Raw genomic sequence first — 142,125 nt, forward strand, 5'->3', positions numbered from 1 at the left:
GCACAACTTTGTGAAGACATGACAAGCCACAGGGGTGGGTGGGGGGTGAGGAGTAATCCGAAGAAACACAGCAGCCGCCCTGCACAGCGCTACCATTCCAGCGCGGCACACAGCCCGCCGTGTTCCCTCGCAGGAAACAAGCATCGAAGGCGTTGGAAAGGGAGGGGGGATGAGTGTGTGCTTATCAGTGTATATGTGTGTGTGTGCGTGTCCATAGTTCAGCTGAGACAGTGTCCTTCGCCCTGCCAGGCTAAGTAAACAGTCTACCAGCCAACCCAGGTGTCCTTGCATGGGATGGGAAGGAACAGACTCAACACAGTCGCTATCAGGGAGTTTTTTGTTCGGCTCCAGCCCGAACAGTGAGAGCTCTCTGCCCGTGCTAACGAGCGTCCAGCTGCAGACCGCCACGTAGTGATGTGTCGGTCGCGAACGAACCGCCTCTTAGAGCCGGCTCTTTGAAGTGAATGCGCGAGCCTCTTTCTCTCGCACTTTTTTCCGCTTCACTCCGCACGTGACCCTTGTGCTTGAGGAGCAGAGGGGGGAGGGGCGACTTCCTGTGTAATTTGCATAATTTTGAATCATTATGCTTTAAATTTTACTTCTGTGATCCTCGTCTTCTTTTTTTTAAACAAAAAAGTAGTCACTGGTCACTTGATTATTTTGGACCTCAGCGTTGGCCAGGATCGAATCCCTGATTGGATATTTTTATGGATTTCCTTCATAAGAAAAGTTGTAAGCGGACAGAAGTGTGTCGACATGTTCTTGAGAAACAAAATGATTAAAAGCTCCAGACTAAAAATAGCATGTTTGGTCGATCATCAGGTTTATTGTTTGTGGAATAAGTAGTCAGACCTTCCCTCTTCTGCATGGCAGCAGCGTGCGTCACCTCACAGTGCGATAGTACCAAATATGTCCCACGTGTAGCGTCTCAAAATAGACCCGGAGAAGACGGCGACAGTCACTCACAGTTGATGGAAGTCTTGTCAGATGCCACTCAACGACGGGCTCAGTTTGCTGCTGTGATTGGAAACATGGCTGAATGCGCAGAATCAGACGGGCTGCCTTCCCAGAGCGCCAAACTGTAGGACGTAAATGACGACTCGGTTTGAAGCTGCGTGCCCTCTGAGCTCATTCCACTTGTTTTGAAATCAGGTGATGAAAATGCAATGAAGGAAAAGAGCAGATATGACTAATCGGTGCAGGTGATATGACAGTGGCTGTGTAAGAACCAGCAGTGATATTGATTTCCCCTCTCGTACCTGATAATTAAACCGTGTTTGTGTTTCGTTTTTAAGCTGCTGCGTCTGATACGTGGCTCGCTTTGAAGGAGAATCTGATACAGAGATGAAAAGACCCCAAACCGCCGTGTTGCTCTGAGATTAGCTGTAACCTGCTTTCACACTCAGCTCAAAGTGAAGACATGTTTGAAAAAGATGTTTTAATCTCAGATACTTAAGTTTAAAATGTCAGAGTTTGTAGAAGCCTTGGCTAACAGCACAGCGTGATGTGGGCAGTTTGTTTGGTTCTCACAGGTCCAGTGGCTTTATTGTCTTTCCAGCCACGTGCAGTAGGGGTGGGCGATATAAACGATATACGATAGAAACGATATAAATTTGGCCAACGATAGAGATTTTGACTATACCGCTCTAGCGATAGCGCATGTTGATGATGTCATCAAGCTGCGCCTGTTTTGGTCGAAAGCATCGCAGCGGCTACAACCATTATCGTCTGCAAAATATGCCGACAGTCACAGCAAAGAGATGAAGCACTGTTGAAATATGGGGAAAGCCAAAAACTGCGCTTCCTCCACTTCCCTAACATTGATTCATTAATGTTGAATTCTCTGGCAGCTGCTCTGTTCCCATGTTGTTGCAGTATATTAATAACTAACCCTGTATTGTGGATGAATAATCTCAGTTGTTCTCCTGACTGAAGTTTGGTCCGTGTACAGCATCCTGCTATGCGATTGCATTTGTCCCTGACCACCAGAATCCCTCACGTTAACTTTTATCCAGTGGGAAAAAAGTTGGCGTTCATCCTCCAGCTTCACTGTGCTAATGTTATGCTAACATAGCTGTGTCGCTAGCAATCACGTAGCACAACATTATATACCAGGTAGGGGTGGGGGAAAAATCGATACTGTGTAGTATCGTGATATTTTGTATCGATGCAGGGACAGCAGAAATCGATATTTTGTTACAAAAAGGTTTTTGTGCTCTGACTTCAGAGCATGTTGATCCTTTTTCTGAGCAAGAATCCTGACATCCCTTCACTGTCCAAATGTGTTTAACTGTTTTTGGCAGCAATAAACATGACAGTTTACTTATTTTAATTTAAGACATGTTTTATTTTAATTACGTTTAAAACTTTTTTATTTAATGTAAAATTATATTTTGTTTTAATTTACTTTCAAATTCTTCAGTTGCTGAATGGGCTGCATAGTTTTCATAAATAGCTGTAATTGTACCAGATGGTTGCATTCAGTTAAGCTGGACTAGACTGTAATACAAACCGTTCAGTTTGTCAACGATAAAACTGAAATGAGAGAAAGACTGAGTGCGAGACTTTGATATTAGATAAAATGAATATTGATAAAGTTTACCTTTATGGACAGAATCTGAATATCGCAAAATATTTAAAAAATTGCAATAATATCGTATCGTGGGATGTATGGTGATTCCCACCTCTACCAGGTAGTCCAACTTCAGTAACCCTGCAAACGCCACTGCTGTTTAGTTTTCTGTCTTCATTTATGTTGGAAGTGGTAGCAGAGCTGTACGTTTGAATTAGTTTCAAAAATCTCTCAATCAGAACATGGTATGAAATGTTTAGGTGGAAACTAGCGAGCTAACTTCCTTCTAACTTGTCTGTGAAGGTTCTCAGTCATCCATGTCATCGTAGTCAAAGGAGCTTGCAAAGAAAAGCGTCTGGACTTCTTTAAGTTGCTTGAAGACGTTTCACCTCTCGTCCGAGAAGCTTCTTCAGTTCTAAGGTCACATGGTGGAGAGTCCCAGATATAAACCTAGTGGGAGTTTCCCCCCACAGAGGGACAAAAGGACCCCCTGATGATCCTCTAATCGCCTGAGCCAAGGTGTGAAACTGGGTGTGGGTCCCAATCAGCCAGAGTTTCGGGTGAGTTCATTGTGAAACCTGGCCCCACCTTATCATGTGATTTCCTGAGGTCAGATGGCCCAGGATGTGAGTGGGCGTTAAGGCGTCTGGGAAGGATCTCAAAACTGGATTATAGATGGCAGAGAGTTGGTGTCGTAAGCCCCGCCTCTGTTCAAAGATGGTCGCTCACAGTGGACATAGATGCGTCTTTCACTCCTCTTTCAAACCATCTGTCCTCTCTGTCCAAAATGTGAACATTGGCATCCTCAAAGAGTGACCTTTGACCTTTAGATGCAGATGGACTGCTGAGTCTTGTCCTGTGGAGGTGGCTCTTCTGTGTTGTGCCATGCGCTTGTGAAGTGGCTGTTTGGTCTCTCCAATGTAGAGGTCTGGGCATTCCTCGCTGCACTGTACAGCAAACACCACATTAAGTCTGTGTTACTCGCAGCAACAACTCCACCTCATTGTGAGTCCATTTAAAAACTCGGTGCTTTTCCTCCACATTTTGCTGCAACGTTTCAAAGAGCCGGAAAGCAAATAAACAGCAGACAGAAATGAGGCAGGTCGAATCTTCTTGCGTTTCACGCATGCGCAGGACTGGAACGTGAGCGTTTTCGACCGTTTCAATGTGGACGCACAACTCTGTGAAAACGACTGAAAACGCTAGTGTGGACGCGGAGCGTTTTCAAATCTATCCGGGCCAGTGTGGACGTAGCCTCCAGTCACTGAGCAGCTCCCACCCCTGATGAGCCTGTGTGAGCACTGAGCGGCTCGTTCAACAGACTTTTACAGGAAGGAGGTCACTCTTACCAGCAGCTGTCAGACGGCTGGACGTCCTGCTCATCGGCTTCTTTGTTCACTGTACGTTTCACCAGAATCACTCCCCCAACACACACACACACACACACACACACACGTGTACATATTTCTGTACATATGAACTTCAGTTGTGTGTATAGGACTACTTTGTGTCTTCCTTCTATAGTTTATATTCCCCCTTCTGTAACAGCTGTGTAACACCCAAATTTCTCAACGGTGGGATAATAAAGGTTTATTCTATTCTATTCTATTCTATTCTATTCTAGTCTATTCTAGTCTAGAACAGCTCTGGCAGCAATAACTGGAAGTAGTCATGTTTTGGTCTCTGATATCTCGCTGGGGGACATGTGTCCCACTTTTCTTCACAGAAGTTCTGCTTTTATTGTGAAGGTGTGAGGAGTTCATTGGCAGATGCTACAATCCTCACCTTCATACAGGGAGGACTTTATTTCAAACATAATTATATGGCAAGTGTCTGTGAGCGGAGCGACTCATGAGAGCAGAGTAGGACTTCTCTCTGAGCAGAATAAGGAAGGTGTGCAGCCGTGAGAGCGTCTCCAGTCTGGTGCACGTCAGCTGTGGACTTCTTTCAAAGCAAACCTCACGTACATGTGTGTTCACTGAAGCCGTCGTGCCCGTGAATGTGACTCACATTGTACCGTGGAGGGCGGGACTGTGACAGGAAGCTGTATCTGTGTTTCCTTCCCTGCAGCATTTCCTCTGTCGCTCGTCCTCTCTGTCGTCTGTGTTTCTCCCAGACAGCCCAGAGTATTTTCTCTCTCGCGTCTCCTTTTCTCCTCCGTTGTCTCTCACTTGATCTCTTTCTTCTCTCTCCTCTCCAGTTGTAACGTTCCTCTCGTCTCCTCCAGCAGTCACACCGGCTTCCTCTCTGCCTCTTTTATCACACTGACACTTACATTATACAACTTGTGTGTGACTCCCCTTTGTTCCTCCTCATCATATCTAATCTTCCATGACACCCGTCATGCCAGTGAGTGGAGCGTAAAAAATATGAATTTTCACTCCAGGATCCAAACTAAGCTTTTCAGGATCCTTTTCCATAAAAATCCGAGCTAAAGCTCTTACTGACGGAGCATCCAGGAACAGCCGGTTTGAAGGACGGGAAGAAGAAATGATCAGAAAAGGTGGGGGAAATGGAGAAGAGAGGAGTGCCTAGATTTGCATTAAGATGTTTCACTTTAGTTTGCTTAATAACCTCTGGAGTAGCACACTGTGGAGTACTTCCTTTGTAATAGCAGGTCCTTATTTTATGTCTTCACCACATTTTGTGCCAGTAACAGAAGAACATTTCAAAAAGGCTGAGCAAACGTTTCCATATCAATCACAACACCAGTACAGACTGTACATCATGCAGAGCTCGAAAAGAAGATGAGTGGGCTTCTTTAAGTTTGTTAGGTTGTTAAAGCTCTCGTTCAAGAGGCTTCTTCAGTCCCAGGTGTTTAAATAGGAAGCGGTCGACCCCCTCGAGGGTTTAAACACCGGGAGCTCGTTCAGGTTCTTGACACTACGTGACCAGACAGACGGGGATCAGCGGCTGTCTGTCTGCTAAACTCATGTAAAGAAATATTAACGTGGCTGTTAGCAGTTCTGTAAGATTTTAAAAACATCTTGTAATTCAATAAACTGAAGCACCAGATTTATGCCAACGACTTAAAGCAATTGTTTTCTGAATGATTTTGTTGGTCTCTCACATTTTTGTCATGCACGAGCCAACTGGGGCCACGCTTTATCCATCGACCTCACGTTTGACTCTACAGGGTGGGCCGTTTGTATGGATCCACCGTAATAACATGTGAATGGTTGGTGATATTAAAGTCCTGTTTGTGGCACATCAGTACAGGGAGTGCAGAATTATTAGGCAAGTTGTATTTTTGAGGAATAATGTTATTATTGAACAACAACCATGTTCTCAATGAACCCAAAAAACTCATTAATATCAAAGCTGAATGTTTTTGGAAGTAGTTTTTAGTTTGTTTTTAGTTTTAGCTATTTTAGGGGGATATCTGTGTGTGCAGGTGACTATTACTGTGCATAATTATTAGGCAACTTAACAAAAAACAAATATATACCCATTTCAATGATTTATTTTTACCAGTGACACCAATATAACATCTCCACACTCACAAATATACATTTCTGACATTCAAAAACAAAACAAAAACAAATCAGCGACCAATATAGCCACCTTTCTTTGCAAGGACCCTCAAAAGCCTGCCATCCATGGATTCTGTCAGTGTTTAGATCTGTTCACCATCAACATTGCGTGCAGCAGCAACCACAGCCTCCCAGACACTGTTCAGAGAGGTGTACTGTTTTCCCTCCTTGTAAATCTCACATTTGATGATGGACCACAGGTTCTCAATGGGGTTCAGATCAGGTGAACAAGGAGGCCATGTCATTAGTTTTTCTTCTTTTATACCCTTTCTTGCCAGCCACGCTGTGGAGTACTTGGACGCGTGTGATGGAGCATTGTCCTGCATGAAAATCATGTTTTTCTTGAAGGATGCAGACTTCTTCCTGTACCACTGCTTGAAGAAGGTGTCTTCCAGAAACTGGCAGTAGGACTGGGAGTTGAGCTTGACTCCATCCTCAACCCGAAAAGGCCCCACAAGCTCATCTTTGATGATACCAGCCCAAACCAGTACTCCACCTCCACCTTGCTGGCGTCTGAGTCGGACTGGAGCTCTCTGCCCTTTACCAATCCAGCCACGGGCCCATCCATCTGGCCCATCAAGACTCACTCTCATTTCATCAGTCCATAAAACCTTAGAAAAACCAGTCTTGAGATATTTCTTGGCCCAGTCTTGACGTTTCAGCTTGTGTGTCTTGTTCAGTGGTGGTCGTCTTTCAGCCTTTCTTACCTTGGCCATGTCTCTGAGTATTGCACACCTTGTGCTTTTGGGCACTCCAGTGATGTTGCAGCTCTGAAATATGGCCAAACTGGTGGCAAGTGGCATCTTGGCAGCTGCACGCTTGACTTTTCTCAGTTCATGGGCAGTTATTTTGCACCTTGGTTTTTCCACACGCTTCTTGCGACCCTGTTGACTATTTTGAATGAAACGCTTGATTGTTCGATGATCACGCTTCAGAAGCTTTGCAATTTTGAGACTGCTGCATCCCTCTGCAAGATATCTCACTATTTTTGACTTTTCTGAGCCTGTCAAGTCCTCCTTTTGACCCATTTTGCCAAAGGAAAGGACGTTGCCTAATAATTATGCACACCTGATATAGGGTGTTGATGTCATTAGACCACACCCCTTCTCATTACAGAGATGCACATCACCTAATATGCTTAATTGGTAGTAGGCTTTCAAGCCTATACAGCTTGGAGTAAGACAACATGCATGAAGAGGATGATGTGGACAAAATGCTCATTTGCCTAATAATTCTGCACTCCCTGTATATGTGAGGGAGCAAACTCCTCCAGATGGGCGGTGACCATGGTGGCCATGTAGAAGTCGGCCATCTTGGATACAACTTTTGTTTTTCAATAGGAAGAGGGCCATGTGACACATCAAACTTATTGGTAATGTCACAAGAAAAACAATGGTGTGCTTGGTTTCAACGTAACTTTATTCTGTCATGAGTTATTTACAAGTTTCTGACCACTTATAAAATGTGTTCAATGTGCTGCCCATTGTGTTGGATTGTCAATGCAACCCTCTTCTCCCACTCTTCACACACTGATAGCAACACCGCAGGAGAAATGCCAGCACAGGCATCCAGTATCCGTAGTTTCAGGTGCTGCACATCTCGTATCTTCACATCATAGACAATTGCCTTTAGATGACCCCAAAGATAAAAGTCTAAGGGGGTCAGATCGGGAGACCTTGGGGACCATTCAACTGGCCCACGACGACCAATCCACTTTCCAGGAAACTGATCATCTAGGAATGCTCGGACCTGCACCCATAATGTGGTGGTGCACCATCTTGCTGGAAAAACTCAGGGAACGTGCCAGCTTCAGCGCATAAAGAGGGAAACACATCATCATGTAGCAATTTCAAATATCCAGAGGCCTTGAGGTTTCCATTGATGAAGAATGGACCCACTGTCGTTGTTCCCATATACCACACCAAACCATCACTTTTGTTGTTCCAACAGTCTTGGAGGGATCCATCCACTGTGGGTTAGTGTCAGGCCAATAGCGGTGATTTTGTTTGTTAACACCATTCACATAAAAGTTTGCCTCATCACTGAACAAAATCTTCTGCGTGAACTGAGGGTCCTGTTCCAGTTTTTGTTTTGCCCATTCTGCAAATTCTGTGGCCGATCTGGGTCATCCTCGTTGAGATGCTGCAGCAGCTGGAGTTTGTATGGGTGCCATTTGTGAGTAGCTAATATCCGCCGAAGGGATGTTGGACTAATGCCACTCTCCAGTGACATGCGGCGAGTGCTACGCTGTGGGCTCATGCTGAATGAAGCTAGGACAGCCACTGATGTTTCTTCATTAGTGACAGTTTTCTTGCGTCCACATTTTGGCAAATCCAACACTGAACCAGTTTCACCAAACTTAGCAAGCAGTTTGCTAACTGTAGCATGGAGATGGGTGGTCTCGTAGGGTGTCTTGCATTGAAATCTGCTGCAATGACCCGGTTACTGCGTTCACCAGATATCAACACAATTTCGCTCCTCACATGTTAACCTCTTCGACATGTCAATGGCTGTGAACAAAGAGAAACTTGTAAATAACTCATGACAGAATAAAGTTACATTGAAACCAAGCACACCATTGTTGTTCTTGTGACATTACCAATAAGTTTGATGTGTCACATGACCCTCTTCCTATTGAAAAAAACTAAAGACAATGGCCGACTTCTACATGGCCACCATGGTCACCACCCATCTGGAGGAGTTTGCCCCCTCACATATACTAATGTGCCACAAACAGGACTTTAATATCACCAACCATTCCCATGTTATTGCGGGGTATCCATATAAATGACCCACCCTGTATATCACTGGTTTACAGACAGCTGCTAATAATAGTTTGATTGAGGTCCTCTGTTTGCGAGCATTCGGAGGCGGGGGCTCCTCATTGTCTTTGGTCGAGATGAATGCAAACGCAAATCAGTCATGCTTCCTGTTATCTGTGGCTGCTGCCTATTATAATGGGCCCGCTGCTGTCTGCAGCATCCCAGACCAGTTTAAATCTGCAAAGGGCAGCAACAGGAGAACTTTGCACTTCACGCTCGTTCTGATAAAGAAATTCGATTACAACTTCCTCCCAGCCTGAGCTCCTCCCTCACTTATCTCCTGTGTACAGATGCTCCTGTTCTCAGGGAGGCATCCTAACGAGTTTCTTCTCTACCAACCAACAGAAGCTGTGAATTTACAGTCCAAACCAGTAGCAGGTGCATACTCGCCGCCCCCAGTCCCAGGTCTCCTTCTTTTGGTATCGAAGCGTTGTTATTTGTCGGATCGGCTCCCCCTCCTCCCTCACCTCCCTCCCTTCAGCTGCACTGCAGGGCCGTGTGGGACATGTCCTCGTGTGATTATGAGCTGTGACGAGAGAGGGGGAGATTATGAGATACCGATAATGCGGCCTATTTTGGAGAATGCGCCTCCACTCCAGATTTTCACGGTCCTGATCATGATAGCGTGCGCAGAGGGGAGGAGCATGACTGGAAATCACACTGACTCCTCTTACTGCGCAGACCCAGACATTTCTTTCCTCCCACTGAATAACTGAGTGTCAGTGGATGCTGCTTCTAGCCGATCTCGTTGCCTCTGCAGAGGCCCGTTTTTCTTGACCCGTGTGGAAAAGTCACATAAATGAAGTCAGCTCCTCCTTTTCTCTCTGACCCCGTTTCATCAGTTTCAAGAAGCTCAAACAAACTCTCTGCTTCATTCCAGAAATAAAACTTTGATGCAAATGTGAATTGTTCTCTGTTAAGCGGTGAGTTTAAAGTGCAACATGAATCTGCTTGTTCCAGGAGTTTTTTGAAAATCCAGCTTTCAGGCCAGATGGACTGAAACTGTACCCCACCCTGGTCATCCGAGGCACGGGTCTGTACGAGCTGTGGAAGACCGGCCGGTACAAGAGCTACACGCCCAGCGCTCTGGTGGATCTCGTGGCTCGGATTCTGGCGCTGGTGCCGCCCTGGACCCGAGTGTACCGAGTGCAAAGGTGAGTGGATACGCTTGATGGTACGTGAGCTGCGTGCACGATTCTCAATAATTCCAGCACATGGCTAAAGCCAGGTCATGCTTCAGAGCTGCATCTGTAGGGTGATGAAGTTTAACAAACTCTGTTATCAGGAGAAAGCCTCAAAGATGCAGTCAGTAACTGTTTGAGGTTATTTCATAGAACAAAGATGCTAAACTCATAAATATGCATGTACAGCTTCCAACAGGTCGATGTGTTTGAATGAATGTAATAAAAATGCACAGAGGCAGCGGTTTGTGGAGGAAGTGACTCACATATGGGGCTCACCCAGCACTGACACACACACACACACACACACACACACACACACACACACACACACACACACACACACACACACACACACACACACACACACACACACACCGGGAAAAAGAACGGTGGCCAGTTTTTCAGGTAACTTTGTGCTAAAAACATCAAAATACTGCAAAATATTCAGTGGATTGTATTTTATTATATTATTTTATTTTATTCCTTAAATATATTAAATATCCTCGTGTGTGCAAAATGTCTTTTTTGGGCCATAACTGAGTACAATCCAAATGTAATATAAAAAACTCATTTGTCTTTTTACAGCCACCACAGCGACGATTATTACAGTAGAATCTGCAGATGTTTTATACGTCTAATAGGAATTAATTTGTGTGACTTATGCAAAGCTACAGGAATGGAATGCAAGAATAAAAATGTGGAGATGAAGCTGAGATGAACGGTTCCTACAGGAACCCCAAAGTGTTTTTGTTTGGGCGGGGTCAGGTTAACTGGTGACTCTAAATTTCCCTCAGGTGTGAATGTGAGCGTGAAGCATGACAGCAGAGCTGCTTCTGTATAAAAAAGAAATTCTGTTAGTGCAGAAAACCACGAGTGCAGTACTGTACCAAAGATGTGGAGCGCCTCTGCTGTTCAGTCATTTCTTGTATCATCCGCCCATCAGGGACATCCCCATGCCGCTGGTGAGCTCTGGTGTGGAGCACGGCAACCTGAGAGAGCTGGCACTGGCCAGGATGAAGGACATGGGCACTGAGGTGAGACTATAAGGCCTGACATGCTGTGCGTCAGCTTATTTTAAGGGAGGAAGCTAACGGTGTTTTCCAGCTGGGATTTGATCCGACAAAAGGGGAGAACAGTTGAACTCGAGTGGCGACGAGTGCCAACGTGCAAATGCTGACTGTGAGAATAATTTTCCCGCTGTAGCTGTTGTGGGTAAGATGACAGATTAAAACGCCACACAGGTGTAGCTGAGGACTGCTGGAGCACAGAATTGCGTACCCTCCCGCCCAGCCGACCTCCTCCAGCATTTATTGAATTTATGCTGGAAAGTAGATTAGAACGTGGGTACGAGCCCAGGCAAGCTGAAAACACCAGGCTGGGCTGCACATGCGAGAGTCAGCAGCTGCAGAGCGTCGTTTAACCCTAGAACACTATCGCTGGGTGATTTACACCCGAGAAAATACATTTACATGATTTCTCACCCCTGCAGCTGTTTGCGTGTCGAGGAGCCTGTGCCTTCACCAGGGAAGTCTCAAATGTCCCAGGAATGGGTGGACCAAAGACCAGCTTTCCAGAGTCATTATTTTGTTTTAGGAGTTTTATTTTTCATTTTGTTAGACATGGCACAGTTGAAAGTAAAAGAAGACCACTCTAATTTGTCATGTGTTGTCATATTTTGATATATTCGATTACTTTTCATTGGTTATATTATATCGGGTAAAAATCACCCGGCATTAGTGATCGTGTTACTATTTATAGCGATAGTGTTCTAGGGTTAAAGAGACTGGATTTAAAAAGCAGCCGTTATCAGACAGCGAGAGCTGAGCTGAAACGCCACCACAGAAAGAGCTCTGCGTTGCTCTTCCCAAAAACACCAACTACCCTCACGCCTGTCTGGCTGAGCTCCACACACGGCTACGAACCAGAATCACGCTGCGTCGATCTCACACGCAGCTCTGCGCTGTTATGCTGATGTTGTGATGCCAAATTATTCAAACATGACCTCCTTCTCTTGTTGACGCTGCAAACTTTTCCAGCCGGTTTGCAGAAAGCTGCTCCTCTTTGTTTACCTCAACTCTTTCCCTGTTTTAAACACAACTAATGCTGTGATGAAGTCTGTAGTTCAGGCTTTAAACCGCCGTGAGCACTCGAGGGCAGAACAGCTGAATGAATGTGGCCTTCGAGTGAGGAGGTGGAGCTCAAACGACTCGTGTCAGACGGGATGAATACGAATTAGTTTGAGCTGGGAGTCACGCGCAGCGACTCTACAGGTGAGGTACTTATTCCCGAGAGGTCACCGTAGCAGATGGACGTGCACATTTGATTTTAGGAAAGATGATAGCTCCCCTTTACCCGGGCTTGGAGCCAGTGCTTCCTGATACTGGACTCGAGTCTCCTCCTGGCCTCGACCCGGGGATGCGTCGTGTTTGCCGCTGCAACGCTGAGCTCCTCTAGAATCCAAGGATAAAACTTTGAGGCTGGAAATGAGCAGAAATGGTCCCCTTTAAGACACAGCTGGCCATCCTTGAAACAGAAAGCTTTAAAGTTCGAATCCGTAAGATTTCAGGCCTGGTTCATTTGGAGACACAGCGGTTACCGTGGTAACAGCAAGTGCCCTTTATCTGTGCTTAGACAGCTGCTGAGAGCAGAGGAGGGACCGGTGCCAACGAGGCTCCAGTTTGATCTTAGGCATTGCTGTGGTCTGAATTCGTGTTGCACACGCCGACAGAGCTCCTCACATTACAGCAGGGACACGCCTCGGCTAACCAGCTGATCACCATTTACACAGATAAACAGTCGAGCCCCCCCACACCCCCAGATCCCTAATGGGGCTCCATACTGTCATCAGTGACTTACGACCGTCTAACACGGTAACACCTCCAGCAACAGCTCGCTGACGTGTTGCGTCTTTCTGAAAACGTTTCACCTGTGGCTTGAGCCGTGGCTTAGATCTGCATAGGAGCAGGTAACACCGCAGCCCACAGTCACACTTCCTGTCTATCGTTTTGTGACTGTGTGCAGTTAGACTGCAGGTCCAGACGTGGAGCCACATTTAACTTGTGAGAAATCTGAGATGATAAAAGTCTGTTTTATATTAGAGGTGGGAATCACCATACATCCCACGATACGATATTATCACAATACTTAACGCACGATACGATATTATTGCAATTTTTAAAAATATTTTGCGATATTCAGATTCTGTCCATAAAGGTAAACTTTATCAATATTCATTTTATCTAATATCAAAGTCTCGCACTCAGTCTTTCTCTCATTTCAGTTTTATTGTTGACAAACTGAACGGTTTGTATTACAGTCTAGTCCAGCTTAACTGAATGCAACCATCTGGTACAATTATAGCTATTTATGAAAACTATGCAGCCCATTCAGCAACTGAAGAATTTGAAAGTAAATTAAAACAAAATATGATTTTACATTAAATAAAAAAGTTTTAAACGTAATTAAAATAAAACATGTCTTAAATTAAAATAAGTAAACTGTCATGTTTATTGCTGCCAAAAACAGTTAAACACATTTGGACAGTGAAGGGATGTCAGGATTCTTGCTCAGAAAAAGGATCAACATGCTCTGAAGTCAGAGCACAAAAACCTTTTTGTAACAAAATATCGATTTCTGCTGTCCCTGCATCGATACAAAATATCACGATACTACACAGTATCGATTTTTCCCCCACCCCTATTTTATATATAAGCTGCATGCAGGAGCATTATACTGATGAGCTGTAACAGCTGTGAGGTGATTGGACTTTCTAATTCGTCTCTGTGTGTGTGTGTGTGTGTGTGTGTGTGTGTGTGTGTGTGTGTGTGTGTGTGTGTGTGTGTGTGTGTGCGCCTGCAGTGTCGTGACGTCAGAACCCGGGAAGTAGGCATCCAAGAGATCCACCACAAAGTCCGACCTTACCAGGTAACCGACGCCCTCACTCGCAGCGTGAGACGGGCCGAGGAGACGTTGTGGTTTCCTGATGCTCCCTAACACAGATGTCTGTGTGCAGGTGGAGCTGATACGGAGAGACTATGTGGCCAACAGCGGCTGGGAGACCTTTCTCTCCTATGAAGACCCTGAGCAGGACATCCTGATCGGTCTGTTGCGGCTGCGCCGCTGCTCTCCACAGTCCTTCCGCCCGGAGCTCAAAGGAGGCGTGTCCATTGTCCGTGAGCTGCACGTGTATGGCAGCGTGGTCCCTGTGAGCAGCCGAGACCCGAGCAAGTTCCAGCATCAGGTGGCTTACACTTTCACACACATGCACACACAACAACAGATATGCCCGTGACGGTTTCGCTCCGAGCCTCTCCGAGTTTTTCTCCACACCGGCCGAACCTCAGAAGCTCTGAATGTTTTCAAACCAATTGTATTTGTGTTGCGTGTGCAGGGGTTTGGCATGATGCTGATGGAGGAGGCTGAAAGAATCGCCAGGGATGAGCACGGCTCCTGCAAACTGGCTGTTATATCAGGTGAGTCGATGCAGACGATGTGAACTGTTCTGACACAGAAAAAACAAACACTTTAGTTTGTAAAAGTAGACAATCTTTAGTAACTGTAACCACGGAGACCACAGTGAAAGGAGGAAAAATCTTTACCCTTCACCAGAAATTTGATGCTTTTAATCTGAAGGAGCAGAGGAGAAGTGTTTTTGAAGATGTGGCCGAGACTGAATTGTACACTGTAATAACTGACTACTTATTTTTTTAAGTGCTGGTTTACACATTCACCTAACAACAGAAGGATCCCTGGTTTGATCCCGGGATGAGACTTTGCCAAATCAAACAGGGGGCCCGCCCGGTGTGCTGAGGCCTCGTGAACAACACAGATTTATCTGTGACGAGCCAATAATGTCACTGCGTGTGTCAGACTGAGAGATTATCAGGAGCCGGTGATGTGAATGTTTGGGTCCTGTGACACTGAGAACGCTGTGATTCATCCTGCAGGTGTAGGAACAAGGAACTACTACAGGAAGATGGGCTACGAGCTGGAGGGACCGTATATGGTGAAGGACCTGTACCGGCCGGGAGCGGACTGAAACGGACTTTATTTATCAAAACAGCACTCTGGGACGCGAATATTAATGTGATGGTGTTCTGCAGTATCGGAGGCGGTGCTGGTCGGCTTGTTTTATCTGGAGCACACAGAGGCCGCCGCTGCTCCATTTCTTCTATTTTTTAAAGATAAGGAGACGTACGAGAGGATGTAAGGAATTAGGGAACGCTATCTAGGGTGAAGCCAGCCTTGTGTTTTGAGTTCAAATTAAGATTCTTTAAACGTACAGTGTCCTCATATGGGCGCCTTTTATTTAAAGTTGCGCATTTCCGAGTCTCCCCCTTTTTCTGTAAACACGGGTCCCGGTCGCACCGCTCAGACTCTTTCACAACAAGCACTGATTCACTTTGACGTGGAACAAGAGCCAACCTGCCGAGGCATTTTTAATTCCACTCCAATGATCCGTGCGCGCAGCGGAGAAAAATCGGCATATCTGGGTATCCGTGAAATAACCGTTTGCCTGGGATGGAATGAGACGCCTGCATCACGGTTCCAGTTAATCATGTTTATGTTGCAATCACATAGAAACCCATTACGAGGGGAGCGTTCATTAACGGACGGCGGCGGATGAACAAACAGTGGAAAGCGTCCTCGCCGGGCAGCTGTTGTTTTGATTTGTAGGGCAGGAAATTGAATATTAGCGTTACATAAAAGCATCTCAGTTAATCCTGTTTCTTGTGTTTTCTGTCATGCCTTCTTGTCTTTTTCTGGAACAATAAAGTATATTTCAGTAACTGCTTGTGAGATTTTGAGTTGTTGTTGCAGGGAGACCTTTGAGGCGTTAAAACTAAACCACAGAAAGGTGGAAAGCTTCCAGGGGTAAAGGTCACATCCTATCAGAGCCTCTGATAATGTGATCCTCATCGCCGGGGGTTGGTAGCAGACCCGCGCCGAGAGCTCATTTGACAAATCCTTTCCGGTCAAATCTCGTACCTGTCCTGGCTGCTGTTTTAAACCACAGTCACAGGAAAGCGTTTGTCATCAAACATAGCGATAAAGGGGGCTCACATGGAGACCTCTGCCTCGTGTAGGATTCGACCGCACGGGCGACTGGAGCTGAACGGATGCGGCCGCTGTGTCGTGACTGCGCTGTGTGTGTTGCAGTCCTGACGCAGTGAGGTACACGCCACACTCGGGCTTTTCTCTCCACGCTTGTTCACTCCTTCTATCAGCTGTGAAATCTGAAAGGACTCCTCGTCCCCCACCCGCGCCGCCACACTGTGCGGAGTCGGGTCTCATCTTCTCTGCGACACGAGCCGAGGTGCAGCAGGCTGAAGGTTACAGAACTGCCCACTAACATTACCACAGTGAGAGATGAGAAAGGCATCGAGCTGTGGTGAGCTTCAAACCGTTTTAGACGCCCGGCCCAAAAGTCGAATTTAAGTAAACAGATGTGAAGCTGTTTAAACTCTCGCAGTGTAAAAATAACGACAGAAGCAGGCCGGTAATCCTGTTTTCAGACTGAGAGTGAAAATATGATTTGAAGTGAGGAAATATTTAAACGTTTTGTCTCAGCTGAGCTCCCGACGCAGAAGAGTCAGGTGCTGTATTTAAACGATGAAGAGTCCTGTATGATCCAAACGCAGAAGTTATCACGTCCTCTGAGAACCTGAGGCATGAATTTAACTTTAATACAAAACTTTTTTTCTCATTTCTGAATCTGAGTTATGTAAAAAAAAAAGTTTAAGTACCAAACGCTCGTGTTTATAAAAAGGATCCTTCACGTTGGTCCAGGATCAACATCGTGTTGTCTGAGCATCAGTTAGCATTAGCCAAGACTTTGCTACTTAAACATTATCACAAGCAAACCAACACGAGCATCGTAAATGATAAAAGAATAATATAAAAGAAAATGAATAAAGAAAACAACGTTATGGTTACAGAAACAAAACGAACATGTCTGATTGGCTGGATCGGGACCAACGCTGTTATGATGATGCACCAACACACACCAGATACACCTCCGCCCTCCAACTAGTCGCAGTAGACACCTGCTGCTCCCTGAGCTTTATCAGAGCTTGCTTCCTATCAAAGGGGAGTTCTTTCTCCCCACAGTTGCTCACAGTGAATTGTCTAATTGTTGAGGTTCTCTCTCACATTCTGCAGGGTCTATGCATTATGCATTACCCCGAGGTGAATATGATCGTGAACTGGTGAATGAATTGAAGTTGAATCACAATGTGGTAATCTATTTACATCCCATTCACGGGTTCACATTGTAGGAGAGAAGAAAGCGAAATCTCAGCAGAGAACTGGAAACCAGCTTGAGCTCACTCTGCCGAACCACAAAGTCTCATCAAAATTCATCAAGTGTTTCCAGTCAGAATGACTCAAATATTCGACCAAAAGTTAATTCTGAGTTTAAAAAACAAACAAATATGCAATAATTCAAATAATTCATCCTCAGCAGTGAATCAAAATGACTCGGATGACCACATTTTTATGGCGCTGATATTTACAGCTCAGACTTGAGTGTCTCAACAAAAGCTTAGCTCAACCACATGTTCACGTTCTGCTGTTAGCATTTAGCTCAAAGCCCCGTGTTTCCCACGTTTTTATTTAAACCTTAATTTGTGGGAAAAAATATAACTAAGAGATTTTTTTTAGTCAAACAAGTTTTTCCAGATTTATGCTTTTAACTTTAACACTCACAGTACAATGAAAGAGTTAGTGCGCCTGTAATGTTTCTTCCAACCCACACTTGCTGTAAGTTGATCCCTTCCTAATGCAATTCCAATTTTGAGTAATGGGGGATAAGAGCCTTTGGCAAGTACAAGTTAGCCAAATCAAGTTGGCGTCGTCTAAAGATAGTCTAGCACGAAATTCCCTCCTAATGTTACTGTCATTCAGTAAAGACATATGAGGGAATGAAAGATAACATCTAACATCTGCTGAAACTTCATCGGTTAACATTGAGACGCAGTGGGCTATAAATATGAGCTGGAGATTATGGTTCCCATCTGTAATATTGAACTTCTAATTGTTTCTGTACACTCTGGCTCGTGTACGTGAAAAGTGACACAACATGAGTAATTTTGCTTTTGTACAACACTTGACTGGATTTGAAACGAAGGATCTGGTAGCTGCTCACAGAACTCTGAGTGTGTGGTCCAAAGTGGACTTTAGGAGGGACCAGATTTGGTGCATTTGCAAAAAGAACAACTAAAGGAATCCTTTAGAGCAGGGGTCGGCAATCCTGGGCACGCGTGCCGAAGGGTTAACTGATGGCACGTCCATAGCTGGACTGGCCATCGGGCATTTGCCCGGTGGGCCGATGGTGATTTTTCGTTTTTATGGGCCGATGATCTTATTATTATTTATTTTGTAGTAACGATATAAACAATGAAAGGTGGTGGATTGGCCAGATGCTGGAAGATTTGTAAAAATATGTCTGTGAAGGTTCTCAGTCAACCAGGTCATCGTAGTCAAAGGAGCTTGCAAAGAAAAGCGTCTGGACTTCTTTAAGTTGCTTGAAGACGTTTCACCTCTCGTCCGAGAAGCTTCTTCAGTTCTAAGGTCAAATGGTGGAGAGTCCCAGATATAAACCTAGTGGGAGTTTCCCCCCACAGAGGGACAAAAGGACCCCCTGATGATCCTCTAATCGCCTGAGCCAAGGTGTGAAACTGGGTGTGGGTCCCAATCAACCAGAGTTTCAGGTGAGCTCATTGTGAAACCTGGCCCCACCTTATCATGTGATTTCCTGAGGTCAGATGGCCCAGGATGTGACCTTAGAATTTGACCTTAGAACTGAAGAAGCTTCTCGGACGAGAGGTGAAACGTCTTCAAGCAACTTAAAGAAGTCCAGACGCCTTTCTTTGCAAGCTCCTTTGATTTGTAAAAATAACTCAGTTGTTTGGTGGTGGCTATGGTGGAGCTTCCAGCAGGTGGATGAGGGAAAGGCGAGGCAGGAGAAGGAGAGACCTGAGGCAGCCGCCGGTCCGAGTGTCAGGTGAACTGAACTTCAGGTAAGAAGTTATGACCTGCAGTCTATCTGGGTCAGATATAAACCAAGTTTAGGTGGAGTTTATTTTCGTTGTGCTGACTTTTTCTTCAGCTAGGATGGAAAAAGACACAAAGCTGGATTTATTCTGCGTCATTACGCTGTCAGCTGCCTCTTCTTCTCTCATTCTCTCCCCCTGCCTCTCCTGTTGCTACTTCAATCATGAAACTGATCAATGATCAGCTGATCGGCTTTTCTCTCTTGTTTGTTTATCGCCCACTTTGTGCCAGAAAGAGGAAACCAGCGGATGTCGTGCTAAACAACAGCAGCACGTTTAAGCTTGATCAGCTGTTGTTATAATTTATTTCATATTACTTTCTAGTATCAGCTGATGTTTGCTGGAGCCACAGCTGTAAAGCTGCTGGTCATGATGTCGGTTTGGATATGTGGTGAGAGGGAAACATGAGGATGAAACCAGGAGATGTCCTTACTGAATCATCAGAGCTGAACAGGTGATGGAGAAAAAGGTTTACCTTTTAGGTGACATGGATGAGTTGAAGTTATGAACTGTTTCTGAGAGACAAATAACACCAGGATCCTTTTCTAAGCAGCTGACAGCTGGTAACTGTGCAGGGGCGGGTCTAGCAAAGTGTTGCCAGGGGGCAGGTAGGGCATTAACAGGGAGAGGGGGGCACAAAGAAATACTTTTCTTTTTTATTCTCATTTAAAATATCTCACTTTTAATAAATAATTATCTGAATCTTACAACCAAAGTTTTCATCTGATGTAAAATGTATAGAAATCATACATATACCAACAAGACAGCGTGCATCACTGTCACAACAGCGTTTGCATTCAAAGGCTTTATGGGGGGCCGGTCTCTCGTCAAAATGCCCGGGCCGATTTTTTGCTCCAGTCCAGCCCTGGGCACGACACGCAGTGAGTTAATCTGAGAAGGTGCATTAAAAAATAAATGGCCGGGCCAGCGGTGCACATCGCAAATTAACTCGCATACACACATTAGTTGTGCCGTTTCGTAATGACGGTATCTTAGCTAACAACCCCAACTACCAGATTCAACTTGTAATTGGCTAAAAACAACAGAGGGACGTTGCTAGCTGGCAGTTTTTTCGAGCGATGTTGAAATTTCCACATTCAGACACTTCAAATGCTTCAGCAGCTGTCCGCTCAGCGCAGCATCAGCACCGCGGAAATACACGGATACATCCGAAGACTCGAGACTGATCAAACCAGAAAGCTTTAATGAGCAGCTGGGTTTGCATCGCATTAACTGGCTGAGTTAATACCAGTTAATGCGACACTAGATGGCACTCATCATCAGAAAGGTTGCTGACCCCTGCTTTAAATAAAAGGCAGGACGGATCCATACTTTTGTTCATGCCAAATTCTGATCCATCATGTGAATAGTAGCGAAATTTGAGACGTGTTCTCAGCAACATTTTCACATATGCTCTGTGTAAACTGCATGTGGACTCAAAGTTAAATGCATTTAGAGATGCGCTTCTGCACGCCGTGGTTCAAACAGAACTTCTGCAGGTTTGCTTAATGACGTCTACATTCCTGAATTTATTGAATTGCTGCCACGTGATTGGCTGATTAGATATGCGTTGGCAAGCAGTTGCACAGGTTTACTCAGTGGCTGGGTTTACTTGATAACGTAGCCGGTGTTTGTGATTCTGTTTTGGGGATTCGTGCAGAAGACATTTAATATTCCACCTGCACAGGTTCTGTGGTGATGAGCCGGAGCGATCCGTCCTCTACAACCTCTGTGGACAAGCATTCAAAGGTCGTGTTTGTGATGTACTGGCCTCTGTCACAGACAACCTCGCTGAGCGCAGGCGCTGACCGTCACCTCACTAGCTTAAATCGCTACTTTATGGGCTCAAAATGTGGTCATAAATATTTTGTACTTGTAAATCAGTTTCGTATGTGTAAAAAGAATTTGTGCGTGCGTAAAAAAGATTTGTGTGTGGACTTGTGTGTCAAAAAAACCCCTGCAAGTTACAAGTACGAATTTTGACCCTATTTTTCTTCCTTTCATCTGATTGGCCAATGTCATGTCAATCACAAATGTAACAATCCAATCAGAGAGCAGAGATGGGTTTGGCTGTCGGAGGGGCGCTTTTTTTTGAACTGCAGGTCCTTGAAGGGTAATACAGTTTGAAGCTGGAGGATCTCTATATAAATATCCAATAGCAGCTAGGTCCCCTAACTTTCAGTAGCTGTTGAAAGGAAAAAGTTGTGGTATATCAGTGGTTAGAAACACCGTTATTACTTTAGGATTAGTTTAACACAAAGTCAGGGCTGACCTGGGACCATTGCTGTGAGTCACAGTGCGCAGCATAAAAGTCCTTTCACATCAGAGCAGGATGTGCTGCTAATGCTAACTGCTAACTAAAAGCAAAGGATCCAGAATTTGTTGCGCTGGCTGCTGGGCTCTGTGGGTTTTTGCAGCAGCTCTACCTGTACTAGATGCACCTGCTCCTTGTCGTTTCTATCTCTGACTTTGTCCTCTACAAGAGTTTGGTTTTTTTGCTAGTTCTTCAAATGTAAAAACATGTATGCTAATTCATAACGAAGAAAGCTTTGTAATGAAGACTGTCATTTACAAAACACTGCCCGCCCCCACCCTGCGTTCCGCAGCACTGTTGAAAAGGCTGTGGTAGTCCCTATATTAAACACGTAGACCTGTGACACAAAAATCACCAAACTCGGACAACCACAGACTGTTTTCCTTTGTGGTGATGAAGGAAAACGCTGGGTTGGCATGTAAAAGGGCATTTATTTCCTTCAAAGACCTGCAGTTCAAAAAAAGCGGCCTTCCGACGGCCAAACCCATCTGTTCTCTGATTGGATTGTTACATTTGTGATTGACATGACATTGACCAATCAGATGAAAGGAAGAAAAATAGGGCCAAAATTCGTACTTGTAACTTGCAGGGGTTTTTTGGGGCTAAGTCCACACACAAATCTTTTCACAGATACAAAGCTGATTTACAAGTACAAAATATTTATGACCACATTTTGAGCCCATACTACTTCCCTCTAATATCCAAGTCTCCGTGCGCTCGGTGTAACAGCCTTATTGAGCAAAGAGGTCATTTATTCCACAGGTCAATGTTTGACTTTAACTACACTGCAAGCATGAATTTTACATGAATAAAAATTCCCGTTACCACTGATTAAAGAGGTTATAAATCCATCTTTATTTAAATTACATGAGATTAACAAGAAATTTAGGACACAGTTGATGTTATAATCGATCTCCATTCATCCACGCATGTGACTGAGACTGATGATCACTAATAAACAGAGTGAACACTGCGTGGATATGATCAGCAACAATCCACATGCCTGGCTTTAATTTCCTGTTCAGGAGGAGACGTTAGCGACCGTCCGTCACAGCGAGCCTTGTGCTGTGCAGCAGATATGACACAAGTTTGAAAATCCTGTAAACAGCTGACGGCGTCACTAACTCAAAGCAAACACGTGAAATGAAGAAGAAATATTTACAAATGACAAACTCAAATATTAATGTTTGAATGCACACAGGCAGGAAAAAAGACGCTAAGTGCCTCTGAGAGTAAGTAAACTGACGTATACAAAGGTTATATTTCACTAAAACAGAAGAATAAATAGACATTTTGTTCTGAAGATTTGAGGTGAGAACGTTTGAGTGAAACTGAGTATTAAAATCATGTCCACACACACCTTTGTGAAAATATATAACAGCATAAACTGAAACATTACAGCTTAGACACAAAAATAGTATCACAGAGTTATTTCAGCACACACAGCATTATGTAGTCCGACCCACGCTACAGATTTAAGCCTACTACTTTTATGTCCTTATAGCTCAGTAGAGCCATACCTAGGCTAAATTAATAATAATAATAATAATAATAATAATAATGTGGAATTAAAAAACCTTTAAGACTCACTGAGCAGCAAACCTATTTATGCCAATTCAGCCATATCTGAATCTGCTAGTTCATTCCTGTTTTCCCTTTATATGGCTTTGCACATGATTTAGAAGCTGAGCTTGTGGTTCAGGGAGAAAATTAGCACCTGCAATCCCAGATAATCATACACATTTATCACCCCTTCCTCTCTGAGGCATCAAAGTGCCCGTTATTTAAACAAACAGGACGAACTGCAGTCTGGGCTCCTTACTGTCGTTCAGCCCATTACAGTCTTTCAAGTGTACTCTGTGTCAGTGGGAGTCCTCTCTCAGAGCGGAGCGCACCCTGGCCCCCAGCTGGTCAGCCGTCGGCCGGGCGTCCGGGTTTGAGGCGAGCATCTCTGAAAGCAGGGCGCACGTGGCAGGGCCGGGAGGGGGCGGCAGCGGGGGCGCTCTCTTAAACTTCGTCGGGATGCACAGCTGGAGCTCTGCATTCTCCCACAGAGCCTCTCCCAGCGGCATCAGCCAGCCTGAGCGTCCCTTGCACACGTAGGCGCCTGAAGGGGAAACGGGGAGGAAGACGGGTAGGTTAGACACGGCAGAGCGCCTCAGACCTCAGTGACTTTGAGAAGCTGGCGTGGAATATTACCAGGAATTACTAACAGGGTGTGCAAGATGTTCAGAGCACGACGAGACACACTTTATTAATGAGTCATTCATGGACTAATCAGAAACAACATAATTACAATTAAATGACAAGGAAAAACGTGGAACACAAAAGTGTTTAAATTAAATTGACGCTGGGATTTTCTTAGCTCTCATAAATTGCTCTCTTTGTGGAGACTATTTGTGGATGGCTCAGTAAAACTATTTCCCTTCTATGTGTCTGCATGTGGCAGACTGTTAGTATGCATGTGATAAAAAGCTTGTGTGACATTTCTTATGTATGGGTCCTTTACAAAGAAAATGGAGATTCAATAAGAGCTCCGGGCCAGCATTACTCCTTCACAGGAACAATCCATCAAGCATCACATGATGAACTGAGGGCTCTGATTGGCCCTGTGACACAGCATCAAGTGTAATCAGTCTGGCTTAGAGTGCTACGGCGTAAGAGTCGGATCATTATTAGCAAAGATGAGATGACGTTCAGGCACCGGGCCCTACTCCAAGGTTTAGCTAACATGACCCCAAGATGACGGAAACCCGTAAAGGTTCTAGCTCTGACTCCACGGACAGTAATCCTGTCACACGTCAGTTTCCTTGGATGCAAACACTTCCTGCACCTCACTTTAACAATAACTGTTTACATTAAAAAAGATTTAGACACACGGATGGTGAAACGAGTGTTTTCATGTTTAAATGTGTTCACAGACTGTGATTTGGTCACTACATGATGTCAACACTTTGAAAGGTGTTCAGTATATTTCAGCCCGACCTGTCCACAGGTGTCATTACATACAAGTGTATGTGCTTGCTTCTGTAGGCTGAACATGATCCTAACCCATGAGCAGAAAGAACTTCCTGCCTCTGATCTTCAGAATCAAAGTTGAAATATTTGAGCTTCTTTTCTTCCTTTTGCACCAGAAGATTTTGATAAGTGTAATCAAGAAACCATAAGATAAAACTGTGAACTCACTTGAACTGGTCATTCGTCATCATTAGACATAAGACAACTACATTAACTAACAGAAAAATGAGATTAATGGAGGGAAACTAATAAAGCCGCATCACTGAAACACATGTGCTGCAAAAATTTTAAAAAGTCATTTGAAAAGCATCGGTTGGTACTTTAGCTCAACACCAGGTTTTTGAGGTAGTGTGACCAAAATCACAGAGGACCCTAAGGTGACACATTGTTCATAAAAGCCTGAGGTCAACACTGAAGTCTGAGTAACGCTGGCCCGAGTCAGAGCCCAGCAAATCATTGCCTAACCTGACTGAGCAAAACGCCATGAAGGCTTTCCAGGCCTAAAGCACAGGAGGCTGAGTCTGGCTTTTCTGTGATTGGCTCCTCTCCGCTCCCCTGGATCGTTGTGTAAGCATGTGGGCGTGCACATCCTCAGACACGCTAAAGTTAAATAATGGAGCGTTATTTCTACCTTTGAAACACCTTCAGTTGAATCTCTCGGTTTTCTCTTTGTGATAGCTGAGCTGCTAAACTCTACTTTTTTTATTAAAGGGAAAAATGATCCACTCACACGACTCTCCAATTGTAAGCATCTTCTTTCAGCATAAACATCAATGACTCAGGGAAGTTCTCGGGCACTAAACTGGGGGATAATGCTTCACATCGCCCCGCTGCTCGGTCTCCTCTGAGCAGAATCGGGTTTGTGCGAACAAAATGAGACGTCGGTGTTGCAGCCATTTCATTACTCTCTGAGAGCAGAACAGCGCTCTGTGTTATTGTACGTCGAGACGCTGCACCATCCGACGGCCACGCGGGTTTCTGACGAGACATCAAGAAAAGAAATTAAAATCTCACTGCGGAGCTCCAGCGCATGGCTCGGTGCCCTCCTCTGCTCGAATCGAACTGCCAACAACTTTGGAGACGTTATACTTCCAGTGCCACGGCATCAGAGTTTGATGACAATGCTGACGTACGAGAAGGACAAATTATGTTGTCATACACAAATACCAACTCATCTGCCACTTAGGAAAATATAGGCAATCGTCTTTAAAGCTGTAGCAACAGACTGAGGACCCATTCGTGTAAAACTTGGAACCACCGACTGAGCTGCTGCTGACCACAAAACCTCTCAGATCAGAGATTGTGTTTGACAGAGTTAATGTGTTCATCTCTTCTCTGGATAATCAGTTTGGCTTCAAACCAAAGCGCGGCACTGACATGTGCATATATGCACTCAAGGAAATAGTCAGTTTGTACAGGGCTAAAAATTCATCTGTCCTCGTGTTTCATTGATGCCTCTAAGGCTTTTGATCGAGTGAACCACAGAAAACTTTTTGATAAACTGAAGAGACGGGGAGTTCCTCAATACATGGCGAGGATTCTCTCTTACTGGTACGCTCATCAGAACATGCAGGTTAAATGGGGAAGCAGTATTTCTGCCCCCTTTGGTGTCAGACAGGGTGGGATTTTGTCTCCAATTTTATTTAATCTATATGTTGATGATCTGTCCATACAGCTGAGAGCCTGTAACACTGGGTGTATATTAAGTAAAGCACTGATAAATCATCTCATGTATGCAGATGACCTGGTTGTTTTTAGTCCAAGCAGTGCTGGGTTACAGGATCTTCTCAATGTCTGTACTGAATATGGTGTGCAATATGACATTGAGTACAATGCTGCTAAAAGTGCTGTTTTGATATGTAGAACCAAGCAGGATAAACAGCTAAATTTCCCTTTGTTTAAACTGTCCCAAAAACTCTTGAAGTTCATAAAAAGGTGAAATACCTCGGTCACTTTATTACTGAGCAAATGAATGATGATGATGACATATACAGACAGCGGTGTAAGCTCTATGTGCAGGCAAATTCAGCTTTTGTTCACTTCCAGTTAAAGTGGCTTTGTTTAAAGCGTATTGCACACCGCTATATACTGCCCCCTTGTGGTCATCCTACAAACAATGTAGCATGCAGAAGCTGCATGTTGCATATAATGATGCGATGAGAATCCTTTGCAGGATACCTAGAAGTGGTAGTGCCAGCCAGATGTTTGTAGCTGTGGGTGTTTGGACTTTTAAAGCACTTTTAAGAAAGTTAATGTTCAATTTTAGAGAACGACTGGATGGTTCGAGTAACAGTATAATTTTAGCACTTACAGATCCAACACTGAGTGGTTCCCGTTACTCATCCAGTCTCAGAAAGCACTGGTTAAAGTGTTTGTGTATTTATTGATTTATTTTAAGTAATTGTGTTTTATGTATATTATGGTTTTATATTTTTACAAATGCTTTATATACTTATTTATATACATATATATATTTAGCGGTTTATACCTTGTGTTGTGGGGGGTGGGGGGGGAGTTGTGTGTGTGTTTCTTGTCTTGTTTTTATGGACATGAAGTCTGCCAATAAAGATTGAATTGAATTTATTAGCAGCGTCCTCCTGAAATGCGCCAACAACATCGAGAGTAACGTCCTCCTCTCCGCCCCTTAATGCTCTCTTGTCGCTATGGTAACGCATAAACATTTCTTTCAAAATAAGACGCACAACTACGACACGGGAAAGACCCAGGGAAACAGAGTTAATGATAAAAACCCTGAAAACCATCAATTTCACACCCGAGCCTCAACTCTCGCGGCCCGCTACCAAACCGGTCCGTGGGCCGGGGGTTGGGGACCGCTGTGTTAAGTTACGCGTCACACATCCAAATATATGACTTATATTTGATATCGTTTTATATGCTATTATTAGGAGGAGCTGGCAGAAAGAAAGCTGGAGTCTGAAGTTTGTACATTTTTTACGAATCATGCAGTCAAAGTCAAATCAAAGTTTGCTAACCTTTCCACAAAATATCGTTTTTAAAAGTGCTTTTATTTCTCCTGAAAGTTACACTGTCACCACTTTGCTGTTGTGGGATTCAGAGATCTCAGTTTATTTCTGAATGCTGCATCTCCCTCTTATTATGGCTCTTACTGAGTGGAGTGGGCAGCAGTCACTGCAGAGAACCAGCGATCATTAAAACTTTCTCAGGTCTGGAGCAAAGATGAGAGAATGGACGAACACGCAGATTTCTCAAATTCTTAATAAGATGGAAGGCTGAATTACATAATGTCAGCTTGTATTAAAATACAAGGTACTATAATCCACATCAGCATTGCATAAATCATCATTCATCTTTTTGCTATTTAGATCTATGATCGTACCATCCATGCTTGATAAATGAATGATGTATAGCAGCTGACATTTTTAATATGTGCCACTTAATTAAGGCAAACTGGATTCAGCGCGATGCATCATCACCAGGCTGACCGCACACTCAACCTTTCCCACCTTCCTGCGAGTGCGCCAAATAGTGAGGCAGAGGCTTATGGTGACGTCTTCTCTCAGCGAGACGCTTACCCAGTTGTTCCTGAGTCGTCCCTTCTTCCAGAAAGGTGATTCTCTCCAGGACCGCCCAAAACATAACGCCCAGAAAGAATATGTCTGCCTGGGCCGTGTAGGTCAGCCCGCCCCACACCTCTGGAGCCATGTAGAAGTCCGAACCACAGGTGGAGGAGAAGTGCTGTCTGGTCAGGCCGCCATCCACGGAGCCCTCACTCATTTTGCTCAGACCAAAATCTGCCACCTCGGGGTTAAAGAAGAAAAAGAAAAACCAGCACGCCTTCGGTTAGCTTACAGCTTGGGCTTAGTCTCATCAATGTGCCACCAATAGTTTTAGAACAGGGGTAGGCAACTCCAGGCCTCGAGGGCCAGTGTCCTGCAGGCTTTAGATCTCACCCTGGGTTAACACACCTGAATCAAATGATTAGTTCATTACCAGGCCTCTGGAGAACTTCAGAAATGCTGAGGAGTCGTTTAGCCCTTTAAATCAGCTGTGATGGATCAAGGAAACATCTAAAACCTGCAGGACACCGGCCCTCGAGGCCTGGAGTTGCCTACCCCTGGTTTTAGAAGGACAGTAAAAAGCGCTGTCCTTTACTTTTAATATCTGGCTTAGAACAAAAAAGAAAAGGAAAGAAAAGCTGGCACACAAAGTTTTTTTTCCTACTAGCCAACTGGTAGAAAATTAATCAACCATTGGGAAGATGGGAAACATACATATGCTATGATCATTTATATCAGGGTCCCTAATCCCAGTCCACGAGGGCCGGTGTCCCTGCAGGTTTTAGATGTGTGTCCTTGATCCATCACAGCTGATTTAAATGGATAAATAACCATCTTGAAGTTCTCCAGACGCCTGGTAATGAACTAATCATGTGATTCAGGTGTGTTGACCCAGGGTGAGATCTAAAACCTGCAGGGACACCGGCCCTCGTGGACTGGGATTGGGGACCCCTGATTTATATTATATCGTGACACGCTACTCTAATCTGACTTTGTATTCTATACAGTGACACTTTTATTTGGTGCTTGATCGAACAATGTGTGGGATGAGTAAAAATATTTGTAAGCACCAAAGAGATGTTGGCAGTCACAGTGGCCAAAGTTTCATCAAGACTCATCCACGCATCTAAGATGATTTACAAAGATACGTAAGGTCTGATCATTACAGAATGATGAGTCAATGTTGGTAGAGTGCTCTTTACATGTGAGGACATCACTTTTGGCTGGACATGCTTCATGACTTTCTGATGTTCTGTAGAGATGTAAGTGGCAGATCAACAAACAATGAAAGCAACCTGTAGCTGCATCTTAATTTAGAGTTTCATTTGTTCCACATATAAAGATAAAAACTCACCAGATAATCTGGCTTGTTTGGGTTTACATGGATTTACACGAACACTTGATCTGTGATTTGACTTTCAGTAGAATCTCACTTCCTGGCTGCACTGCTGTGCCATAAATATTTTCCCTCTGCTTTGTATATAATGTGTTCATTGCTTAGCTATAAAGAGATCAGTAGAGCAATTTTGTTTCCAATTGTTTTCTTCATATTTTACTTTCTTATGTTAATTGCGTCTCAAGCAGACTGCTGCTGTGAAAAGCAAACACCCCCTCAGAGAGCAGAACTATTAAGCACTAATGTGCCTTCAAATTTGAACAGTGTGACTTTTCAAACAAAGCTTGACGCCACTTGATCTGAGATAAACACCGTCACATCTGCCCACCTTGACGACGGGGCCTTTTGGTGTCACACACACCAGCACATTGTCAGGTTTCAGGTCCCGGTGGGTGATTCCCAGGCTATGTAGGAAGGCCACGGCGCTGCACAGCTGTTGCACCACGCTGTGGTTACGCTGAGCATCTGGGGGCCTGGAGAGCAGGTACTGATTCAAGTCTCCTCCATCACAGTACTCCATCACGAGCCACAGGGCCAAGCAGCGCAGCGGCGCAGTCTGCTCTTCCTCCCTCGGGGCCGGTCTCTTCCTGACTCTGCTCTGAGGCCTTTGAGGGGTTGTGGAATCAGATGCATTTGATTCATCCTTGTTATGGAGATGAGCTCTGGCCTGCACAGTGTTAGTCCTGTCCTGCAGTCTGAAGCCAGAGTTTGTCCTCCTGGTGTTAGACTGAGGATTGGTCCTTTCCTGACTTTGCTTTGCTGTGACCACACTTCCTTTGAGCACGCTCTCAACCAGACGCAGGGGCAGTTTCCCTGGTTTTAAGGTCTTCAGGCTCCTGGACCCCGTCTGCAGGAGGCAGCTGTGCAGTGCAATGACATTGACGTGGTTCCTGGCTGTGGTTCTCATGGCCCACAGCTCTTGCAAGTAGAGTTCAATACACTCTGGGTTGCTGCAGGGCAGCCGCTTAATAGCCACCTTCTGTCCAGTTTTGGCCATACGGCCCTCAAACACCACGCCGTAACTGCCTCGTCCCACCTCCCTCTCTAAGGTGTAGAGCTCCTCCATCTCTCCCGGAAGCTGCTGTGTCTCCTGACAAACACAGATTAATGTTATACAATTAATATATATACACACCGTAAACAGCGCTTTAATATAGTAAGCAAGCGTTACATTTATCCATATCGTAGCTTATGACAGGAGAAAATACTAACCTCAAGTTGACGTTCAGGTTCGTAACGAGTCAACATAATAAATCTTAAAATAAAGCTTAACTGAAGAACAATCATGAACCGTATATTACAGACAATAACGCTTCCGACTGACCGTATGAAGGTGGTAACCGACGGCGCGTTTAACATGGCGCAGTCTGTGGTTTAAAAGGGCATCGAAACACGAAGCTCTTCCTACTTTGATTTCCGACTTACCCGGAACACTTCAGCTTCTTTTATGAGCGACGGAACGCCTTGAATCCTCCGTTTATTCAACTGGAGGCACTTTACACGAAACCATGTTCAACAAATACGAGTTTCTTTGTTGTTGTTTATGACACACACAGGAAACGCAGACGAAAACGTCACAAACTTCCGTGTCTAAGTTTCGGAACATCCCGCTCTGCCTATACACGCATCGTCATTGGCTAAGAAACCTCAGTACCGCGTTGTGATTGGTTGAGCGCCAAGTCCGAGACGTGTAATGTGATTCGAATTGTCCGAGCCCCGCCCACGTTGGAGTTCAGACAGGGAATTTGTTACGTCAAAAACGGACACCATTATTTTGGTAAATAATGAAAACGAAGGCCCAGATGGAGCTTTTATTTGAACGAACAACAAAAGAATTTGTCTGTGTAAACGCAAAAAAATTCGGTTAGCAGTTACAAATAGCTCATTTAAATACGGTTCTGGTGTTCTTTGTGTTTGATCCAACAAAATCTGTAAACAGCAAACAAAGTCAGTGTGGGTAGAACTTATCAGTATCAGTGTGGCAAAGTCGCATGCACAGAACTCACAAATGGACAAATGCACCATTTCAAAATGTTGTTGGGCATCGTTTAATGACTGAATCTCAATCTTTGAGAATGTCGAGAAGCTCGTCGGACGGTCTGCGGCTGCATTTCAGAAGCAACTTTAAAATAAATGAAATGCTGTTTTAGTCTGAAAATCGTTTCAGCCTCAAAGATTCACATGAACTCCAAAATCCCAAGTGTGACAGAGGTTATGTGACCGATTACAACATGGCATAAGTCATCATCACACAGGGTGTTGTCTAAAGCTTTATGCAGGTATGTTTTATTTAAACAGCAATCGCTAACATACACTAAACGTTTCCTGTGCAAAAGAATGACGTTCTGACAGCTGCTGCCCACAGAGTCACAGAATAAGAAAGATATCGATTTATTCTGAGTGAATAATAAATCAGATGTTATTAATGTCTATGCTCTGAGTCTGATTAGTAAATGATTGAGTAGAGGTAAAATGAATTCCCTCTGAGCTTTCAGAGGAACTTCATGAGTGAAGAAATGAAGCCAGCAGTCAGTCAGCTGCTTCTGGTGCAACAGGAAGGAAGGAGTCAGACAAACCTCAAAGTTTACTGAAGAAAACCATTCAGCATTCCAGGTCAGGCTTACAGAGTCTGTTACCCTGGTAACTGTTTGGTAACTGACTGGAGCTCTTTCTGAACCAGAAAACCCAGAGTTTCCCTCCTTCCAGGATGAGCTAACTTCACTAAACCTGCTTCCTGGAATGAGGCCCTGCATATGTCCCAAAGGTTAAGCCCGGGTTTCCTGTAATACAAACGTGGTTTGTTTCTTATGGTAGTTCGTGCTGCGAGCCCAGCCCACCCTAGACCAGGTTATGCTATTGATTAGAAATCAGCAGTTATAAAGTCACAACTGTATGACTTGTGACTGTATGTTTATATTATTTTAATATTATCAGAGCCTGACTTTTTCTCAGATGGTGATGATAAAATGGTGATTAAAAATCTACAAAGAATAGAAAGAAATGTGCAAATACGAGAGCAGCTTAATGCTGCTGAAAATCATTCATCCTGGGATTTATTACACAGAGCAGTAAAACAAATATTTTAATTTCTGCACATTTTGTTATCGCTGAGTGTGCTCTCATGGCTTCTGTTTATGGTTGGACATTAGAGCCCTGAAACTTAAGTTCTTAAACCAGGGGTGTCATACATAAGGCCTGGGGGCCAGAATGAGCCCAGTGAAGACTCCAATCTGTCCCATTCCACAGCCTTAGAAAATGTGAAGCAGATTTGGAAGTTTTAACTGTATTTTTACAAGTTGCTGTTGATAAAGACTGCCCACTCATTGCCATTCATACTACACCTATGAATTAAATAACAGATAAACAGTTAAATGACAGGAAAGTTGCTGTTTGTTTGCTATTAGTACATCTATAGTAAATTAACAAAAACTATAATTTTATACATTTATTATGTAGGTTTACTGGTCTATGGCCCACCAGTTTAACATCCCCTGAGCCAGGGGTCTGCAACCTTTAGCACCCAAAGAGCCATTTGGAGCCAGTTTCCACGCAAAAGAAAACACTGGGATACTTTTTGACATCTAAAATGAAGATAACACTGTATATATTGTTTTTAACCTTTATGCTTTGTGTGAACAACTAAGGTGTGTTTCTTATGAAATCCATGAAGTGCTACAGAGAAAATTACATTTTATTTATGTAATTAACACATTTTGATCTCTTAAAGAAATATAGCAAAAGGAAAGCTGAACTAAAATGACCCAGCAAACAAAACCTGCTGTGAGCCGCCCCCCTCATATCGCCTTTGGGCTTTTGGAGCCTTGACCTGACTTTTAAAAAAAATAATTGGAAAAAAGCTCTATGCTGCTAAAAAAAAAAAAGAAAAATAGATATTTGCAAAATTCTGCCTAAATATGTATTTTACCTGGTTAATGGGTGTGGCGGGGCGTGGTCTGCAGCGCCGCTGCAGGGGAGGCAGACGCACCTGAGCGGCACCCGCAATCACGCCTCGCCGCCTTAACGTCTGTGCTCTCTCTGCTGTTGTTGGTATGTGTCGGGCTGTGAGCTGCAAAGCTACAGCCGGCTGTGTGCGCACAGCAACCGTGTGTGAAAAGTGGTCAATAAAGAGATGCTGAAAAGCCTGTTCATGCGAACATCGTCGGGTCTGCCGTGATATGTTTACAACGGGACTTCTGCTCCTGAACCTCTGCGCACAGCGTCTGCAGGTCGGGGCTGTACGAAGTCACTTCATCGTTACAGGACTGTAAGCTGTCGTCTGTGAGGCGTGAGCGTGTTTGTTTTTAACACAGTTCACGGTGGAGCTGCTGACATAATGTGGATCCGAAGATCCATAACCGGCCTACCTGGGGTTGAAAGTCTCGATAAATGAGGCAGAGGTGCACCGGCTTCCGCGAGTGTGACGCTTATTTTGAGCGATGAAAAAAATAATAGAATATAATTTTATTTTTATATTTATTTAGGCCCTATCACAATAATCTTCCAATTTAGAAGTACAAGTTAAAAAAAAAAGAACATACATAATCAAATTACACTTCAGCTAAATACTTCTAAGTTATCTTCCCAAACCACGCGGAGCCGCACTATGAGGACTAAAGAGCCGCTTGTTGCCGACCCCTGCCCTGAACAGGTACTCTTTGTGTTTAGTAGCAATGTGAAGGAGACTTTGCAGCAGATTAGAGGATAACAGCATTTACGCATTTTCTGCATCACCAAGTCAATACAAGCATATTCCTGTGACCATGTCATGTACCAGTTGTGCTTAATTCATTGGTTTTAGTAAGACAAACCTTAACAACTTGCACTTTTAAAACAAATTCCCCCAGCAGAGAATCTGCAACGCACTTACATAAATTACAGAATTCTGATTAAGCTAGCTGTGTTTAGGATCTCCAAGTTCCCATTGCGATGTCACCAGTTAAAACAAGAGTCACTTTTGTGAGACAGAAAACTGATTTTAAGCTTGAGTAAGTCGTTGCTTCTTTGTACACCGCAGGTGTCTCGCTTTGAGCTTAACTTCCTGTCTCATTTATTGTACTGATTAGTTTCAGCTGTGTTCCTTTGCCCTCCTGTTTCCAGTGTCTACTGTTTCATAGGTTTCCATCACAATGACTGCGTTTTCCTAGATGTGCCATCCGGTACTTTGGCTCTCTCTGGGACTATTTTGGGTTTCTGCTGTTTTTCCCTTCTACGTTTTGATACGTTGCCAGCTTGCATCTGCATTTACTATGACAGAAACCTTTTCCCTCTTAGTGCTTTTAATTGCTCAGAGAGAGAATGAAAAGTAAAGCCTGACCGGAAGTGTTTTGCACCTATTTGTCAGTCCTTGCTTTTCAGTACCGAAAGGCATTTTGTTAAAAAAATACAAACGTGATGGAAGTGCTGAGAATACATTACTAAAGAGAGGAATCTGAATAGTCTATTAGGACAGTTTTGTAATCAACCTATTTAATTTGCCCAAAAAACAACAAAAGTGCCCCAAAAGTACCAAACTTCCCTTTTTGCTGCAGTTCCATTTAATCACAAAAGAGCCTGTGAACAAAACACACACCTATACACTCTTGTAGAGTGAGTGGGTGCTACATCAGTATCGACTGTTTTTGGCGGAGGCATGGCAACTGTGGTGATGACAGATAACAGCAGGTGTGTGTGTGCATTTTGTTCTTTGGGGAGAATATAATAGGAAGCATAGTGATTCACTGCAATGAAGCACACAGTGAAAGAAAAGAGCAGCTCAGAAGTGCATGTGTATGCGATCCATAGCTTTTATCAGTGATGCCAATCATGAATACTCTTCATAACTTGAGCAAGTTGGAGTGAGTCACACTTCACTTCTGCCCTTTATTCTATTGTCATATCACTTGTTTTGTTACATAGCTGGATGAAGACACCGTACAGGGCGTGCTGAATCCACACAAAGCATCATGAATTCAATTTCCCAGCACATTCAATAATGCCAGGCATCCCCAAAAAGGTACTAATGAGTCTAATAAGAATTATAGTTTTAATCACCTCTGCTTTCACTCTAATGGAATTTCTGTGGGGGCTTTGCTTGCTAATTAAGCAGTCCACCAACCAGAGGGGCAAGAGTAATTATTTCCTTGATTGAGGTCAAAACCCTTGAATTTAATCCCGAGGTCTATCCCGAGCTTCCCCACATGAAGAGTAAACATCGGTAAACATCTTCTCAGCTTCCCGTACTCAATTTCACAGCCGTCACTCTGACAAATAATGGTTTCCCTCCTCCGTAAGCCAGCCTTTCATTGAAACGTCTGCCATCATCCTCATGTCTTTATTGCGTAAAGCAAATGTCTTTCTACTGGCACTGGGCTGATTGCATATAGTGGCCGTGAGGAAAGAACACTTGCTTGGTTTCAAATACTCCTTTTGTAGCTGTGCAGGACTGAAACAAAGTGATCTGGATGGAGTTATGCAATGAGATAAATACAGACAAACAAATGAAATATGTCCTCGTGAATGCTTACGCCCCGAAATAAAAGTTTTCTGAGGATTTGGTGGTTGACACTGCACATTTTTCCTGAGCTGAGATGTAATTCTTCTTCCGCACAAAATTACGATGGCTTTTGGGGTGGAAATGCAATTCTTTTCCAGGCAAAAATTCATTTTCCGGCCTGCTGTTAATAACAATCAGTTGTGCCTTGACAGGTGAAAACCTCGAGTTGCCATAAACCACCCCAGAGTTCCCCCCTCCTTTGGTTTCACATCATTGAGTTTCATTGCAAAGGAGGACGGTAAAACACCTCCGCTGGATGAGATGAAAAAGGAAGGAGGAGCTTGACTTGAGATGAACGAGCCATACATCGGTCAGCTCTGGCCACAGCTATCAGTGACGAAGCCAGACATTTTTGACAGGGGTGTCCAGGTGGAGACCATTATTTGTACTGGGGTGACAACGAGGTCATTTCTTTTTCCTCAAATTGCTGTAGGTCAAAGTATTTTGGTTCAGACACGTGAAGCGTGGTACAGCCAAAAACTGCAGGTCCTCTAACGGCCACCTGAGGCTGGCTCCAAAAGTGTGTATTTGTAGACTTTGACCTTTCACCCTGGTGGGTGAAATGTTTCTCAGTGCTTCATGAAGTATGCTCACGCCACATTTTCTTTGTGCTTTTAGTGACTTTGGCCTGTGGTGGCCTTGGTTCTGTCTGTGAGAGTCTTTTGGGAGTTATTAACGCCATCTGCCCTTTTTAACACCGAATATTTCCCTCGGTGTTCGAAGAAGTCATCTGAACGTGCTCTTGTGCAGGAATTGAAAGTGAATGTTTATCCTAATGAAAACAAATGCATTTTATGTGAACATTTATAAGCTCGGGTTGGGAGGTGATGATGATGTTTTGTTATTTAAAAAAACAAAGTGTATTTATTTTGGCTGCGAACGACAACCTTCGGGAATAGAAGAATTATTGGACGTGGTTTCCTGGCACAGAGCTCACTATAATCCACAAACATCAGTAGGTTTGAGGTCAGGGCTTAAGGAAAACCATTCCAGAAGCTTCGTTTATGCCTGCTTTATCCAGGCCATATCCAGTTTTGATGTGTGTTTGCGATCGCTGTCCTGTAGGAACAACTGTGTCTTCAGTTGTCTAGCTGGTGACTTGAGGTGAAGATTTCGGAGCTTGTGCTCCTTCTTCATTATTCCAACCATCCTGTGCAGTGTACCAGCACCACTGACAGCAAACCAGCTGCAGAGCATGATGCTACCACCTCCATGCCTGACAGTTGGTAGCGTGTTCTTATGTTCGAAAGCCTCGAAACATACTTATTGTCATTGTGGCCAAATTGATTAATATTTGCTTGTGTGACTATAAAGCTTTTCTCAGGAAGGTCTTTGTCTTGTTCGTGTGGGCAGCTGTAAATGTCAGTCAAGCTTGAAGGTGTCAGTTCTGGAGCAGTGGCTTCTTCATGGCCAGCTCATTCCCTGGTGGTGTAAAACTTGATGTTAGTTTTTCCAGCAGTTTCCGGTGGATGGTGAGCCCTCGACTCTGTGTGGGGGGGTCAACAGTAAAAAGTAATTAAAGATGCTGTACAATCATTGTGGAAAAAGAACAGTGCAAAGAAAACATTAAAAGCCCCAAATTATCACCACATTCATGCCCATGATGAGTGCATGTGGACATCAATCAATCAATATCTCATTGCAACTCATCATAAAACAACCAACTGTTATTGCACTAATCACTCCCATATACTGTATTATACTGTACTGTATATAGCGTCAATGCTAAGCTATGGCTGTTTCCACACCAATAACCAATTTCTAAGGAGGGTTATTTATGTTCCTAATCCTTGTTGTTTAATAAGTGATAAAATTGGTTTCTTTCAGTACTGGAGCTGACTTGGCTCTACTCCAAATCAGAAATACTGCATCCATCACATCATCTGAGGAAATAATAGTATGTACAAATTAATAATTTATTTTGTAGACAATGTGAATAAAAAAAGAGCTTCAAAAAGAACAGCAGTGTACATGAGAGGACAAACACACCGCGTAAGATGAAATCCTATATCGCTTCATTTTACTGGCTTCAAATTTCCAAATCAAAATCAATACATAGAAAAGACTTCTAAGGTTTTAATGTGATGTGGTGCCAAGCTTGGCCTTCTTTGTCATCAAGGTAATCGCTGCTTCTTGGCCACCACAGGAGGCGTTTATGTGCACTGAACAGCTGGTGGATCACAACGATATCAATGACAGACAGACCCTGCAAAAGGCTGCTTGCTCTTCCAGGCTCCTTATCTCAGTCTAACCCAGGGCTCTGTCTATAGACCCAATTCATCCATCACTATCAGACCTCACACAGGTTCAGAGTCAGCCTTCACATTTTCAAAGGAAGCTGAGGCTAAGAGCAGCTCAACGTGAAAGGAAGTTCAGGTGTTGAACTTCAGAAAAAGAAGAAAAAAGTCATTTTCTTCAATGAAATGTATTTATAGACAAAATTATTGTGTTCATAATCAGCTGCTACTGAACTCTAACATTTGGCCCCACTATTTAAAACAGCCCTGGGAATTTGTCTTACCAGTAGAAAACATAACATATAACCAGAATGAAGCACTAACAGTTACAGGATGGATTAACCTACCTGACTTTGGTGGCCCCTCCTCTATCCATCAAAAGTCAGAGTTGGTGAAATATCTCAACAGCAATTTGATGGATTATCACAAAATATGCTTTGCACATTCATCATGGCCAGGTGATCACTGCTGTGAGAGTGGAACGTCCCCATTATTTACTCTTTGCTAAAGACCGACGTTGAGCCTGAACCTAAGTAATAATAATAATAATGGATTGCATTTATACAGCGCTTTTTGAGACCCTCAAAGCGCTTTACAATGCCACTATTCATTCACTCTCACATTCACACACTGGTGGAGGCAGCTACAGTTGCAGCCACAGCTGCCCTGGGGCAGACAGAAGCGAGGCTGCCATATCGGCCCCTCTGGCCTAAGTGCATTCAACAAGATGACTTTCATTACGGAGTAAACACAAACTCACAAAGTGATGCCTCACACAGGATATACATATATCTCATATTATTTCAGTTGATTTAGCCTGCACACAGTCTGTGCACATCTGCAAGCCACTTTGTAACCCACCTCTGCCCCAGCTCCTCCCACCTCCTGGGGTCTTGCTGGTGCTTCCCGTGCCTATACATCTGCCCATGGATGGGAGAGGAGAACCAAGAACACCTACACATTACTGCAAATGGAAACGTGAGTCTAGGAGCGGTCCTGTGTGAACCACAGTATTGATCCTGAGAATATCCATCCTATCTTGTCTATAGGTAGCATAGCGATTAGCGATTATTGTTATTATTACATCTTCTTGGTGCACAGTTTCCTGTCACTCTCTTTGAAGGCAGGGACTCAGACATGATTCAGTAACTTTCTATCCGACACCAGGATCAGATCAAAATTGGTTTGCTAGGCAAACATTTGCAAAACAAATGTCATTGTAATTTGCCACAGCTAAATGTCTTTATGTTAAACCATTACATGGTAAACATTATCAGCATTTCATGCACAGCATCACATTATTAGAATTCCCACTGGAACCATCTTCTTCTTCTTCTTCTTGGAAGTTAATATTTACTTCAAACCACCATTTTCTTTTTTCAAATTACAGTGTGTGGGTCAGTTTAATGGGAGAGTAACTTAAACCTGTCACACCACACCCACCCAGTGGAGCTCCATGGACAATTTTAGTACAGCCAGTCACCTCTGGCCACATCGTCTGCTTCAGATCAGCCACAATATTGAATTTTCCCAGTTTCAGTCTTTTTATGTCATTGTTCTTCTTTCTGTCGACATCATTATCACCTTATCAAAACACACGACATAAATTAAAAGAGAAAAAAGAAAGCTCTCAGCACCGTGGGACAAACCTTCAACCCCCTGCTCCAGCCCCAAATATCTGCCATGACTCATACCTGTCTCTAGGCCCTGATTGGCTGCACGCTCTGCCTGTCGACTGCCTTACCCTGGTCATTGTTCCATAAAATAATATACTGTTCAAGGCCCCACTGCCACCAACAAAAGGCTTGTTATGTTACTCTTTTCCAGCTTAAACAACTTTATCGACCTGTGACCTTCTCCCTCCATCCGTGACGCTGCTTTTCTAAGTCATAGTCAAAAAATCATCCAAAGTGCCGTCGTCTCCCTGACCTCGGCAGGAAGCTGGTGTCGAGGCCGTGGGCTTTATGGACACCTTAGATATGGAGCTTCTGGATAAATCTTATGATGATGCATATTTTTAGAGCCTCATCAGTTGGCTCGATGAAGATGAAATTGGTGTCGTAGGCAATACCTCCTGCGTCAGCGCGGGCCAACCGTTTGTGTGTATGGCTGGGGGTTTGTGCGTAACTGAATGGGGGAATCCACCCCTTTCTCTAGCTCTCTACGGTGATGCGAGTGGTGATATACAGGAGAAGGGAGGGAGGTGAGGGGGAACTGGAGGGCTGAGCCAGGAGGGAAGGGGTGTGCCATTATAAGAAGCCTCAGAGGAGGCATGCACTCAGTTGTTGAAACCCCGAGCCTAAGGATACGAGCTGAGCCACCCAAACTCTGCAGTAGCCACAGAAGGCAAAGACTGTGAGAAACATCTTCACACATCCAGGTAAGCAAGCGCTCGAATGTGACTTTATTTATGCGAGTCTACCTGTGTAGAGAGATTGTGTTGTTGGACTTCCTGGATTATTTAAAGGAGACAATAGTTAATTAGGAAAGGACTTGTTGTGTGTCCCATGCATTGTGCATTAATCCTGGGGGAATATTGTTGTTTAAGGCAACCACCGTCAGGATTCACCTCCTACATCTGCCTTTTCCTTTCTACTTTGTCTCTCTTTGGCTCTGTGGTTTTGATTTTGACTTAAGAGGTAATCCTGTAAATAATCCTCCTTCACCTGAAGCAGTCTTTTCCATTACCCAGTTTGTGTCCCCACGGCTCTAAAGGTAGCACAGTTATCATCAGCAGTAAAGACACCACACCTGATTACTACTTAATTAACCAGAGAGAGAGAGAGAGTCCCAGATCGTGTGGAGAAAGCACTTAGTCACTCAGCAGCTTTTGGGCTGACGTGATTTTAACCTAACACAGCTAACAATGCAGAAGTGGTCAAATCAACACAGATGACTGAGATGGAGAAGAAATCAATAAACAATTTTTCCTGTTTTTTTGTGTTTTTAAAAAAAAGAGAAAACAGCACCAGCAGGTTAGTTTGATCTGACTGAATAAAACATTAATATTAAGAAGCTGTTTTTCACTTTCAAACCGTGCTACAGAAAAACCTCCAGAAAATCAGCTGAAAGCGCGTGATAATGATGATTCTAATGATAATGGTAATGAATGTGCATAATCTTTGGCCATTATCAGTAAAGACGATCCTCGCAGAGACAGGAAGAAAATGGGTGGTTAATGTGCCATTCCCAGATAAATGTGTGCACACGAGGGGGATGTTTGATGACAGATGGCTACAGGACAGAGGCGCTGTTTTAACTGTTTTAGAGGTATATCAGTGCCACTGAACTAATAGGTGGAATGACCCCCCCGTCTCAGTGTATTGGTGTTTAAAGATCATGCGTGAAAGTAATCCCATTTCTAAACCTGACTCCATGTTACTTTAGATCTGAAACAGGTTAAATCTATAACTCGTTTTATTGCCAAAGCATGTCACGATTTCATTTGCAATTTCTTTTATTTTTGTAAAGAAGCAAAAAAGAAAAAAGGATCTGCTGCCAGTGCGTTACGAGCATCCTGCCTGTAATCATCTGAAACTGCTTTTAGGATTTCTGCTGCCTACGCTAAAGATTGAACCGATTAAAGCGTTTACAGGCTTTTTAGAGCCTCTCTGTAAATATTCATTAAGATTTCTTGCTGTTTATTCATATATATGCATATTAATGGGGGTCTGTTTTGTAAAACAGCAGGTTTACGTGTTATCTGTTGCCCCCGCGCTGCTACACGTACAGCTATTTTGCAGTTCAACACTTCTTTTTTCTGTTTCCTCACTTGGATAAAGTAAGGAGCTTGTGTGGCCGTGCTAGATTGCTTTCCCTGGGTCCATGTCCAATGGATTCGCACAGGTGTCAACGCAGCTTAACAGCGACCAGATCAATGATGACACAATGTCAGCTGCATAACACTCTGCAGAATTTCAGCTGTACAGCCAGAGCCAGTGGGGAATTAATACTGCAGAACTGAGCGCATCATTAAGGGCGTAATGTCCCTTTTGTGTGAAAACCTTTCATTTTTCTCCAATATTCTTTGTGGATTCACACATTCGATGTTTTCAATGAATGTTTGAGGCACATTCTTTCATTTTGGGGTCGCATCAAACTAAATAACCTGTACAGGTTTGGGGAATGTCATGGGAGCGTCCAGGTTTCCCTCCGTCTCCCACACATCCAATCCCGGCCCCAGCCTCAGCCGATGTATGTGCACTACGCTCTGCTCTGCACTGGCGTAATATTCTTTCCAGGCTTTTAATGCACCTTGATCAGGGGTGTGATTTTTTTCCCCCACTGTGAAGGACATAAGCGACGCAGAGAGTGATTGCTGAAGAGATGTCACCCACGTGAGCGTTTAGCCCCAGGTACAAATCTATTTCCAATTAAAAGAAAGCTGCTTGAGCCACTGATGGAAACAGTAGCAATGATAAGCTCAGCTGATCTGATGGTGGGAAAGAAACCAGTAATGGATGTGAGGGGTGCAACGTTTCCCCACTTAATATTTGGGAGAATTTCAGTGAGACTGTTGTAGAGCGAGAACTGCACCTCCTCGATCGGTGTGCTCTGCAGTCTGCATTCGATAAGGTTTCCTAAAGAACAGAAGCAACGAGAGATAACATCGTGTTGTTTTCCAGCAGCAGGAGTTCTGATTCTTCCAGCAGATGTGAGGAAGCAGAGATTAAGACAAAGAGAATTTCAAAGATAAAACCAAATCTGGAGTGGCGTGTCATCACGCCGTTCCTCACAGGATCGAACCCTTCAAACCCTTACCCTGTGGGTGCAGCGTGGAGGAGTGGCGTCACACCCCCACCCACTCCCTCCTCAAGCTCTTGATATGTGACATCATCACAGTACAGCCATAGGTGTAAATTACAGGAGGTGGGGTCGTCTTCATCACTGTATTATTGCATACAGCGCTGGATTATCTTAAATGTGCATTAAGAGCACTTGTGTTATTAGTATTTATGATAAAACTAAGACTATAATGATTGTAGCACATGGGTGTGTGCATGTTTGTGTTTTCCATCAATCCTGATGAAACCTTACATAAACCTTGGTTAGGGCACCGTGAGCGCTCACATCCATGTGACAGACGTAAATATTTGATATAAATCCGATAATCGTCTAATCGGTGACTTTACAAATGTGGACGTTTGTTGAAGTTGAGTGTGTGCGTGCTACATTCGTTACACAACATATTGTAACAGTCGATGCAAATTTGTAATCTGAGTGTCTGATGATCAAATAACCAGCTACAAAAATGCTTAAAGTCTGGAAAATATGATGAGAACAATATGAGGATAACAGCGACAGTATGAATATTAAATCTGATTTTAATTTTAACATATTCTTCATTTTGCATATTTATATTGGTGACAATATGGTATCTAACAAATGTATTATGTAATCACAATCAGTGTTTTTCTGGCCAGTTTACCTGCATATAGATCCTGGCCTAACACCAAAGCAGCATGTAGGGCTTTGCTAGTAATAATAAAAATTGACAGAAATACTAAAAAATACACTAAAACAACAGAAATACAATCTCACCTTCATGAAAGCCTTTTTTGATTATAAACCAAACATGTATGAAGAGTTTTAAATGCCGGCGCCAGTAAACCTGACAGTTCTGCATGAAGTTACACAGCCCTGCGCTCACATGTTTGAGGTACCCGATAATAACTTCACTGATTAGACATAAACACTGTGCCCAGAATAACCATTATAGAGAGCACTGCTTACTGGACAATGAAAAGAAACCATCACAATACAACTTCACTAAAAACCCGAATGTGATTATGATGAGAAAGCGAGTTTTTACATGATGTTTTTGTGATGCTGTGTTTAATGTGAGCGTCCTGACACACACACCTGTTGTCGCCTCCTCTCTCCTGTTGCCCTCCTCTTTGTCCATCTGCCTCCTTTCATAACACACTACTGTATCCTGCCAGTTATATCACTCCGGGATGATAAAAAATTGCCCGTGTAATAAAAGATTCAAGACCAACAGAGGGATTTTTTCCACAGCTGACATCGTTCATTCTGAATCAGTTTTAAACTTCTTGGGGAATTTCTCACGGCTCTTATCGGCCGGTTCTCACTTCCTGTCCTCTCACCCCTTCCTACAAATGTCCCTGCCTACTCTTGACCTCTTTACGTTCCCCGTAACCAGTCAATTTGTTTATCTGTGTCACAATAACATTTCTTAAATGGTGCAATGGGCCAGGTAATAGTTCCAATCCTGAAATCTGCTGCAGCCGTGGCAGAAAGTCCAAATCGGATTAAGAGCATTCTCTCAGATTAGTCGTTTTAGGATCTGCCGGGGCACAACTGCAAGCGCAGCTCCTGCTGCTCCTGCAGGTCCTGCTGGTCTGAACGGTGCGCTGAGTCACCCACGGTTTATCTGTGGCCGCACAGGCTGGATTTCCACGGCTGATGATCCAGCAGCTGTGTGTGTGTCTGTGTGTGTGTAGGGAGCCATATGTGGTGTGTATTTCAGTGGTGTTGCACTGCACTCAGAAAAAAAAAGGTGCCAACTGGAACCAAAAGTGGTTCTTTAGACTGATGCCATAGAAGAACCTTTTTTGGTGCCACAAAGAACCTTTCAAACAATGGTTCTTTGAAGAACCATTTCTTTCAGTGGTTCATTGAAGAACCTTTAAAGGTGCCCCAAACAACCATCAAGAAATGGTTCTTTGGGGCACCTTTAATGGTAACTTTTTTAAAAATGGTTCTTTAAAGAACCATTTTTAAAAAGGTCCTTCAAATGGTTCTTTAAAAGAACCATTTGAAGGACCTTTTTTGAGTGGTTCTTTAAAAAAACCATTTTAAATCTTTCAAAATAAAATGCATCATAAATTGAATTTGAGTAGGGCAAAATAAACACGAGCACAGCATAGACATATATTAATGGTTTATTGTCATTCTGTAGTTACAAAAAGGCATTTTAACCCTCAGCACAACATCACTACTAATACATGTCACATTAGTGTTTTAAACAGTAATATATATATTTTTTTAATAGTCCGTGAGTTTTTTCCCCGAAAGTCAAGGCCCGCCGCTTGCGCACTCTGTCTGCGCATGCGCATCCCAACGACTGACCCCCTCCGTCCGCTCCCGGGAGGTTATAGTATGACGTATTCTGACGTCACTCTCTCTCCCTGTCATTTATTTGGCTCGAAACACACATTAACAAATTGCTCAGTGATGAACAACTACTCAGATCATTTACCTAAGCTGTGCTTTGTCAAAACGAAGTGTGTGTTCATTACACTGACATTCTGTTCTGCAATTGTTATTTACTTGTATTTTATAATTTGACTTTACATACTGCTGGGTGGTTTGTAAAGTTTACAATAACTAGTATTATCATTATGCTATATTTTCAAAAATATATAATAATCTCAAAAGTAATGCCTTGGAGTAGAAAATAGTAATGCTTTATTAAAATTAAAACTAAAGTACAGTATTTGAATGTGTGTATTGTGTCTACTGTTTGTTAACTCACCATATTCATAATGGGTTTGCGGGGTTAGGTGTGTGTGTGTGTGTGTGTGGGGGGGGGGGGGGGGGGGGGGTTAGGGTCTTTAGGCTTTCCCCCCCACCCCTGCCACCAGTATATTTTTAAGCAAATATTTCTAACTTTTATTTGAATATTCAGTTTCCTACCATCTTCTCTTAAAGGGTAATTGCCAGGTATCCCGCCCTCTCCCTTCGCACACACATGCACACAAAGAAAACACACAGTATAATTCACAGCCTTGTTATAGTGAGTAAATATTTATGCCATTTACACCATCAAACTTAGATAGCTAAGGATGAAGAACCTTTTGTTCTTTAAAGAACCATTTGTAATAGCTGAAGAACCATCCACAAAATAAAAAGGTTCTTTGACGTATGATGGTTCTTTAAAGAACCATGAAGACATCTGAAGAACCATTTAAGAACCATAATTTTTCTGAGTGTGTGTGTCTGTGTGTGTGTAGGGAGCCATATGTGGTGTGTATTTCAGTGGTGTTGCACTGTGTGTGGCACTAACTGACTTTGTGATTTTGAAATTTGTTTTTGTGATTTTTAGACAGAACAACTATCGAGTGAAGTCACAGAATATTCTTTAACCATGAAGGTCAATAAGAATTTATTTTTACTAGCGTTGGAATTTTAAATGGGGACATGATTGATCATAATGCAGGGAAGGCTAACAGCCCTTTGCAGTAGTATTAACAGTGTTAAAATGGGGGAGTTATGTTCATATCCTCCTCCATCGTTTTATTCTTGGACTCTTCTAGAACAGGTGTTCATGATTCATATTTAAATATAATCCGTATTTACATTGTACTGGACCACAGTGAGTGCATCCACTGTCTAACACAAGCACTTGTAGCTTCTCTGACGCTCTCTTCTGATTGGCTGCCCCTCTCTGTGCGAGATGGCCAGATCCACTCATAACTAGAACTAGTAGAGTGACCAAAACTAGACTAACTACTGACAGAAAAACCCTTAAAAAGGATATTTTAACTAAAGAATCTGAGATTAAATACAATTGTGGAGGGAATGTTTTAGTTTTTGACTCTTTCTGTCAGCACGAGCAGATTCACAATGAACATTAAAACCAAACGCTTTCTGTTGAAGATAAGAAGTAAACTGAAAGGAACAGCGGTGAAACTAAACTAATAGGCTGGAAAAAGCAATCTATGATAACTTTGCTCTCGAGGTTTTATCTACTGTTTCGTGTATAATCACATTAACACAACCAAGGTTCAGGACGCTTCGTGTTTTTGATCTAATCTGAAATACGGAAACACGTCCTGGAAGTACAGACTAGGAAAAGTGCAGCGAGTAGTTTGTAGTTATTAAACTCCAAAAACATGATGTCATATTGTAAGAGGAAGCTAATGAAGTTCAATTCAGCATTTGTATTTTTCAGGCACTTTTGTAAACACGGTTTATTTTTACAATCAGAAAAATGTCATTGAGGTGACAACAGTCTGTTTCCTGTCTCACTTGACCACAGAAACAAGTCCCACGTTCTCACAGTGGGACTTCACCATGCAGACGTGTGGCTTTCATGCGCTCAGGGGTTGAGATTTGCATTAATGCCTTCACCTTGCTACAAAGGAGGTGAGTGGCAGTCAGTTTGTTACCTTCAGACGAGAGACATTTAAAAGAGCCTCTCTTTCCAATCTGTGTATTTTCATTTAACAGATTTACTTTCTATCGAAGTCTTTACCCTCATGACTCTGGATCATCTAGAGCAGCTGAGATGCAACTTTTGGAAAAAAAATATATTGTTGTTCGTGAGCACCGTGAAAGTTTAATTTGTCTTAGCTACAAATGAGTGTGTTTGTGTATTTCCATGAAGAATTCCTTTAAAAGATTGTTTTGTGTGCATTTGTTCACAGGCATCTAAAACGTGTATGAGAATAAGACTTGTGAATCAATATCTTCGTCTTTTCCACACAAAACCACACTGGACTATTATCTCAGATCAACACATTTCCCAGAAGTGACTGGAGAGCGTAAGGTCATAAAACAGTCATAAATCCCAGAATATGAAGAATAAATCTAACACCATTAATGGTCCGTGAGATTTAATAGGCAGAGAAGAAATTTTAATCATCTTCCCCCTTTTAAGTGATCGCATCTTCATGCAATCCATCTTTCATTGCTCCTGGCTCCAGGTTGATCTTAATGACCAGGAGTTAAGATCTCTAACCGGTGGAAAAGGCTGGAAACCTCTGCAATATCTCTGTAGAGATAACACATCAGCTAAAATTCATAAATGTGGGAAAGCAGAGACGTTGGGAGACGAGTGGAAGAAGAAGGAGGCAGCAAAAAGTGGGAAAGTACAGAAGATGCTAAAAAGGGAGAAAGAGGGAAGCTGAGAGCGAGGGACCTCTGGGTTATCTATGCATTAGCAGACTCCATTGTGCTCTTCAGCTTTATGCAGACACCTAATGGATGAGATGGAGTGAGTCAGAGCTTTGTCAGACGAGCATGGAGCTTTTCTTCACATTTGTGACACCGTGGATGCCCTCTCCACCTTTTATTAAAGCTGCTAATGCTAATTTACCCCATCGTTAGCTTTATTAATTCACTTCACTTTGCAACTTTGTACACAAACGTACAGGATGAATCCCCCTGTTCACTTGCTGGAAACACAAGAGGGCATTTTTTTCAGAGACCGTATAAAAAGTATTAGCATACTGAGTACGGCTGTGTTTTCATGTGGAGAATTAGCACATCCTAGTCTGAGGCAGTGGTTCTCAGCCAGGAAAGGCTGGACTGCCCACTCCAGCTTGGGAATAGTTTCTGCTCCCAAGTGGAGGAGCTCCAGTATGTTTGGTTCCCCCTCAAAAGTCAGAAACAGTAGAGCAGACAGACTGGCACAGTGTCTGTGTGGATCTACGCTCCTACCCTCCACCCCATCCCTGCGTTGGTGTCGTACATCAGCACAATGGCGTCGGTCTAGAATCAACACTGCACCTGACCAAAGAGTTAGCTAAGGCTGTTTAAGGCAAGCCAACACGTGTACTATAATGTGAATAACAGCAAATGTAAATTGTTAACCTGGTTATTATACTGAATAAATTATAAGGCAAACACCTGAAATAGTGCATGTCCAAAGACATGCGCTTTGTAGGGATAGGTTAATTGATCTAAATTGCCCATGGGTGTGAATGTGAGCGCGAATGGTTGTCTGTCCCTGTGTCTTAGCCCTGCGACAGACTGGCGACCTGACCAGGGTGTACCCCGCCTCTCGCCCTATGACAGCTGGGATAGGCTCCAGCACCCCCCACAACCCTGAAAAGGATAAGCGGAAGCGGATGGATGGATGGATGGATTGGTTGATGGATGGATGGATTGATGGATGGATGGATGGGTGGGTGGGTGGGTGGATGGATGGATGGATGGATGGGTGGGTGGGTGGGTGGGTGGATTGATGGATTGATTGATGGATTGATGGATGGATGGGTGGGTGGATGGATGGGTGGGTGGGTGGATGGATGGGTGGGTGGGTGGATGGATTGATTGATGGATGGATGGATGGATGGGTGGATGGGTGGGTGGGTGGATGGATGGATGGATGGATGGATGGATTGATGGATGGATGGATGGATGGATGGATGGATGGGTGGGTGGGTGGGTGGATTGATGGATTGATTGATGGATTGATGGGTGGGTGGGTGGGTGGGTGGATGGATGGGTGGGTGGATGGATGGATGGATGGATGGATGGATGGATGGATGGATTGATTGATGGATGGATGGATGGATGGATGGATGGATGGATGGATGGATGGGTGGGTGGGTGGATGGATGGATGGATGGATGGATTGATTGATGGGTGGATGGATTGATTGATGGATGGATGGATGGATGGATGGGTGGATTGATTGATGGGTGGATGGATGGATGGATGGATGGATTGATTGATGGATGGGTGGAACACCTGAAATACTTTGCATGTGTTCTGGTGCATTCACACATAGCCAGTCTGACCGGATTCTCACAAAGTTCATGCATAAAATGGCTCTTAACTTGGAAAATAGTGTTGTCCATCCTTGTTGATGAAGTCTATGAATAAATAAAACTAAAGTCTGTCACTTCTTTTTTCCGTTATGTAAAACTAAATACACCTTTATGAGCTGTTTTTGAAGTAATACATTTCATAACAGAGTAAAATAAAAAAAAATCTGGGCTGAAACAACATTGAAAGGCACTTGTCTGCTCTTTGAAACAATTTGATTACCTTCCTTCAACAAAAAAGTAAAAAACAGATCACTCACCTGTTTCTGACCTCCACGCTGCCCTTAATGATTTTCATTACGTTTCTTTAAGGACAGTAAACTGGTAGAAAAATTACCGCAGATGTTTCTGATTGTTCATTTTCAGCTCTGACAAGAAATGTACTCAGATAACAAAAGCAAATGCATGAGAGCGGTGGCCCTTTTATGTTCTGATTGCTTCCTCTCTGATTCAAAGGGAAAAACATTTCTCTTGAGGACACGTAAGACTTTCAGGGTCTTAGTTAACTCTAATGGAAGCTCAGGACAATATATGTTTTGGAAAGAACTGGGTAAAAGCATTCATTTCAGCGAGATGGGAAGAATCATCTGAAAAGTACAGGGACGTCAGGCCCCTTCGTTAAAGCCCATTTTCTTTTTGCTTTCATGTCAGCGTTCGTTAAGAATGCCAAGGTTTTTATATTTACGCACGATGAAGCCCTGTTTTCGAATACGACTCTCTCCCCGGCTCCAGCGGTGTCGGGAAAAGGCTGTGTAGGGGCCTAGCCTCCCCGTCAGCACTGTGCATATCCTCCCCCTGCACCCCGTTAACTGCCTTCTCTGGAAATGATATGAAATGTTGAGGATAACTAAAATAGTATTCAGAATTATAGGTGGCTAAACTGGATGATGGAGAAGCGAATCATTACAGAAAATCAGGCAGAGAAAGGAGGGTGGTGGTCTGTGGCTCAAAGTGTCACACTAATTGAGTTTGATGTGGATAAGCTGAGACTCCTGTGGCTCTTGGGCACAGTGGCAGGTCCACACACACCGGGAATGCTTTAATGTCGACTGCTGCAGATTAATTCATGGTGTCTTTTTAGGCGGTCCACAGCTGTCCCAAAGAAATGCAAACATCATGTTTCCAGTAGCCATTTTAGTGGTTTAAAGGTGTTTTATTTTTGTGAGGTTCAATGTCAGGAAGTTCACAAAACAGTCAAGTACTAAAGGTTTTTATGTTTTTTGTGGGATTAAAGGTTATCCTGCAGGGATCACAAATGCCTGCACAAAATGATTTTACAATCTAGCTAATCGATGTCATATATTCTATCTGCTTATCTGGGTGCAGGTCCCCTTACAGGGCCGCCTCCCACAGCTGACTCCTTTCAGTGGGGAGGAATGGCAGCCCTACCCTCTACCCTGTTCTCGCTCACTTTGCTCATCACTCGACTTAACTGCTTTCAGCCTTCATCAGTTAAATGAAGATCCTCTACCCCCCACCGATCTTCAGTGAGCAGAGCTCCGTTAATAAGTAAATCCTGTATTAAATTTGCATTACTATTATTACTATTATTACTATTATTACTATTATTACAGGCTCGATCCTGAATGGTAATCTTCATTTGGACGCACAGTTGTTTGGTGATGTATTAACGTACGTTGTGATCTTAAGACAAACTGTATTGGTATTTAATATGGTGGCGAATCACAACAACAGTTCTCTCAAAGCCGTTTAACACATTGCTGCGTAGGCTTGTGTGCAAACGAGAGGGCGACACACATCTGAACTCACTGCTTAACTCTGTGTGCATTTCCACATGGCTGCACCGGATCTGCATTTGCTGAAATATTAACTCATTTTAGACACACAAATCGCATATGCATGAGCTCCCACCAGAAGCAAACGATATGAAAGTGACCACAGTACGGGAATGACACCATAAAAAACACTACGCTTTGAGGCATATACAACGTGTGTGTACTCCACCTAAAACCTGTTTAGAGATGCAAATAACGGCGCTGGACTTTTTGTTAATGAGATGAATTGCAGGGCATTAAGGGGTGCGCGAAGGGGGGGGGAAGAGGTGTCCAGGTGATGCAGGAAACACCGACGGCAATCACGCCTGTGACTGGCCGATCCGTGCAAATCTTTACAGCCAGCTCACTGTTACATCTGCTACACAAATCTCGAGACCGCCCGGTCCATTAATTGTTAATATCCACAAAGTAATAGCCTTCATTCAAAATGGCCAAAGCAGCAAGGAGTGGTGGTAATTTATCCCCATCAGAGCTTTTAGGAAGCCTGTTCACCACCAAGCAGGCGCAGGAAAACCCCCCATCAAATACTGATCTCAAATATTTCTGTACGACTTTAAATCAAAGCAAGTCACCGTGTGGGGAAGAAAGCATCTTTGTCATAGTTCAAAAATTCGTTTGGTGCGCCCGTTCGCCAACACGTGGGTTATTGCACGCCCCGAGCGGCGCAGCGGCGTTCGTTACATCAACTTTTCAGAACCCCTCATGTGAAGGAAGCTCAAACATTTTCTGTTCAGGCTGTAAATGTGTTTGTCAATGAGTCGAAGTGCGGCTCTGACTGCAAACAGCTTCTTCACAAAATGTCTTTTCAAGGCTTTTTGAGTCAGTTTGAAACGTCCTGACTCAAACGAGTGACGCCGCAGCGTCGGGGTTGACCTTATGTAACCCTGTCCTGACACGGTGCAAACACTGGGACTGCTCTACATAGATTGCATATCTGCATGTAATGCTGCGCTGCTCAACCTCACAGATATTCAGGCCCCAGCTAAAAATTATAATAATGTTTTTAATGAGCCTTTGAATGTGTGGCGGTCCATTATCTAGTTACCAAAACATTTCACTACAACTATTATTAATGATGTGAACAAAACTCCTTTTAACAGTATTCACATGAACACGCTGTTTGAATATAATTAATGTGTGAAAGGTGGATCTTTGTGATTCTGACGCCTGTCGAAGGCCGACGCCATCACATTTTCCTGGTTTACTCGTTTGTAAGAGCTGCTTACAGGAGAGCCTAACTATCTGAAATGGGCTTAGTCAGCAGGCGACCAAGTGATCTTTGCAAAGCAAACAAACAGCTACCCTAATGACTTCCCATAAAACCATTTCTACTTGTGTAAATGGGCTGGAGTCACACATGACTGCTTTCAGATGCTGCTGACTACGAGTGGAAATGTAACAAAGTGGAAACGCTAATATTGTCCTCCGACTCCCACAAAGCTGGTACGCTGTTTAAAATGTAAATAAAAAGAGAAAGCGGTGATTCCCACTCTATTCACACGAGAACACAGAAAACATATCTAACGGGAAAAATCGATCATTTTAAGAAAAATATTGGCTCATTTTGTTGATTTTGTTGAACGCGTCTGAACACAGTTGGTAGACTTTTCCTCTTCTTTTAGTTTGTAAATGGGAACCGAGGAGACCCACCGGGGAGAGGAACATCGTCCCAGTCTTCTGTGACTCTGGCTGCTCTGCAGGTCTGCCACCTTCCCCAAACTTCCACGACCCCCTAAGTAATCGTGCACGTGCAAACAGCTAGTAAAGACTTAAAGACTGAGACCAGCAGCGCATCTAATAGCACGAGAAAACGGCTGAACGTCCTTAATATCCTCCTTCCCTTCTGCTGATTCACATACGTGACTGTGTGGTTCTGTCCTTCTCTCTGTAAACGTAATAGCGTGAGAGGTTGAATCCTGGTAACATTTTGTCGAGGTGTACAATCCAAACTTTGCTCGCATCTTAAGACCTTATACGTCCACACTAATGCGCATCGTTTTCTCTCCGTTTTGGCCTCCTGTCCACACCGAGACACATTTTCCTCAAGGAAAAACGCAGTGTTTTGAAAACGCTCTCGAAAACGAATACGTTTCAAAACGGTGCTGTCGCGTCGCAGTGTGGACAGCGAAAACGCAGTTTCTAAAACGATGACGCGTGTTAGTCATGTGATGCAGTCATGTGACCAATTACTGACAGCCCTATTAAAGATTAACATCAGTCTGCACGTGCTTCATAGAGCTTTTCTTCAAACTCTCACTCGCTTTTGCAACTTTGTGCTTTTGTGTTACTCGCAGCAACAACTCCAGCTCATTGTGAGTCCATTTAAAAACTCGCTGCTTTTCCTCCACATTTCAACGAGCCGGAAAGTGAATAAGCCGCAGACAGAAATGAGGCAGGCCGAATCTTCTTGCGTTTCACGCATGCGCAGGACTGGTACGTAAGTGTTTTCAGATGTTTCAATGTGGACGCACAAGTCTGTGAAAACGACTGAAACGTGGACGCGGAGCGTTTTCAGACAAAAACGCAGTTTTCTAATCTATCCGGGCCGGTGTGCACGTAGCCTGAGTTGACCTTAAAGATTTACTGGTGGGAAATCTGACAAATTTACAAACTGTGATTCTTACAAGTGTGGTGTGTATCGTCGATATATAGCAAGTACTTCATTATTAGTATTTCTTATTTGACCTCTGACCTCTCCTTTAAGGTCAACAGATTGAGCAGCTCCAGCAATAAAGCTGTTAATATGTGAAAAACAGAGAACATGTTTCCTAAACGTTTATAGTTTGGCAAACACGAGCATGAGGGCCTTGGGTGCCGGCTTTAAGCCTGCAGACAGAGTGTGGAATATTTCTATCAAGCAGCAGCAATCTATGCTGCTCTGTTTTTCTCTTTGTTATTGCTGTTATTGGCTGATTCGGTGGTGCGTGGCAGAATAAATGGGGGTCAGACAGGTAGAGCCCACACCAGATGATGGGGTCTATCTCACCGGTTATTCTTCCTCAGCCTGCGCACGCGTCCTGTCACACATTTCTTCACTGCTAGCATATTTTTTGCCTCAACATTGACTCTAATGCCCATTTTATCATCGTCCAATCACTGTTGTGTGCGGATTTCTTGCTGCCTCAGGAAATGACCTGTGTTGTAGTTTCAAGCTAATCTGTGGAGGCACATATGGGCTCTTACTAATCTCCAGCCTGCGGTGTATGATTTCGATCTGCGATCCAACCCTCCAGCCTGCACAGGATGATTCCTGTCCACTGGAAATTGCCCATTTTATCATTTATTGCCTCAGGTTGTGCTCTCTCTCTCTCCACCCACACTGTCCATTTCCTGTTATTTGATGAACACTCTCCCACCACCAACGCTTCGACTGGCCGGCCAAATCCACCAAATTATCCCTGCGAGTTGGAATTCATGCAGTATTCCTGTCAGTCTGTCCGCTCTCTCTCCCTGCAGGCTGGACCCAGATCCCACAGCTTTTACCTCCCAGATCCTCCAGCTGCTGACTCCTTGTTTTGAACTCTTCTGTTTGCTGGGCTCCTCTTTGTCGCTGCCTGTCTGGGTGCGCTGAGCGATGAAGATCCCTCTGTGGTGCCTGGTGGTCCTGCTGGCATGTCTCTTCACCCCTGGATGCAGTGACTGTCAGGGGCAATGTATGGCCTGTGGACTGCTCCTGCAGCAACAGCAGCTGGAACAAACCTTCAACACCATGGTGAGCACATGTGTGTATCATTGTAATTCTGTGTGAATGCATGTCAACACCGCGGCGCATGTGTGCAGCTGCAGCGAGCCATCAGCACCCTGATGGGGCCATGATGGTGATCCAGTGAGTTATTGATTAGAGTGTCTTTGTAACGCATCGTGTACAGTTCGATGGTCCTGTGTGTGCTTTGTTTGCTCTGTAATGTAACTACTTATGTTGTGTTTTTGCGTTGTCTGGTTGTCATTGTGCATAAGCTTTCTCTGTGTGCTGTCAACCATTTACATTGTTGTGTTTTCACCTCAAAAACAGCAAGAATATTTATTTTTTCACAAGAATTAAGGTATGAAGCATATTTCAATCAGTCACCAAAACATCCATCCAAAATATTTCATGCAGAGCAGAATTGTGGTGGCAACAATAATTAAGAATAGTAGAAATCCAGATTTCATGTCACAAAGGGACATTGAAAGCGCTTTATAAATAAAGTTATTATTATTATTATTATTATTATTAGTCAACAGACTAAAGAACAGCTTCTTCCCGGGCTGTCAGAACTCTTAATGCAAGCTAAGAGTGTGTAAAGACTTCCCCAACACATCCACCCTGACACTGCTGTGGATCATCTATATGCAATATCTCAGTCTTTCCATGTTCTGTGCAATTATTTTGGTCCCAGTCTGTTTCAATGTTTCCTCCACATACACCATGTATATAGTTCCACTCACATATGTATACATATACACTGTTTTTTATTTTATTCTATTTATTTAATTATTTATTTATTTTCCGCCTTCGTTGTATATTGGTTTCTCTTCTTCTTACTTTAGCACCTTTGTGGTCCAGCTACCCAATTTCGCTGTGCAAGAAACTGCACAATGACAATAAACAGCTCTAAGTCTCTAAGTCTTCTAGAAGTGTGCGTTTGCAGGATTTTTACCAGCTCATGCAGAGTCTCGATGAATGACACCATGTTCCACTTTGTACAGTGCTGACACTGGAGCTGCTTCTGCTGATTACTTTATTACCTGCACAGGTGACGGGAAGAAGCAAGCAGGCTGAAACTGCGGGAAAGGACGTGCAGGGAGCAGGGCGGTTATGCAGTGGTTATCACTGTGACAGGGTTCTAGGTTGGAGCCTCGTGTGGCTCGGTCATTTTTCTGTTGCCTCATTGCTCAGAATCAAACCCAGGCATGTCAGACTAACTGGTGAAGTGTGGACGTGTGGCTCAGTGACTCCTCGTCCCTCTGTGCCTGTCCCGAGTGAACCTGTCTGTGTTGTCTGGGTAGATGAACATCAGGGGATAACTGAAGTTTCTGCAAATCATGATGTGGGGACATATCTGACAACCAGCCAAGCTCACATTCACACTTATGACCAGTTTAGAACTGAAGTATCTGAATTTCCAAACGCTCCTTCCAGTTCTCATCTACACATGTTCCCCCCAGCTGTTCGTTCTTGTTTTCGTGCCCCACCCTCCCTCCCACTTTTATTTAGTACATGGTAGACTTGTAGTCAAGACCGCCTAAACTGAGACCAAGTCGAGACAAAAAAGTTTTTAAACTGCAGCCAGATGCTGTTTTGTTTACGGGTGTCGGGCATATCTATGTGTTTTTGCGATGCACTCGCACAGCCCTCCTCACCGCTGTCCACTGTCTCACTCACTGAGAGGACAGACACACACTGCACTTGACTGTCATGTCTCTCACCCTCTCTGTTTTTCACATAATGATACTATGTGAAAAAAAATGAGGATAAATTAAGTGAGGAGCCGGCTCTCGCTTAATGGGAGTCGACTCTTCAGAGTCGCTGCAAAGCACTCTCCAAGCACGGCTCTTGGAGCTGATGCCTTTGCACATGACGCATTATCAAACGTTACGTTGTGTGTCATGGATACTAGTGGTGCAACGGCTCAAAAATCTCACGGTTCAGATCGGATCACGGTTTTAAGTCACGGATCGGATCAATTTTCGGATCAGCAAAAATAGAAAAAAAAGACAAAAATTTGACTCGCCGTTTATTTATTTAAGTATTTTTTGCCTATTAAAAAACAACTGAAGACTCATTCCACTCACTTATATAAAAACAAATTAAGGTGCAATATGGACATTATGGACCAAGCTGGGCATCCCCTGCACATGGCCATAAACAACCAGAGGAGTCTGTTCAGTGACAGGTTGCTTCTCCCAAAGTCAAGGACCAGCAGACTTAAAAAGTCCCACACGCCATCAAACTGTTTAACTGCTCGCTGGAGGGGGGGAAACAAGGGGGGAACAAGTAGCTGTAGCGCCTTTTCCCTGTGCAATAGTTTTTGCTAATATCCAACGGTGTAATAGACTCACAATACTTGAAATGTGCTGTTCCCTTGTATTCTTATTCCTGTTTATTCTATTTATCCCTTTTGTATTCTCTGTATTTATAAATGTGTATATTTGGTATATTTCTGCTCACATTCTGCAACTTCTGTCGGTGCTGTGCTACTGGAAACTGAATTTCCCGGAGGAACCCACCCGAGGGATAAATAAAGTTTCATCTAATCTAATGTAATCTACAGGGCAGTGCAGGGCTTTGTATCTACCACTCCGCTGTGATATAACGAGCGGTCACGGTCACGTGGCTTTCCGTTGACCTGGAGCTCCACCCATTTGTAGTTAGAGCAACAGAAGATGGTTGGAACAGTTCAGCCATAACTTTAAAGTTCTCCTGCTCATACATGCTTGGAACGATCTTGTCACTGAAGTGGACGCGCAACGAGACATCATAGCGTGGCTCAAGCACGTTCATCGTAGTTTAAACCGCTTGTTTTGCACAGCAGAATACGGCCTCCCGTCTGCAGCTAAACACCCCAGCAGCTTCTGTAATAGCTTTGCCCGGTCGGGCTGGGCAGCAAAGGGCTGCTTAAATACCGCAAACTCCTCTGCTCCTCCACTTGAACCGCTAGCGCTGGCCATAACTATCGCTGGACAGACTGACCACGCCACCATACGCGTACTTTTCTTTTTCTTTTTCGAATCTTCGGATCGCGTGCGTACCGAACCGTGGAGTGGGATTGGTTCGGATTTCGGATCAACCGTAATCCGCTGCACCACTAATGGATACCGTTGACTCCAGAGGCGGAGCCAGACATTTTATACACCCGGGGCTTAGCCGTAAAGGGTAGTATGCATGTGGGATGGGGGGGGTAGGCTGTTTTGAGTTTTGTTCAAAAAAGAATCTCTTCATGTAGGAAAAAATATGTCACATATGCAGGACACCTTAAACTAACTTTTTAATTAAGCAGCGAGACAGAACAAAGTCAGGGCTGTATCAAGACACGAGGACTAAACCCCAATTCAACCAGATCCAGAACTAAAACAGGACTACAACAGTTCAAAATCAGGACTACTGAGGACTTAACCAAGACAGAACCAGAATCAGAACTAGATGATAGCAGCACTAAAAATCATCATAGACCTGCACTACACTTATTTTTTAATTCTACCAAAGTACAATAATTATTTAGCCTTGTTGTGCAAACAAGCTGCAAAACTTAATAAATATAGAATTTGAAAAATAACAAACGGTATCTAAAACGTTACACTAGGCACTGGATACATGTTCTGATGAGTTTGGGCAAACAACATGTGACTAACAGGTGTGTCACCTGCTCTTGTTCCCTCCCTGTTCTGTCCTCCTCTCTCTCTCCCTCTCTGTTCCTCTTGTTTTGCATAGAAATATACTGAACAACATACAAAGTATAATATATAAAATAACATCTACCTTTTTTCTTTGAAAGAAGCTCCTTATGTCCATTGTTGTGTTCATCAGTACATAACTCAAACCGATTCTGTGCTTTATTTAGCCGTGGAGGGAAACAACTGAAAATATGAAATAAACACACATGTGAGCTGAGACTCTCTAAACAAACAGCATTGTTGTTGTTCGGCTTTTCATTTCACCATTTGTTGATTCACTCGAAGAGCAAGTAAAGTAATATGGGTCAAGTGATCAGTTTGACATCAATCTTTTGTGATTCACCGTCATATTTACATTATTTGTACAGTACGAATGATTTGCTTCGGAACTTGGTCGAACTTCAGCTCTTCTCTGTCTGCGCTTCTCCAACAGCAAACTCGCAGGCAGCAGCTTCTCCCCCCTCGCTCACATGCTGTGCTCCGTCGCCTAGTGCCTGAGCTCGGATCATACCAAAATTAGGGGGGATACTCGGTGTATAAATGCTCAATCAACACTCTTTTATTCCATACAATTCAACACTTTATGAGCATAAACCATCTGGATGGGGAGACATGCATGCAGAGGGACACAGCAAATCTCAAACTGGTGGAGGGTTACTCAAACTCTTATAGCCTCTAGTGGCCCCCACCTAATCGTAACAACCTAAACATTCACATTCTTTCTAACTCCTAGTGAGCCTGACTTATGGCCTTGGCTCCCTATTTTGTCTGCCTTCAACAACAGTGGGGGTGAAGCTCCCGTGGAATGTGCTCTGTCTCCTCTACTATCAGAAAAAGTCCTGACTCTCTGAAAACAGTATTTCTTATAACTCAGCTAACCCTAATAACTGTAACAGTTATCACCTTTCTCTAATTCAGGAGAATACTACAAACTAAAACTACATAATAATTTCACAATCTTTAATTAGGGGTATAACATAGCATAAGATAATATTATAATCCCACAATAGATAGACAGACAGACAGACAGACAGACAGACAGACAGCACTCTTTATGCTGGAAGTGCTTATCATCTCCTGTGTGGACAGGTGTCAGAGCAGAGTGCCAATATTCTTTCTGTGCCAATGCACAAATGGCAATTAGTGTTATAATGGGTGGTTAGTGCCAAACAAAATATCTACACACACACACACTTGGGTCATAAGAGCCAGACTTAGACTAACATAACATCCTAAAACCTGAAAAAAATACTTCCTATTATTTTTCTCTCATAGCGTTGGGTTAAAACTAAAGAAAGCCACGCAATGCACAGTGACGGTGACATGATGGAGACACTTTTATGCAGAAGGGATTAGTGTTGCTTCTCTGTGAGTACCTACAGCACCTGTGCAGTTCTTTGTGACCATCAGGAAATCCCGGCCTCTACAGTGGGAGGATGTGATCGTTCTCCGAACTGAACCCAAAATTTCCACACGGCACAGAATCTCATTCCAAGCAGTCTGAGAAAAATCAGTGGGTAAAGATAGTCGGTGGGTGTCCACGAATAGCTGTAGGACGGCTAATTTAGCTGATAATGATGCAGAGGAAAGACAGCTGGGACCTTTTTGGAAGTTGTAATAGACTGCCTCTCAGTATCATCAGCCTGAGCCTACATCGCTGACTGACACATTTGATCAGCACCTCATTGTGTTTGCCGCCATCCCATTGAGCCACAGATGGAATCCACGGAGCAATTCCATTGTCTCCCACTCCAGACTGAGAGTGTGTGCGTGAGGCCGCCGCTGTTTGCTATAATGTCAGGACCCATTGATTTATTTGTGCACACACCTACACGCCCGTACCCACACACACAGATTCTACCACCACATTCATTACTTACTGTCATTTTTTTAAATGCCAGCTTTTGTTTACATATGTGCTAATTACCTGTGATGTGGCTCTTAGTCACGGAGTTTCCTGCCTGCTCTCGTTTGTAGTTCAGCTGTGTGAAGGTGAGAGTGTAACCAGGGTTACTTTGTCTGTGTTTGTCATTAGCTGCCAGACTTTCGTCCAGTTAAAATCATTACTCTGTCTCATTGCTCGACAGAAGTGTGGGCGTTGCTTCCCTTATGCGTATTTGCAAACAGCCACAGCTGGTTCCTGACGCACCTTTGATTGTTACACAGAGATGTTGTGAGGCCTGGGGGCCTCATGCTGAACATTGTAGAGATCTGCCACACTCCCTGTTAGAACTGGACCATTAGCTAAGTTAGCTACTGTATGCTATCAGCCTACGTTTAAGTGTTTTTACACAAAACAGTCAGAACAAGGTGAACAGCTCTGCTCTTGGTCCCAGCAGTGGTTTGTATGCTACACTGCACAGCTGTTCTGACTTTGCTGCACAGCATGTGGTGTCCCAGGTGGTTAGCTCTCCAGCCAAGCTGGGTCCAATGGCTTTACTGGTGGAAACTCAAGAAACAAATTATCATCTTGAATCTTTATATATATATATATATATATATATATTTTTTATACTTTTTCAACATGTTCAAAATAAAGATTCAATCAATCAATCAATCAATCATCAATAGTGCTGCTTTTTCATACAGGAATATTACATTTCACTTAAGAATGTCTCACACACACATCTCTCTCTCTATCCTTCAAGCTCGGGTCCTCTACCAGAGGCCTGGGAGCTTGAGGGTCCTGCAGTATCTTAGCTGTTCCCAGGACTGCGCTCTTCTGGACAGAGATCTCCGATGTTGTTCCCGGGATCTGCTGGAGCCACTCGCCTAGCTTGGGAGTCACCGCACCTAGTGCTCCGATTACCACGGGGACCACCGTCACCTTCACCCTATATATGATATTATATTATATTATATTATATTATATTATATTATATTATATAACTACCATAAATCACAAATACTCAGAATTACAATACAATCACATGTAAAGAAAACCATGCAGTAAATAAAGGTGCAGGCTGGGACCTTCCCGTATTCCTCACATTTCCTTGCTGGAGAATCAGGATTTTTTTAAATTGCAGTGAATTTCTCCTCTGGGGCTGACAGATCGTGTAGTCCTTCTCTTTCATCTGTTTTCTCTCTTTTTTCATATCAACTTTGATGATATGATATATTGATATACTATTGATAGCGATAACCTTCGCTAATCGTCACCCTGATGGAAACGTTTTGGAAAGGTTTACATTGGTTCGATTTCTTCAGCGGGACTTTGTTACCTGAACATCTTCCCTGAAGAACTGGATCTGTGCACTACATCACACAGCAGGCAAAGTGTGACTTCTTTGGCTCTCCGTCACGTACACCATTATCAGTCACTCCTCACAGGAACAACTCTTTTGATAAGATGTTTGCAGATGGCTTGTGAGCACAAGCTGGCTCATAACATGGCCTTTGGCATCAAAGTGGGCCTTAAACTCTGATCTGTCCACCCCAAGATTAGGTAGCAAAGTAGGAGCTTTTCTGCTGCTTCTCTGATCAGTTCAAAGAATTTAGTACATCAAAATCTCAACACTGTATTTAAGAACCAGCCCTGACCCACCTCCTCTGTGAGAATTAAGCCTTTGAAGCGAGCTCCTCTTGGAGAATTTCCTCAACCGTTTTATCCTCTTGTCCTCACGAGTATATAAATCGTGGACTGTGTGCATGCACGCACTTCCTCCGCTCATAAACTCCTTTAGATTGCTCCATTGATCCGCTGCGGAGAATCCCCTGGTGTGCTCATTTCATTTACGATGGATAATTAATTTCTGTTGATAGATTCACAGCAGAACTCCCTCTTCTCTGCTTCCTTTGATGTGAGCAGGTTTCTGATAACAATGCAATTTATCTCGTTTGAGCGAGATTTGACGAGTAAATGGGATTTGCTTCTTACCTCAAACTGAAATCAGCAAGCTTGGGAGTTTGGGAAAGGGTGAAAGAGAAGAATACAGTGACCTACTGTCAGCCATATATGGATGCAAAATATAGGTGATAAATATATTTGGATTTACTAAACAAGAAAAGCCGTTGTTGCATCAAAAAAGCTTTAAATGCACTTCAAATGTTCTTCATTGGTCCTTGAAGTCAGACTATCAAGCGTCACGACTATGACAGGAAAGTCATTAAGACGAGGTGGAAATCAGCGCTGACAAACTTCGCTCTATACAGAAAAGTTCAGTTCCAAATCTTTAGGAGCGGAAACAACGTCTTGAAGCTGAAGAGTCATTCGGAAATAAATAGTTGTCAGCAAAAGACATAATTTACCTGCTGTCCTTCAAATAGCCTCGCACTTTTCTCCAATTTTGTGCTGTCAATCATTTTGCAATAGTCGATGTCACATTTGTCAAATTATGGATGTGTCACATTCGCAGATCATATATGCTGAACACAGCAGGAACCAGGCCCATTAACTTCTGTGACACCCGAGTCATCAAGGTTAAAAGGAGGCTAGTTCAGCTGACGCCTGCACTAAAACTAATATAGTAATGCCATAAAATCATGGCCATACAATTATTTTGTGTTTGGCTGTTTGACTAGAAGAAAAGCTATTTCATTAAAATGACTGGCTAGCTTTTACATTTTGTTTTCTTTTTGGCTATAAACTCAGTGCATATTTTCACAGCTCGGGGACTCGGGAAGCAGTCATTAGTCTCATCAGACTTTTTCATATGAGAAATAGTTGAATTCACTCGATGTAATATAAACAGTTCAGCTTCTAGTCAAAAAAACACATAATTATTACCTGACTCTCGTTTATGGGCCACATCATTTTCTGTCTCATGAATCTAACTTTGTGCCACAAAAGGCAGCTTTTTCCCCGTGAACATGTTCATACATGTACCGTGTGTCATATTCAAAGGCAGCATAATGGGTGGATGTAGCCACTCCTCATTTTGAAGCTTCAGCATTAGCGGTGTAGGCAGCGCAGGGTTTGTCTTTTAGAGCCAGAAGTGACCTTAAAATGTTTGGAGAGTTATTCATCAGCTAACGTTAGTTAGCTTGGATAGCTAGCTGAATTAATAAAATGCACCGAGAAACATGCTAGTGCTAATTAGTGCTAAGTAACAGACTCAGCAAACCATTGTTTTAGTTTGATGTTCTGTTAGAAATGCTCCAAAAGGAACCAACAGCAAAGAGAGACAGTGAAGAGCTCTGGTGTAATGACTGTCACCGCTCTACTTAACGTAGCTTCAACAACTCTTCTTGGCATCGCTCATCAAGTGTTTTCCTTCTGGAGCTCTATTTTTACGCTTCTTCTGCATTCCTCAGCCATCCTCTCAGTTTCCGAGATAAACTAATTTTTCTCCCTCGTTAGGCTCCAGCTTCACATAAAACTCACTGAGCCTTTTCCTTTGCCACCTCTGTCTTTGTCGCACGTCTAGCCTCAGAGGACTAGCCCACTTCTTCTCTGCTTACCTCTTCCTTTGAATTCTTCCCCGCACTTCCTCAGTCAACCACCAGGTTCACCTCCCCTTCTCGTCCAGAATCATGCTGCAGGCTGCCATCCAATGCACCCCAGCTACCGCACCCCTTACACCACCTTGCAGTTTATCTCTTTCAGACTGCACCTTTGTGCGCCTTCCTCTCTTATTCAAAACCGTCTTCTTCTTGAAATATGTGGTCACCACAGCCATTTACATCCTTTTTGCAAAAGCTGTCCTTCTGCATTTCTCTAAAGAAGTACAAAGCGCACCGTCTCACCCCAGGAAACCTTACAATCCTTCTTTGTAGGATTCTTTGCTCGTAGCTTTAAGCTTGAATAAATATAATGATCCAAATTACCACTACTCCTAACAACTAGCAACTATAACAGCAGTGCTAGCTAAAACTCTTTAAATATCAGGTCAGAAATATCACACTGCTATGTTTGCTAAGCAGCGCTCGAATGTAGGAAATGTGAGGAAACAACCAGTAAGAGATCAATGGGAACACGCACATGTTCAGACAGACAGACAGTTTATGTGTGTTAGACTTGAAATAAGAGCGTCTGCTCTCTGCTCCGTTATTTGTCCTTTCCATGATTTATGTTCTAAGGAAAGAAAATTTGTGATTGTAGAAAACGGAGATACTTCAGGCCTTGTCAGCACCGTTACGTTCGACCGTCACGTTGCTCTGGTGTGTGGACTAAACACCTGCAATTATTTGCCAGCCCAATATTCTCAGCATCCTCACTGTCACCTTCTTTCTTAAGCCTGATTAGCGCTTGAATGACTGCAAGTAATTAGGGGACTTCAAAGTCTCTGGGATCTTTGTTGTGTTTTCATCAGTTAAACGTCAAAAAGACCCCTTCGGATCGCCTCACCACGTCACTGTTTCTCTTCCCTCTGCAGGTGTGTTTGTTGGAATGCGAGGGTCGCATCTCCTCTTCGCTGACGTGGGACGTATGCAAACGCGCTGTGAAGCTATCGCTCCATCCTACACTTTCTGAAGGAGGCGCTCTCTTCAAGAGAACGGGAGAGGAGCTGGAGCTGACCTCTCTCGACCTGAACTCTGACAGTGAACTGGTGCAGTCGACAGCTGCGGAGCGTTTCCAGGAGGGGGATCGGGATGAGACACCCTTCGAGCAGCGCAGCGTCCAGTATGACTCATCGCTGCTGGGATCCTCTGAGGAGGGGGAGGGCCTGCAGAGTCTGGATCTCAGTCTGACGGATGAAGAGCAGAAGCCCAGAGAGGAGAGGAACGTGGAAAGCGATGGCCAGCTCGAGGCCGGTGAAGGTGAGAGTTCAGAGGGCATCGCCTTATCCAAACGCTTTGGCGGCTTTCAGAGGGGGCGCCACGCATACAGGAAGCTGCTGGGCTCATCGATGAGGCCGCTACAGAAGCGCTACGGCGGGTTCATAGGCGTCCGGAAATCTGCCCGCAAATGGAACAGTCAGAAACGGGTCAACCAGCTGCTGAGGCAGTACCTGGGCATGAGGAGCAACCGCAGCGGCAGATTCAACCCCATCCCAATGAGCCGCCTGTGGCGGCAACACAAACTGTAACGCTTCCGGGGCGCCGCCTCTGCTTACCTCAACCTGTCAACCATTTTTTTCCCACAGCAGCTCACTCCAGTTTGAACTGTGACGTCATCAGAAGAACAGACTCCGCCATCTTGCCCCGCCTCACTTTGTGTCTCCAAGTAACAAAGAATGTTTTGACCGTGATGTCCTTCCTATTAACCACATTTACATGCCATTCTGTGAAATAAAAGAATTCGAGAAGTGCAATTGAATATATTTTTGTGTGTCGGTATAATAAAAAGTGGCCAAATGAGACTGGAGAACTGGTTTAATTGAAGAGTTTGAAAATGATGTGGAAAGCACTTTGATGCATGTTTGGCTGGAACATGAAGGCAGCACTTTGTTTTCCTCACAGTCCAGCCGAGTATTCCTAGATTTAGGAATACTCGGCTGCTACACAGCTGCTAACTGCTCAGCTTCCCAGTTAGAGCAGACACAAGATCAGATGATTTTATATATCAGACGGTGAAACTGCTGAAGCACCAACTATTAATTAATGATATAAAAATCTAATTCCCTGCTTAGAAACCTAATTAAGTAAACACAATGAGATAAATTGGTTTTCTGGACTCTGGCTTTATTAACACTGACAGTAAAAAGTATTTTTCAATTGTAATCTGTTATTTCTGCAATAAGGTGGAAGTTTTTATTGCAAACTGTTCCCGTCATGAGTTTCTCTGAGAAATGATCATCAGCTCTGCTGTCAGTGGAACAATACTGCCCTCTAGTGTCCGGGGAACGATCACGCTGGCCTTGGATGCTGGCTTTGGCTCGGATGTGGAAGTCTACGGACGAGCCCTTTTCCCAGGAGTTAGACTGAAAGTACAAATTAACATAAAACGGCGAGCTAACAGAATAAATTCATAAAACATTAAAAAACAAATAAATAGTAAACATTTTTGAGTAAAGAAGGACGGTAGTGTCCAGTAATAATAATTAATAACAACAATAATTCTTTCCTTTTTGGTTAGAAGATGAGATATTCTGTATATTTTGATTTGAGGCAAATTTGAGATGAGCTACATGAAAGTTATTCGTCTCGGGAGTCTGTGCATCACATCCTCCGGTTATAAAGAGGCGGAGGATCAGAACTGTGGTTCATGGCTCTGGATTTCAAATGTTAACCCAGCTCACCCACTAGCAATTCCAGCTTTAATTGTGAAAATGAGGCAGCAGACCTCAGGAGTAAAGCAAACAAAGAAACAAGAGTCCTCCTCCTGCTTTCAAACACTTCTCCACCCGGAGGCGTTTTCCTCCTCACGGCCGTTTAAAGCGCAGGAAGATGTAAACTGCCAGGGATCGTTGGGCATCTACTGCACGGTGAGACAGGAGAGGAGGTCCAAGGAAACGACTCATGGCATCCACTTAATGCAGAGAGGATGAACTGTGCACGTCAGCTGTTTGGGAGGAAGTGTTTGTTGTTTCAGCCGTGATTTTGCATATTCATAGATTTTCCCGACGGTGCTGATCGTTTCTGCAGTGTGTGGCTGATTGCAGAGAAGATGCAGGTGTGCACGTGCATTTCTCAAAGAAAGAAATGGGAATTTGTGAACACGCGTACATGTCAGCACATTTTTACCATCACACCATTGTTCTGAGTCTTGTATGGTGGCAAAAGCAATAAAATGTTTGGCATTTCCTTCGTGGACTGTCGTGCAGAACAACAAGAACAACAGAAAGCAGCTCAAACTCTCAGTGCTTTTTAATGTGTTTGACAATATATTTCCTCTTTTTTTTATTGCTATTGCAAACTCGTTCCCCTCACGCTCGTCCCATTGCCGTGACGGCTTCAAGGAACAGAGCCATTAACACTGGTCGTACGCCAACACACGGGCAGGAAGGAAATCCATTTCATGGAAAGAACTTTTAGCTTATTCTCGTGAGTTTATATTCCAACAAAGTGCCAAAAACATGAAAATAATAATAAAAAAAATATCTGCCCAATTCATGGGCTGAACCAGACGATTAAAAGAATTATAATAAAAAAAAAAAACGGTATAAAATACTCGTACGTAACTCAGAGCACACAATATAATGTACATCATAACCACTGTGTCACCACTGGAAGAGAAGATCGGAATAACAAAAACAGCCAAGTCTAATAGAGTGGAGCTACAGGAGTAGTAATATGACCTTTGGATAAAGAGTATTGTAGGCTTAGCACATCACGTAGGTCAAAGTCAGTCAACAGTTAGCACCATCGCAGACTTCAGTTTTCAGGATCAAGATACAAAGATACAGAAAAAGTCCAGAAGCATTCCTTTAGGAAAGAAACGAAACAAGTTGAAAGTAAAAAAACACACACATGTGTAAAACAGCTGATGGCTCTCGGGCCCTGATTTATATTCTCTTTTTGATAAAAGTCTCTTGTTGTAACGCATCCATCCGTCCATCCATGTCTCTCACGCTCTCTCTCTCGCCATGGCCTCGGCTGCTTCTAGTCCGGGAAGCGCTGGCAGGCCTTTTTCCAGCGGCAGGCGGTGCACCACTGATCCTTGCGCTCCACCCCGTACACCTTGCGGCACTTCTTGGCCTCCCCGCGGCCCTTCCTGCAAAGAGAAACGAGTCGCGAGCGTCAGAAAGGCAAAAAAGGGGCAACAAATAAAGACAAAAACTTTTCTAGGCAGGAAGGCCATGGAAATGTGATGTAAGCAGAGGACAGATACTACAATCAACAGAAAAAGCTCCATTTGTAAGCAGCCAAACTGAAAACGTAGGATCAGAAAGTTTCATCACTGGTAAATGGCCTGTATCTGTATAGCGCTTTACTTAGTCCCTGTGGACCCCACAGCGCGTTACACTACATCCACACATTCACACACTGGTGATGGCAGCTACATTGTAGCCACAGCTGCCCTGGGGCGCACTGACAGAGGCGATCAACATCAATCATCAATAACAATTTTTAAAGCTCGCCCGACTTAAGCCCCCCGAGCCTTGTCATCCTGTTAAAAAGAAGTTTCTCCTTCACACTGTCGCCGAGTGCTGGCTCATGGGGGTGGTCTGATTGTTGGGGTTTTCTGAACTATTACAGGGTCTTTACTTTACAAAACTAAGTACTACCAGGCAACTGCCCTGATTTGGACATTTATAAATAAAACTGAACTGAACTGAATTAACTTGCACATTAGCTTAAAATAGCACTACACACAAAGAAGCCGAGTATTAGAAATGTCTAAATGTTAACATCATGAATGCCTCACCTGAAGGAGCAGTGAGTGCAGGAGGGCGACACACTCATTGGCTGCAGCCTGTTCTGCTGGAGCCATTGTTCTCCGACGCTGACGGACCGACAGCGAGGTTTCACCATCTGAGGACACAACCAAAGCTTAGGCACAACAGCAGCCTCTGGTGGAAGAGTTAGACAGTGTGGCCCCCTGCCCACTATGAGTGCAACAGTATCAAATGTTGGACATGGTAATGCTCCCACCTTACCCTTACTATATGTAAAGACACATGTAAAGGCAGACAAAAGACCCACCGGAGTGTTACTGTGGCTGAGGCCAGGGGTGGAGGCGGTCCAGCCATGACTGCCAGGGCTTCTGGGGGCCACAGACAGGACAGGGCTGCAGGCCTGGGGGACGCAACAAAGGACAGATTCTTCACATGTGCAGGATCTCAAACTGCTTAGTATAAAAAGTTTAATGTTGGGCAGCAGAGTTGAGCAGAAAAGACATGAACACACTACACTACAGCCTATTATCACTTTAATATGGCAGTGTTAGCAAACATATACTTATATGCACATTAAACTGACACACCTACAGTACATTAGGAAATAAATCTACCTGGGTTCTCTATTGGACCTGAGTGACAAGGTTTCAATATTGTAATGTGTATTTATATAAGCTACAACTGTTAACATAGCTAATGTATCTTATTAGCCTACAGTTGCTATTAGCATTTTTACATGTGTAAATTCAGAATAAAAAAGAAACTTAATGGAACAAAGAACCAGGCAAATGTTAGAAATGAATACAACTCTTTTCCCCATGTTAAAGTCCAATATTTACATCCAGTTTAGCTTTTATTTAATATTTACCAATAAAAAATACATAGCTGTTTAGCTAGCTAACATTAATGGCAACAAGATAAGTACTACTGTCATGTAAAGTGAAGGAGAACTGCACAAAATACTGCAGGTTTGTCAATAATAATGCCATCTTACATATTATATCCATCTGTCATTTATTTGGTTTGCTGCTTTGAAAGGGTGAGGACTGGGAGAGTTGGTGGTCATGACGTTAGCAGTTTTACCCATTAGCTTATTCCTCCTGTGTTGTTTTATGGACATGTGACAACCACCACTGCGCTACAAAACCATGACGTTTCCCTCTGCGGCCAATGCAACGCAAATTTTGTGCCGTTCACGCGACTTGGCTGTCAGCGCATTGTGCTCCTTATGTAACGATCAGCATTCGGTCTTTTTCTCTGCTCACGTTTGGCTCTATGAGTGTAAGGAGGATGTTTACAGACGGTAAAACAGACACAGAAGAGAACCACGGTGACTGTGAATGATAAAGCGCTCCACACTGCCCTAAAACTCCTGTCCCTGTGTCCAATATTAGTTCCGCTTACTTAAATGAGGTTTAAAAATGTTACTGTACGGACCTCTGGACGCCCATCTGGTGTACCTTTCTCGTCCAACATGGTTCCAACCTGAGAACAACCTAATTTTCATCAACTATCTGCAGCTGGTTAGCTTAGTTTAGTTTATGTTAAAGTAGCGCGAAGCCTAGAAACACGGTGGAAACAGCTAGAAAAATCAGGAATTTGTAGCTCCTACTGGGATCAAACCAGAGATATTTCAACTGGAAATGTGTAAAACACTTATGGAGCTACCAGTCCATTAAACCCCAAACTAGCTTTGACCATCACTGTCATAAAGAAGGTAAGTTGACTAACTAGCAGCAACATGTCATGTTCTCTATTATGACAATTCAAGAGAACTTTGGTTGGCTTCCAAACACTTGAGCAGTGTTGCCAACTCCTCAGTAAGGAAAATCGCTATTGGCTGTCCTACAAGTCGCTAAATGACATCATCATCTAATTTGCATAATTGGTCATGCTAATGTAATTGTAACCTATGCTGTTGGAGAGAGAAATAACATCGTGGAAGAGACATAAAGTGAGTAAAAAACGTCCTAAATGCATTTAGAGTTTATTTAGAACTACAAATTAAATTTATTTTAGCAATTATTGTTTTTTAATGTCACAATTCCAACCCTGCTCCTCTATCCAGGTTTGGACCGGCAAAAGTGACCCGAGATAGGCGCTCTGGTGGAGTTACTTTGTGCGTGTGTGTAAGTATTTTTAAACCTTGTGATCCACAAAACAGCATAAGAGTAAAAGAAGAACTGACTGCAGTCAGTGCGGGAGCAGCGGCTTCGCTCATGCGCGGTTCATTTGCAGTTTGGAGGTGTGATCATCTCCTACAGCGGGGGGAGGACTATCCTCCGCCCGTGAGCGCTTTAGCATGAGTGAGGTGCCCACGGCAGCACCGCTGCTTGTTGAGAGTAAGAGCAACACGCCCTTTCACGTCAAAAAGCCGTCATAAATAAGTCTCCAATAACACCAGAAAAAGTCGCCAGATTTGTTGCTAGTCGCTTTTTAGAAAAAAAAAAGTCGTTAAGGGGTCTGAAAAGTCGCTAAATATAGCGACAAAGTCGCTAAGTTGGCAACACTGCACTTGAGTGTAAGCAGGTAATTTTTACACTTGAAACGAGTCCTTACATCAGCTGGGGCGCCAGATAGTTACAAAAATAACCAGTTTGAGACTTTCCCCCATAAAGATCAACTAAACTTCCACGTGATAAACCATCTTTTCCGACGAAGCTGCTTCCCACTCCCTCTGGTAAAGCGTCTTTGCATCGCCTCACATCCCACTGAGAGATGGAGGTGGTAGGAAGTATCTGCACGGCTAAATATTATGATGATAATCCACGGCGATAACCCAATCAGTAACAGTGGGAGTGACCACCAGAGAAAAAACAGGCCAGTGTCAGTGGACAGACATGTGGAGCCGCCGGCAGCTGTGACACACAGAAACACAGCATCGACCTGCAGTTCAACCCACTCTCACTCGAGTGTCTGCCTGCATGAAGAAAGACAGATGTGGCACAAACTGACACACTGCCTAACATTACTAAAGCTCTGATTGCTTTTTTAAAAAGGTCTGTTAGGAACATTTTTCAGAATGTGTACATCAGGTTTAAACCACCGCACTTTTGCACTGGGAGATGTTATGTGGTGTTTTTCTGCTTTTTGCAGGCTGGTTAGTCTCATCTCCTTGGGAAAGCGAGCAAGCAGACAGCTTGGTCTCTCACTGTCACAAAGCATCCATTTACAGGCTCGTGGTACAGGGTAAATGCAGGTCACCAGTGAAATGTGCTGCTTTGTGATGCATAAACAAAGTTGTAGCTCACTGATTCGTTAGAGAGGGGATCTGCTTGGGGGCCTTGGGTAAAGAGGACGTCTGCAACAACACCGTGACCACGGAACACGAGACGCGTGCACAAAAACTGCAGTAAAATGAATTCACGTCCCAGCTGAGCTATTTCGCAGAAGGGGAATCTAGACAGTTGCTTCTGTTTCCACATAGAGCCAGAATTCCTGGAGGCCAGTGGGAAAAAGTGACATTTAGAAGGTGAATTCCAGTGCTCGTGCACTAAATCTGCAGCTGACATTCAATAATTCATGCTAACAAGGACCGCGCTGTCTCCTTACATTGCCCTCAAACAATTTCATTCCCCAGAACGCCGCCTTCTTCTTGTCAACTCCAATTCAGCAAAGAAAACAAGTAATTATTGAAATTATAGCCAGCTGAACAGGTATCTTGTGACAAAACTTACATGACTGGAAGAAAATGCCCTGAAGCTAAACAGAGTCAGAATGATTTCGTTTGAACGGCCTGCAAAGACCATTTACACGACGTCGAGGCATCGAAAAGCAAACGTTTATACTGGGGCCAGCTTCACTGTTACAGGCAGACAGGTATGATTCCCAGTTTTACAACTGGACTCCTCCATCTACAGACGCCAGAGGTGGGAAGTAATGAAGTACAAATACTTTTTTACTCGAGTAGAATTTTCAAGAATCTGTACTTTAGTTGAGTAGTTTTTTCTTCTGACACCATTGAATTTTTACTCCCTGCATTTCTAAAAACATACATATGTTCTTTCTCCTCTTTACATGATACAGCTTTTATCAGTGAGGGTGGGAAAACAAGTCTCCCCTCACTCAGCACTGGAGCACCACAGGGCTGTGCTGTAAGCCTCCTGCTGGACTCACTGCACACCTACGACTGTGTAGCCAAGTCACACCACACCTCCATTTTTAAGTTCGCTGATGACACTGTTGTGGTGGGCCTGATCTCTCATAACGTCGAGAAGGCCTTCCTGGAGGAGATCAGGAACCTGGAGAACAACCTTCTCCTAAACATCAGAAAAACTAAGGAGCTGATTGTGGACTTCAGCACAAAGCAGGTGAGAAATTACAAGCCACTATCATCAGTGGAGAGAGTAGACAATTGCAGATACCCGAGTGTTCACATCACACAGGACCTGTCATGGTCACATTAACACTCTGGTGAAGAGAGCCCTGCAGCGTCTGTTGTTCCTCAGACGACTCAGAGACTTCCACCTACCTGAGAAGGTGCTCAAGAACTTCTACTCCTGCACCATCCAAGCATCCTGTCGGGAAATATCTGCACCTGGTATGGGAACAGCACGAAGCAGGACAGACGAGCCTGACCTGGAGTCTATTTACACCAGGGGTGCAGCACCAAAGCCAGGAAAATCATGAAAGACCTCCCCCATCCCAACAATGGACTATTCTGCTCGCATAAGGCCGACGCAGAGAGAAAGAGGAGGAGCTTCTCTCCTCGCTAACCGGCTGTAGGACTGGACTCTACATATCTCTACACACCATTGCACATTCACTGAATAACAACATGTATCTGGTCTGGTCTCTCTCACATCACATCACTGTACACTTAATAACAAATACATGCACTTCAATGATAACCTCGTAACTGTTTTGACTGTTCACTGTCAATCCACTCACTGCTGATTTGCACACCTTAAAGTTTTAACTTGATTTTTCATTTTAGTTTTATTCTGGTCGGGAACTGCACAGCAACAAACTGCACGTTGGACTGCGTATGATCGTTTATGTGACAAATAACATTTGAATTTGAGGTTAGATTTAAAGGTAACAGCTGCTCTTTGACACTTGTTATCTGGACAGAGTGTTACTGTAATCTGATTACTTTTTTCAAGTAACGAGTAAAGTAAGGGATTACGATTGCAAAAACGGTAATTAGATTACCGTTACTTTCCCGTAGGAACGCTGCGTTACTGCGTTACTAAAACCGTGATTTTTTGCGAGAATGTCTCACGACAGTGACGTAAGCGAGTGCGACGTTCGTGACAACAGCTGTGTGCAGATCAACAGTGGATCATATCTCGAGTGCAGAGAGAGTATGAGCGTGCAGAGTTTAAAGCGTGGAAGTACTGACCTTACTTTGAGTTTGATTCCATAAAAAGTGACAAAAACATTAGTGTCCGCTGTGCGTGGGAAGAAAACTTCTTTTTACAGCGAAAAAACCCCTAAACTTCCAACAAGCACCGAGTAGCTACGATGTAATGGGAAACTCACAGAGAAACTCGCGGATTCTTCCACTGACCGCGGCACACCTGCACCAGGGTAAACCTCCGCCTGCCCCACTCCTGCTTTACAGGTGAAAATAGAGCAACAGGACCGCTGAGTCTGTGACTTTATTTATTTTCTGCTGTGTTTTACTTGCATCTATTTGAAAGACTGAGTGTAAACACACAAAATATTTTATTTTATGAGCTGGAATGTGCAGAAAATAGGTTTAAATGTTAAACTAATTTCTTTCAGTCAGAGAATGTTGCATATAATTAAATTTTTGCTTGATGCATAAAGTTAAAAGATTAAAACTAATAAAACAAGTTTTAAAAAGAGACTTTTCCATTTGATTACATTTTGTATGATGGATTATGCAGAAAAAGTAGAATTGGGCTGAAAGATCTATCGCTTTATCACCTACTCAGGTTGTAAATCGTGTTTTTAAAAAGTAACTAAGTAACTAATTACTTTTGAAAATAAGTAATCAGTAAAGTAACGGGATAACTTTTTGGGGGATGTAATCAGTAATTAGTTACTGATTACTTTTTTCAAGTGACTTGACCAACACTGATACTGGAAACCTAAAGGTTAAATTTAATGTCATTTTTAACCACATGTCGTATTTGTGTGTGATGTCTCTGACATCATTGTGGAGACATTTTCACTGCTTTTTTTTAAACAATATTACTTCATTGAAGTTTGCAGACATCCATTAATGCGCAGCTCTCTTAAGATCCCACCACAGCACTTCAGTTGACTTTGACTGGGCCTTTCAGGAGCCAGAATCTGAGATACTTTAGCAGTAAGGGAACATTTAGTTTTCCCCAAGACTTTATCCACCCCCAGCAATTAATTTATTAACATTAAATAGGAAAATGAACCCATTCTGCTCATTCACAGCTACATATTTTAATTCATGGACTCTACTAGAGCAGCTTTGATTTATAGTTCATAATAATTCTTATTTCATTAACACCTTGGTTAAAAAAATGTTTTTTTAGCTAGTCTCTGATTGGCTGCCCCTCATAAACAGAAGATTTGAACTGTGGGTGGGTGGAGCTTCAGCACCCAGGTCATATTGGACCATACTGACGACCATATTGGGGATATGGCGTCTTACTAACATTAGAGCCACGAGCAGAAACTGAACTGAGCGTTCTGACATGCTCGTACGTACACTGATGTCATTATCTGAGACTTTCAACGATTTACGATTTTAACAACATCCATCCATTCGCTTCCGCTTATCCTTTTCAGGGTCGCGGGGGCGCTGGAGCCTATCCCAGCTGTCATAGGGCAAAAGGCGGGGTACACCCTGGACAGGTCGCCAGTCTGTCGCAGGGCTAACACACAGGGACAGACAACCATTCACACTCACATTGACACCTAGTGGCAATTTGGATTATCCAATTAACCTATCCCCACAAGCTGCATGTCTTTGGACGGTGGGAGGAAGCCGGAGTACCCGGAGAGAACCCACGCAAACACGGGGAGAACATGCAAACTCCACACAGAAAGACCTGATGGTGGAATTGAACTCAGGACCTTCTTGCTGTGCGGCAACAGTGCTAACCACCGTGCATGTTTAACAACATGTATGGGTGAAAATAAAGATGGAGAGCAACAGTGCTCCACCCACCTGATAGAGGTGCTCCGAGTGAATCTGCCAGAAGCTGCTGGGGGCCGACTGGCTGAGCTGACTGGGCCTGCTCAGGCCTGGCCCAGAGCTGGAGTTGGACCTGGGTCTGTGAGCTGGGAGGAGCTCTGAGCCTGGAGGAGAACCACAGGACGCCCAGCTGAGATGAGAGGACGAGGCCTGGCCCAGAGCCTGCTGGGCTGGAGCTGGACCGGAGCTGGGATCGACAGTGTCACAGGATATCTTGGTGTAGTAGAAGTCCTCCTCTCGCTGGGACTGGTCTGACCCACTGCTGTGCATGTGTGGCAGGGACACACCAGTGGACACACCAGTGGACACACAGAGAAAAAGAGTGAGTTGTGTGTTTGCAGAGTTAGTGAGAGCAGCACTTACTACAGCCCAGACTGAAAAGCTCCCTTCCCCTAAGCGAGCAGAGCTCTTCCACAACCTGAAAATTTTATTCCCTCCTGTTTTTTTAATGTTGTTTTGAAGCTGAGAAATGTTCCAGAAGGCCGACCCGTCTGGTTTCGAATTTGGCTCAGACTCCCAGCGAACACCTGAAAAACATCAACTTCCGCGTGTCCTTAAAGTGACCAATTAATACTTGGTCCCTATTTTTAGTGGATTCCTAACTTTATATGATACGGCATATAAAGCATCATATAAAGTATTTTTGGCCATTTGTGCAATGACAGGAATATTTTACTGCTTCCAGCTGCTCCCAACATCATAAAGAAAACAACAGGGAAAAAAACACGGCATCATCACCAAGAATGGAAAAAATAAAGAATATTCTAAATACACATATTTACACAGTATTGTTCAACCATGAAATAATTGTGGGAAAATTCACATTTTTTGGAAATGGAGCGTTTAGTGAAGTGATGCAATTTTAAATAGAAAGATGAAATATTAATTTGGAATAATATATGAACATGGAGCCTCATGCTACAGTCTGAGGATGAACGTCCAATCCGATTGGCCAGGAACAAGCGTGTGTGCAGTTATTCTCCCCACAGATATTTTATTTTAATTTCGACCACTGTCTGCGAGTGGGAGGGTCACAATTACACCGCATGGACTAAATGAAACTCATTGTGCGCACATAGCATGTACGTGATTGTGTGACTGCTCTTACTTATTGCTGTGTTTCTGTACAGTCGCGGTGTGTTTTCGCCTGAACGCACACTGTGATTAGCTGAAAGCGACACCTTTGTTCATTCTGATTATAATAATAGATAATTAAGATACGTTCTTGTTTTTGCACACATTTGTGTCAAATCAGGCTCCACAGCCTCGGTTGCCTCGCCGAGGTTCATCCTGAGCCAGGAAAAAACTTTCAGTGCCCCTCCCCACCTGAGCCCTCATTTTTTGTTATTTTTTTTAATCTACTTTAAGCAAAATTGTTCCCACATCTCTGCTAAGAGTGACTGTAGATGCATGAAAAGGTTCAAAGTGCCAGCTCACCCCAGATGCAGCACACGGATGTGTCTTTTTATGCCGACTGAAGACGTGAGGACTTTGCCACAGCTGGGCCACAGGCATCTGTACACACTTCTGACGGAGCTCTGCGGGAGGAAGAGCGCAGACGGAGAGTGAGCGCGCACAGACACATGTCCAAACTGCAGAAAGGCTGTGTTGATTATAGCGGCTTCTTCAGTTTTCCCGGAGCAGCTGTGCACCTTTGGTTTTTTGGCAGCGAGCTCCTCCCCCTGCTCCAGCTCCATGTGCAAGCCTTCGTCGGGGCTGCTGTCCATCTCGGTGACGGACGGCGAGGGCGCCGGGCTGACGTTGCCGTGGTCCCAGCTCCAGTAGCCGCTGCTGCCGCTGTCTGAGAGCTCGCCTCCGCCGCACTCCATGTCAGCGGGTGAGGATGATGAGCCAGCTAGAGGAAGGTAGAACCGTGTCTCGTGAGCCAAAGAAAGCCTCGAGTTTGTCACAGAGCTGAGGGAAACGGACTCCCGCATTAAATCGGTGTCTATCAATTTAAACCCTCTGGTTTAAATATCAAATATTCTCTGTTGCTTTTTGGGATGAAAACAGCTTCTGGTGCTGTGTCCCCTCTGCCGTCCTACAGTGAACAGCAGGCCTCCTGTGCTGCTGCCAGGCCTGTTTTCAGCATCTGTTTACTCCCTCCTTCCTGCTCTGTTCCCTCTTCACACATATTTTGTTTATTGCTCTGCCAAAACATTAAAAATAGCAGGTAATGTTTATCAAGCTAATAAACGATGAGTGAATAACACACATGGATTGGAGCTGGAGTTTCTTTGTGTCACAGTTGAACAGCAGCTGTGTGTGAAACAGCTGTTTGGGCATCGAGCTTTAAGGAGTTCCTCCATCAACTCCTGTTCTCGATTCTTATCGTCAGATCTGTGCTCTACAACATCTCTGTTACAGCAAATATTATAAAAGTTAGTTGAGTTATAAACTATTAATAGTTTACTCCATGCCGTGTCAAACTGCTGACCACCTACTGGACCAAAGTCCACATTATTATAACTGAAGACTGGACAAATAAAACCTGTTTATTTTCTATAAAGCTTTATACAGTCACAGCTCTGCTAAAACCTTTAATGAAGTGCGTGCCATATATGTTCACCTCTTCCTGTTAAAAGGAAGTTTTTCCTTCCCACTGTCACCAAGTGCTTGTTGACTGATTGCTGAGGTGACTGCTATTGTGACTTGGTGCTATATAATTAAAATGAACATTTATGGTTGAGGAGATACAGACCAGGTCCAGGATCTGTTTGTGGAGAGCTCTGAACCACGGGGCTGCAGGACAGACTGGTCAGGACCATGGCTGCCATGATCTCATCCATCTCCACCGACTCCGGGCTGCGAAAGCTAAAGATAACATGCAGAAATATTCCGGTAAAAATCAGGTACGCCCTCACATTCGCTGACCAAGCAGCAACATCTGAAACCTGGAACCAACAAATGCAGTTCCTCTACTGGCCACTTGAGGCCGTCTCAAACGAGTCTGTCCCCATAGAGTCCCATATTAAAAGGCTCAGTTTTACTGCAGACACAAACGTGTAGGCTTTAGCCCGTATGGATAGTTTCCCTCTTCATAACAACAACACAGGGGTCAAAACTGAATGCTGGTCACAGGTAGCTATAGGTGACCTGCTGCCCTCGGCCATTTTTATGCTTTTGCTGCCTTTAGGAGCCTTTTTAATGAAAACATACTAGGGCTGCCACAAACGATTATTTTGATAGTCGACTAATCAGATCATCATCCATTGGACGTAAAAGTATAGCTTACTGCACCAGCAGCATCTGCTCTTATATAACTATCATTAGCTTACAGCTTTAAGTGTTTCAGGTCTGTGCTAACTAACAATAAAGACAAGATGATAGTTTATTAAATTTTAATGACATTTGCAGATTGTTTCGGTGAAGTTTAATAAACTCCTTGCTATCTAAAATATAACAGGACACCGGAGTAAATTCTGGAGCATCTCACACTTCTGATAATCAGCTGTCTGCTTGACGTTTATTCAGCTGTGTAAGAACTATAACTTTAATCTCAGCCAAACAGATTTACTCAGGAACAAATAAAATACTGAAAAAAGCCAAACAATAACATTTGTAAGTTATCTAAGTGACTTATATATCATGTTTAACCTGAGTAGCAAAAGACAGCGGTGGGTTTGAAAACGATTTGCGGGGAGTCCGGTGTTCTCACGGCTCTAGTTAGCCTAGCCCCCGGCTAGCTATCGAGCTAGTGGGTAACAGACGTCTCCGAAAACGTCGGCGCGCTTTTGAAAATATGCGATGTCCTGATAAACTGAGCAGATATTTGAGGTTTACACAGCTACATTCTCCATGAAAATATGTTAAACGTTTATTTTGTGACCCAGAAAGAATAATAAGAGTAATATTAAAACTAACTAGCTGCCGCCATTGTTGGAAACTGAGCTGGGCCGCGCTATGAATTCTGGGACACAGCTTCTTCTTCTTCGGGGTTTAACGGCAGCTGGCATCCTTGTACATGCAGTGCTGCCATCTTCTGTTTCAGTCCGTTATTACACTCTTAAATCCTGCTACTTATTCCTGCGTCTTTTGTGATCTTACAAAGCTTCAAACGACGCGTCGACTATTAAATCAGTCGTCGACGATTTTGATAGTCGACTAATCGTGGCAGCCCTAAAACACACACGTCTGTGCTCGAGCTTCTTTCAGCCACTGACATTCTGTTGTTTATCATCAGACTGCTGCTAACCACTTAGTAGTCTGAGGTGCAGTTTGCTAATCAAATGTGTTAGCATTAGATGCTAACTTAGCACGTACAGTAACTTGTGCCTCCCAAAACAAAGAAACAAATCCACAACACGGCTAACACTGAGCTTTCAGTAAAGGGTGACATCATCTTTTCTATATGCACACGTACAGTCTATGCCTCGCTGTGCCTCACCTGTATGGCGCCTGCGCGGTGACGAGGTGCATTGTGGGTCCCACTGGCAGCGGAGCAGCCAGGTTGCTCTTGTAACGGCCGCTCTCAGCCTGGACGCAGCTCTGTCCGTACACCTTCAAAGCGAGGCAATGACACAGTGAGTTCCTCGTTCCAGCCTGGAAAAGTTGTCCATTTAGTGTCTCACCCTGGTTCAACAGAAATCGTCCACTCAGCTCGTCAGTGGACGCTGACACAACAGACAAAACACTGTTCAGGCCTTATATGGGTTAAGCTGTTTACATGCGTCTGCGGTACCCTGCTCCTGAGCCCCACTGTGGCCATGAATAAAGCAGTTAAGAGAATATTTCCTGTCCATCTGTGGCGTCCTGCTCGCAGACGGCATAATCTGCCAGTGAAACAGCGTGCAAGGAAGTGGCTGCCAGCCTCTGACCAGGCAGTGCATTACATCTAACACAGTGGAAAGAAATAATGATCGCATCAAGTTCTTTCTCAGTTTGGGTTTGAACTTTGGGACGCGTACCTTTGTGCTTATTGTGGTTCTAATGTGCTCAAAATGCCATGTAAGCCTGAATTTCACACACTGACACAACAGAATACATGTCATCTCTGTCAGGCTTCTCACCAGAGCGTGTTGCACGCCAGGCCCGTTGCTGCCCTGCTTTGTCTTAGAGACGCATGCCTGCCGTCCCACCGGGCAGGCCGCCGTCCCGTCTGGCCCCGCTCCAGCTCTGTCCTCGGGTCCCGTAGCTGCCATTGGTGCTGCCGCGCACACTGAGGGACTCACAGTGTGACACCTCCCTACACACAGGACGCCGAATGAAAATATGTCACAGCGTTATTCATCTTCCCACAGCCACGCAGCTAAAGTGCACCTCGGCGATGTCGGACTGTGACGTTACATAAAACTTCACCACAAACAAACATCCTTCGGTAACTTTGGTCGTAATTTCTGCCCAGCTTCCCTCTTAAAAGGATTAAGGCTATTTTCATCCAAGGAGAATATGCTCGCGGTGAACCACGGCATCAAATGACAAATATGCTCGGTCAATAAATACGGGGATGTAAACAGACGGCAGCTTTGCTGACGAGTGACTGTTGGCAAACACTCGTTCCATCTTGCATCTCTGCGCCTCACAGTGCAGCGCAACAACACCACAGGAGATTTGAAAAGGATTGCAGGGATCTGAAGGGAACACAGACTTGAGTGGATTTCGATCTGATCGCAGTCTTGCTGGAGTTTTGCTGTCTACTCCGATAAAGTAGGAAACTCATGACGCCTTACAGAGACCTAATTTGGCATTTGGGTAGATTCAGTGTGGCCTGTAGCCCACAGAGGGTGGGGGCAATGCTGCATTCAGTAAACGCAGGAATAATCCAGATATTTTGGCGACTTTGCAGTGGATTCACAGTGTTTCTGTGTGTTTTGGTGCTTTTTGACAAAGTCAATGACCCAAATTTTCTAAAGAGTGCATTTTGGAGTACATTCATGCTTACATCAATAACAATGCAAAAAATCTAAACTATATGTATAAAAGATCAGAAACAACATGGATTACTGCTTTATAAGAAAGCCCTCCACAAAGCCAGAACATCTTACTATTCATCACCGATTGAAGAAAATAAGAACAACCCCAGGTTTCTCTTCAGCTCTGTAGCCAGGCTGACAAACAGTCAGAGCTCTGTTGAGCCAACCATCCCTTTAACGTTAACTAGTAATGACTTCATGAACTTCTTCACAAATAACATTTTTATCATTAGAGAAAAAATTACCAGTAATCATCCCACAGATGTAATATTATCTACAGCTACTCTTAGTACCATCGATGTTAAGTTAGACTCTTTTTCTCTAATTGATCTTTCTGAGTTAACTTCAATAATTACTTCCTCCAAACCATCAACGTGTCTTTTAGACCCCATTCCTACAAAACTGCTCAAAGAAGTCCTGCCATTAATTAATGCTTCGATCTTAAATATGATCAACCTATCTCTAATAATCGGCTATGTACCACAGGCCTTCAAGCTGGCTGTAGTTAAACCTTTACTCAAAAAGCATCTCTAGACCCAGCAGCCTTAGCTAATTATAGGCCAATCTCCAACCTTCCTTTATATCAAACATCCTTGAAAGAGTAGTTGTCAAACAGCTAACAGATCATCTGCAGAGGCTTATTTGAAGAGTTTCAGTCAGGTTTCAGAGCTCATCACAGCACAGAAACAGCTTTAGTGAAGGTTACAAATGATCTTCTTATGGCCTCTGACAGTGGACTCATCTCTGTGCTTGTCCTGCTAGACCTCAGTGCAGCGCTCGATACTGTCGACCATAATATCCTATTAGAGCGATTAGAACATGCTGTATTACAGGTACTGCACTGCAGTGGTTTGTATCATATCTATCTAATAGACTCCAGTTTGTGCATATAAATGGAGAGTCCTCTTCACACACTGAGGTTAATTATGGAGTTCCACAGGGTTCAGTGCTAGGACCAATTCTGTTTACATTATACATGCTTCCCTTAGGCAGCATCATTAGAAGACATAGCATACATTTACACTGCTATGCAGATGACACCCAGCTCTATCTGTCCATGAAGCCAGATAACACACACCAATGAGTTAAACTTCAGGAATGTCTTAAAGACATAAAGACCTGGATGGCTGCTAACTTTCTGCTTCTTAATTCAGATCAAACTGAGGTTATTGTACTCGGCCCTGAAAAGCTTAGAAATATGGTATCTAAGCAGATTCTTCCTCTGGATGGCATTACCTTGGCCTCCAGTAACGCTGTGAGGAACCTTGGAGTCATTTTTGACCAGGACATGTCCTTCAATGCACATATTAAACAAATATGTAAGACTGCTTTCTTCCATTTGTGCAACATCTCTAAAGTTAGAAATATCCTGTCTCAGAGTGACGCTGAAAAACTAGTTCATGCATTTATTACTTCCAGGCTGGACGACTGTAATTCATTATTATCAGGAAGTCCTAAAAACTCCCTGAAAAGCCTTCAGCTGATCCAAAATGCTGCAGCAAGAGTCCTGACAGGGACTAGAAAGAGAGAGCAGATTTCTCCTGTTTTGGCTTCCTGTTAAATCCAGAATTCAAAATCCTGCTGCTCACATACAAGGTCTTAAATAATCAGGCCCCATCTTATCTCAATGACCTTGTAGTACCATATCACCCTATTAGAGCACTTCGCTCTCGCTCTGCAGGCCTACTTGTTGTTCCTAGAGTATTTAAAAGTAGAATGGGAGGCAGAGCCTTCAGTTTTCAGGCCCCTCTTCTGTGGAACCAGCTTCCAGTTTGGATTCAGGAGACAGACACTATCTCTACTTTCAAGATTAGGCTTCAAACTTTCCTTTTTGCTAAAGCATATAGTTAGGGCTGGACCAGGTGACCCTGAATCCTCCCTTAGTTATGCTGCAATAGACGTAGGCTGCCGGGGGATTCCCATGATGCATTGAGTTTTTCCTTTCCAGTCACCTTTCTCACTCACTATGTATTAACAGACCTCTCTGCATTGAATCATATCTGTTATTAACCTCTGTCTCTCTTCCACAGCATGTCTTTATCCTGTCTTCCTTCTCTCACCCCAACCAATCACAGCAGATGGCCCCGTCCGCCCGATTCTGCCGGAGGTTTCTTCCTGTTAAAAGGGAGTTTTTCCTTCCCACTGTCGCCAAAGGGCTTGCTCATAGGGGGTCATATGATGGTTGGGTTTTCTTTGTATCTATTATTGTACGATCTACTGTACAATATAAAGCGCCTTGAGGCGACTTTTGTTGTGAGTTGGCGCTGTATAAATAAAATTGAATTGAATTACTCCGTGATTCAGACTTTTTTCACAGCACTAAATGTTGGGGCGGACTATGGGCAGAAATCTGTGCCACCAGAAACTGAATTTGAATAAGTTAAATTTGAATTTGAATTGCTCGGATTGAATCTGAATTGTAACTGGGCCACATCTGACCCACGCAACACTCAGCAGTGCGATAACTGAACCATGAGAGCCAAAGGTTCCCAGACTGAGGTGCAAAAGTGTCACCTGGTTCTGTTATTGCTTTTCAGATGAACATGTTAAGCTTTTAGCTTATTAGGATCAAATATTCATATACAGAAGCTGGTGGCAACTTTCTTATTTGAGATATATGAACTGGTATAAAAGAAGAAGAAACAAGCAAAACAACGTACAATAATAACATAAAAGAAGCGGTGCTTAAACGGTATACAGTTTCATCATGCATCATATTTCACTGTATCAAAAAGAAATTCTTGAATTATTTAAAGAACTGGATATTTCTTTATTCACTTGCATGTAAAAGTTATTTACTGCTTAGAAACCTGCACCAAAGGGATTCTGCGGGGACACGAATCACTTCTCCCATTCTTTTCTGTGCACCCAAACGCAGCACAAAGCCCGATTTCCCCCACCTTCCCACCAATCAGCGCCAAGTTTCAGTAGTAAACAAGCGGCACCGTGTGGGAGTACCCCCGCCGCTGATTGGCTGAGCCGGGGCTTTCAGGAACACACCCCCGTTCCAACAACGTGTTCAGACACGAGTTTCGCCGGGAGGGACTGAGCCGGACCACAGAGCACAGCCGAGATTAAACTCGTTTCCAACGCAAAGTCACGTAAAAGCACGGCGTGATGATCCTGGTTACACGCGAGACATTTGGTGCAGCGATGAATTTCAGGCTGGAACGCACAAACAGTGACGTGAAAACAACAACACGCCAAAAACACAATAAATGAGGCCATTTCTGCAGTCGTATTAAGTTCGTGTAGTTTCCACGCATTATATTGCAAGGCAGTAAAACCTTAAAAACCCCGGGCGCGTGCAGCCGCACGCAAACGACGCTAACGCCGCAGATGGAACAACAGCCGCGCTTCCAGCTGAACGTGTCGCCTATTTGGGACTAAAAAAGATGCGTCATAGAAAAACAAGTCGCATTTTATGATCCCGCAATTACACGACTGATCTCCACCCGGCAACGCAGACTGGAATCCGGAGAGACCCCCCTCCCCCTCCCGCGGCTTACCCGGTGCACACACACAAAACTGTATGTTGGCTGTTTTCTGCAGAGCAAAACAGCCTCTCCGCTTCTAAAAACAGCGCGTTTTACTCACTCCGTCGGGGGGAAGTCCTCCGCTCAGAGCTGCAGCTGCGGGTCGTCGCTGCCTGGTAGTCCTGCCGCTCGCCGGGCTCGTCGGTCTGCCGGAGGAAAGGGGGGTTGGGTCGGTCGGATACGCGCCTACGTGTGTCTGCTCGGTGGACCAATGCCGGGGGTGACAGCTGGGCAAGAGCGCAGAGATATGAGCCTGCAGCGCGCCGTGCACAAAAGGATGATCTAGGTGAGGGGTTACCAGAGCATCATCATCGTCATCATCCAATCTCTGTCTGTCTGTCTGTCTGTCTGTCCGGAGCACACAAATCTGCTGCGTTTCAACATGAGCACCACAAACGGATCCCGTCCTTAAAAATGTTTTTTTTTTTTTTTAAATCAATTATAGTCGACTTTTATGTAATTACTCTGCACTGTACCAAGATGCAAATCTTAAATATCAAAAAATGATGATCATATATTCCATAAACCAGGAGGTCACACAGGCAGACTATCTGTTATCAATCAGTTGTGTCAAACATATGGCCCGCGGGCCGTATCCGGACCAGCAAAGACTCCACTGGAAGGCTTTGCAGAGATTGACAAACACTGTTCACTATTCACGTGTTTGCAGGAGACAGTGTTGCCAGGTCAGGGTTTGAAAGGGTCCCATCACTTTTAAGTAACTCTTCATTTCATGTAGAGGCCCAGAGTCAGTTATAATTACAGTTATGTGGAAAAGCCGAGCCGTCACACGGCATCGATTTGTAAATGATTGGTTAAATACACGTTACATGTCCAAGATGTGAATTTTAGATTTATTTTTTTTAAACAAGCACATCTTTTGTCTTTTATTGATCCGACCCACTTAGGATGAAATGGTGCTGCATGTGGCCCATGAACTAAAATGTCTCCATATGGATGTTGTGTTTGGATCGTAGCTGCTATGATTCCACGCTGGACATGTAGCACAGCCCAGTGATCAGATCCCCCACTAACTGTTTAATCAAATGAAAGAAGCTGAAAATGCACGCAGCGTATCGGCCACCAGCTTCACACGACAAAGTGCCTGGATACAGATCAAACAGGACTTACATGTGTGTTTTAAGCGTGTGCTGCAGATCCCCTTGCCTTTGTGTGTGTGTGTGTGTGTGTGATTGTTTCTGCGTGTTTGAGAGGCCGGATTAGTGTCGGCTGTCTGCACCCTCTCCACCAGACATCCAGTCAGCAGGGATTTTAGGGTCTGAGCGCCCAATCCTATAGTCCCAATATGATTCCTAAACCACACAGAATTCCTTCCCCGCTTTATTTCAGCCACTAATGCCACTGTGTTCCCTTCAAAGGCCGCTGGCAACTGCCTCTCCTGGTTAGGGAGATTAAAACAGACGAACAGTGCCAGGTTACATAGCAGGACCTACTGAGTGAACAATTAGAGCAGCAGGATTTTAACACTGTGCTGCTGTGCAATAGATAATCTAAGAGTTGTAGTCAGGCAGAAAACGTAGGAATCAGTAGGTGGTAGCAGAGTCTGCAAACTGGTTGAAATATCAGGTCATCCCAAAATGAGACATCCTCTATTTAACACAATGGTAGCAGACAATGAAGGTTACTTCTGCCATGCTAGCAGATGAAAATGCCAACACTCTGATGCTGTAATGTTTACCATACCTGCCATCTTCCTTTTTTGGCCGTCAGATTAAAATCCAGAGGTGACAGGGCTTTCTCCATCGCCGCTCCGAGACTCTGGAACAGTTCTCCCTCTTTTATAAAATCCTCTTCCTCTTTGGAAATCTTCAAATCAAATTTGATGACCTACCTTTTTCTCTCCTACCTACCTCTCTGACACCATTCAGTTTTAGTGATTCTGGTCTTTTATCTCATTGGATGATGTATGCATGTGTATATGTATACACATATTTTATGTTCTTGTGCATATGTGCATGTACATATATATTTCTACAAACAAGTGTATATGAGAGTAATATATATATATATATATATATATATATATATATATATATATATATATATATATATATATATATATATATATATATATATTAATATTAGGGGTGCAACGATACACAAATTTCACGGTTCGGTTCGATACTTTGGTGTCACAGTTCGATATTTTTTCGATACAAAAAAATGTTCATGCTTTTTTAATTTGTCATTTATTAATTATTATTAATTATAAATATATTTTAACTCAAAAGTACAGTTTTTAAATTGAATGTTGCTGAAACAACAAATAAAAAAATAAATCTATCTGATGGTTAAAATTTCCCTCATCTTTGGAAAAGAGTTTATTACAGAGAAATGGCTCTTTCAAAATAAAAGCTATACTATACGCTTCTTCTGGGCTATATTCTCAGCAGCATATTAAACATATCAGGTCCCCATAAGGAGAATCCTGTGCTAACGGCTGTCTAAATGACTCGGGTAAAGTTTGTAGCATGCGTGCTTGTTGTTTTTGTCTGCTTCCACTTGTCTTTGCACTAGGACAGTGGTTCTTAACCTTGTTGGAGGTACCGAACCCCACCAGCTTCATATGCGCATTCACTGAACCCCTCTTTAGTGAAAAATAAAATGTGATTTTTTTTACTGGTGCACAAAATGAGCCATGCATGTCATGGCGGAGGCTCTGCCGAACCCCTGAGACTGAGTCACTGAACCCCTAGGGTTCGATCGAACCCAGGTTAAGAACCACTGCACTAGGATGATGTCGGAGTAAATGTGCAGTCATATTCGTTGTGTTCTCACTAGTGCTGTCAGCGTTAATCTGAAATGACGTAGCTCTGTATCTCTGACGCTCCACCCAAGTCCCCACACCAGGGTGAGTGATGCACATAATAAACGGCATATTAGAACTACATTGTAAACACAGGCTCAGCTGCTCAGTCCTATTGCATGCTGAAGCATTGTATGAAGCATGGCGACTTGATTTACAACACAGTAATGAACACTTTTGAGAAACGTCACAAAACTAAAGAATGTAATAAAAAATCAAACTCTGGGGTTGAAATTTTGAATATTCAAGTATCTCCAGGAAGGGTTAAGGAGCATGCATGCAGGAAAAGACTAGCAGCAATGTGCCAGGATGGCACAGTGATACATGCCATTGGAAGAAGGTTTGCCATGTCTCACAGCAAGAGTGTGGACAAGATAGCAATAGATGGGCCATTACATGAGTGGTCACAGCTGTAGAAAGGCATCAACCCAGGAACATGATCAGTAACTACTCCTTTGTGCAAAGAAGAACAGGGGGAGCTCTGCCAGAACTCCAGTGGGCTACTGTGCATGTTTCTGGTCAATCTTCAGACCCAGTACCACCCTTATGCTCCACAGTGGGTCCCGGGTTCCTCCTCGTGTGGATCAATGCCTGACCTTTTGTTGCCGAAGATTGAACTAATCATTTCATTCAAGTGTGTTGATCCAGGGTGAGATCTAAAACCTGCAGGACACCGTCCCTCGAGGCCTGGAGTTGCCCACCCCTGGTGGAAGTATTCGACATCAGTGTCTCCTGCTGAGCCCTCCCCACTTCACACCAGTGACCAAAACATCCCAGCATGTATAACTTACATTTTCAAACCCCAAGCAGACAATTAAGAGCACGTTGTTTGTAATAATGATCGGACAAAACAGTTTTCCACACCTTTAATGTACAGTGCTAAGATAAGCATTATCAGTTATGCCGGTGCTGCCTCACTAGGGTGTGTGTCATTTGAACACTTGAGTGGATTTACATGGTAAAGGATGGTGTGACAGCAGGCATTACAAGAATGATAACTCCACCCTGCTTTGAGATGTTGTGACCTTTGGTTCACATTAAATCGTCTGCAAATGCAGACTCCACTCCAATCATATCACCCGCTTTGTTCACAGAGCCAGTAATGCTGCGAGTCATCGGCTAAGCAGAGGAGCAGAGCTATGAAAGTATAAATGAAAACAGAAACACGAGGTGAGAAAAGTCCTTCTTATCACAACATGTGTCAACATCTGCATAGAGAAAAAAAAGTCACTTTATTTTTTTCATCATTTGTGACTCCGACCCTAAAATCTTCAGCACTCATTTAAAAATAGCTAGCAACAATATTAGCACAGATTTAAAGAAGAATAACAGTGTCCTAGCTAAAACCTGCAGATAAAACCTGCAGGGACACCGGCCCTCGTGGACTGAGATTGCCCACCCCTGGCTTAGAATAAGGAAGTGAGAGGAAATGATAACACTAATTTGAGCTTAATCAACCATGTCTGACTCAAAGATGTACACGCCCCCTAACGAACCTGCTTATGCTGATATTCAAACACAAACTTGGCTGGTTTGGCCATAGACTTCTTTGACACTGTGGACTCACTCAAATATTTTTACATACTCACCAGATAGCTAGCTAGCTAAAAGCCAAAAATATCCAGCAGCAGCAGAGCCTGAACCACAGACAGCTGTGTAGCTATCGTAACAGTGTGAAGCGTCCCCAAGAGAACGACTCGAGCAGTCTTTCTCATTCCACTGAAGACCAGACCAGGCCCAGAAATAAGGCAAGCACCCTGAACCCCGAGATGAAGTAAATGTGATATAATCTGTTATTAGCTTTAGCGGGCGTTTTTTAAGGCTTGGTGAGTCTTTAGCCTTAGCATGAGAATCTGTGGATACATATGATTTCAATCTTCTTAGCGCCAATGAGACAGCACATTTTAAAACTGATAAAATACGATCTGTAATAAAAAATAAAAAAAACTACAGGTGACACTTATTTAAACCAATCAGAAAAGAGCTTCATAACAATTACATGATTTGGTCGTTTCCCTGTTCTGAGTGTAGTTAACACACTCCAGGTGTAATTTCCCAGCTTACTCTGAAGCTAAACACACATGACAGCTATTGAAATTAACACCAGTGAGCACCAGTCAGAGTGAAATAAGCTCAAAGACTTGATAGATACGCCTGTGACGGACTGCTTTAATTTCTCAGCTTCAAGAGTTTTCGATTTTACCACTCTCACAGTAAATCAGTTCAGATAACTGCTTATATTTTCTATGTGATGAGTGGACGTACTAAAGGCAAAGACAGGAAAGTTCAGCTTACAGAATCCAGACTTCTACAAAGGCTTCCAAAATGAAGACTATAGGAAATTAAACAGCATCCAAATAAGTGAAGGTCTGATTTGTTAAAGACGAGGTATGGATGGTAGCTCGAGCTGGCACAGGACAGAGCCAACTTTCCCTCCTACCCTTCCTCTTCTTTTCCCGTCCATCTGTGCATTTGGGATATGATCAAGTGTGGGAAACTGGGGTTTCTTTGCAGCGGGATGTTGTGGATGATTTGTCCCTCCTCCGGATTCTTGGGAGCTTCTGTTTTCTGGGGTGTGTTGTGTGGTTGGGGTTAGTGTTCAGGAGTATAACTGATTGTTTAATTTGTTCCTGCTTTCGGCCTCTGTGTCGAGAGTGTGTGTGGAGGCATGTTTTTGTGGTTTCTCCATGTGGAGCCTGAAGAATCTAGGTCTGGGAAAAAAATCAGATAAGAAAATCTAAGTGCAAATGTTCATTTACATGCAACAGAAATGTCTTAATCTGTGGTGAACTCACCGGACGCATTTCCCGACTGTGTGGCAGTTGTTCCATTGGATCCTCCTCCTCCTCCTCCTCTTCCATCAACATACTGTGATGGAGCAGGACCAGAGTTAGGACAACAAGGACATAGAGTGCTGTAGGAATGAGTCCTGAAACCAGGAAGTGAGCTGGCATTTTTGCACTCTGGAAATTTTTAACGTTTTATCTTGTGCCATAAAAACATGTAAGAAAAATCACGTGGTCCTTACCAGGTTCCCAAATGATTTAAACAACGCGAAACGAACAACACCCCGTCTTTATTTATTTAACAAAAACTAAACCAAAGTCCCGACAGAAGGAGCGTGTGAGAGAAACCGAGTCCAGCTGGTGGACGGACGGCCTCGCACTCGTCCCTGGAAGACTTTGGTCTAAGAGGAGCTCGTGGTCGACTCAGTGGAATTCACTGTCGACGCTCACAAAGTAAGATTACTGGCCACAGCGTAGCAACAAAAGAGCTTTCCCCTCGCAGACGTCTGCGGCTGTCACGGCGAGTCAGTGGTCGTGGTGGTATTATGGTTGCTTGACCTTTCATGGTAAATTTGGGTGGTTTAAAATGAAGCGCTAATTTGGTTATTTTGCCCTTTTGTGCCTCGTTGCCTCTGCACTTCTGCTGACAGCCGGCCCTCCAACACATCAGCACATATCCACGGTTTAATGTGTTTGTCTAAGCTCACTGCAGCATACTGAGATTGTTTTTTGAAACATCCTAATCCAATCAGGGTTTTGCAGGTAACTCTCACGAACATATAAAAAGCCTTAATAATCTTAATCTCTTCCTGACACTGCACAGCAGTGGTCAGTCTTAATCTGCAGAGACAGCGCTGTGATATTGGAAACAAAAGGTCAGCGCTTCCCTGCGTCACTTTAAAGAGCTGTTTCGCGTTTTAAATGGAGGCAGCGCACGTCTGTTTCCCTTTCATCTGAACTAAAATAAGTCTTTATTCACTTTTTGGTTGTTGTTTTGTTCCCTGCGTTCGTCTCTGCCAGTTTGCATTCATTGTGACGTTTCTCAGTAAAAACTAGAGAAGGCTGCGTGGAGTCCTTGAAGTTTTTATATTTGAATGAACATCAACGTTTCCATTTAATCATTTAAGTAACATCCTGCAAATGCAATAAACAGAGGAGCAAATGCTACAGCTGAAAGTAATCATTAGTATTCTGGATTTTGGTATGAATTTGTTTTTGCCTTGCATCTTTATTTCAGCGCTCCACATATGCAGTAAAAGTCTTTTTGTAGAGATTTCAGATAAAAACAAAGATGATTTCTGTCACATAATCGATTATTTTCATCTGTCCCACCCAGCCTGGCTCTAATGAGCCAGCATCACTGTCTCTGCCTCCCTTTTGACTCTTCATAATTAGCCAGTTATGGCTCATAATTGGAAACTAATGAACTGTGGCAGGTACTGCATGCAAGTTAGTTTCTGAGAACAAAGAGCCAGTTCATACCACTGCTCCGCTCACGTCATAGGCGTTGCTGCTGCTCCTGTAAACGACAAGAAGGAAAAGTGGAGGTCATTAAGCCGTATGATGGCATGCTGCTGTAGATTTGTTCCTCATCCACACAGAGTGCAAACAAAGGAGCAGAGTCCTATTTACATGCCAATGTGCCATTTTTGTTTTATGGCTCAAAACTCTGTCCATGTGTCATCGTTTTTTTCTCTCCTTCTACCTTTTCATTAAACATATCGACCACGACTTATAAGTGCATAGATTTACCAGTCACATTGTCCACAGCTGTGTGCACGCTCTCACAGCCCAGCCCCAAATCTGAGAGGGCTGCTTGGACCACGAGGGCTAAAGCTAAGCTCAGCTGAGGGCAGGATACATTCCTCATTTAGCTGCTTGAATCGGGCCAAACTCATGAAAAACTTTGATCAGAATAAAATGAATTGGAAATTTAGCTTCTCTGGAAAAACGTCAAAATCACTCGGACTGGTTTCAGATTGCTTTGAGAAAAATTGTCCTTCATAGTTTGTTACACTTGCATTCTTCCTAGTAGCCAGCAGGTGGCGACAACTCCACAGAACAAGTCAGAAAAGACAAAAACCATGGAAAACTATACCAGTGGCTAACAATGTGTCAGTGAAACGCTGCTAGCAGATCCAGATCCAGACTGTTCTCGTCATGTCCAGTTTCAAAGAAAGTGATGGCAAAAACACCCATGCAGATGTCCCATCTTTTATATACAGTCTATGGAAATGTAAGACTTCAGGCCAGATTTGGACTTGCTGGTACAAATTTGTGAAAGCTTTAATGTACTTTGGTAAAACTGGAGTCTGGATTCTGCTCGACCTGTCTCAGGTTTTGGGACTGAACAAAGACGTCTGACTGCACTGAAATGTGTCTCGAGGAGTTGAGGCTTTCTCCAGATGTGCCTCGTGGGTTTCTAAAAAGCAGCTTGTCTAAGATCACGCACTGATCTGATCATCTATCGTTCTAAAATTTCCACATGTATCAGTCCTGTGAGGATGTGAGACCATATGTACACAACTCAATCAATAAACAATAAATTATATTGGTGCCAGATTGTTGCCACGCTTTATGTAAACAACCACTCATCGTGATGTTCCTGTTCAAGTCCAACTCTTCTAAATGAAAAAGCAGCAGGTGATACGAGTGTTGTTTCGCCTCGCAGTTCGTCACTGTTATGTGTCTGGCATGTAAACCACAATGATGGGCGTTTAAACACATGCACACACTAATGTGTGTAAAACTCCCGCCAGGGCGCGCGCGCACACACACACACACACACACACACACACACACACACACACACACCTCATCGAGGTCATTAGGGTAGTGACGCTTTATGAGCCCAGCCCATTTGGTGCAGCTGCCAGATCACAGAGTGATTTGTGTCTGCGTCTTCCTCTTTCAACGGGCAACACCCTTCATCAGAAACCAGCTATCGGGTCTGACAAGCTTTGGGAGAGTGATGAATGGTGAGCAAAGTCTACAGGAAAATGAAGAGAGCCAACTAAAACCAGACTGTGTTGGTCAGGTCCCCGGACTCTGCTCCTGGCTCCTTTAATTCCCAGCATATTCCAAGCTTTTTAAGCAGGTAAACAACAGGAAAAGAGACAAAAGCACCCGAATGGATGTCCCATTTCATCGGCACACATTGCTCACCTGTTACACTTGGCACAAAGAGCCACAAGAGTGACGCTGAGGACGAGGAAGGCGACGAGGGAGATGACGCCCACCTCTGGAGAAAACCAACCCAGTACACCGACCATCCCAACTGGAGCCATTCTTGAAGTCTCCTATAAAGAAATAAAAACACAACAACATTAAAGGAGCTGTGAAGTAAAGTTCACGTGCACACAGTGGATCCTAGCTATGTGAAACTCCTGTGAAAGAACCATAACTATACACTGTAAGGCAAAATAAAACTAAAGGGCTCACAGCTTACGTCGCGTGCTGCTTGGCTCTGTAACTGTCACCAGCTGCTCGCAGTCATTCAACTGCCTCTGCTTTATGTGGCTCAAAGCATTCAAACAAGTTAGGGAGGGACCAGTTATCCAGTCTGTTATGAAGGAGGTGCTCGCACAGCCCATAAACAACCTATTGTCTCGTTCATTATCTCTGAATAACACTTGCGTCTGTCATGCCTACGCATTCCAGAAAAGCTGGAATGTGCATTTTATCGGAAAACTCCTGTCTGACTTATTTAAAAGATAAAATAGATGAATCGATACAGGAAGCTGTAGTGTACAAACGATAATAAATAAAAGCAGCTGTTTCCTAGAAAACACTGCAGGTGATCACAGGCCAGCAGCTGCTTCGACCTCTAATCTTTACGCACTTTAACTATACAGTCATCTTCAAGCTATGGTAATACAGTGTTTTGTGTTTTTTAACTCAGGACCGCCACAGGCACAAGAAACGTGTTATTTAAATGTGCTGTATTTTGTCGGTGACATGGCTCTGTTCTGGGGATATGTGGAAAGATCCCAGCACAGAACCATCATGACGGGGTCAAGGCATGAGGAGGAGGTGGTGGTGGTTTGGGCGAGGGGGTTGCAAAGTGGCTTGCAGTGCAACTGTAGAGTACATAAAGCAGATAAGCAGCTTATTTCCTATATGAGGTTTTCAGCAAAGACGTTAGCAGTGATGCGATGATGTGTGCGATCAGACTTTTTATATAATCCTGTCGACTCTGGGGTTTCAGAGGATATACAGTACACAAAAAGACACACACATGCTAGCTTCTCCATGTTTCTCACTGTACCGGCAGCTGATTGGCTCTGGCAGGTGAAATTATTCCCACAAAGGGTGTATTAGACAAAAAAAGGATCTTTGTTCTAATGCAGAGCACTGTCTGGACCTGGATCCAGACTGAAGGGATTATTCTGCTTTTGCAGGCTGCAGTCTCAGCTGTGCTCGTGGAATTACAAAGATTAATTTGAATAGGGTCAAGACTTAGTTTCATGACTAAGGGCTCATACCGTAGAGTAACTCCTGGAGCAGTTATCAGACCAGCTGAATGGTTGCGCACATGAACGGGTACTTCCTGTTAGGCAGCAAGTATAACCAGAGCATGGTGTGGAATTACAGTGTTTAATGGTTCCAGTACAGTCGAGTGACGGTCCTACATTTGTCCAACACATATGATCCAGTTTGACACACACACAAACAGGATATGCCACCTTTATGAAAGTTTGACATAAACAAGTATTCAGAGAATTGCAGTGGTGTTCCCCAGCACTTGCACAACACCCACACGTCCTCGCCTCACCACCCCGACTCGCATATCTTTGTGAGGAATGACACGAACACCAAGCAACGCGCCCACACCCATTACCTGTTTAACAGCCCCATCCTGTCACGATGACCTCCCGGAGCCCCGCTCTGTACCTCTCAGCAATTTTCCTTTTGCTGATATTCACATGAGATATGCTCAGCAACACAAAGTGAAATCAACAGCCACTCTTCCACAGCATTTCAGGTATTTGGACCATAGCCACGAATGCAGCAAACAAATAACTCTCTTCGCTTCCATTTGAAGAATACTAAGTGTAGAAGATTACTCATTATCATTGAATCTCTGCATACAGAGCTCATGAACAGGCTGCTGGGACACATATTTAGGTGATGTATTTCAAACGACATATACTTAATCGCTTTCGTCCTGAGACTTCCAGCAGAAAGATCGAACAAGTTCAGAATCGTTTGGGAAAAAGGCCCAGTTGTGCCCAAGAGCTTTAAAACCTGCCCAGTAGCACTTTTAAAGGATGCAGTGTGAAGTTTGTCACGTGGAGCATGTTTACTGTGCACAGGAAACGTGAACAGACATAAAGACCCATCCAAAGGAGAAATCAGCACAGAGTCTTTATGAATCTGCTTTGGGACAGAGCTCAGCTAACCTATCACAGACAAGTCTACATGCTAGACAGCCAGTGCACTCACAATCAAATGAATACAGGTAAGGAATCAAATATTGTTCACTGCTGCTAAACGTGGACTTTCAACCTCAAAAGTAACCCAACAAGAGGAAACCACCGTACCCAGCCAGGGTCCAGCACACAAGCCTGTTAACAACCGCAACTTTTCATTCATGCCATCCTTTTCTAAGAAGTCAAACAACCACATATAAAGTGGTGACTCACTGAACCTGACCTTTGTTACCTTTGGACAAAGTCGACTCCCTCCTCTTTGAGATAAGCTGACAGTAATGAGGGTGGCATGAATTTTCTAATAAAACTGGAGTAGCAGAGCCTCACAAAATGTGGAAGTATCCCTTTAAAAGGAGCCTGACTCGCTCCCATTCTGGGCCGTCCCGTAAACTCTCACAGGGGGAAACTTTCTTCACATAATAGATACAAAAGGTGCGGCCGCAGCCTCAAAGTGCTCGACATACAGTCTGTGTAGCGGAACAAAGAATGGCCGAAACCTCAGATACAATAACCTACTTTCCTCAATGGGAACAAACAGGGTCGACAAGATATAGTGTTTAGCTTCCATTATAATGCCTGTAAACACACGTCGCTCACAGCCCGCTCCACACAACCTCCAAAGTTTATCGTGTTTCTGGTCTCTCACGTGAATTTCAGACGAGGACAAAAGCGCGTTAAGTTGATCTTCTCTGAACGTGATGTACAGTATAAATGTTTGTGTTCTCGATACGTTTCCAGCAGCATCCAGAGACGATTTTAGGTTATCGTGCTCCTGGATTACTCTGAGCCTCTGTGACCAGTTACATGGGAGGGTGACTCACTGTGGAAAACTTCACTCAGCTGTACTTAGCACATTAGAGCAACTATTTCTTTCATGAATCAGCAGTTAAATCTTCAGATATACCAGACCGGAAGAAGTTTCAGAGTATTTTATTCTTCAAGTATTTCCGTGATAAGATAGTCCTTTATCTGAATCTTTTAGACAAAAGTAAATATATGTATTTGGTTTTGTTATTAAAATAATTATGATTTGCTCTTTGATTTTTCTTCGTTGCGCTCTCACTCGTCTTTACTCTGTAGTGCCTTGCTCATGTGCCTCATTGCGATCAGCGCCGTCAGGATACAGCACACGAACAAGACGGGGAAGGATACGCACGCCCACCACAACTGCCGCTCCCCAAATAACTCCACCACTGTATCCCTCCACCGGGCGTAGTCCTGGAACAAAGCCTCCAGCTGGGACAAGGTGCACAGGGACAGAAGCACGTGGAAGATTTGATGACCCTGGCCTGCAAAGTCACAGTTGCCTGGAAAGAAGCGCTCAGGGATGGAGCAAGAGAAGAAGAGGGCAGACAAGAGGAAACAGGCAATCTGGAGAGCGTGGAAGGGTAGCGAGGGCTCCTGTGACCAGGAGACAGTGAGCAGGCGGTGGGCTACGGGGCTGATATCCAGCACGTACGCTAGGCCGGTGGGGATCAGCTGGCACACTTTACGCTGAGGTGGATATGGCCACCTGTACCTGAACTTGGCGTAACAGCAACCGGTGCAGGAGAGCCACCCAAAGAAGGCGGCGCCAGGCAGAAAGATTACCCCAATGCGTTCTCGCCACGCTGGCTCAGACGCGTAGAAATAGTGGCCGAGCGAGCACCCATACTGATACAGGCCACACCCACGTAGTCCAAGAAGAAGAAGTAGTGCGCGCGTTCGGAGTGAGATTGCAGGAGATGAGCCGCCACACTGAGGTACAGATATGTGAGAGATGACACCAAGAACAGGAGCAGAGGTAGCGAGGTAACGTCATCCAAGGTGCACCCCAGGGTGTCTACATTGGCCCACCAGCGGAGCAGCAGGACAGGACCGGCCAGCAAGTGGGTCCACACGTTCAGGGACTCATTATGTTTCCGGAAGAGGCTGAGGAGGTAGCAGTGCCAGTCTTGCTGGACAGGACGGTATCCTGACAGGATGTAGGGTTCCCGGAACAGGCTGGGTACCTGGGAGGCAGTGATGGTGGGGCTGGGCGGCAGTAAAGAGAAAGGGAGGAAGTCTGAGAGGTGAGGGAGACGACGCGGGTGCTTGGTGCTCAGTGCTATGGTGCTGAGCCGCTGCAAAACCTCAGTCGACATCTTGATGATGAAGAACCAGAGGACAGAGCACCCTGTGGGAGAGATTAGATTAATGCAGGCTTTAAAGCAGAGGACTCAACGCGTTAAATTAAACCTCACGGGAGCACGCGGTGCGCTTTGATGTCACATTCAGAAGACATTTTTAGATGTGGATCAGCGGCAGGAAGCTGGGGATAAGATACAAAACAAAACAGATGAGGGGATCAAAAATCTCACAAAACCAGCCAAAAACATGCCAACAGAGACTGGTTTGGAAAACTCTGGAACCAAGCCGCTGCAGTTGGCAGTGTTTCCACTGTTGGTCCAGGCTTGGACTTCTGTGACATTCCAATTAAGAGCTTTCAGTCGCCAAAAGAAAAACGGCCAACAGGAGACCTTTAATTACGTAAGCCAGACATTCTTCTCTTTTTGTGTCATGTGCACCGGAAAAGCAGCTATGCAGTCAAACCTGTAACCATCACCCACCTGTGGTGGGAGGAATGTTGTCACAAAGCAACCCAGCACCTCCGCAGACAGCACGCACACCCGCCCATCCAGAACGCAGCTTCTGAATCTCCTCCTAAAAGGGTGCGCCCCTCTCTGCTGGCCCCCTCTCTGTTTCCCCTTGACCATGAACACCAGCACCCATTTAGAGCTTCTGAACGGCCTTTTGACCTGAGCCGCTTTCTGTGAGGAGCCCATTCAAGTTTGTCCAAGGTAACCCCGCATTAAAAAAAGGGAAAGAGGGGTAAGACGTCTCTTTTTTTCAACATTAAAACGAAGAAGCTCCGTGAGCCACACAGAAAAAATAGACTGCACTTCTTCCATCATATATGCATTTATATGACGACAGAAAAAAGAAACATACCTGCAACACAGGACACCTGTTGCCCGTCTGGACTCACGCGTCACTCCAAGAAGGTGGAATAAGACGTGTGCAGCAGCGCTTCTTCTCATACAAACACAGGGGGAGAACTACCACATGCTGGTTTAACGAGATGTTTCCGACGCTGCAGGGCGAAGGGAAAAGGCCTCAAACTACTGACCTGAGAGGCCGGAGGGGTGGGCGGGGTCAAAGTGACCAGAAACGCCCTCAAATGTAGTCGCCAACGCTTTGAGGGCTGTGACTGTTACACTCCGGAGCTCAGTGTGCCCGCGGTGTCTGCACTCACCTGCTCATTAGAAGACCAGTTTATCGGCACACTTATTAAAACACGTGTTGTTATTATTTTTATCTGGATTGTTTTTGTTTGTGATCATTAATTATTATTAAGTTGACAATAATTGTTTAAACGACTGAAGGCACATCATGGCCAAAGTCATACCGTATACATGCACGTGTGTCTCCATCTACTGGTCTGCACTGCGCACTGCACTAAGGCGGTTTGCACTCAGACGTAATGAGAATGTGACAGTATCCTGGTAACCTGAGGTGATCACATGTCCAACTTTATGTGGCCAACATCTTTAACCAAAATCAGGTCTTATTTGCTGTTATTAGTTGAACTTATTAGTCCAAGCGCCATGTTTCCCACCTTTATAATGTCTATGATGGTTTCTCCCTCACACCCAAACTCTAACCAGTGAGTGTAACAAGACTCATAAGACCACTTATACAGATATTATTGTATTTGGTGAGGGAGTTAAGATAAGATAAGATAGAACTTTATTAATCCCTCGGGTGGGTTCCTCTGGGAAATTCGACTTCCAAAAAAAGCACAGCAACGACCGAAGTTACAGTTACAGAATTGTTATATATATATATACACACACACACACACACACACACACACACACACACACACACACACACACACACACACACACACACACACACACATATATAAATACAGAGACAATATAAATAAAATATACGAAGGGGATAAATAGAATAAATAGGAATAAAAATAAAAATACAAGTGAATTGCACATTTCAAGTATTGAGTCTATTGCACTGTTGACTATTTACAAAAAGTATTGCACAAGGTATTGTACAGTGAGGTGAAGAGGCACTACAGCTTAGTTGTTCCCTCCTTTGTCCTCCTGTCTCCCCTCCCTCTCCCCTCCAGAGAGGAGTTAAACAGTCTGATGGCGTGTGGGACAAAGGAGTTTTTAAGTCTGTTAGTTCTTGTCTTGGGGAGAAGCAACCTGTCACTGAACAGACTCTTCTGGTTGTTAATGGCCGTGTGCAGAGGATGCCCAGCATTGTTCATAATGTCCAGCAGTTTCTTTAGTGTCCTTTTCTCTGCCACTGTCACCAGAGTGTCCAGCTTCATGCCGACCACAGAGCCAGCCTTCCTGATCAGTTTCTCCAGCCTGGATGAGTCCTTCTTTGCTGTGCTGCTCCCCCAGCACACCACAGCATAGAAAAGTACTCCAGCAACCACCGACTGGTAAAACATCCTCAGGAGCTTCCTGCAGATGTTAAAAGACCTCAGCCTCCTGAGGAAGTACAGTCGGCTTTGGGCTTTTTTATACAGGTGCTCTGTGTTGCATGACCAGTCCAGTTTATTGTCCACCCACAGCCCGAGGTACTTGTACTTGTTGACCACCTCCACCTCCTCCCCCTCTATCTGAACCGGCAGTGGACCTTCTCTGGACCTCCCGAAGTCCACAACCAGTTCCTTAGTCTTTGAGGTGTTGAGTTGCAGGTGGTTTGTGTGACTCCATGCGACAAAGTTCCTCACCAGACTTCTGTACTCCTCTTCCTGATCATCCCAGATACACCCCATGATGGCCGTGTCATCTGCAAACTTCTGAATGTGGCATAATTCAGAGTTGTAGCAGAAGTCAGAGGTGTACAGGGTGAAGAGAAGAGGGGACAGCACAGTTCCCTGTGGTGCTCCTGTGCTGCTGACCACAGTGTCAGACGTGATGTCCTTCAGCCTGACGTACTGTGGTCTGTCGGTGAGGTAGTCGGAGATCCAAGCCACCAGGCAGGGGTCCACCTCCATCCTGTTCAGTTTTTCCTGAAGCATACAGGGCCGGATGGTATTAAAGGCACTGGAAAAGTCAAGAAACAGGATCCTGACCGTGCCTTTTCCCCCATCCAGGTGTGAGTGGGCTCTGTGTAGGAGGTACAGGATGGCATCCTCCACTCCGACACCCGCCTTGTATGCAAACTGTAGTGGGTCCTGGGCATGTTGTACCTGTGGTCGGAGGAAGTTGAGGAAGAGCCGCTCTAGAGTCTTCATAAGATGTGACGTCAGTGCCACCGGTCGGAAGTCATTCAGCTCATTGGGCCGGTTCTTTTTGGGGACCGGGACGATGCAGGATGTCTTCCATAGGGCGGGCACTCTCCCCAGTCGCAGACTGAGGTTGAAGACTCGTTGTAGCGGCTCCCCAAGTTCAGCAGCACACGCCTTTAGCATCCTAGGACACACCTTGTCTGGGCCTGCTGCCTTTCTGGGGCGAAGCTTCCTCAGTTGTCTCCTGACCTGATCCACTGTGACACTGGGAGATGTTTGGGAGGAGGGGAGGGGGGGAGATGTCTTGCTGCTGAGAGAGGGATTGGAGGAGGGGGGTGTCTTAGTGTCAGGAAGGGGGGGAAGCGAGGGAGGCAGGAGAGTGGGGATTGGACTCTGTAGTGAAGGTGAGGGTGAGGGTGGGGGGGTTGTGGGCTGGTCAAACCTGTTGAAGAAGTTGTTGAGTTCGTTTGCCTTCTCCACAGTCCCCCCCCCCCACTGTGCTTTTCTTGGTGTTGTGGCCTGTGATGGTTTTCACACCATTCCAGACCTCCCTCATATTGTTCCTCTCCAACTTCTGCTCCACCTTCCTCCTGTAGGTGTCCTTTGCTTCCCTCAGGCAGCGTTTCACCTCCCGCTGTGCTGCTTTCATCTCCTCCTTCACTTTGCTCCTGAAAGCCTTCTTCTTCATGTTGAGGACAGCTTTGACTTCCTGTGTTACCCACGGTTTGTTATTAGGATAACACCGTACCGTCTTAGCAGGGGCGACTGTGTCCACACAAAAGTTGAGGTAGTCTGTAAGACAGTGTGTCGCCCCCTCTATGTCCTCACCATGTGGGCTCAGGAGCACATCCCAGTCTGTGGTGTCATAGCAGTCTCTCAGAGCATCCTCCTTTTCTGGGGTCCATCTCCGGATGGAGCGCGTTGTGACAGGCTGCCTTTGGACGAGGGGTGTGTATTGTGGCTGTAGGTAAACCAGGTTGTGGTCTGACTTCCCTAGTTGCACTCACGTTAAATCTTTGTCCTACATGTGATCATGCTGAATCGGTTATAGCAACATTTTCCACACCTATGCCTCGGAGCACAGGTGTGAAGTTCCAGGGATTACAGTCAGTGCTGTGAAAACGTTTTTGCTCCCTCCCTGATTCGTGTTTGCATTTTTGTCACGTTTGAGATCATCAAACTAATATTAGACATAGATGGCCAAATACAGAATGCAGTTTATAAATGATGATTTCATTTATTAAGCAGAAACAAAATGCTATCCAAACCTGCCCTTTATTAAAAACTAAGTGCCCCTCGGTGAGTTCACTCTCGTTAACCACACCCAAGCCTGACTAGCAGGTGACCCAGCCCTACTGCCAGACCTGTCGAAGAAATCACTTAAACAGAACCTATCTTACAAAGTGAAATAGGATAAAAGATATCAAAACCAAACCAAACAAAACCCACGTCAAGCCATCACCTAAAGAAAGTCATTAACACGCAAAGGTTAAAAAGCATTTTCTAAGGCTTTGGGACTCCAGAGAACCACAGTGAAGGTCATTAAATCCAAATGGAGAAAACTATAAACAGTGGCCAGGAGTGGCCCACCTACCAAAGTTGCTCCAAGAGCATCAGCGACTCATCCAGGAGGTCACAAAAGAACCAAAAAAACATCTAAAGAACTGCAGGCCTGACTCACCTCAGTTTAGGTCAGAGGTCATTCAACACCGGGCAAAAAAGGCATCCATAGAAAGGAAGTATTTCAGTGTTATTGCTAACTACTCCTAAGCTAATGTTGTGTTCAGCCTTTACAATACAAATGAGACGTGCATGATCCCTAAACCTCGTCCCCAAACACACAACTGTCTGCTGTACCTCAGCCCTCCTGAGATAAGTGACAGATCAACATTTGGTAAGTTCCCCAGACAAAAGACACAAAACAGCCGGCTATGAGATGGAATTATAAACTCACTGAAAACCAAGCAATCAAAAAATAGGACAGAACAGGGAATCACGCCCACATTTACACTAGAGGGATAATATTAAATGAAAAAGATGAAGAATTCTGCAGAAATGACATGCGTGATGCTCAGAATTTGTTGGCTTGATGTGTCGTCCTCGTGCCCCACAAACATGTTTTTGGTTTCTGGCCACACTTTGGTAATTTGACACTAAAATGATTCCTGCGAAATTTCAACCCTTTAGAAACAGTAAATGATTTTGGTGAGGAAATGATGATCACAGGAGAAGAATTAAAATAGCATGATCCAAATATAGGATAATCTTTTGGGAACCTATTAGTCAGTGCATGATGCCAGCATTCAGATTAAAAAAAGGAAAAAGTAATTATTCTGATTATAATACCGATGAGATATTCGTGATTGCAGAGTGGACCAAATATAGCAGGTGAAATTACATTTAAAGGACTTAAATGGGTGTTGATGCTGATGAAAGACATAAAACTGTCTGTGATGATAGATAAAACATGTTATTCACACCTGAAATGCAAAGCAGTGCAGATTAGAAGGTATTTGTAAAAACTAGCAGGCAAAACAACTGGTAAATACATTAACCTTGTATATAAAATGTATAGAAGTCCATTACTGTATATAGTAACTGTTAAGTCTAATATACCCTAGTAAGCTATAGTACTTTTTCCTTTGGGAAGGTACCATCTGTGCAGTTCTGTTGAAGAAAGATGTTGAATCTATTTAATTATTCTTGAAAAATAATTTATTTCTGTGCATTTTTTTTTCACATTGCATCAAATTAAAGTTGATTACATCGATTAAGCATCATGAGGTGGAGGGTGGTTCCCTTTTTCTTTTTTTTTTTGCTGGGAGTTTGCAAACCTATTAGTTAAGTTGCTTAATATTTCTGCTAAGTACTCTTTAAAACACCAGAATAAGGACGATGTAGTAGGTTTAAGTTTATTAGATTGATCAGTGTTGCTGAACTATGAAATATTTTGGGTGCGGTGTATTTTTTGCATACAGGTATAACAGAATAGCTTTAGTGTTTTGTTTTGTTTTTTTAAACTTGAGTATGAACTTATACAAAAGCAAGATATTTAAAAAAAAAACAGTTTTATTGATTAAAATCACACTATATCAGATTCATATCGGTATCGGCCGATATCCAAATTTATGATATCGGTATCGGACATAAAAAAGTGGTATCGTGCCATCTCTAATTGGAACTAATGAATTTTTCCAAAATGTAAACTCCAGATCATGAAAATCATCAAGTTCCTTGAAGTCTATAATGTTTGGTCAAAGCACAGATGTCCACATAAAAATAAAAAATAAAATACTGAAAATAGTATATTACTATTTATTATTATAGTACACCGTATGTATGCAAGTTATTATTGTTCATTTTCAGTCTTATTTTATATGAAAACTTTTAATTAAATGCAGATTGTCTGAAATGATGCTTAATGTTTATCAGTGGAAGAGTAAAATGTAACTTTAATTTGAAAGAACACATGCATGCTCCATTTGTCGTTCTTCTTCTTAAAAGTCTTGCTATGTTTTCTTATTACTGTTTATATATTTGACACTAACAGCTTTCTCTTAAAAGCTTCAAATAAATGCAAAAGTCCCACTAAAAAATGTAAACATGTGTCTATGTCGCCATCTGCTGGGCAAACATGAAAAAATCATTTTGTTCATTTTTAACAGCCTGCCACTTCCTGATGGGTTTTCGCGGGAGTTTCTCAGGGGGGCGGAGTCACGTGGTAACACGAGGCCCGCATTGGACAGTTGCACGTTTACCCGCCGACTATGTAAAGCGGTGCGTGCCGAATTGACCAATCGCGTGTCACGCTGAGCTCGCGGGCGGCACGTAGTGGCGCGAAAACCCTTCAGTTGTGCGGCTTGACTGGAGCGGAGCACTCGGAGCGGAAGGCTGTGCGGCATTTTACCGACTTTTCAGTAACAATAACAAAGCGCACATAATGGCAACCGACGTGGGAGATGACCGGGAGATGAGGGAGGCTCAGAGGGACTACCTGGACTTTCTGGACGACGACGTAAGTCTGTTTTTTTTAAATTCGCTTAAAGTCTTTGTTTGGAGCTCAGATGACAAACCATGCGGTCACAACAAAAGAGCTGTAATTTTGTATATTACAGAAAAAAATAATGCTGCTGTCAGATTGCAGATATTAGGTATAAAAAGTGTGCTTTCAAAGTTGATGTTTTTCAGTCATGCTCGTAATTTTAGTCGCTAAGCGACGTCATCAAACGTGTGCCCGTTTCTTCTGTGCATACCTGCAGCAAGACCAGGGCATCTATCAGAGCAAAGTCCGGGACATGATCAGCGAGAATAAGGCTCGGCTCATCGTCAACATCAACGACCTGAGGAGACGCAACGAGGCCCGAGCTGCAAAGTAAGACAGGAAAACTGGCTGATGCCGCACACGAAGCTGTGCTGGGCCGCACACGCAGGACTGCTTGACCCCCCCATGCTTACCTTATTGCTTAAGATACTTACACAAACCTACTGCTCCGATACAGAGAGCAGTGTTACTGAGTTATTACCACGAAAAGGTTTTGAAATGTCCAAAATGACGTCATAGTTGATGGCAATTGGCCTCCCTACAACATTGTGAGGTCCCTACAAAGTGTTATGTTGAATGGTTCCATTAATCTTTACTGTTTTTTAAAAAATAAATATTTAGACGGAAACGCATGCTCAGTTTTTCTCTTCCTGCTTAGGCTTACTTAGAAACTCGACAGGTTTCAGACTCACACAGACTGTATGTAAAGATGGCTGTAGCCATCACCCAGGCTCACACTGAGCTTCACTTATCTTGTTTTGAAACTTGTTATAAGGAGCGAAGGCTGAATCTGGCTGGAAAAACTGAGGGATGCTCAGAGACTGGTGACCTCTTAGACACACATCCAGGTTAATTCAGCCTTTGATGGGACCATGATTTACAAAATGATTATGATTTTGTGCTCAGTATAACTTGAAACAAGCAGCAGGGAAGTGTATACTGAAGTCAAAGTGCTGTTTGCCATACAGTTCAATACTAAGAAACTTTATTTCTGAGACCTGAAGGATCAACGCCCCCTACTGGCCAGCAGAAAGAATACAGGTTTAACGCAGCTTTACTTTGTCCAAAACCAGACTTGATTCATACACATTCTTCTTCCTGTTGTCGAACCTTTGAGCTCGACTCCTGTTTCCATACTGAGTAAGTAAAAAAAAAAATCTGTGTGAAGCTGCACTTTGGGTGGAAAACTCGACTTGTGTTTCTCAGGATGTCATAGCCCTTGAAAACACGCGAAAAGCCTTGATAATAAAATCCATGGTTTGACTTTGCAGACTGATGAACAATGCCTTTGAAGAGCTGCTGGCCTTCCAGCGGGCCCTGAAGGACCTGGTGGCCTCTGTTGACGGCACCTACGCTAAGCAGTACGAGGAGTTCTTCATCGGCCTGGAGGGGAGCTTTGGATCCAAGCATGTCTCCCCCCGAACGCTCACCTCCCGACTGCTGGGCAGCATGGTTTGTGTGGAGGGCATCATTACAAAGTGTGAGTATATTGTCTTTATTTATTCGTGTAATCTTTAAGTGTTACAAAGTCTGTATCAAAGTGTGTGGAATGCCAATGCCTCCTGTTTGCTTCGTCCCTGTAGGTTCCCTCGTCCGTCCCAAAGTAGTGCGCAGCGTTCACTACTGTCCAGCCACTAAGAAGACGATGGAGAGGAAGTACACGGACCTGACCTCCCTGGATGCCTTCCCCTCCAGTGCCATTTACCCCACCAAGGTAAATGCGCCTCATTCTCTGTAGACTTGGGTGTGACTGCTGTCTTTATACTTACGCATTTATCTTGTGTCCTGTTTGACTCGAAATAGGACGAAGAGAACAATCCTCTGGAGACGGAGTTTGGGCTGTCCATCTACAAGGACCACCAAACCATCACAGTGCAGGAGATGCCTGAGAAAGCTCCTGCTGGCCAACTTCCGCGCTCTGTGGACATCATTTTGGACAACGACCTGGTGGATGCAGTCAAACCAGGAGACCGGGTGCAGGTGGTTGGGACGTACCGCTGTTTGCCTGGCAAGAAGGGAGGATTCACCTCTGGCACGTTCAGGTCAGCTGGAATAAAATGCTAACTGGGGTTTAACGGGTTTACCTCACTTGCCTACCATTTGTCTTCTAACTAAAGATGGACCGATCCGATATTACGTGTCGGTCCAATACTGACCTAAGTGACTGGATCGGATATCGGAGAGAAATAAAAAATGTAATTCGATCCATTAAATATCAAACAAGCACCTCACAAAACTTGCAACGCGCCGTAACTCGGCTCATAACCGTAGCACGTCGGAGCAGTATGCATCATGTGATAGAGCGGCTGTGGCGTGCGAGACCTGTCGGTGGTCTGGTTGAGCATTTGGAGCTTCGCTAGCAACCCGGCATTTCATCTCCGAGCAAGTGATCCCAGAGAGAAGTAAAGCAAGTGTGTAAGTTCATCTCTGAATGTTTGTAAAGCATTCGCATGTTAAGCTTAACAAGCGATATATGGAGCGACTGCCTCTCTCCCTCTCCTGCTGCTACTTCAATCATGAAACTGATCAATGATCAGCTGATCGTCTCTCTTGTTTGTTTTTGACCCACTTTACACCAGAAAGAGGAAACCAGCGGCTGAACAACAGCAGCACGTTTAAGCTTGATAAGCTGTTGTTAGAATGTATTTAATATTACTTTCTACTCGAGGATCTTTTTCTACGTAGCTGACGTAACTGTGCAGGGGCGGATCTAGCAAAGTTTAGCCAGGGGGGCCGATAGGGCATGAACAGGGAAAAGGGGGCACAAAGACATACTTTTCTTTCTTATTCTCATTTAAAATGTTGAGCTTTTAATAATTATCTGAATCTTACACCCAAAGTTTTAATCTGATGCAAAATGTATAAAGTCCATTATTGTATATAGTAACTGTTAAGTCTAATATACCCTAGTAAGCTATAGTACTTTTTCCTTTGGGAAGGTACCATCTGTGCAGTTCTGTTGAAGAAAGATGTTGAATCTATTTAATTATTCTTGAAAAATAATTTAATTCTGTGCATTTTTTTTTTTTCACACTGCGTCAAATTAAAGTTGATTACATCGATTAAGCATCATGAGGTGGAGGGTGAGGGGTGGTTCCCTTTTTTCTTTTTTGCTGGGAGTTTGCAACCCTATTAGTTAGGTTGCTTAATATTTCTGCTAAGTACTCTTTAAAACACCAGAATAGGGAGGATGTTGCAGGTTTGAGTTTATCAGATTGATCAGTGTTGCTGAACTATGAAATGTTTTGGGTGCAGTGTATTTTTTGCATACAGGTATAACAGAATAGCTTTAGTGTTTTGTTGTTTTAAACTTGAGTATGAACTTATACAAAATGCAGCAAGATATTAAAAAACAGTTTTATTGATTAAAAACACACTATATCGGATTCATATCGGTATCGGCAGATATCCAAATTTATGATATCGGACATAAAAAAGTGGTATCGTGCCATCTCTGCTTCTAACCCCTCCCTTCTCTTTAACTCAAAGGACCATCATGATCGCCTGCCACATCAAACAAATGACCAAGGAGGTGTCGCCGTGCTTTACTGCTGACGACGTGGCCAAAATCAGGAACTTCAGTCAGACTCGTTCCAAAGTGAGTCATCTCGCTGCCTTCTCACACGTGGAGGCGTAATCCTAAATGTGAAACTAAACCCTTTAAATCTTCGTCCTTTGTAGGATGTGTTCGATCAGCTCGCTCGTTCCTTGGCTCCCAGTATCCACGGCCACGAGTACATCAAGAAGGCCATCCTCTGCATGTTGCTGGGAGGCGTGGAGAAGGTCCTCGAGAACGGCTCGCGAATCAGAGGAGACATCAACATCCTGCTCATCGGTATGAGGGCGTCGTCCTAGCTCTTGGAGTTGTAGCTCTCGAGTGTGGAAGAGTGAGAGCGTTGCTTTAAGTCAGGACTCACTTTCATGGTGACTCAGATTGTTCTAAATTTCTGGCTACAAGCTTTACATTCATGGACACAAGGCAGAGGTAAACCTCACGAATGCAGCACTGAACAATAAAATGTGTTTGTGCCATAAATCAGTATCTGTGAGAGAGACACCAGTGAAAAGGGACCTACACTTGTTCCTTGTGCTGCACCACAGGGAACGGCTACCTGAACGACTGTGCTGACAAGCTCAAGGACTCACACGTGGACATGATGGTGGTTCAGTTCTGATGGGGGGGTTAATGGTGTGTTCGTGTTTCCCAGGCGACCCATCGGTGGCCAAATCCCAGCTCCTGCGTTACGTTCTCCACACAGCACCCCGAGCTATACCCACGACTGGACGAGGTTCATCTGGTGTGGGTCTGACCGCCGCCGTCACCACGGACCAGGAGACGGGTAATGAATGTCCCCCGAATTTGTTTAGCCTAAACAAGTGAAGGACCTCTGTGTGACTGCAGCCAGCATGGCTACGCTGCAGCGAGCCTCCACCGTGTCAGGTCTCACTGTAGTCAGAAAGCGTTTGACATCTTTGCTTCGTGTCGCCTGTTGTAGCGACGATGGATGCGGCACGAGCAATGTGCTGTTAGCTAACTGTTGGTCTCTGCTAGCATGAGCTAACATGAGACAGAAACGGGGATCAATTCATTTAAAAACATTAACTGGTATTAAAGCCTCCCGCTGACCTGTGGGTCTGCTAACGCCGGCTGCTTGTTGATTTGAGTGGACTCAGTTGTCACTGATGTATTTGAAGGTTAGAATAAAGGTGTTAAAACACGTACGCCACGTGATCGGTCTGTTCAAACGTCGGCATTCAAGTGTTACACACCTGCTGTAAGTGCATTTCTTCCTGCTCAATACCAACATTTGTCCTCCGCCAGGCGAGCGTCGTCTAGAGGCTGGGGCCATGGTGCTGGCTGACCGCGGCGTGGTGTGCATCGACGAGTTCGACAAGATGTCCGACATGGACCGCACAGCCATCCACGAGGTGATGGAGCAGGGCCGCGTCACAATCGCCAAGGCCGGTATCCACGCCCGTCTCAATGCCCGCTGCTCCGTACTGGCTGCTGCCAACCCCGTCTACGGCCGAGTGCGTGACCACACCCACATCTGTCTCTGCCTGCTAGTTGATTTTGGACGAGACCTTTAAAGAAAACTCTGCTTGTCCCTTTCTGCAGTACGATCAGTATAAAACCCCCATGGACAACATCGGCCTCCAGGATTCGCTGCTGTCGCGTTTTGACCTCCTCTTCATCATGCTGGATCAGATGGACCCCGAGCAGGATCGCGAGATCTCGGACCACGTGCTCAGGATGCACCGCTACCGTGACCCCCGCGAACAGGAGGGAGCCGGTACGTCACTCGTAATAGGACGGCGAGATGAGACCGTTTTTGTCCGATTATTAAAACAACAAACGCGTTGTGTGTTTCAGCCATGGCTTTGGGCGGGACCGTAGACGTCCTGGCGACAGACGATCCAGACGCTGCGGTCGAGGAGCACGAGGAGCTGCAGATCTACGAGAAGCACAACAACCTGCTGCACGGAAGCAAGAGGAAGAGGTCTGAGAGCACAAGCGTGCCTTTGTCTCCTGTGTTGATAACGTGCGACTGCAACAGAATAGAAACGTTTGCTTTGTTTCAGGGATAAAATCGTGAGTAAGGAGTTCATGAGGAAGTACATCCACATCGCCAAGGCTGTGACTCCTGTGCTCACAGAGGAGGCGGCCAATCACATCGCAGAGGAGTACTCGAGGCTGAGGAGTCAGGAACAGCTGGGCGCCGATCTGGCCAGGGTGAGCGTGAGCCGACAAATCTCATGTGACGTAGTAAAACCTGATGGTTTCCCAGACTGAAATGTTCACGGGAGTCCTGAAGTTTGAGAAAGTGGAGGCAGCTTGTTTGCACATCTGAAATGTTCCGGGTTGCTTGAGAAGCTGCTGTTTGTGTTCTGGTTAAACCCACTGAGATGCAGATGTGCCCTGATGTGTCAGGACCCGAGTGCTAATCCTCATTCCTCTCCACAGACCTCTCCGGTGACGGCCCGGACTCTGGAGACTCTGATCCGTCTGTCCACGGCACACGCCAAGGCCCGCATGAGCAAAGCCGTGGAGCTGCAGGACTCGGAGGTCGCAGTGGAGCTCGTCCAGTTTGCCTACTTTAAAAAGGTCGGCGTTGTTTCTGCGTCCTGAGCTGAGAGGTCGAGGACCTCTGCCGTTCAAATTTATTCATATTGTTTTTTCTCTCTACAGGTTTTGGAGAAGGAGAAGAAACGTTCACGACAGGAGCACGACTCTGATTCGGAGGAGGAGGAGGAGATGCCCACGCAGCGTTCACAGCGAGCTGTGAGGAAGAGGTAGTGACACATGAACCCAGCCCCCCATGTGATAAACAGCTTTTTTTTTTTTTAAAAATGGTGCCTTTGCTTCAGCACTGATGCTTTGTGTCCTGCAGGGGGCGACGTGGCTCTCAGGGCAGTGAGCCCTACAGTCCGTACGACTTCAGTGAAGACCAGGAAGTCCCTGAGAGTGAGCATCATGTGTTGTCACGCCACAGTGTAGTCGGTCGCCTCTTTGGTGCTACAGACCAAATGAACTTTCACATCATCCATAATAAAGTTGCCAACATTACTGTCAGTACTAGTATGTTCCTGTTCACTGCACTGAGCTAGAAAAGCAGGTTTAATATACTTTTTTTTAAAATTTGACTCTTATAAAATAGCAAATTTGGCTCATTTATATTTACATTACATTTTAAAAAGGCAAAGTCAGTATCGCTGCCGTGTAATAAAACAATATCATTATGAATTTGCATCACTGTAGGGAAAAGTCTTTGAGCGTGTAGTTCTGCATGGTTCAGGTTTAAGCAGGCTTCATGTTAGGTTCTGCATCAGGTCTCACTTTGGTGTTTGTTCTTCAGTTCAGGCCGGCACCCCGAAACCAGCCAAGCCCAGAGAGGACGAGCCCATGGATGCCTCGCTGCAGGCTGGAGATGCTGAGCTGTCTGCAGAGAGGTGTGTGTGCGTGCGTGCGCGTGCGTGTGTGCGTGCGTGCGCCTTTATTTTGAAATGTCACAGCTTCTTTCCTGTCTTTCCTCCCCCAGGCTGAAGGAGTTCAAGTCGTCGCTGTTCGCCGTGTTCCAGTCTGCTCACGCTCAGTCGGTGAAGATGAGCGCGCTGATGGACGACATCAACAAGGAGCGTCAGAATACGTTTTCAGAGGCCGAGGTGCGTGGCGCTTTGGCCCGCATGCAGGATGACAACCAAGTCATGGTGGCTGATGACATCATCTTCCTCATTTGAGACAGAAATAAAATTACTTGGACTTTTAAGAAGCCGTGGATCATAGCGCCCCCCGGCGTTCATCGGACACGTCATCTGTCGCCTCATCGCGTTTGCTTTGGTTTCAGCAGCTCGGCTCTGAAGATAAAGTCGTATTACTTCCTGCACTTGTTTCAGTTCAGTGGTGGAAACGTTGCCTTAGAGCGTCTTTGGTCACTGCTCCCGGCGCTCTAAGGTTTTTACCTGCGTTTGTCTCTTCTGGGCTTGTATATAGTTGACACGTGTTGTTAAATAACTGTTGTGAAATATAAAAAAATAATAAAATGTCATTGGTGTGAAAAAAGGCTCTTGATTTAAGACTGAAAGCGCCGTACCTGTGCACACACGTGGGGGAAGTGGCTGCATGTGTGGTGCTGGTAATCTCTCCTGCAGGTACACAAGTGTTTACAAGAAGCATTTTAAAATCCCCGATCAATCCACACCTCGGTGTGTGTGGGTGGCAGCTCCCACGGTCGACACAGACCTCAGAACTGTTTAGGAAGTCGGCGTTCAACCTCACCCTTCTCACTTTTTCATTCTGGTTATGTGCTGGTGTCAGTTTCTCAGGTTTGCCAAAGGTCAGATGTGGCAGCGCCTCACAATCACTGCTCTGAGAATAAACTGAACTGCGGCTGCGATCGTGCTGAAGATAAGAGTGTGAACTCGACCTGCCTCAGCAACAGCGTTTCGTTTCTCTGCCACCATCCAGGACGCGGGGCCTTGAGGTCTGAACTCCTACGCCCGATTCAGCCCGTGACGTGTCAGTCGCCGTCGTTCCTCGCAGCTGCAGCCACAGTTCGATCGTAACAAATATTATTTTAAATGGGGCGATTATTCAGTACCGGGTTTGGCATCTTATATTGTCCTGGTCTACTCTGAGTATTTCCACACAGAAAATAAAAGTACAGGTGAAATGAAACTGTAAAGCTAATCGGAGCATGTTTGGTGTGCAGACCACAGGCTGCAAAGAGCAGATTTGGGTGCTGTTTGCAAAAACCCCAAAGATCGAAGCAGAGAAATCTTTATTAACACGAATATGGTGTTAATGTTTCTTCTTTGTAGTTTGAGAAAAAGGAAACGTGTGCAGCATTTTGTATGAGCACATTTCTTACTCCTGTGTGAAATATCGTGTTTGGGACGTTGTCTGCACGACACAGATGTGTGACCGTGTTTTACACACAGCTGCAGACGCTCGCCGTTTTACCTCTGACCTTATCTCCTCGTACATCGCGCTTTGGATCAAACCTCCATACGACCTGTCGCCCAGTTTTTGTGTAATTTGGCGAAGCTCAGCTTCTTCCTTCCTCAAGAACGGCTTCGTGCGAGCCTCCACCCCACTGAGAGCATTTCTGAGCAGCTGAAGGATGTTTTGCTGGTGTCTCTCCTGTTAAGGACGTGACTTTAGGATACTTCTCATTTCTACAAGGACTGGATTAAACATAAAATCAGCCAATGAGAAAAGAGTTTTTTGAAAGACCTTCAGAAATAGAAAATATAAATACATTAGGGCTGAAGACTTTGTTTTACAGTACTGTAAATGACTTTGCAGTGTCATTCTTATAAATCTGATATCAAATCATTTATATATAAACTTTACGTGTATCAGCTTTGTGGTTATGGTAAACCCAGCGCCTCATTTCACATAAAAAGCGTGGGATTCATTAGTTGACCTCATTGACGTGTTTTCAGTTTCCATTGCACGAGTCCATCAGCGGCTCAGCGCTGCTCTGTAATTCCCTTTAACTCACTTTTTTTACCCTAGCTTTCAGAGCCATACTTGTGAAAGAAGCCATATCAATAAATAATCTTGAACTTGGGAATAATTATGCTGTTTGACTGTTACATAACCCGCCATAACTGAGAAATACATTTGGCTGCTGTGTCTGAGTAAGGAAGTGATGCTTGTTCAAAGAACATAACAATACAAAAAGAAATAATCTGTTCATCCTAAATCCACTGAGACTTGAATCAGGTCTTTTATGGTGAGTGTGAGGCTGTTAACACTGTGGCACTCGTTTGTTTCAACCTGATTTACACCAACTCCCATGTAAATGGGAGCGCGTGCTTCCCTTTAACTCCCCGCTCTGTGGTTACATTATTAAAATAGAACATCTTAAAATTGTTTGTTTATATGGAAAAACGGCTACACTCGCCGACTGCACCATAAAGTGAACAGCCTGGCCATAACTTCACTTCAGTTGATATCTCTCTAAAACACTGTGTTTGGGACACTCAGGCTTTGGTTCATTTTTAAAGGTTTGAAACATTAGAGAACTCAGCTTGGCTTTAATTGAAAAGTTTGACACAATGGGATAATAATTAAGTTGTTATTTTTTTCATAGTGTGTCAGTTGAGAAAGCAAGTGTCCGTCTGGTGTGTCCGCTGTAAATATAAGCTAGTTAGCTTTGTTTAGCTTAGCTTGGCTTGTTTTAAAGACTGGAAATGGGAAAGTCCTCAAGTTAATCCAGCTAAAGAAGTTTACAGCACATTAAAACACACAGCCTACCTCAACATGGACTGTTTATACTTAATGTACAAATGAAACAATCAGAATGTCAGTTTTGGCAGATTTGAACTGCCATAGGTTGCCATAGCTTTATGCTAGGCTATGGTAAGCTAACTATTCCTCTTTAATTAATGAATATCAAGTAGTATCAAAAACTCTCAACAATTCTTAAATTGGTACGACAGCCAATAAATGGACTTTATAGATATGGCGTTCCTGGGCCTGCGCTCTCCTGGAGATCTTGGTTTTGGGATCTGCGGGAGCCGCTCGCCTACTTTGGGGCCACTGCACCGAGGCCTCCAGTTACCACGCAGACCACTGCTGCCTTCACCCTCGGTCCTTCTCCAGCTTCTCGTGTTCATTCTTCCCGATGTTGCTATCAGTTGGTGTTGCTACATCTATCACTAGAGCTGTTTGTCCGACTGTATCTGGAAGTCCAACGGGATCTTAGCTCGGCCATTCTCAGTCAGAAAGAAACTTCTTTATTTAAAAATGAAGTTTTTTAAAACCCATGTTTGATTGTTGAGTTTCTATAGTACTGTTGGTTTGCCTGATTTTAGATGGCTTTGTGCTTTTACCTGAGCTATCTGGGCCAAACTGGGGCTTCTAAAAGCACTTTACATGAAAGCTAAAGAGCTTGGAAAGAAAGCTTCTTCGGTGTTCTTCAGAAACCATTTCTCCTAACTTCACTATATATGTTACACAAGGAGAGAAGATGTTATCACATGGCTTGCATTTAAGAAGTATGTTGATTCATTACCAGAAGCTGTGTCAGCATTTCCTTGACCTACATTGTTTAGAGTGAGTTTGTGCGTAGGTGTAGTTACTAGCGTACCATTTTCTATGTTTCAGAAAAAACAGAAAAAGTTGATGCAGTTCAGCTTAATTTGTTTGTTCCTGTTTGTTTCTTAAAGTGATAAAAGTTACAACTTGATGTGAGTCGAGATAATCAGAGCTCTGCGGATGTGCACACACACACACACACACACACACACACACACACACACACACACACACACACACACACACACACACACACAGTAATTGTCACTATTTCACTTTGCTTTTTGATAAACGAAATTCCTTGCAACTGCATTTGAACACCCGTATCACATTTTACACCTTGAATTTGACTTTCACATCAATCCCTGCTAATTTTGTTTGTTGCTGAACATTTCCCCCGATGAAACTGTGAAGCAGATTATAATTTTCCCAACAACTTCAAAACGACGGAGGGGTGCAGGACAGCTTCCACACCTTTGTCTGACACCTTCTGAAAGTGTCAACATTGAACGTTTGTGCAGGGCAATTATACTTTTTGTAGCAGGTCAAAATGGGGTCAAATGAAAAAAAACCCCCAAAGACCTTAAGAGTTTTGAAGATTTCATAGTAAATATGCTACATGATACAATCACACATAACACGCACAGTTAGTCGGCACGGAAACAAAACTCTTTTCGAATATCAGCCGCGTTTCTTCAGAATCGGTGACAGTCAGAGCGGAAATGCATCTCACATGTTGCCAGCACACCAACTCAGTGTGCCGGCGTATAACCGCTGCTCGACTGCAGACGTTACAGGATACCACAGGAGGGCTTCACAGTTACGCTGGGCTTTGAGGCAACACAGTCATGCTGCTGGTGAGTCGAGCTGCTTTATCCTTAACTTTTATCGGTGATTATTAAATTAGAGCCACTTTTAGACAATGTAATGTAAAAAAGTAGCACATTTGATTTCTGAACACTTATTTCATGACGCTGTCCCAAAATCAGGATGCCGACATTTTCCCTAATCTGTAACGCACGGCAGTGATTAAAAACAAAATGCCTTTTGGATTTATTCACTGATTATCCAGCCAACTAGGAACTGGCAGCAGTCGTAAAGTTCTATTTTCTTTGCTCACATGTGTTCTAGCTGATGAAGCACTTTGACACGCTGTGGCCTGCGCGCTCTTGTCTTGCTTAGGTGTTGAGAGCTTTGCTGGTCCTGAGTTTGGCTCCCCTGCTGCACGGCGCCAGGAAAAGCCAGTCAGTCTCAGCAAAGCTGGGGCCCAGAGCTGGACTGAAGGGCAACAGTGTGAGGTTGGTTATAGATCCTTCAGTGCTGCCGCACTTCACCGCAAAATCTCCCTCAAGCATCGCCAACATGTCTCTGTCACCGTGGACGTACATGTAAGACCCTGCTGTTATTCATCTATGTTTCACTGGGCCATGTTAATCTTTAGGTTACAGTGTTTTTTCTCTGACCCATCCGTCCGCAGTGACTCGTCCGTGGACTCTCGTTTGCCCAAGCATATCTCAAACGCCCAGTGCCTCACCACTGGCTGTCTGAGTCCACAGGGGGGAGGGGAGGATAGAGGCCTGGAGGCTAAACCCATCAAGTACGAAGTTCTGGTCCTCCACAGGTGAGCTGCTGTGGAAAATACTCGCTTTGCACTTGGTTTTGTTTTCATCAGAACAGCTAGAATTGCTCTTGTGTTCAGTTTCAGTTCATTTGCAGACAGCCCTGATAATAGAAAGAATCCAGATTGAAGCTCGTTGAGCACAAAGTACATAAAGAGACAACAGCCACAGAAATGTAGGAGCTCAGTGCAGGGATACAGTTTTCACCATCATCATCGGTGAAAGCTGTTCTACCAACGGAGCGCAGTCACAGACAAACACGGCGCTGGCGCTTGTTGGACATTTCTCTCCGTACTTCACGTCCTGATATGACTGCGCAGGTCTCAAACAGGAAGAAGCAGCAGGTCTTTCCACTTAACCTAGAAAACAGGAGCCGCTGGGTGTTTCCATGCCGATGCCGACTGACCACATTTTCTTCCTCACAATTTCTTTCTTAATATTTTAAACTTTTTAAAATCATCAGCTAAATTCAAAAACTGTAGATACGTTACAAAGTGTATCCAATGTTTTTCAATTAGTGTGCGGTGATCACTCGGACTTTAGTTTTCAAAGAAAGGACTCGTTTTGTTTCAAATGTTATTCGTTTGTTGTTCAATAAATTCTGTGGTTAGTTTGTTTGTCACAATGTGATGCGCAACATTTAGCTTTGAGGTTTTTTTCTCTCCAAAACTTTGTCATGAGTGGCATTAAAAATATTTTTTTACTATTTAGTACTAAACGTTACTTTTAAAAAATACTTTACATTACAGTATTTACAATATTTAATAATTTATACTACTACTACTACTACTACTAAATTAATACCCTGTCATTAGCCCTTTGGTATTTTTCCTTTACTTTTACTAAGTTTACTTTTTAATTAAACTATTTTTAAAACTATTTTTTAGTATTTTAATACACTTTGTGTGGATATGAACTGAAATATAAATCATTTTGAATCTAGTCTTCAAAGAAATCCCAAAGAGCTGCTTGTGTTGATCTGGACGTCGCGTTTTCAGTCGGACGTTTCGTCGCTCATCCAACTTCCTCAGAACAGAATCCACATTTTGGGATTTCCTTGCCTGGATAAGCATCAACACGTCTTTAAAGATTGTTTTCTCACACGTTTGTCACTCGGACCTCTTCCCAAACATCAGCGAATGAATGTGGGCGTCTGGTAGCTGAATAATGTTGAGGGTTTTTTGTTTGTTTTTTTTAAAGTTTTGTATTTAGATCAACTATATTCCTCAATTTTCCAAAAGATCCATCAAATGAGTCTGCAGTCACCAGGTATCACTGTTTGATAAACACAGTTTTAGAGGGTCCACGAGTGGGCGACGTGGATTCTTCAGCCTAATCTGTAACGTTGTGATCAGGGCCATCCCATTTTGTGCTTTTGTCATCAAATATAGCTCCATATCACCCGGGCTGTTTGGCACTGTTGTCATGCTGCAGAACCAATCAGATCCATCCTTTGTGGCAATCTGTGATAAAAACACAAACATCCTGAAAAACCGCAGTGCAGGTTGTGTACAGTAATGTGTTAGTTAGCAGGTCAAAGGCATTTCTATAGAAGCAGAACCACAGTATACATACAGATGTACGTTCTGGTTTTTCACTGTTGTTTCCCATATAAACCACATTCAAGACAAAACAAAGATGTTTAGAAAGTCGTTGCATAGCTTGCAGCCTTTGCAAAATACGTGTAACTGAATTAAACTGAGAGCCTTCATTTCATTTATCTCCCCCACATTATATAAAGCCCCTTCAAACACAGTGCTCTCGAAGGGGCTGTAACCTTTCAGTTATATATTTACAACTCTTTCCTGCATCACCACAGGGTCCTCAAACCGTCTAAGAAAAAAGGGAGGAAGGCGAGGAAGCAGTACATCTTCACACTGGGGACAGAGGTGATCACAGCTGGCTGTACCTGTGTGAGGCCCACTGTCATACCTCAGGGGTAGGAAGGCGACGACTTGTGATGAACGCATTTCTTTCAGCACGCTGTTTTTACCCTGTACTAACCTGCATTCTGCAAGTTTGCTTTAAGTTATAACAGGTTCAGATATGAAAGTAAAATGTGTAACATGAAAGAGTCATTTTTGACCTGTGTGATGTTTTAGTGCTTGCGTTTCCCCGTCTTAGCTGTTAGCAGTAGGGCTTGCTTTGTGACTCTGATAGCTTTAAACAGCTGCAAAGTGTGTGTCTGCCCCCTTGTGGTCGCGAGGGCTTTATTGTAACTTTAATCAGAGATGGTAGACGAAAGAATGTGAGCCTTGAATTGTTGTTGACATTATTTGTACATGATAAATAATATTAATTTTGTGGATATGTGTCTTTTTTATATTTGTTCCTATTTTATTCCTAATTCGGTATTTTGCTTTTTACATTTTATACGAACTATTTTCATTTCATTGTAAACATTATAATTCATAATTAAAAATGTGTATCTTTAACATCTGAATCAGCTGTGACACAAATAATAAACGCAGGTCAAATTATCTTTATGTTAATAAATGCATTTCACAGTATTTTTAATGACAGCATTATTTTTTGTTGGTCGCTCCTTTTTTTGTAAAATATTATAGACTCACATACATGTAACTTTCATTTTAAGCTAAATATTAATTGACTATAGTGGCACTCGATGTCCATCTGCAAGCTGCCTTGCAACCCACCTTCATCCCAGCTCATCCTTTCTGCAAGTAAGTGCTTATGCGATACCCCCAGCCCCTGGGAGACACCTTTGACTGCTTTTTCCCTTGTAGGTAGCAGCTTATCTCTGCCTGCCCCAAACTATGATGTAGTTTTAGTCATAATTTAAGCACCTAAACTCATTTAGGGTCAGTCTATTTTTTGCCAGCTGAAGATTATCGAATACTAAATCTGAAGTTGATTCAGTCGACTAAAATATAAATACATAAAAGTTTGTGTTTTTACCGAGAGTTGCTCTACACGTTTTACAAAGTGTCTTATTTTCTTTGACATCAGTTGCGAGATGTGTCCACTCTTTGCTTTCTCCTTGGCATCGACATTTTTTATGCTTTTTCAGGAGAAACATAGAGCATGAGAGCTAGTTGTACTTCCACCTCCGTTTCCTAGGGACTGAATGGTGTGCGTGGTAAACTTTGCTACACGAGGAGCTTACTTCTGATTGGATCACTTCCAAACTCCTCCCACCTTTCTACATGACTTGATTCGATTCGATTGAATCTCGTCTCTCCAGAATTTTCTCATCTCATTTTTATTCCGGGACAAAGTCTCGGCACATTTCATCCTAGTTTTTCTACAGATTGCATGCAGTTGCAAACTGATAGCAGACTGAATGTCTTATGGCCATTTTATCACCACCCTGGTGAACCAACGTCGCTTTGCAAGTTGAATACACAGAGTGGCAATCATTGTGATTGTGCTGTGATATCCCAGCTACCAGTGTTTGTCTGTCACGGAAATCAGTGTCAAAAATATCACCATCAAATCTGAAAATTATGAGAAAGTTCGAGTTCAGCCAAGCTGCTTTTATTGATCATGCCAAATAGGTACAATCAACCCAGCCTTGAAGATATACAGCAACACACAGTTACAGCAAGTACAAAGCCCATGTACGACTCCCCCGTTACAGCGCAAACATTTGAGACACTTCAATCAAATCAGCATGACCAAACCACTTAAGCACATTTGATCCCCATTTTAATGTTTTAGGTTGGAATTGCTGTGAAAACCATAAACAATCAGAGACACCAAAGCAAGTCGGTCAGATCACAAATCGACCCACCGAAGCCAGAAATACGTCCAAACTGTGAACTGCAGTCAGTCACTGTTTCACCTCCTCGTAATGTGAATGTTTTTACTGTATATGTTCACTGCTCTTCTGGTATGAATACCGTGTGTGCTTTGACTTGTGCTTAATGAAATAAGAGTGCAATCAGTGCTCTAACTCTAAGAGACTCAAATGCATGTCACTGATCTACGACTACACTACAGCTAAAGTCCCCCCCCCCCAGTTATTTGTTTCATATTCATAAAGCATTAGTGAGATTCACAGACAAACCCCAGACGGAGTGAAAGAAACAGTGAGAAGTATGAGCATGTGGACCGAGATCACTTTGTGTTTTCATATTTAAAGCTGGTCCTGTGTATTTAATGAATCCTGGTTTTCAGTGGAGTGGAGTTGGTTATGGCTGAGTGAGGCTCTGAAACTACTGTGTCCAGTCTGAATAAAGCACATCACAGATTTTCAGGTTTTATGAGGTAATGATCACATACTTAGTCTAATTGGAGAGAAACTGCGTCTCTGGCTGTGCCAAACTGGAAGCGTTGCCAAGAAAAAACACAGCTTCACTAAAATCATCTCCTGATGCTGAACACAGAAAACAGGAGCTCTAATTCCTTTTTTTTACTCAGTCATGATTGGATGGCTGTTCCTCTTTAAAAAACATTAGCGCCGACGTCCCCCCCCCCCCCCCCCACCCTCCCACGTTCCTTTAGAAAAAAGAGAAATTTTAACATCAAGAGTGGCTAAACTTTATACAGCTTGCTCAGAATCATCGCAGCATACATCAAATATGAAAACCAAAATCTGCCCTAGTTGCTGTTGAGTTCTTCTTTTAATGCACTGTTTTCCCCCTTTTTATTTTTTTTCCTCGCTCTTTCCGTTCCCTCGTGCCATTCGTCTACCGGCAGGCCTCCTCCTTCATCTCCTTGTTCTTCCTCACTTCCTCTGCATGTTTGTCCTGCCAGACACAGAAACATGAGTGCCATTATCATTTAGGAAGATATTTTCATTAATGAAGGAGACGCCGGCGTAAAGGTTTGAATGAGAGCGAGTGGGGAAGAACTGAAAAAACTTTATTTCATTGCACTAATATTCATGGTTGCTGATCAGGTTTGTGAGCAGTGCCAAACCAGAAGAGAAAGTTCAGCTGAAGCTTCGCTTCATTTACACTCAAAAAACTCGTGTTTAGCTCTCAGTGTGTGTTTGACGTTTTGCTCAATATGTCTCTCATGTCTGTAACTTTGTAGCTGAAACAGTAAAAACATGAACTTGTTGATGTTCACTCTGTGTTAGACTAAAACCAGCAACGTTTCATTAGTGTTGCTACAAGTTGCCTGGCAACAAGTTGCCTGGCAACAAGTTGCCTGGCAACAAGTTTGGGTTCAGAAATAACACACGAGACAGTAAAGAGTCGTTTTCACAGTCTGCGATACACATGGACAAATATCAGTGTAACTTCATCCGAAGCTATTAGCTGGCTGTGAGAAAATATAAAACTGCTGCCCTCTAACTTCAAAGCTTGCATAAATCCTTTTTAGCAAGAGAAAAAGAAGAAAAACATTCAAAAGTCAAATTTAAAAGACAGTTTGCAATAATGTAGCAAACCTCCCCACAGACTCCCACGTTTAACTGTCCAACTACGCTGCACCAAACAGCAGGTTTACAGCCCAGTACAAAAACGGTCCCTGCCATATTAACTCTACGGTGGGTCAGGCTCATCCATCTGGATACAGATCAGGCTTAAGGTTAAGGGCGTGGCTATTTCTGATTGACAGGTGTGCAGGGAGCTGATTCCTGTCTGCAAAAGCAAAATAAAAAGGAGTTTCTACGTTATCCCAGGATATCATGAAGACTGGATGAAAAGAGAAGCAGCAGAGTTTGTCTCTCCAAAGTTAAACGTGTTCTGTTTGAACAAAGACACATAAACGACCTTTTCATGCTGCTTTATTTTACTAAAGTCAAAGATGGGCCAGATTGCCTCCATAGTTAAAGCACAAATACATGTGCATATATAAAACATATGGTTGGCCTGGTGTCGTAAAAGTAACATTAATATGACATTTGTGACAATGCTGTCGAACTACTACATGTCATATGTTACACTGACACATCAGCACCACAAAAACCTTGCTCAGCATTATCAGCACTGGATTTTTACCTAACCCCCCCAAACAAAAATAATGGTCCCACGTGGGAGATGAACCCTGGTGTTCTGTGGCTGTCTGCTGTGTGAGAAACCACACAAAGCAATGATTGTTTGAGATCAGTTTGCAGACCTCCCCTCTAACGGTCGGGAGGCTCGGGGCTTAATCGTGGCCACGTTACCTTCTCCTGCAGCCTCTCCAGCATGGCTGCCAGCAGAGCCTCCCTGTTCTCCTTGTTGGCCTCCATCTTCTGCTCCAGCTTCTCCTTGGCGTTCTTGATGAAGTTGTTGTTCTCCTCAAAAGCTTTCTGGATCACCTCGCGCTCATGCTCTCTCTTCTCTGCCAGGTGCTTCAGCAGCTCCGCCTCCTGGCACTGGAGGAAGATGGAGAAGTGAAGGCAGCTGCTCATCCTTTACACAATACTCAGACTGCAGGTGATAAGCAGGCTGTTTGCAGTTTTCACCTATTTCAACAAAGTTCAACTGTCAAACATGTTCTAGTTGAAGGGTGCAGACACAAACTGAAATGTGTGCGGTTGTCAGCACCTGTAATCTTTGTCCTCAGGTGGGCCAAACCTCATAACTAATACATTAGATCACTGTGAGCCAGTAAAGCCAAAGAAATTGGAATTGCCTCGTTTCCAGAGAGCGCTCTTCCATCTCTAACAATCTTTTCACTCTCCTCACCTTTCCCCTGTTTGTCTCTTGCCCTCGCTCCATCATCCTCTCTGATGGATGAATATGAATCATTGTCTTTGTGTCCTCACAGGATTGTCTCTGCTCTTTCATCTGCCTCTTTTCATCTCCCCCAGCTCAGTTCCTTCTTTCCGTTCACTCCAATACTCCCTCCCACTTCCCCTTCATTCATTTTAAGCCTATTTCCGTCTCTCCGATAAATCACACAAAGAGTGCTAACAGATGTTTAACAATGGCTGAACGAGCCACAAACAGCGGATGTTTTCTGGCGGTTCAGATGACGCGCCCGCTCCCTCACCTTTCGCCTCTCTTCAGCCGCCTCTAACTTCTTCTGGATCTCCTCCAGGGATGGGTCGCGGCGCTGCGGCATGGAGGCATTGAGTTCAGGCAAGCCGTCAAAAGACGGGGGCTTGAGGATGACCTCGAAGGCCTGGCCCGATGCGCGTTTGTTCAGCTCGATAACTTCTACGTCTTTGATGACGCACCAGGCCAAGTCCACTGCATCTGTGTTGGTGGATAGCAGCATTTACTGTCAGAGCTGAATCCATGACCTCATCTTTGTTTGTCTTTAACATCGCCATCATGTTATATTTTAAAACATGGAAACACGTTCAGAGAAAAGAACAAGAACAAAAAGATCTTGAGTCTATTCTGTGTACTGGAGGATGGCTGAACGATAGCAGCAGGGTTGTTTTTGCTTCTTTTAAATATATATATCTATTTAAATAAACAAACACAAACCCTTCCTCACAGGCAAGCCAGCGTTTTGTTCATCTCCATGATTCAACTGAAGCTGGACTAATGTGCTGTATCTCGAGGTTAGAGAGACCAGTCGTCTATAATGAGATCCCTGTAAACAGACCGACTGAACTCACTTTATTTAATAAGAAATGTCAACGTGTGCTTTAAAATCGAATCAAGCTAAATGTCTGAGTATTTATACAGTTTCATACATATTAGGGGGTTAATCAGTAATTTTTTTGCATTTAAAATCAGTTCGGTCTTTTCACAGATCTTTAATGGTTTGGAAGGCAGTTAAATCATAGCTAGATGTTTAGAGTTGGTGCCATAAATAGAGGAATGTGTCTTTATGATTACACAATGAGATGCTGCTATAAACATAAATCAAATATTCCTGGGACGGAGCCTCGGGGAACTTTGTAATAAGGAGGAAAGAGGCCTGGATGCTGAATGATCACTGACTGTGCTCAAAACTCAAACTTTCACGTTTGTAAAAGTATGACGTGGTCAGCTGCACCAAACACATTTAAAATCAATAAAGAGATTATAAAGGTTCCTTGTGATGTACCAAGAAGTATCCAAGATCTATCGCTTAAATAGCAGCAAACACATTTTATTGTCACTATGCACACGTACAAAGAGCTGGATAAGAAAGAAGGATGGGGTTCAAACCCACGCGTGCAGAGCACAGTGGATGAGCAGTCCGTCGCCTTGGCCACTCGGACACCTCGTCTGACAGCTGGAGCGATGCTGGAGCATAAACTTAGGCTGAAATGCAAAATGTCAATGATTTGGAGAGTCTGGTTTACTTTGAGATCGAATGTTTTACTTTAGTCAGAGATCTGGAGGAAGAACACAGAAAGTGTTTCACTCTGTAGAAATGACGCCAAGACCGAAATATAAGTTATATGTTCAGAATTTAGTTGCAGTTTGCAGTCACTCCTGATCTGTTATAACTTTAAAAAGATTCAAATTTAGATAGAGGGAAACAAAACTGCTTCTTGCTCACTTTTAGCTCCAAAGGTGATTATTTAGAAAGACCCAGAATTAGGACAAAAGGATCAGCGTGCGTCAGCACTGACTGTGGGCCTGGGTTTACTGCAGATCTAATGAGACATCTGTGGATGAGATGTTCTTGTGTTTGTCTGTAGTTGCTGAAGTTGCTGGTTTTAGACAGACAGGAAGAGAGGAGCTGAAGTTTGAGGAGCATCAAACTTCAGCCACAGAGACTGCTGTCGGTCTTTTATAAGCGACTGTACCCCTAATAAACACCAGTGCTCGTGCAAAGGAGATTTTTTACCTTCTGCCTTGTAGGTCGGGTTTTCTGCAGTGCGTGGGTTCAGGCATGAGCAGAACAGAGACACCAGGGGGAGCTCTTTGACCTTCTCTTTATAGGCTGAGGACACACACAGAAGATCAAGCTGAATCATGAGCACGCAGTCGAGGACTGACGACGTAAGTCATGCTCGTTATGTCATACCAGCGGACATAATAACGACACGCTGCACGACACAAATACTGCATGCTCATATTTGAACAGATCGGTCGCAGTATAGTGTTTAAAGCAGAGGAGCAGGGCGTGTGAGGTGAACGGGTTTGTGCTGCGACTGCATTTACCTGCCAGAGTCATGGTCTCACTGCAAATGTTACTCTCCAGGGACGCTGAAGATCCTCCTCACTCTGTCAGAGAGCTGTGCAGGGACAGAGACAGAGAGCACTGAATGCAGGAGCATCGAGGGCACAATCTGAGAAGGAAGAAGCTGAGGAGACAACAGCGTGAGCCAAAAGTGTAGAGCAGCCAAGTCATGATTATTGGACTCATGCAAAGCTGTTCTAGCAGAGTCAGAATAAAAAGATAAAGGCGGAGCGTAATGCAAAAATCCCACCTGAGAATAAACTTTAAATTAAAGCTCACATTATCAGATCAGAGCTCTTCAGACAAAAACTATTCTGGGTAAAGATCTCTGACCTTCTCAACAACAGTTACCTGACATGTAGAAAAAAGTCAGAGTCAGTCCGGTGTTCCTGCACTTTAAATGTTGTTGTTTCACCATTAAAAATGGAAAAAAATAAAGTAAAATGTTCATCAAACAGCAGAATGAAGCTCTGCTGTTCTAGTTCGTCTCAGGCTACTAAACTGTTTCTTTTGTTTGTGTGTGTTGAGAAACTTTCCTGGGGTGGCTGTAGCTCAGGTGGCAGAGCAGGTCAGCCACTAACCAGAAGGTCAGTGGTTCGATCCCAGGCCGCCTCCAGGCTGCATGCCAAATATCCTTGGGCAAGACGACGTTGCCTACTGGTGGTGGTCAGAGCGCCCGGTGGTGCCAGTGTCCGGCAGCCTCCCCTCTGTCAGTGCGCCCCAGGGTGGCTGTGGCTACAATGTAGCTGCCATCACCAGTGTGTGAATGTGTGTGGATGACTGAATGTAGTGTAAAGGTCCTTAGGGACTGAGTAAAGTGCTATACAAATGCAGGCCATTTACCATCTATCAGATACTGTAAATGTGCAGAAAGTCGAACATCCAGCTGAAGAAGCTGCAAGTCAAGCATATTTTTCGAGGCGTGGCAGAGAAGCTGCTGCAAACCTTCTACAGACCTTTAAAACACCGCCTTTGCCTAACAAATTCAATAATTCATAATTCAACAATAATTCTGTTTTTCAATGAATTTGGCAACTGAAAAAAAGCAGATTGCACCGAGGCACAAAGGCAGCAGAGTAGAACCACCTGCCGTCGTCTCCTCCTCAGATGGTGATAGGTTTGTAGCTTGAACCTATTCGCTGGAACGTTGAAGACAATATAATTACACAGCAAGCAAGACACGAAGTAGGCAAAGTTCTTCATGTTTCTCGTGCACGGGAGAGAACCGGACAAACGCCGTTCCTTCGCTTGACCCCAGTTGCTCTCGTCCGCTCCCCCGTAACACTGCTCTTTTATTGAGGTTACATGAATATGCATAGGTTCAGTAACATACGACATATACATACACACAAAGAGTACCTTGCCTTTGTGTGTGTGTGTGTGTGTGTGTGTGTGTGTGTGTGTGTGTGTGTGTGTGTGTGTGTGTGTGGTCAGAGTGTGACCGCATAAATGACAACTCTAAGCATATATGAGTAGATATTTCTAAGCATAAATAACAATCACCAATACAAAACCTAACAGATGGTCTCGTCAGCACTGAGCTGTTATAAATGTGTCTCTATCAAAACTTCTATCATTTCTTTAACTCTGAACTGTTTCAATGAGCCTGATCGATAATCCAAACAGACACACTTATCTGCCTCATCGGTGCTCTAAAACATTTTGTGTGCTAATTGGATAATCTCATCCTTTTAGATTCTGGGAGTGCTCTGCACAGCTTACTGACCCTTCCTCGGTCCACTGCACACACTAATTACGTTTGCTTAAATCCTGGGAACCAGTATCACTGGCATGAGGACACACACCCAGCTCACTGTGAGGTCGAAAACAATAAAGCAACATTTGAACGTCATGTAACAGCTGGGGTCCTTGATACAGGCCTAATTGAGACATTTGCTATCTTCAGACCTTTCCCACTGTGTTTTAAAGGTAAGTGACGGAGCTCCCACCAGCCAGTGGACAACGTCACCGTGGCTACACCCATCTTTTATATTTGATCTCTGTGTATGATGTTGTTCCCTTTAGATTTAGTTGAACTCACCATCTTGAAAACCTAGAGGATGGAGCTTTGTGGGATACACTGTAGCCCAAATCAGGACCTTTTCTCAACCTTACATAATAAAAGAAAAGCAAATAACAAGTGAAGTCTAAATTTAAAGGCGCTCTGTCTTCAGACTGAAAGTCAGATGTACTTGGAGCGATGTCTACCCCACACGCGGCCCCATTACAGTCAGCATTCATCAGTCCTGTTAGTTCTTCTCAATTTCTCATGTGAAGAGTGCCTGCTTGTGTCGTTTCTGACATTAGGAACAAACGACTGGCATGTGTCACGCATGTGTCACATTAATGATGTCCGGTCCCACTCTGTTAGTCCATTAAGGCCTCAGTCACGGGCTTAGAGACTGGTCAGTGACAAATGAGTATGTATTACCTGACTGGTTGCTGAGTGGTTGCTGGAGATTACTGGCAGTCGCCACAGTCACCTGCAAACAACCCAGCCGCATGTAGTGAAGCTTGACCAAGTGTGATGCTGACTGGAAACCACTTAGTGAGTAGTTGCCGAGGCTTGTAGACAAGTTGCCATTCCCCATGCAAGCTAGGAGTGCAGCCAGAAAGTGAAACTAAGCAGAGTCTTTGATCGAAACTTAAAGTGTGGTGTGACGTAGAGAGCACCTATATAAATTATTATTATTATTATTATAAATATCTAGGCTTCCGTTTGTGCTTCAGACCTGGGGTTGTGTGTTCAGGTCTCCATATCCCAGATATGTAAAATAAAGATCATTTTTAAAGTAAAAGGACCACTTTTGAGCCGTGTCTTTTTTGGCCGTAAAGAATCCAAAACAACCAAATTTAATACAAGCAAACCTGTATACCAGTTGGCAATTTAGCAACTTCCTGCAACCACTCACACCAGTGATGTGTGACTAGGTTCAACCAGATGCAACCAGTTGGAGAATACTGTTTATTTTCTAGTGACCAGTGGTTTCCACTCAGTCTTCAACCAGTTTGCTATAAATTAGAATCCCATTTAATATGATGGTGAATTGATATTAAATGATGCTAAACACTGCCAGCACTAGTGCTAGCTGATAACTCCCCGAGCTCCACCTTTTCCTCCAAATGTGATCACATCAGCAAAACCGAGATAACACAAATGCTAAACTCAAAGCTTTAACATGTTCGTAAACAGCTGAAACTACCTAAAAATTATTTTATTGTCTTTTGGCTTTTTATCTGGATGCACTAACAATTAAAGGTGCTGGATGTGTTTCAAGCTATGCCAGTTGCCTGTTGAACGTTTACTCAGACAGAAGCAAATGAGCATATTTCCCAAAAAGTGTCTGTCTGTCCGTCTACAAATGAGCCTGTCAGCAAGCCTGAACGTCCGTCTCCACACAGAGACACAAGTGTCCTAATGAGACAACCCGCATTACCGAGGAAGACAGATAGCTCATTATACTGCAGTGAGCTCAGGCTCACCTGGCCACCCTGACACTTGTCTGTTCCCTGAGGGACAGACAAGGACAAACACATGATTTTGCACAGCACACACACACTAATCAAGCAGTAAACGAACTGCTTTGCTGCACTGTTGTAATGCACACGCACACAGGACACACACAGCTGCTTCTCATATTATGAAGCCACCCAGGTTGCAGATCAATGCACTGCTTCCTGCAGGAGTAAGAGTGTGTCACTTCGAGTTTGGGAGAGAGACAGAGGGTGGAAACATTTGGGGTGGTGTTGGTGGGAAATTTTGCTGACAGCTACCTTATAGGCTGTTGAGGTTTTTCATTATCCGACTGTATGATATTCACTGAATTTGAATCTGTGCTCCTTAATTGGTAGAGTCTTAAACAAAGAAAAAAAGCAAACAAGCCCCCAAACAACAGCAGCGAGCACCGATTGCTATCAGAAAATGTATATCCCCCAACTAGTCGGCAGTGTTTCCTGTAAGTCGCTGCTCTGGCTGGTTGAAATCTATTGAAGGTTCTGCACCTTCTTCTTGTCCTGGTGGTTGCTTTGTTTGTTAGCAGTGTGAATGTAGTTTGGCCGTAAACACTTGCTAACTATTAGCTGAGCGGTAGTAAAACGAAAGAATGAGGTGCACTTACTTACTTTCAAGGAAAATGGTCCACGTTTGCAGTTTGTGTCACACTGTTCACGGTTTCACTATAACTCAGAGATTATACAAAACCACCACCTGTGTGGCAGCATGCTAGTGACCAAAGCAATCACATGTACGTTTTTGCCAACCGGTCAAGGAATACACATATTTTCTCAGGCATGTTTGGGTCGCAAGGAAAAAACGGGGCTCACTGAGAGGTCTCTAGGCCCATGTGACCGGAGCTTTTGGCTCATTTCCCCAGCCATCAACCTCCAGCAACCTTTTATCACTAGTCACTGAATATTAATTTTGCCCTCATGACCGATCCAAATGATTCTGGATCAGTCTCATTTGAGCCTCCATTGAGACCATTGTTACATGCACAATGGGCGACCGTGGCTCAGGGGGTTGGGAAGCGCATCTGTAACCGGACGGTCGCCGGTTCGATCCCTGGGCTCTCTGTCCTGGTCGTTGTGTCCTTGGCCTACCGCCTACTGGTGTTGGCCAGAGGGGCCGATGGTGCGAAATGGCAGCCTGGCTTCTGTCAGTGTGCCCCAGGGCAGCTGTGGCTACAACCGTAGCTGCCTCCACCAGTGTGTGAATGTGAGAGTGAATGAATAGTGGCATTGTAAAGCGCTATATAAATCCAATCTATTATTATTAAATCTTTGCCTTGACCACTTGCAGAGAGTCAGGTAAAAGAACTGATGCTATTCATGTTTTACGCTAAAGATGGAGCTAACAGCCAGGTAGCTTAGCAAGGAGACCTGAGAGTTGACTGACTCAAAAAACTGACAAGTATGAAACTCATTCATAAATTCTTGGTTTTATTGGCTGCTTCAATAACAATACAGCTAAGTGGGAATTAGCACTGAGCAGAGCCACGCTAGATGTTTCCTTTTGTTTCCGGAAATTGTGCTAAGCTAAGCTAGCATTGTCAGCATGAATGATTTGTCATATTTTAGAATATTTTATATTTTTCAGCACTTTAACATTAAAATGACATTCAGTTACTTATTGATTGATAAAAAAAGAAAGATTGTATCCGACTGTGTGTTTCCTCAGGTCTGAAGAGGTTTTCTTCCTGAGAGGCTTTAAGCCTCGTGGTAAAAGTAATATTAGGGCACTTTTCTGGTCAGACTTAGAGTAACGAACACTGATTTGATAAAATTTAAATAAATGAATTGGTTATTCTAAATTTAATATACAGTGCTTTATGTCTATAGAGTGAAGCACAGCACAGTATGAATGCATGGCTTGTAGCTAAAGCGTGTTTACTAACCTCTATATAAATGTGCCACGTACATTTTTATTTCATATTCTTTCTCAGCATCACTAAATCATATTTATTTTGTAGTTTAGCTGCATAGGTCATATATAACCACTTTCTCCTCCAAATCCTTCTCATCTCACTGAATTTGTTGTTTAGGAGATCATTTCTGAGAGTCAATTAAATCTGTATAAAACCTTCTTATCTTATTATCGTCCTATTTCAAAACGTTCTCTGAAACTGACCGGCATGGTCTGCACATGTCTCGCTCAACACAAACACACATATTCTTTCAGCTGTGATTTGTACTTGAGCTGATATTTGCTTTTCTAACAGCAGTCGTCTCATTTCCATTTTTCACAGCACTGAGCTCAAGAAGAACGTTTTTTTGTTTCCATGGGAGCAGAATTTCATGTACTACTTGTAATTGTATTTCTTGTTTCTAATATTATAATATTAATAATAATAACTCTGTACTTGTGTCATCACTTAGCATTGTTCATAGCAAACACCAGGATTGATCAGACTCTCGGAGACAAAACATTCCTCTGACATTGGTTTTGTCTTCACAGATTGTTGTCCGTGAAGGTTCTCAGTCATCCAGGTCATCGTAGCCCTGTGGGAGTGTCCCCCAAGAGGGACAATAGGGCTTAGATCTGGGATCTCCATTTTCCACCATTTGAGACTAGAACTGAAGAAGCTTTTCGGACGAGAGGTGAAACGTCTTCAAGCAACTTAAAGAAGTCCAGACGCTTTTCTTTCCGAGCTCCTTAGACTCGACAGATTGTTGTACTGTTATGTTTTTCTGCTCCTAGAAAGCTGCTATGCATGCATATTAATCAATTCACTGGGAGATTACTGCTACAGCAAAGAAACTGCAGACTTAAACCTGATCAACCAGACAAATCTGAACTTCTGACGGTTCTGAGCACATTTTAAATTCAGACCCTCGCCTGTATGACTCTGCCTTATGCACAAACACATCAAAACACCCTCCATTTTCTCCCCGGTCTCTCTGTCTGCCTCTCCTTCCTTAAATCAGACACAAAGCTGCATTTGGACATATGGAGAATCAATAATAAATGATGTCTCACGCTCTACACTTTGACGATACACTCGGTTCTCTCCCTTTCTGTCGCCTATCAGCAGGAACCTTTGCCGCTGCATCATCACTCTGCCTTCCTCACCCTCACCCTGTTCCACCCCACGGACACGCTTGAATACACGCACATGCAGGTACTGCTCATTCATGCCATGAAAGTTAACCTGAAGAACCCAAAGTGGCACACAGTGCAACACAGATGTGTGCAGCCGTGTGTCTGGCGCTGCAGACTTACCCCCCTCTGTACGGCGTCTTCTCCGCTGCTGATGTTGAACCGGTGACTACGGTTACCCCGTCTGGCTGCAAGGATGCAGGCGCCAGGCAACAGCATCAGCAACAGCATCGATGCTGCCTCCATGACATCACCATGGAGACGCCTCATTGGTCTGAGACGCTGCCAGCATCTGATCCTTTCAGCCAATGGGAGCAGACAGGAAGGATGGTGGGGAGGGACGTCAGCTCTTTGTGTTGTACTGCAGGGTGGGTGGTGGAATCAGTGTTTTAATGTATGGTGCAGGAGTGTGTGTGTGTGTGTGTGTGTGTGTGTGTGTGTGTGTGTGTGTGTGTGTGTGTGTGTGTGTACTGTGCATGAGAGAGAGTTCAGGGAAGTAGTGTGAGAAACTGGGGGAGCTTTGTCTCAGCATGAGGCCCAGATAGGAAGCACGCAGAGCTCTAAATTATTTAGATCCTAACTGTAAATACAGGAGCGAGAAGAAAATCTCGAGCACATGCCGTGTATCACACATAGTTGTTATGGCAAGTATTATTATAACCACAAATACCAGTTCTTCTAAAGAGGAGACTGGGGGAAAGCCTCGTAAATGCTGTTATTTTCCAATGTTTCACTGCTGTAATCTACAAACAATATGTACCTGCTGCATATAAGCTTTTAATCATACACCTGTGCTCTTCCTATTTGGCATTAAGGCCTTCTAGCAGTGCTCCTAGTGTAATATCCACAGCATTTTATTCCTGTAGAGGTTAACAGCACATTCTGGGCAAAGAAAAAAATTCTGTGTTGCAGTTTAAGGTTGTATTGCAGCCGACTGTAAATGTTAGTTTACAAGCATCGCCGTTCAGCTCCACTGTATTCACAAATAAAAGTACATGACAGTATATTTACAGTTTTTCACGTTTTTCAAAATGTATTAAATTTTTACAGGGGATGTTTACAGCTACTGTACTTTACGCATGTTTTACTGTAATGCAGCCGCTCTGTGATCGCTGCTTCTATCTTTGAACCTCAGTATAGTGATCTGTATCTGCAGTCTCAGGCTGAACCACTTAATGCAAAGTAACATTAAATTACACATTTTTCTTTCATGTTTAAGGAAGGTTAAAGGTTTTGGGCGTGTCGTTTATTGATATACTGAAAAGTAAAAAGGACAGGGTGGCTTTGTTAGCTTAGCGTTAGCTTGGCGATCTGATAGCCACACTACTGTATGTGATGACATCATTTCCACTTGACTGTAATGTTTTTTTCTGTATAATGTTTGGTTCAAAGATAAAGTTTTTACAAATGTTGCATATGAGAAAACACTGACAGTCGTACTGTAATGTGTGATTGTGATCTCAGACTCCTAATGTTTTTTATCCATATCAGATCACATGACGTTGTTACGTTGCCAACCAACCACCTAAAATCGCACTTTTGACTGCACTTTATATACACTGGGTTACTGTAGCAGACAGTGCCACGTGATTATGCAACTTTTAACACCTTTTACTGATATGACCCTTAAGCGGTGTGTACACTACTCTCTGTGGCCACACCTACAAATGGCAGCTAGCTTCCAGTTATCACTTTTTGTAGCATTTCTTCAATTTAACACCTTATAAAAGCATAGTATGATTTTCATAACAAACAGAATCAGTAATTTATAGTCACAATTTATACGTGAACTCTTGTGACAACATCATGTTGCCTAGCAACCACCTACAAACCAGCTAAAATGACCCATTTGTTGCATTCATGTACCTACACCATCCTTTCATTAATATCATATGATGCAATATGCTTGATGCTTCGTTAGAATATTTTAATACATTTTGTTGAGACGAATCGTGACAAAGCTCTGTTGTTGGATCCCGGCAGCCACAGACTGCCACAGTGACCGTTGTGTTATTACTGGTCTAATGTGACACCAGAGTCGCTCTGGAAAGGCCTGCGAATCCCAACGTGATGTTAAACGCTGTTTGCAGAGTGTTATTGCACTTGGTCTCACAGTAGCTCTGCTGCAAAGCTGGCATGATCGTGTGTTTGGAAAAGCTTGGAGCTCATCTGCGTTTTTCCCCGGGGGAACACCACTCCTACTAAAGCTCCCACTCAAACTTCTTCCTGTAGTGGATCTGAACGCCTGTTAGCAATGCTTTTGTTATAGAGCCTTGAGGCGACTGTTGTTGTGATTTGGCACTATATAAATAAAATTTAATTGAATTGAAATTATAGCTGATTCGGACGATGTCAATAACAACACAGCTGTTTTAAATAGCTATGCTGTCAAGACATCAGAGTAATAAGGAAGGCTTGACAGTAGCAAAATAAAATGTAAAAGAACAGGGCTTAAGGACAGGACAGTGAATACTGAGAAAACCCTCTGCTGATGCAGCTCACACAAGCAACATGATGTCACCACGGCGTCCACCAGCACATGAAAGAGCTCACGGCGCAGCAGGAGAGAGAGCGATATGCATGAGGTCACATTAGGGCGTGTCCCGCTGTCGCTGTCTCCTCTTCTCCCCTCACCGTGCTGACTGTAAACCAACGTGTGACACTGGACATCACACACATCCTGGAAATGAGCTCATCAGGGGAGGGGAGAGAAAAGAGACACAGAGAGGAGTAAGGAGTGGTGGAGGAGACACCCTCCAACATCAAACAGATTATTTCAGTGATTCTGGGGGAACAAAGATAAGAGGGAGGGCCCGAGCAGGGGGAAAACAAGAAGTGCCAAAAAAAGAGGGGCGCCGACAGGGAACACCCACGGGAGAAGTTGGGAGAGGAGCAAGAAAAATGCTCCTGGGGAAACAGCAGGAGGGATCAGAGGTTTTACAGAACAGCCTCTGTACGCTGGGACGAGCCGGAGAAACGGACAAACTGAATCTTTCCTCCAATAAAAAAACTAAAAACCCATCTCTACCTTCAGGTGGTGGTGACCTGGTTATAGTCTTCTTCACAGTCAGTCACATATGTTTTTAGACGATTTAGATGCTCAAAAGCAAAACAAGTATGCAGAGAAGGCGGTACTCATCTTAAACCAAACTCATATCCTGATAACCACTTAAGGGCCTGCAGTGAACACGCACACTCTTCCCCACTATGTCTGCACTCTGCAGGTCTGCAGACCCTCGTAGCCTGTAAAATATAAACAATTACAGCAGCTCAGTGGCAGCACGAGAGTCTGACATCATCCTCCCGATGAGATCATCCCATAAAACTACTGGTCTTACTCATTCAGCTAAACGTGAATGTGTGTGTGTGTGTGTGTGTGTGTGTGTGTGTGTGTGTGTGTGTGTGTGTGTGTGTGTGTGTGTGTGTGTGTGTGTGTGTCCATGTGTGTGTGTCCGTGTGTGTGTGTGTGTGTGTGTGTGTGTCCGTATGTGTGTGTGTGTGTGTGTGTGTCCATGTGTGTGTGTCCGTATGTGTCCGTGTGTGTGTGTGTGTCTACGAGAGACTGAGGAACTCTAGTGGGTGGTGCAGGTGTCAGTTGTAGGACAATCAGATTAGCTGTAACAAACTGTGCTGTGATGAGATTGAAGCTGAAGGGCTTTTAAAAGCATTGATCTGGACGAGGGAAAGCCACTCCCACACCAAGTGAAGACTAATCCCTTTTTCTCTGAACTACAGAAAAGTTAAAGCGCCGTTCACCTCGACTCAAACTAAATTTAGCCTGCATTAACGCTACGCTAACAGAAGCTGTAAAACAGAATCGGTAACATGACCACATCCTTTCCACTCTGTCGCAGCGCTGCTAATACCAGCAAAGTTGTCCTGACATGTTGTGCAGGCTTCATGCTTGTGCATGTTTGTCAAAGACAGCCTGTCTGCAGCCGGCTGTTACCATGGAAACAGAGAACTGAAAAGTGCAGCGAGAAAGGTGAATGACTACCAGAGAGTGAGTATTTGCTCATGCGCTATTTTTGTGCACAGGTTGAAAACACCTTGGAAACGTGTTGGTTTTAGTGACCAGCAGCGGCTGCAGGAGCCTCGTGGAGCTGTGTGATGCCTTAAATATGTGGCATTTCATTGGAACTGTGCATCAGCGCGCTCATGTACGCCTATGGAGGCAGAGATCGTTACACAACTAAAATCATCATTTGCTAAAAATTTCAACTGAAGGTTTTAGTTTGTCACAAATGCTAATCTGACAAACTGTGTTAGCCATTTTAAGATGCCAGTGCAGTAGCAAGCAGAAGGTTTCCTGCTGTATTTTATCTACCGAAGCATCCAAGCTCAGCACCTGGGTAACGCCGGCCCATTTTTAGAGACTTTTTCCTACTTAGGAAATCCAAATGGTAAAAGGTTCATTCCAAAATCACCATATGGGACTTTTTTTGGACTGTGGCTGAAATGAAACCCAACTCTAAATCTGGACAGCTTCTGCTGACCTGCTGAGGTCATCAGAAGGTCAGGTTAGGATCTGAGTTGACCTAATCTTGTGCCATACAAGTGTTTTTCTATAAAAGTCCTACAAATAAAAAGATTCCAAGTGTTTTGTCTTTTAGTTGATGACACTGTTTCAGTTATATTGTTGGTTTATGATCAGAGCCTAAATAAAATGAATTTGCTAACGATCAGAAAAATCCAGAAAAATGGAAAAAATGAGGAAAAGGTTCAAAATAATTGTTATTTTGGATGCTTAAAGTCAACAGACTAAACATGCAGATTCGACCCATCATCAACTTCATCAGGTCTTCATAAAAAAACACACAAAACAGTCCATCTCATATCCAAGTTTGACTGTTTTTTTCTATCAGGGAAACCAAATGTGCCTGTGAGGCAGATCATTTGTTTCCTGTGTGCTTTCCTGTCGTCCTGGATCTTTTCGTATTTCCTGAGCATGCGGACTGATCCAGGATGCTTGCGTCCCTTAATGGGCATAAAACATTTGCAAACGACTTCAGTACAATAACATGGACATCAATAAAGTTGCTTGTTAAAGCACGAAGACTGTGTGAAGCAAACCACATGGAAGCAGCAGTGTGTCAGTGGGAGAAGCGCTCAGCAGCAGCAGCAGCTGCAGCCTGGGGTAAAGCCACTTTCATTTTCCCTGTGTGGGCGCCATCTTCTGGACAACCGTGGTCATGTTTCCTGACGAGGCACAGGATGTTTTAACCCGAGTTTGAACTTGCCCCAGTGAACCTCTTAAACTAAAGCCTCGCTCTTTGGCTCCCAGAGATGATACATGAGATGGTGAACAGCTGTCTGTGTTACACGGTCACCTCTTGTTGTTTTCCTTTGTCTCCTCTCATTTACCAGAATCCCTCCGAGTGCTTCCCTTCAGGCCCAGAGTGAGCAGTTCCAGGTATCTTTTCTAATGTTGATAGATATTCTGTGTAACAGTTGGTGAAATGTTAGTATTTGACCACTAGGCGGAGCTCTTGTAATGATAATGTAACTAACTCATTTTATTTTGTATGTTTTATTTTTGTGTTGCGCATGTTAACATTTTCCTTTTTTGCCTACCGGATTGGTGTACAGTTAATTTGATACATGGAAAATAGCCGGTTAATTTTGTAAATGTAAGGTAAGGGCAGAGGTCACTTCCTGTTTTGGGAAGTAAGGTCAGAGAAGCTGCTCATGGTGACGGTCTAGCCGTGTGAATGTTAAAGAAGAAATAAGTCCCAAGTTCCAATTACACCGGTTTGTCTACTTGCAGGCCAAAGTGGTATGTTTGTTTATATTTTGTGAATTTTATATTGTAATATGTTTTAATGCTGAAATATAATTTTCTTGTACATTTGTATTCACCAGTTCTACGGTGTACCTGTACGTTAAGAGAAGCACAGTAAACATCAGTAAAGAAGAACTCTCGTGTCTCTCGTGTATGTGTACAAGCCGGCATATTCTGGTTTTACTGGTGTACTCTCTTTATTTTTTTATTTTCATTTTTTTGCCTGCCCCGTTTGGCTCTTTTGCCATCAGAATTATTGTCTAAAGGCAAAGAAAGATGCCCAACAGATTTACTTTACCAAATCAACCAACCCAGCCTTGCTGTATTGGTCTATTTGATTCGCCTTTTATTGTTTATTTTATTTTAATCTGCTAAATACGGGACAGACTTGACTGGGGAAAAGAAAAGGGAGAAAGAAAGAGGGAAAGAAAAACAGCGGGGAAGAGGAACGGTGATAAAGGGCAAAAAACCCCAAAAACCAACAAAATAAGCAGACAAAAAATACATCTGTCAATCACCTGGATCACCTGTTGAGAAAGAAAAAAGAGAAAACAAGCAGAAAAAAAAGAGCAATATAATAAACAACATCATTACCATGCTCTATGGGAATATAACAGTAAATACTAAATATTAAAATGGCCTGCATTTGTATAGCGCTTTTCTAGTCCTTAAGGACCCCACAGCGCTTCACACTACATTCAGTCATTCACCCACACATTCACGCACTGGCGATGGCAGCTACATTGTAGCCACAGCCGCCCTGGGGCGCACTGACATTATTGTGCAGCACGTAAGATCGACAGCACACAGTGTGCTTTAAGGTAGGAGCCAAAAAGGGTGTAGTTTGTGTGTGTGAGCACCCGTGTGTACACCTGTGAGCATGAGCGCGCTTGTTTTAAAAGGTTCCTTCATGTAATGATCTGCTAGAGCAGGGGTGGGCAATCTCAGTCCACGAGGGCCGGTGTCCCTGCAGTTTTAGACGTGTCCTCGAACCAACACAGCTGATTTAAATGGCTAAATTAGCTCCTCAACGGCTGTATCCCAATTCAGGGTCTGCAGCCTTAAAGTACGCAGCCTCAACGATCCTCAAGGGCCATGTACTTAAAGACCACTAAGGCCGGAAGTGCGAGGCTTGTGAAATGGGACGGTCTAGCCTCTGTTGCGCTGCCCAGGTTGCCTAGCAACCATGATACTAACAGCTGGAAACGTGTCATACAGCTGTGTTTGACAGAGATGAAGGAGAAATCTTTTGTTCATTCGTTTGTTTGTTTCTACATGAGCTTTGATCATTCTCTGATTAAGCTCAGCTATTAAACGGCGAATATTTTAAAGTAAAGGCTTTAAAACCAAGTTAGTACAAACGTCACTGATGTCACATGACTTTGCCGACATGTGGCCACCAGTAATGTTTTCATGTTCTTCATTATTAAACATTTGCACATAAATAAGTGACATCATATTCAGTACTTACTTAAAGTTTACTCTTCGGCCGCCCCTCATCCGCCGTTTTTTTCGGCAAAATTATCCACACCCACCGCCGCGCTATGCATTCTGGGATATGTTGGGCCACGAAGTCTACACCGCCACGTCCTTAAAATTCAGGGAACTTAAGGACGCATTTGAGGGCCGCATTTCGAGCAGCCTTCGAATTGGGACAGCCTTCGTCGCGTCGCGGTGACGATCGGAGCAATTAATCGGGAAGACTGTAGATTTTGACCAGTTAATTGAGTAATCTGATATTCTTGCAAAAGAGTTTATCAATGCAATCACCCCAGAGATATTGGTTTGTGAGTTTTGGAGAAAAAGTAACACATCATCCGCATAAAGGCTGATTTTATGTTCCACGTTCTTACATTTTATGCCCCTAATTACTGAATTCTGTCTAATTGCTGCTGCTAGTGGTTCAATAAAAATTGCAAACAGTGAAGGGGAGAGTGGGCATCCCTGCCTGGTGCCCCTCAGGAGACAGAAGCTGGAGGATGTCTGGTCATTTGTTCTAACACAAGCTGTTGGGGAATTATATAATATTTTTAACCAGTTGATGAAAGAGGATCCAAAACCAAATTTGTGTAAAGTTGCAAATAGAAATTTCCAGTTAACTCTGTCACACGCTTTTTCTGCATCTAAAGAAAATATTGTAGTTTCAAGGTTTTTACTGTATGAGTAGTCTATCAAATTAAGTAATCTTATTTTGATAGACTCTTATTTTCTCCAGTCTCTTTGAGAGAGCTTTGCAGATTATTTTAAGGTCTACATTTATAAGGGATATTGGACGATAGCTTGAGGGATATACAGGGTCTTTGCCTGGTTTTAGCAGGAGATTAATGTTTGCAGAATTCATATTTGATGGAAGTCTGCCCTTTTCTTTAATTTCCAACAACGTTCTGTAGAAAACTGGTGCTAGAATCGACCAGAATTCTTTGTAGAATTCTGCAGGAAAGCCATCTGGACCTGGAGCCTTATTATTGGGCATACTTATCAGGGCTTCCTGGAGTTCACCTGGTGTCAGTGGTGAATCCAGTGCCATTGCTTGAGTGTCTAATAATTTTGGAAGAGTTATGTTGTCCAAAAACTGATCAATTTCTTTTTTAG

General features: G+C 43.8%; 7 protein-coding genes, 1 long non-coding RNA gene and 1 pseudogene across 17 annotated transcripts in view; 5 read left to right on the forward strand and 4 right to left on the reverse strand.

Annotated features, from left to right (window-relative positions):
- Nucleotides 1-15,906, forward strand: part of elp3 (elongator acetyltransferase complex subunit 3) — a 26,912-nt gene extending 11,006 nt beyond the window's left edge. Inside the window, exons 10-15 of the mRNA XM_085381833.1 lie at nt 9,888-10,081; nt 11,055-11,145; nt 13,970-14,035; nt 14,124-14,351; nt 14,502-14,583; nt 15,058-15,906. Coding sequence (XP_085237959.1) covers nt 9,888-10,081; nt 11,055-11,145; nt 13,970-14,035; nt 14,124-14,351; nt 14,502-14,583; nt 15,058-15,149 — 753 coding nt within the window. The 3' untranslated portion in view covers nt 15,150-15,906. The remainder of the gene's footprint in view (nt 1-9,887; nt 10,082-11,054; nt 11,146-13,969; nt 14,036-14,123; nt 14,352-14,501; nt 14,584-15,057) is intronic.
- A 7,236-nt stretch (nt 15,907-23,142) lies between these two features.
- On the reverse strand, nt 23,143-31,022 carry LOC146651733 (serine/threonine-protein kinase pdik1l-B). Of its 3 annotated transcripts, none has more exons than XM_085382401.1 (4): nt 30,756-31,022; nt 29,760-30,521; nt 28,051-28,276; nt 23,143-23,585 (listed from the first exon to the last, which is right to left on the reverse strand). In XM_085382401.1, exons 2-4 carry the CDS (start codon nt 30,495-30,497, stop codon nt 23,341-23,343), a joined length of 1,209 nt encoding a protein of 402 aa, XP_085238527.1. In that variant the 5' UTR covers nt 30,498-30,521; nt 30,756-31,022; the 3' UTR covers nt 23,143-23,340. The 3 variants fall into 3 exon arrangements, with proteins under 3 accessions (XP_085238527.1, XP_085238526.1, XP_085238525.1); XM_085382400.1 differs by having other exon boundaries at nt 30,857-31,021; XM_085382399.1 differs by having other exon boundaries at nt 30,644-30,822.
- A 9,449-nt stretch (nt 31,023-40,471) lies between these two features.
- pnocb (prepronociceptin b) lies at nt 40,472-66,120 on the forward strand. 2 transcript variants are annotated; one of them, XM_085382574.1, is made up of 4 exons: nt 40,494-40,580; nt 47,205-47,311; nt 54,972-55,227; nt 65,207-66,120. In XM_085382574.1, exons 3-4 carry the CDS (start codon nt 55,090-55,092, stop codon nt 65,858-65,860), a joined length of 792 nt encoding a protein of 263 aa, XP_085238700.1. In that variant the 5' UTR covers nt 40,494-40,580; nt 47,205-47,311; nt 54,972-55,089; the 3' UTR covers nt 65,861-66,120. The 2 variants fall into 2 exon arrangements, with proteins under 2 accessions (XP_085238699.1, XP_085238700.1); XM_085382573.1 differs by lacking the exon at nt 47,205-47,311 and having other exon boundaries at nt 40,472-40,580.
- A 349-nt stretch (nt 66,121-66,469) lies between these two features.
- znf395b (zinc finger protein 395b) lies at nt 66,470-85,917 on the reverse strand. 5 transcript variants are annotated; one of them, XM_085381862.1, is made up of 10 exons: nt 85,706-85,890; nt 81,206-81,381; nt 80,584-80,768; nt 78,898-79,010; nt 77,849-78,051; nt 77,634-77,734; nt 76,170-76,458; nt 69,360-69,452; nt 69,082-69,188; nt 67,323-68,427 (listed from the first exon to the last, which is right to left on the reverse strand). In XM_085381862.1, the coding sequence occupies exons 2-10, from the start codon at nt 81,335-81,337 to the stop codon at nt 68,316-68,318; spliced, it is 1,335 nt and encodes a 444-aa protein (XP_085237988.1). In that variant the 5' UTR covers nt 81,338-81,381; nt 85,706-85,890; the 3' UTR covers nt 67,323-68,315. The 5 variants fall into 5 exon arrangements, with proteins under 5 accessions (XP_085237987.1, XP_085237988.1, XP_085237985.1 ...); XM_085381859.1 differs by having other exon boundaries at nt 67,326-68,427; nt 80,584-80,738; nt 85,706-85,897; XM_085381858.1 differs by having other exon boundaries at nt 67,327-68,427; nt 76,170-76,455; nt 85,706-85,896.
- Nucleotides 85,918-89,322: 3,405 nt separating this feature from the next.
- On the reverse strand, nt 89,323-99,478 carry LOC146651736 (uncharacterized). Its single transcript, XM_085381843.1, has 5 exons — nt 99,278-99,478; nt 94,423-94,556; nt 92,740-92,776; nt 91,267-91,339; nt 89,323-91,182 (listed from the first exon to the last, which is right to left on the reverse strand). Exons 1-5 carry the CDS (start codon nt 99,422-99,424, stop codon nt 91,091-91,093), a joined length of 483 nt encoding a protein of 160 aa, XP_085237969.1. The 5' UTR covers nt 99,425-99,478; the 3' UTR covers nt 89,323-91,090.
- Nucleotides 99,479-105,815: 6,337 nt separating this feature from the next.
- Nucleotides 105,816-113,582, forward strand: mcm3 (minichromosome maintenance complex component 3). The gene is made up of 17 exons (XM_085382394.1): nt 105,816-105,994; nt 106,239-106,351; nt 107,293-107,501; nt 107,605-107,735; nt 107,825-108,063; nt 109,511-109,619; nt 109,703-109,856; nt 110,230-110,361; nt 110,844-111,052; nt 111,141-111,315; nt 111,396-111,522; nt 111,605-111,755; nt 111,987-112,127; nt 112,212-112,315; nt 112,414-112,487; nt 112,879-112,972; nt 113,062-113,582. The coding sequence occupies exons 1-17, from the start codon at nt 105,920-105,922 to the stop codon at nt 113,258-113,260; spliced, it is 2,436 nt and encodes an 811-aa protein (XP_085238520.1). The 5' UTR covers nt 105,816-105,919; the 3' UTR covers nt 113,261-113,582.
- Nucleotides 113,583-117,415: 3,833 nt separating this feature from the next.
- On the forward strand, nt 117,416-120,623 carry LOC146651738 (interleukin-17F-like; annotated as a pseudogene). The gene is made up of 4 exons (XR_014907637.1): nt 117,416-117,424; nt 117,699-117,955; nt 118,045-118,188; nt 120,006-120,623. The product of XR_014907637.1 is annotated as an interleukin-17F-like (transcript).
- A 1,447-nt stretch (nt 120,624-122,070) lies between these two features.
- Nucleotides 122,071-142,125, reverse strand: part of stmn4 (stathmin-like 4) — a 50,262-nt gene continuing 30,207 nt past the window's right edge. The window contains exons 1-6 of one of the 2 annotated variants that reach the window (XM_085382367.1): nt 133,875-133,960; nt 127,138-127,211; nt 126,821-126,916; nt 125,078-125,283; nt 124,266-124,457; nt 122,071-122,898 (exon numbers count right to left, since the gene is read on the reverse strand). In XM_085382367.1, the coding sequence (XP_085238493.1) occupies nt 122,839-122,898; nt 124,266-124,457; nt 125,078-125,283; nt 126,821-126,916; nt 127,138-127,150 (567 nt within the window). In that variant the 5' untranslated portion in view covers nt 127,151-127,211; nt 133,875-133,960 and the 3' untranslated portion in view covers nt 122,071-122,838. Of the gene's footprint in view, nt 122,899-124,265; nt 124,458-125,077; nt 125,284-126,820; nt 126,917-127,137; nt 127,212-133,874; nt 133,961-142,125 lie in introns of those variants that run through there. The other variant, XM_085382368.1, reaches the window with a different exon arrangement.
- The window catches only part of LOC146651740 (uncharacterized), a 6,842-nt gene continuing 3,884 nt past the window's right edge, over nt 139,168-142,125 (forward strand). Inside the window, exon 1 of the long non-coding RNA XR_014907696.1 lies at nt 139,168-139,527. This is a non-coding gene — a long non-coding RNA (uncharacterized LOC146651740). The remainder of the gene's footprint in view (nt 139,528-142,125) is intronic.

Source organism: Rhamphochromis longiceps, linkage group LG15, assembly GCF_057381845.1.
Source record: "Rhamphochromis longiceps isolate RC_006_pf linkage group LG15, R_longiceps_female_GT1.1, whole genome shotgun sequence".
In the NCBI taxonomy this organism is placed as follows: domain Eukaryota; kingdom Metazoa; phylum Chordata; class Actinopteri; order Cichliformes; family Cichlidae; genus Rhamphochromis; species Rhamphochromis longiceps.

What these genes read in the sequence shown, in the direction of transcription:
- LOC146651733 (XM_085382399.1), bottom strand. Translation starts at nt 30,790, where the DNA reads ATGTTAAACGCGCCGTCGGTTACCACCTTCATACGGTCAGTCGGAAGC. An exon ending in CAAAAGGCCCCGTCGTCAAG is followed by an intron (nt 28,277 to 29,759) that starts GTGGGCAGATGT and finishes TTTAACCCCGAG; the next exon opens with GTGGCAGATTTTGGTCTGAG. An exon ending in GACGACTCAGGAACAACTGG is followed by an intron (nt 23,586 to 28,050) that starts GTAAGCGTCTCG and finishes TTTCCCCTTCAG; the next exon opens with GCGCCTACGTGTGCAAGGGA.
- pnocb (XM_085382573.1), top strand. Translation starts at nt 55,090, where the DNA reads ATGAAGATCCCTCTGTGGTGCCTGGTGGTCCTGCTGGCATGTCTCTTC. An exon ending in AACAAACCTTCAACACCATG is followed by an intron (nt 55,228 to 65,206) that starts GTGAGCACATGT and finishes TTCCCTCTGCAG; the next exon opens with GTGTGTTTGTTGGAATGCGA.
- znf395b (XM_085381862.1), bottom strand. Translation starts at nt 81,337, where the DNA reads ATGGCAGCTACGGGACCCGAGGACAGAGCTGGAGCGGGGCCAGACGGG. An exon ending in ACCGCGCAGGCGCCATACAG is followed by an intron (nt 79,011 to 80,583) that starts GTGAGGCACAGC and finishes TGTTATCTTTAG; the next exon opens with CTTTCGCAGCCCGGAGTCGG. An exon ending in TCAGCCACAGTAACACTCCG is followed by an intron (nt 69,189 to 69,359) that starts GTGGGTCTTTTG and finishes TTGTGTCCTCAG; the next exon opens with ATGGTGAAACCTCGCTGTCG.
- LOC146651736 (XM_085381843.1), bottom strand. Translation starts at nt 99,424, where the DNA reads ATGGTCAAGGGGAAACAGAGAGGGGGCCAGCAGAGAGGGGCGCACCCT. An exon ending in CAACATTCCTCCCACCACAG is followed by an intron (nt 94,557 to 99,277) that starts GTGGGTGATGGT and finishes ATTTCTTTATAG; the next exon opens with GAGACTTCAAGAATGGCTCC. An exon ending in ATGACGTGAGCGGAGCAGTG is followed by an intron (nt 91,340 to 92,739) that starts GTATGAACTGGC and finishes GCTCCATCACAG; the next exon opens with TATGTTGATGGAAGAGGAGG.
- mcm3 (XM_085382394.1), top strand. Translation starts at nt 105,920, where the DNA reads ATGGCAACCGACGTGGGAGATGACCGGGAGATGAGGGAGGCTCAGAGG. An exon ending in TTCACCTCTGGCACGTTCAG is followed by an intron (nt 108,064 to 109,510) that starts GTCAGCTGGAAT and finishes TTTAACTCAAAG; the next exon opens with GACCATCATGATCGCCTGCC. An exon ending in CACGGAAGCAAGAGGAAGAG is followed by an intron (nt 111,523 to 111,604) that starts GTCTGAGAGCAC and finishes GCTTTGTTTCAG; the next exon opens with GGATAAAATCGTGAGTAAGG.